The sequence below is a fragment of the Ovis aries genome, chromosome 11 (genome assembly GCF_016772045.2).
Source record: "Ovis aries strain OAR_USU_Benz2616 breed Rambouillet chromosome 11, ARS-UI_Ramb_v3.0, whole genome shotgun sequence".
Lineage (NCBI taxonomy): Eukaryota > Metazoa > Chordata > Mammalia > Artiodactyla > Bovidae > Ovis > Ovis aries.
This window is the reverse complement of record NC_056064.1, coordinates 17,522,836-17,657,515: the sequence shown is the minus strand read 5'-3', so window position 1 is coordinate 17,657,515 and position 134,680 is coordinate 17,522,836. Positions and strand designations below refer to the sequence as shown.

The window sequence follows — 134,680 nt, the reverse complement described above, 5'->3', positions numbered from 1 at the left end:
TGAAATACTGCAAAAATTGCCAAAATGTGACATGCAAACATGTAGTAAAGCAAATGGTTTTGGGAAAACTGGCACCAACAGAGTTTCTCAACACAGGGTTGTCACAAACCTTCAATTTGTTAAAAAAAAAAAAAACGTAAAAACCACAGTGGTCTGTGAAATGCAATAACACAAGATATGCAGGTACCACATTTTGTTTATTCATCGGTTGATGGTCATTCTTGTTGTTTCTAGTTTTTGACTAGTATGAATGACGCTTCTATGAAGATTTGCATACAAGTTTTTGTGTGGACATACGTTTTGACTTCTCTTGGGTGTATACCTGAGAGTGGAATTGCTGGACCATTTGGTAACTCTGTCTTTGAGGAACTGCCAAACTGTTTTCCAAAGTGGCTACACCAGTTCACATCTACCAGCAGCGTATGAGGGTTCTCGTTTCTCCACATCCTTGCTGAGACGCTTGTTATTCTCTATTTTTTGTTGTTGTTGTAACCGTTCTAGTGAGTGTAAAGTGGTACCTTCATTGTGATTTTGACTGTTACCGATTTTGCCCAGAACGGTTACTACGGTGATATTTGCCAAATTTTTCACTTCTCTCATTTCTTCTACATTTACTGATGGGAATTGTCATGTAAGGGGAAACAGTGCCTTTCCCGCCATACATTTATTCAGTGACGTGTGGGCTAGTGTGTATTTACTTTGTTCTTTGGATCGTAATCCACTGCTGTCATGTACTTTGTCGCTCAGCGCTGCTTGCTGTTCTCGTCTCAGGTTTGGCCAACGGCAGTGCCTCCATCTTGGCTCATGTGCCGTTTCAGCATGTGCCCATTATTTTCTGAGCCCTCCTGACTTTCTGGCTTCACAAGAGAGGTTCCAGGCAGCTTTTGTACTTAGGGACTTCCCAGGCATCTTCCTGTACTCTCCCTGTCCTAGTCCTGACACAACTATTTCTGTAGGAAACACTGGTCCTTTTATTATTTTATTAGAAACCAAGATCCTGGGAAGTAGGTATGGCTTATTGCTACTAGCAGCACCGTGGCTTTAAATCCAGTCCTCTGGTAACTCCCAAGTCAGTTTTACCAGCCTTGACCTCATTCCAGAAATCCACACTTCTATTCTGTTTCATGCCTATTATTTCCTCTTGGATTTCTCCTTAAATAGAGCCCTAGATATCCAACACTAACCACCCCCTTCCCAGTTTCCCCGTTTTACCAGAGTGTACTGCCATCTACACTGTTTCTCAGGGCAAGGCTCTGGAAGTTATCTTCTGCTCGCCCCACCTCTGCAATCCATCAGCAAGTCCCATGCTCTGCTTCCAAACTCTGTAACTGTCCACTTATCTCCAGTTCCACCACGACCACCTAAGTCTGGGCCTCTGTGACTTCCCGCTTGGACTAAATGCAAGTTAAATGTTGGTTTCCCACTCCCATTCTTTCCCTTTTAAATTCTGTTCTCTCATGTTGCCGTGACTATCTTTCAGGGTCTCCTCATCACACTTCAGTAAAACCTAGACTCCTTGCCCTTATAAAGTCTACCTGAGGTGCTCCTGGCCTGCTTCCTGGCCTTACCTTGTGTTTCTCGACCTACTGTGTGCCTGCGTCAGAGCCTGGGCACTGACTCTTCTCTGCCTGGAATGCTCTTCTCTCTGATTTTTGCCAAGCTGCCTCATTCTTGTCATTCACATCTCAGGTGAAACCTCCCCAGAGAGGAACCTTTCCAGAACATCTAATCTTAAAAAAAAAAAAAAAAAATCACAGAAACATCACCCCAAATTCTTAGCATCTCACCATCTGTGTTTCATCCTTTTTTTCCCCTCGTGTGTATTCCTTCATTTGTTGAGTATCTTCCCGTGCTTGCATATAAACTTTTTGAGTGTAGGGCCATGTCTGTCTTTTTAAAAATTGAGATATAACTGACGTTATATCAGTTTCAGGTGCACAACGTGATTCGATACCTGTATATATTGTGAAATGATCATTACAATAAGTCTCGTTAACATCCATCTTATAGACAGTGACAAATTTTTTTTCTTGTAATGAGGACTTTTAAGATCTGTTTACTTAGCAGCTTTCAATTATGCAACACAGTATTACTAACTATAGTCACTACGCTGGACCTTACATCCCTATGACTTATTTATTTTATAACTAGATGTTTATACCTTTTGGCCCCCTTCACTCATTTCACCTACCCTCAACCCCCAATCCCACACCTCTGGCAGCTACCAATCTGTTTTCTGTCTGTGAGCTTGGGGGTGGTGGATTTTTAGATTCCATGTGTAAGTAAAATTGTATGATATTTGTCTTTCTCTTGACTTATTTTTGCTTAGCATAATTCCCTCAAGGTCTGTCCATGTTTGTCGCAAATGGCAAGAGTCCATTCTTTTTTATTGCTGAATAATATTCCATTGTGTGTATAAATATACCACATCGTCTTTATCCATTCATCCATTGATGGACACTTAGATTGTTTCCATATCTTGACTGTTGTAAGTAACGATGTACTGAACATGGGGGTTCATATTCTTTTCAAGTTAGTGCTTTTGTTTTCTTCAGATAGATATCCAGAAGCTGAATTGCTGGATTGTAGGTAATTCTATTTTTAATTTTTTGGGGACCCTCCTTACTGTTTTCTGTAGTGGCTGCACCAGTTTATATTTCCACCAACAGTGCGCAAGGATTCTCTTTTTGCCATATCCTTGCCAACATTTATTTCTTGTGTTTTTTATATTCTAACAGGTGTGAAGTGATAGCACGTTGTGGTTTTTATTTTCATTTCCCTCATGATTAGTGATGTTGAGCATCTTCCCAGGTACCTGTTGGCCACCTGTATGTCTTTGGAAAAATGTCTATGCAGATCTTCTGCCCATTTTTAATCCTTTTCCAGTTGTTTTGCAGTTGAGCTTCACGAGCTCTTTATGTATTTTGGTTATTAATTCCTTATCCAATATGTGACTTGCAAATATTTTCTCCCATTCAGTAGGTTGCCTTTTCATCTTATCGATGATTTCCTCTACTGTGCAGAAGCTTTTTAGTTTGATATAGTTCCACTTGTTAATTTTGCCTTTGCTTTTGGAGTCAGATCCAAAAGCTCATCACCAAGATTGATGCCAAGATGTTTTAATCACCACTTGTACACTCAGAGCCTCGAACAATACTTGGCACAGTTGTGCTAAGTATTTTAATAAATATTTTGTTTGAATGAGCAGACAAACAAATGAATTGCAGGCTCCTTGCCTTAAAACTCTGTGGAAGTCAGTGCAGCTTATTGGACTGAGTAAGGAAATCAAACTAAAGGGAAAGCCAAATATTTTCTGCAGAGGTGGCTCTGACAGCTGAGACACTGTGAGGAGGGGCCTCAGCAAAATCAGATACTGAACAGCAGAGATTCAGGTAATTCAGATCCAGTGGTCAAAGACTTCAGAATTGAGCATGGGCTTCCCTTCAAGCCATCTGGGCAGCTGTCCTTAGCATGACCTCAGTGATCTCCCTCCTGCTGCTGCACTGTCAGGAGGGATTCCATACTGCTTGGGCATTCATTCATTCGGAAATGTATATCTGGAGGCTTCTGTGTATTAAGTGCTGGCCTGGGTATTGTGAGAACTAAAGATAAGATATGGTGAGATAAATGTTTATCTTCCAAGAGTTAATATGTAAATGTCTGCATTTACACATAGAAAAATAATAACTGTAAGAGATAAAATTGAGTGCAATGGGGATTCAAGCAAAGAGGGAATTTTCTCAAGTTGAGGAGCTCCCAAGCAGCTTTATGGAGGCCATGTTCAATGTGGACCTTGAACAGTTCACGCATAAGAAGTATTTAGTTAGTTTCACTTGGGCTGAAGGAATTCAAGTTCCTGTGTGTCTTCCTACTTCTGGGGCTGGAGACCAGCAATCACCTCTTTGAAAGAATGTAAGGCATTTTTGACACACAGTTCTATTAAAAAATACCAAGGTAGCAGCTGAGTTGAAAAATACCCTCTGTGATAATGCACTTGAGACGTCCTTGGTGATCCAGTAGTTAAGAATCCACCTTCCAATACAGGGGACATGGGTTCGATTCCTGGTTGGGGAACTAAGATCCCACATGCTGCAGGGCAACTGAGCTCTCATGCCACAGCTAAGACCCGATACAGCCAAATAAATCAATATTTAAAAATAGTGTACTTGAAACAGAATAGGTGTTCATCTCAAACAACTGGAAAGCTGTGGTTACCTGTTAAGGGTCAATGGCAGCTGCAACATGGACCAGGTTTTAAGCCTGGTGCAGTTGTATCATCTTAACATTGCACTCAAGATTCTACCACGTTTTAGGACTCACATTTGGGGAGTGAGAGTTGTTATTTATGAGAAATGACCTTTAAAACCAAAATAAAGAAGCTCTGCCTGCCCAGCAATCAGTGAAAAAAGAATTGAGAGAGGCATGCCATCTGCCAGGAAAAGCCCCTCTCACGTGGCCAGGACTGTGGAGTTCCCAAGGCCATGAAAGGTGGGAGTGGGCAAGGGAGCTTGCCGGAGGGTCTCCTGGCTGACTTCTCTGTGCCAGTGGAGCTACCTGCTTTTAGAGCTCCCTGCTCCACTCTCTGCTGAGCTTATATTTTTGCTAAATCGAATTTTTCAATGGATTTTCTCTTTGTGAATCATAAATTCTGGAACAGAAAACATGTAGTTCTGGGAGGTGTGCAAAACAGGGAAAGTGATATGTGTTGCTTCACGGGTGGTGGTTTAGAGATGGAGGACCCAGCCCAATAAGGCATTTGGTCTTTACACTGCATTCCGATAAGGATTGACCTCCACCTACTACCTCCAAGGAACAATTCAAATGCTGCTTATGGTGTATTTGAACTAAGGATCTCAAGAACAAAATGGAGGGAATTCCCTAGCTGTCCAGTGGTTAGGACTTTGAGCTTTTGCTGCCGAGGGTGCAGGTTGAATCCCTGGTCAGAGAAATAAGATCCCACAAGCCACACAGCCAAGAGAGAAAAGGACAATCTAGCTTTCGATATTTCTAACAAACCTTGGCCTGGGAGAATTGACAGAGCGTCATTCCTCCTGACCTCAGTCTGCATGTGTAGGAGTGCTTGGTAAGGCAGTATCCATTTCTTTCCTCTTTGTGTGATATTTTAAATGTGCTTACATTAAGAGGACACCCGGGGACTTCCCCAGCAGTCCAGTGGTTAAGACTGCGAGCTTCCTCGGGGGTCGGGTTTGATCCCACATGCCATGGGACAACTAAGCCGACTTAGCACAACCAAAGATCCCACATACTGGAATGAAGATCCTGCATGCCACAGCTAAGACCTGACCACACAGCCAAGTAAATAAGTAAAAATAATATATATTTAAAAAAAAAGGCACCCAATCTGCATATATCTTTGTGTCTGTCAGTCACTCAGTCGTTTCCGACTCTTTGCAACCCCTTGTGCTGTAGCCCACCAGGCTCCTCCGTCCGTGGATTTCTCCAGGCAAGAATACTGGAATGTGAAGCCATTTCCTTCTCCAGGGATCTTCTCGAACCCCGGTCTTCCTCATTGCAGGCAGATTCTTTACCATCTGAGCTACTCGGGAAGCCCGCATGTATCTTTACGCACTTATCAATATGAATTCCTAAATTCCCCAGCTCATGGGTTGGATTCTCATTCATCTTGTTGATAGGATGGGTATATTAGGGTACTACTTCTCAAAAAACAGAAACAACAAAAAATGCAACAAACCCTTCTGAAGATGGTATGGGGTTCTAGCAGACAAGGGTAAAATGCCTGTCCCCGAAGATAACCTCTCTTGCTCATCAGTGAGTCATCTGTGCTTTGATTTCTCAGGGTCCTGGAGGGGCAGGAGCCCAGCTGGCAGCACCCCTATACCAGTGGGTAATTCGAGGTGGAGGGCAAGGGTAGTGGGCCCTTCTTGGTTGAGAAATAACTTCTGATTCCTTGTAGAGTGCAGTACCGCATAGGACATTCTGGGTTGCAAGATGAGAAGTCGTGCACCAGCATGCTTCTGCCTTCAGGGTCCAGTCTGAGGCCCTGGGGATAAAGGGATCATCAAAGCCCTTTGACCTCTTGCCAGATCAGAAATGGAGATGTGGTTGGAAGCATCAGGATTTGGTAGGTCTCGTTTTTTTCTTCCCCCTCCCTGCCCCTCCCCCCCTACAAAGCCCTAGAAGGAAAGAGCAACTTAGCCCCCTTACCAGCAGTACTGAAGAATCACTGCCACCCACCTCCAGATTACCCCCCTCCAGCCTGTATGGGAACTGTGATCCTGGGAGAAAAAATGCTGACCAAGAGCTCCCTGCCCCCCATTCTCCTCGAAGGCACCCAGGACAGAGTTTTGACTGAACCCATCAATCCTTTCTTGGGAACCTGTTCTTCCAGCTTCGTTTTCCTTTCCTTGCTTCCTTTATTTCTAGAATTCTGAGAGCTGTACTGCTCATTGTTTCTACCCATCATTATTAAGGGAGAGAGATGGAAACATTCCCATGGTAACAGTTTCATCTCAAAATATCTGAATGCTATTAGCTGCTTTCCCACTCCGGGGAAAAGACCAGATCCTTTTTTTTCCTTCCTCATCTTCACAGTGCAGTTGACAGATTCTCTCTACACTGCAGGGAGGCCTGCCCAGGTCAGAAGCAGAGGTAGGAAAGCCCAGAAAGTCAGATTTGTTTCTTAGCAGACTTCACTTACTGAGCTAAGTGGAAACATTTCAAAAAACTTAAAATTATATGGCCCTCACACTGACCCAGAGAATTGCTGGTGGGAGCCCTGATGAAAATACCAGCTTCTCTGGTGAAAATCATCACCTGAGAATACACGAGAGGGGCCAGCAGAGACGTGCTCCAGAGTCCCACGTGCCACACTGATGTACCGCAGAGCAGCCTGGTTTGAGCAAGTTCGGATGTCGTTAGGGAGGCAGGGACAGACAATGGGACAAGAGAGGGTTATATTCAATAACTTTATATTCACAACAGGCTTTATGCCCAACCAGGGATTTTCAGATTGAAATATGTTGATGGAAGAGACAGGAAGGACACGCTTGTCTTAAATAAGCATATTCGTTACCTCACTGTTTTTGTGGGTCAGACAGTTAGGAGCGGTTTAGTCAGACGGTTGTGGTTCAGAGTCTGTAATTAGGTTGCTGTCATCTGGAGGCTTGACTCAGGCTGAGGACCCCTTTCCAAGATGGCTGGCTCATACGGCTATTGGCAGGAAGCCTCAGTTCCTCACCACTCGGGCCTCTTCCCATAGGGCTGCTTGAGCGACACCGTGGGCAGCTCGCTTCACCACAGAGCAAATGCGTCAGGAGCTAGAGAGCAAGGGGGAACCTGCACTCTCATGACCTCGTCTCAGAAGATGCACGTTGCTTCTGCCATATTCTGTTTATTAGGAGTTACTCAGTCCAGCCTAAACTTAAGGGGAAGAGACTCAACCCCCCCCCCCCTTTTGTTTTGTTTTGTTTGGCCTCACTGCAAAGTATGTGGCATCAATTTCCCAACCGGAGATTGAACCTGCGTCCCTTGCAGTAGGGGCTTCCCTAGTGGCTCAGCAGTAAAGAATCTGCCTTCGATGCAGGAGACGTATGTTCGATCCCTGGGTCGGGAAGATCCCCTGGAGAAGGGCATGGCAACCCACTCTAGTATTCTTGCCAGGACAGTTCCCATGGACAGAAAATCTGACGGCTACAGTCCATAGGTTGCAAAGAGTTGGACACGGCTGAAGCAACTGATCATGCGTGCATGTCCTTACAGTAGAAGCTCGAATTCTTTTTTGAAAAATATTTAATTGTTTATTTGGCTGTACCAGGTCTTAGTTATGGCATATGGGATCTTCGATCTTCGCTGCGGTGTGCAGAATCTTTTGCAGCCTGTAGGATCTAGTTCCCTGACTAGGGATCGAATGCAGTCCCCCTGCATTGGAGGTGCAGAGTTTTAGCCACCGGACCACCAGCAAAGTCCCTGAAGCTCCACTTCTTGAAAGTAGGACTATCAAAGACTTGTGAGCATTTTTTTAAACCATCACATCATAGTAGTTATGTAAAAGAATGAGGCAATGCTATCTGTACTGATATGAGGCAATCTCCAAGATGCATATTCAGTGAAAACAGCAAGATGCAGAACAGAAAGTCTGGATACCATTTGTGGTTTAAAAAAGCAATGAGGGAGACATATGCAAATATACACACATATGGTCTCACATATGTAGATTATCTCTTAGAAGATATACAATAAACTGGCCTTGAGGTAGGAGAGAGATTGGCTTCTGAACTTTTGAATTTCATTTGTGCAACTATTACTCTTCAATAATAAATTTTAATTTAGAAATAGATTAAAATAACAGATAAATAACATTGTTGCAAGAATTCAGGGTAAAAGAATGACCAGTTTGAGTGGAATGAAAGCTACCAGGGCAGATAATTTCTGGGGATTGGTTTGCTAATTTTCTTTGAAGCTAGTTTGCTTTCTTTGAAGGTGTGTGTTGAGATAGGAGCAAGATGGTCAAGGAAAATAGACTGAGTTCTCTGAAGGAAGGCACTTGGAAGAGAACCCCCTGTAGTTCCCACACCGTGTATATCAGCATTTTGTGTCTGTTGTCCTTTCTCTCCGGTTACTACAGATAAACTGTCCACAAGGCAGCCCCATTACTTCAGCACTAGCTTCCAGCCCCTCTCATCTGCACCCTCCAGCAATTCTTTTCTTTCTTTGTCTCTCTCTCCCTCCCTCCCCACCCCGCACCGTCATCAACTTTTTTTTTTTTTCCTTCTGGATTTGTGTGTTTGTTTTGTCTCATGGGATCTTAGTCCCCTAACCAGGGACTGAACCTGGGCCCTCGGCAGTAGGAACTCAGAGCTCTAACCACTATGGATGTTCCCTGGGTGTTAGAGAACCACCCTCCCCTAGATGTTCTTATACAAGCATAGTGTTATTTCTGCCATTTAAAAAAGTTAGCTTCCTGTCCCTCGCCGTCTCTTCCCCTTTACAGTAGCATTGCTTGAAAGTTTCTCCCATGTCTCCTGGTATGTCACTGTGGTTTTGATTTGCATTTCTCTAATGACTAGTGATGCTGAGTGTCTTTTCATGGGCTTATTGGTTATTAATATGTCCTTTTTAGAAAAATGTCTGAGTCCTTTGCCTATTTAAAAATTGTTATCTTTTTATTGTTAAGTTGTAAGAGTTTATTTTCTCATTCTGTGAGTTGTCTTTTCATTTTCTTAGTAGAGACCTTTGAAACACATACGTTTTTAATTTTGAAGAAGTCTAATTTACTTATGTATTTGTTGTGTTGTTTGTGCTTTTGGTAACATATCAAAGAAACTGTTACATAACCCAAAGTGACCGATAATTATACCTATGTTTTCTTCCGAGAGTTTTAGCTCTTATATACATTCAAACCTTTGGTCCCTTTTGAGTTAATTTTTTATATTATATGAGCTTATATATACTGAATATCTGCTTTGCATGTGGATATTCAATCATTCCAGCACCATTTGTTGAAAACACTATCCTTTTCCTATTGAACAGTCTTCCCTAGGTCCGTCCATGTTGCTACAGATGGCAATAGTTCCTTCTTTTTATGACTGAGTAATAATCCATTGCATATATAAATACCACAGTGTCTTTGTACATTCATCTATCAATGGACACTTAGGTTGCTTCCCCGTCTTGGTTCTGTTGTAAATATTGCTGCTATGAATGTTGAGGCACATGTATCTTTTAGAATTAGAGTTTTTATTTTTTCAGGATATATGCCCAGGAGGGGGACTGCTTGATCATATGGTAGTTCTATCCTGAATTCTTGCTGTATCTTTCTCTATTAGGCTTATCACCACTCTTCACACTATACTTTTTTTATAAGTAATTTTGTTAGTCTTTTCCCCAACACTGTAAACTCTGTGAGGGCAGAATTTGTTTTCTGTTTTGTTCACGGCTTTATCCCCAGGTCCTTGCACAGTGCCTGGCACATAGCAAACACTTAAATATTTGTTTAGTGAATACATAAAGAAAGCCTGTTGGCACAAGGGGGTGGGTGGGAGAGTATAATAAAAAGGAGGGGAAATTAGCACATTTTATAGAGCTGTTTCCAAAGTTCTTTTCACATGTTTAATTCTCATATCCAAGAGGTATAGTATTATCATCATCCTCATTAAAAATAGAGCTGCAGCTAAAGGAATGTGGGTAACCAGTCATGGACCCAGCTGAGTAGCAGGACTGGGACTTGAACCAGTGTCCCCTGTCAGATGCCTTGATTGAGGTTAGTACCCGTTAGCAATGGCATCATATGTGTGTGTTAGTCGCTCAGTCTGTCCAACTCTTTGTGACCCCATGGACTGTAGCCCGCGAGGCTCCTCTGTCCATGGGATTCTCCAGGCAAGAATACTGGAGCAGGTTGCCATTCCCTTCTCCAGGGAATCTTCCCAACCCAGGAATCAAATCTGGGTCTTGGGCATTGCAGGCAGATTCTTTACCGTCTGAGTCACCAGGGAAGCCCTCTTAAGCTCCTTTCTGCTTTAATTTTTGCTTAGGACCACATCCCAAAAGAAAGAACAGAGCTTCTGGCTTGGGCTTGGCACAGGCAGCTCCTCATTTCCGAACTAGAGCACCTTAAGAAAACCCTGGCATGACAGAGTTAGCACAGCACCTGCAGATGCTCAGGAGAGCCTGGCACTTATTTTTAGCCAGAAGAGGGAAAATGCCGAATATCTTCTAGGAGAGTTGGCAGCTGGCGGGCTGCTGATACAGCTGTGTTTATGTAATCCAGTGGCAGAGGAGAGCACGAGCGTTAAGCAGGAGGCAGGAGTTTGCTGAGTCCATCTATGCACTTACCAATGCTCTGATGCCCACTGCCTTTTTGGAGGCAGTTTTGGGTCAAGAGTTACCGCTGAGGAGAGAGGGCTGTGCAGATCATCTAGAGACTGTGGAGAGCGTGGGAGCAACCCCCACCCCCGTATCAGAGCATTGCCAAAGCAGTCCCTTAGAAGATGTGTCCACTGGCTCTCGGCCTCTTCCCGCCCTATTATCCAGGAGTAAATAAAACAACAGGACTGCCCTTGTGGCTCAGTGGATACGAATCTGCCTGCTAGTGCCGGGGGCACGGGTTCAATCCCTGGTCCAGGAAGCACCCACGTGGCACGGAACAGCTAAGCCCGTGTGCGCGTGCCGCATCTACTGAAGCCCGTGCACCTAGAGCCCAAGCCCCCCAACAAGAGAAGCCCCCACAACGAGCAGCCCATGCACCGTAACAAGGAGCAGTCCCTGCTCGCCGCGACTAGAGAAAGCCCGCGCACAGCAACGAACACCCAGCACAACCAAAAACAAATACATAAAGTTACTTTAAAAACAGAAGCTCATTCAAGTGGTACAGCTGTGAAGCACAGCAGTCCATCTGATTCTGATCGTATTTCTCAAGTGCTCCAGGCGGAAGCAGTCCCTAACACCCCATCCTACAGAGGTTGTCAAACAGTGGGCTCCGGTTTTCCCAAGTGCTGTGCTTAGTCGTTCAGTCATGTCTGACTCTGCGGCCCCATGGACTGCAGCCTGCCAGGTTCCTATATCCATGGGATTCTCCAGGCAAGAATACTGGAGTGGGTTGCCACTTCCTCCTCCAGGGGATCTTCCTGACCCAGGGACTGAAACCAGGTCTCCCTCATTGCAAGCGGACTCTTTACCATCTGGGCCACCAGGGAAGTCGATGTTTCTCATAGAGTCAGAGAATAAAGCTTTAAAGGACCCATCGGCAGGTTCTCTTGAGAATTAAGGTGGAAACTTTTTCCAGTAGGGATTTTTTTTTTTTAACCTTTAATTATGAAAATGTTCAAATAGAAACAAGCAGACAGCGTAATGAACCCTCTCGAACCCATCAGCCACCTCCAACAATCGTCAACTCGACCAGCGTTATTTCATCTGTTCCCCCACCCACTCTGGAATTGTTTTGAACCAGTCTCCGACAGCACATCATTTCATCTGAAAATGTTTTGGCGTGTACCTCTCAACGATAGGGAATCTTAAAAAAACTAAAAAACACTATGCCATTTTCACACTTAAAATAAACAACTTCTCAAGATTAAAATACAGAGTTCAGACTTCCCCAGTTGTTTAAAGAAGTTTTTCTCCCCATTTTGTTTAAATCAGGATCCAAAAAAAGATTCAGCTCTTTCCCTCTCTGCTTTGCAATTTATTGGTGAAGAAACGAGGTCATTTGTCCTGGAGAGTTTTCCGCAGTCTGAATTTCTTCTAACCACATCCCTGTGGTGGTTTTCAACATATTCCTCTGGAAGTTTGTGTGTTAACTATCAATGTGTTTCCTGTGAATTGGTGGTGAGATCTAGAGACTAGGTCAGACTCAGGGTTAGTTCTTTTGGAAACATCCTTCAGAGGAGGTGCTATGTGCTTCCATCGGAGAAAGCGAATGACAGGCTTCTTTTTGTGTGGCTGGCAGCCTGGAATCAGTGTCTAGACCCCACTCACTGACTAATGCCTAGTCATTTGAAGGAACGAGAATGGCTGCCTCTGAGTAATACAATCAGAAAAGCATTTCCTGGAATACGCATTGTTCGTTTGTGTATTTCCCATTCAGGAAGACAGCTCTGCAAGTCTCGGTGGCTGTACCCTGGGGCCTATCCCAGAGCCCTTTAGGGAACTGCCAGCCCGGGACTCCGCAGCTCGGTGGGCTGTGTGGGCTGCTGTGGCTACTTTTCCCCACTAGAGGACACTGTGGCTCCAGGACTTCATGTGGTTCCCAGCCAGTCTCGCAACTCCCAAGCCTCTCAGAAGGCCAAGCCTTTGGTGTGCAATTATTAGGCACCAACTGTGTGCCTCCTGGGTTGAGGGGAGAGAGGTCAAACATAGAATCTTGTGGCACTGTTTCCCAAGCTAGTTTCTTTGTATTTTCTTTTAAAAATAAACCTAGGTACTTCTCCATCTTTTGGATAACGCTTTAGACCCCAGTGCTGTAAACTGCAAGTTTGGTTCTTTGGTTTGGAAAAAAAAAAAAAAAGGCAATATATGGGCTCTTCAGAATGTGAAGGGATCCAGGAAAGATGTCAAAGTGTATTAATCTCTGAAATAATTATTCATGTAGTCAACGCCATGTGTTGAGTATCCAGGACGAAAAGGGTGCTGATTGAGAGGTGTTGTGTGCCAGGCACTGTCTCTCCCCTTTTACTGCATGTGGCAAGCTGGGTCATATTGTGTGTGTGTGTGTGTGTGTGTGTGTGTGTGTGTGCGCGCTGTCAGTCATCACTTACTCCTTGCGACCCCACGGACTGTAGCCCATCGGGCTCTGTCCATGGGATTTCCCATGCAGGAATACTGGAGTGGGTTGCCATTGCCTACTCCTCGGGATCTTCCCGACCCAGGGATCAAACCCACGTCTCTTGAGTCTCCTGCATTGGCAGGTGAATCCTTTACCACTAGCGCCACCTGGGAAGCCCTGGTCATATTAACCTCATTCAAATCCACAGAAACTAAGGCTCAGTGAGCCTAAGTGAACTAACCTGCTGGAGGTTATCTTGCTAGATGCAAATGGAGGTCTGTATGAATAAAGATATGTGTTTTCGACCAACCCCCTGGATACCATAATCAAAGGGCATCGTTCTCAGAGGTAGAGAAAGTGAGGTGATTCTAAAGGCATCCTTTCCTTGTGGAGGTCTGTAGCATGGACTCTTACAGATACCTGATAAGTGGTCAGCCTCATGATACACAGACTCTGCTGCTGTCCTTATGCGGGGGCAAGTTACAGACCACTAGTCAAAGGGTACCACTGGGCTCCGCTGTCAGGATGCCTTTGTGTGGACTGCCCACTCACCCTCCCCACCTCTGCCCTGCCACCAAGGCCCTCAGGGGCATCTTCGGGATTCAGGCTTTGACCCATCCATCCACTTGGAATACGTAGCAAAGCCAAGACAGACATAGCCCCTACTTTTCACAATCTAGTTTCACAGAGAAAGACAAAAGAGACACATGTGTTATCGGGGAAAAACAACAAGCTCTGGCAAATTCTGTGCTAATATAGCAAATAATTTCAAACCCACTCCCAGTCTCGTCCCCATTACCTCACAGTTCAGTCCTGGCGGCACAGCCACACTCAGCATAGGAGCCCCAGCTGTGTAATTGACTAAATGCAGTTACATTAAGGAGAGAGTGACAGCTGGCAGTTGGGAGGATGGACTGATGGGCTTAATCTGGGAAGGAAGATACAGGTGGCGGGCATCTAAAGACACAGAGCTTGGAGTGCTCGGAGAGGCCCAATTCCCCTCGACACCTCAACCTCAGGCAATCAGCCTCAAGGTTCTGGGAAGCGAGGACGAGCGTGGGTGTGCTCCAACCCCCAGCCTCCAGAGGAGCGCTGGGATAATGAATGAGCCATCAGCCTGTGCCTCTGCTCTCTAGTGAAAGGACCTCCCACCGCAGACCGTTCCTCTGCAGATACAATTGTGCCTCAGGAACCATCTGGCAAATGTGCCTGCTCCTTCAGCGGTTCTGGTATTTCCCTGGCTTGCCGCCCCTTCCTCTTGGATATAAATTGTTGCAGTGAACCACGCCGGTAGAATGCTTGCTGGCGCTTCACTGGCTTTCCCCGAGCCTGGTTAACCCCATGGCTCGCAGCCTATGAGGCTGTTCACAGCTAACGGATGTCTCGGACGCCTGCGTGTCTCCTCTCTGCTGTTCTTATGTATTTGGGAGTATGCAGAGCAGGCATACAAGCTGCAGACCGGAGCTGCCTCCGCCGCAGCCACCAGCTTGAGCGGCTGGGAGGACAAGTGCATTTCCGTTGCAGGACGTCCTTCACGGAGAAGGGACAGGTTAACTCCATCGCTCTGCAGAGGACTCGGCCCACTCCCTGAGGAGCCGCAACAGGCCGCCACAGCTGTAGGACAGATCACGTGCTCCGGCCACATGCGAGAAGCTGCCCGGCAAACCCAGACAGACTGCCCGCACCAGCCAGCCTCTGGGCCCCCATTTTGCACAAAGCCATGTCCCTCCCCTGACCCAGCCTGATGGTATGCAAGGCTGGAGAACTATGGGTCACCTTGGAGCCACTCGCAAGCCAGCCCCCTATTTCCAGCCTGCTTTCCTGATTCTAATTTAGAGAATAGAGAAAGGCAGGAGATGGAAGGGGAGCCTTGTGAGTCTCTCATCTCCTTGGTGGCGATGCTTTATGGACAGGGGGGCCAAGCAGAGTTGTCAACCATAAGCCCCCCTTATCCCCATTCAGGGAGTGCTGGATTGTTCCAAAGGGGTGGGAGAGGAAGCAGTCAGTGCAGAAACTCCCGAATGTCTCCATCACCCTAACAACGAGCGGGCAGTTTCTATGCAGATTCACACCTTCCTGCCTCAGTACAGGCAGTTCCCTCTGTCTTGAACGCATCAAGCTTCATCCACCTGGCCAACTCCTACTTGGTGGTCTCTTAAAATTCCGCTCTGGCATCACTTACTTGGACCTCCTTTCTGCCCCAACGTGCTCTGCATATATCTCTACCCAGTACCCATCACATTGTACCGTTTCTGGTTTGTTTTTTTCCTAGCTTTTTAGCATCTCTTCCACCCGACTTAGACTTCAGTGAGGGTCTAATTCATCTCTGTGTCTGGAGCCTCAGCCTGTAAAAATGTTCATCGGCAGTGTTTTGGAGGGGAAAATCAGAGATTGCAGAATTGCAAGATGGATTTTCCTACTGAAATCCCCTAGTCCCATGCACATGGTTTGCAAAAGACAGAACTGAGGTTAGGAACCTGTGCCTTCCCCAGGGTCACCTGTCTACATAGTGGGCAGAGCTTGGACATGAACCCAGGCCTGCAGACTCCTGGGCCTCCTCGCAAGTGCTGAGGAATCCCATCCTGATGTGCATTTGTCCTCTCCAGACTGGGTAGAAGGGCTGACCAGAAATGATCAGGCTTCTGAGCCGGCAGCAGGAGGATGAAAGATTAGAATGAGAGCAATTGAATTTCAGAGCCAGAAGAGATGTCACGAGTCATCTAGTCTGACCTCTGCAGTTACAGATGAGAAGACGGAGGCCCACGGGGTTGAGCTGCTTTGCCCAAGGTCGCACAGCAAGCCGGTGGCAGAACTAGGGCGAGGATGCAGACCTAATCCCCAGGAGACCTGAAGCAACCCTCCCACTCCAGAAAGATGATGGCCAAGCCCCTCTGCCCAGCTGCTATCTGAGGGGCGGATCCCCGGAGTCCTGGACTCTTCTGGGCTTTTCTCTCCCTCTTTCGGTGGCACGGCACTTAAGTAGGGTGCATGTTGCATAAATAATAAAGCACGACTCCCTTCCAGGGAGGAAGGCCGCGTCTGGGCAGGCAGTGTGACAGATGGTATTTACAATGTGTACTGAGAAGTTCTCACACAGCCGCACTTGGGCGGAGTGGCTGAGAGATGGAGGAAGCAGATTTGCGTGCCCACCGTCTCACTCCTGTGCCTGGCGTTCCTGCTGCTGCTGCTGTTGCTGCGGCTGCCGTGTTTCTGTTCCATCGCCCTTGCGCTGGTTGCCCCAGGCCATCCTGGATCTGGAGCTCCAGGAGGATGCTGCTGCTGCCTCATCATCAGAAAGGACCCCAAGGCATCCTTCACCAGAGCAGATGCTAGACTCACCGACATTCTCCCCAAAGGAGGCCGAGGACGTCTTCTGGGGCCAAACCCTGGGCTGCGTTTCTAGGAATTCTGACATCTGGGAGCCCTTCCCCAGGCCTGGAGAAGAAGAAATAGGAGAGATTCGTTCATTGAACAGGTTGTTGCTGTTGTTCAGTTGCTCAGTCGTATCCGACTCTTTGCAACCCCACAGACTGCAGCACACCAGGCTTCCCTGTCCTTCACTATCTCCCGCAGTTTGCTCAAACTCATGTCCACTGAGTCAGTGATGCCATCCAACCTCGCCCCCTTCTCCTCCTGCCCTCAGTCTTTCCCAGCATCAGGGTCTTTTCCAATGAGTTGGCTCTTCACATCAGGTGGCCAAAGGATTGGAGCTTCAGCTTCAGCGTCAGTCCTTCCAATGAATATTCAGGGTTGAGTTCCTTTAGGATTGACTGGTTTGATCTCCTTGCTGTCCAAGAGACTCTTGAGTCTTCTCTAGCATCACAGTTGGAAAGCATCAATTCTTCAGTGCTCACCCTTCTTTATAGTCCAGTTCTCACATCCGTACATGACTACTGGAAACAGTCATTGCTTTGACTAGACGGACCTTTGTCGGCAAAGTGATGTCTCTGCTTTTTAATATGCTGTCTAGGTTTGTCATAGCTTTTCTTCCAAGGAGCATGCGTCTTAATTTCATGGCTACCATTACTGTTCCCAGAGATTTTGGAGCGCAAGAAAATTAAATCTGTCACTCCTTCCACTTTTTCCCCATCTATTTGAGCAGGTGCTTGCTGGGAACCTTCCAGGTGCCAAGAATCATGTTAGAAGCCAAAGATTCTGCTGTCAGCAAACAGGACCAAGTGCTTGTCCTCATGGAGTAGATGCTCAAGCAGGAAGTTTACCACAGGCTTTGTGGCAGGTTGCCTCCAGACTCTGTCCCTTTGACTTTGCACAAGCTCCCATCTGGCTGTGCAGTGGGGAGTGACAGCAAACCATTCCCTCTCCTGGGGACACCACACACACAGCTTAACAGCAGCAAAGCAGAAAACAATCCAATGGCTTTTGCTTCACAGCCAGAGACCCTCCCAGTGTTCTGAACTTCTACCAGCCTACAGCTGGACAAGCCCCACCTACTTGCCCTGGGAGAAGGTCACTGCAGGTCATGGTCAGGACTTGTGTATTTAACTTTTTTTTTTGGCCATGTGGTACAGCTTGCAGCATCTTAGTTCCCTGACCAAGGATCAAACCCCAGCCCCTTGCAATGGGAGCATGGAGTCTTAGCCACTGGATTGCCAGGAAAGTCCATCTTTCACTCTTAAAATCAGAAATTTGGGGGCTTCCCTGGTGGCTCAGTGGTAAAGAGTCCACCTGCCCATGCAGGAGACATGGGTTCAATCCCTGGTCTGGGACGATCCCGCATGCTGTGGAGCAGCTAAGAGCATGCACTGCAGCTGCTGAGCCTTGCTCCAGAGCCCGGGAGCTGCAACTGCTGAGCCCGCGGGCTGCAGCTGCTGAGCCTGTGCTCCAGAGCCCAGGAGCCGCAACTGCTGAGCCCACGTGCTGCAGCTCTGACGCCTGCGTGGCCTAGAGCCCGTGTTCCTCAATGAGAGAAGCCACCACAATGAGAAGCCTTCGCACCACAACTAGAGAGTAGTCCCTTCTCGCTGCAACTAGAGAAGAGCCCACGCAGCAACAAAGAAACCCAGAAAGTCTCATTTTCATTTAAAAAAAAGAAAAAGAAATTTGGTGAGAGGAATGAAGAATCAAACCCCCTCTGGGTCCGGGGAATCTTACTGTCCCGCCTTAGTATCTGTTCTGCTACCTCAAAAAGGCTGGCCTTTTGAGGATGAAATGAAATGACAAATATGTAAGTGCTTTGAAATAAAGGCGACAGAGATACAATTGTATTTTTATTATGCAGAGAAATATTTTCTGTAAAACATAAAACTTGTTTCTTATCGAGGGCTGAGACTAGTAGCTGTGTAATTAGACCCCATGTCAGATCAAGAGACATGCTCTGTTTTTCATTAAAGAGACATTTGTTCGGCTCCTACCGTGTGCAGTGTTGTGTATTGTGATGGGTGTGACACTGAATAAGCCATAATCTCTCCTTCACGGAATATGTATTTGGGTACAAGGAAGGCAAAACGTAGATAATGTAATGCAAGGTCAAAAGAAAAAAAGGGATCCAGAGGAAGGAGTGGTTCCACCTGGGCTTGGAGGGTTGCGTAAAGACTTCTGAAGGAGAAAGCATCCATGAGAGCACACAATTGAACTCAAAGGTGCTGTTTGCTAAGGACACAGGGCCTACCTGTGGCATAACCAGAGGTCACACAGAGCATTGGAGGCCCAAAGAGAACCCAGAAATGGGACCCCGGGGACAGCCTACCCCCAAAGAGATGGCAGAGAAGGAAGAGGAGAACCAGAAGAGCAGCTGAGAGTTTCCCTGCATGTATGTGCGTGCTAAGTCATTTCAGTCAAGTCCAACTCTTTGCAACCCCCTGGACTGTAGCTCGCCAGGCTCCTCTGCCCATGGGATTCTCCAGGCAAGAATACTGGAGTGGGTTGCCATGCCCTCCTCCAGGGGATCTTCCCGACCCAGAGATCAAACCCACATCTCCTGCCGCCCCTGCATTGCAGGCAGATTCTTTATCACTGAGCCACCTGGGAAGCCCTTCCCTGCATGTGCGATTGGCTGAATCTTGGAACTGGGTACGTTTCCCCTGTGCTTTTCTGAGCTTTTCCCTCTTGGGTGCCCGCACTTCTCTTTGAAAGGATCTCGTGTCTATGGACCTAGACGTCTCTCAGTGATTTAAGTTCCCTGGAAAATTGGGGGCCCTGGAGTGAGAGGGGAAGAGACGAAAGGCGAGAAGAAAAAAAAAAGTCCGTTTAGCAGCCTTGTTGCGTTTGATCTCCGAGACAGCGGGCAATAATGGAAGAATGCTGGAACTGGGGACGGAGGAGGGTTGGATTCCAAGTGTCGGTCTCCTCCCCGAGCCGCACCCGCTGTTCGGACTTGCAGACTTCAAACATGACTGGGGGATTCCGGGAAGACAAAAGAATTCAGGGCCGGGGCTTGGATCTCAGTCAAAAATAACTCATGTGTTCATCTCAAGCAGCTCGGGGGTGTTTGCAGGTTTCTCAGAAGATGGAGCTGGATGCAGGCGATGGGGACCATGAGGGTCAGTTTTAGGTTTGCTTTGGGGAGAAAAAGTGCCTTGAGGGGTGTGGGCCTGGCTGAGGGAGACATCAGGATGGGAAACTGCTGTTGCAGACGAGGCCTAAGCTGAGAGGTTCTGGAGAAAAAGTCACCCCCGTTTACCCCTCCTTCTTGGCGCTGCCATTTGCTTTGAGCGGTAATTACAGCCCTTAATGTTTCTTCCCTGTCTTCTCATTAGCTCACGGTGTCCACAAACAAACTCCTGGGCCCCCTCACCACCCTCCTTCCCTCTCCCCGGCTTTCCTGCTTCTCCAGTAGCAGGCCTATTGTGCGGGTGCTCCCTGCCCATCAGAACATCAGTTCCTTAAAGAACCACCCCCCCCCCCCCCCCCACCCCCCGTCTCCCTCTCTGGGTGGGTGCACCCCAGACAGCTCTTCCTCTCTTATCCCACTGGGCTGTAATTAGAGGATTATCTAATTTTCTCCCAGGAGGCCAGGGTCTGGGTCTTATTCCCTTTGTATTCTCAGCACCTCGGGCAGGGTCTGGCAAAGAATGGACACTCGCAATGTGTTAGTTGAATTGCTCTCCTGGGCTGCTGCCAACTTAATCTTTCTAAAATGCTGCTCCAGTTAGAAGCCGCCACCACTTACTTCTTCCATCGCCCATTAAACAAGGTCCAGGCTCCTCAGACTGGCACTCGAAGACTTTCTCGACACGACTTCTCACCCATCTGGTCATCCCCAGTTTTGCGCTCACCCACTGAGTTGTTCCCAAGACAGTCAGTGGCTTTCCTGTTTCTGCTTTTACTGCTTTGATTCTGTCCCCCAAGAAACCCTTCCACACTCTGCAAAGCTGCCCCCTCTGTCAAGGTTCATCTCCATAGCTCATCCTGCCCCTCTGAGTTGAGTCTGACGCTTCAGGGTTTGAACCGCTTTCTCCCAGGCTCTTATCCTGTTCAGCATTGACTTAGTGTCTGGCTGTTGTGTGCTTAGTTGCTCAGTCGTGCCCGACTCTTTGCGACCCCATGGACTGCAGTCCACCAGGCTCCTCTGTCCGTGGGATTTTCCAGGCAAGAATACTGGAGTAGGCTGCCATTTCCTTCTCCAGGGGATCTTCCCATCCCAGGGATCAAACCCGCGCCTCCTGTGTCTCCTGCATTGCAGGTAGATTCTTTACCCACTGAGCCATCGGAGAAATTCAAGAGAGGTCATGGGTGTTGAAGTCTCACACAGTGAAGAGCAGAGTGTAAATGCCAATCAGCCTCTACTGACTGTCATCTCCAGGCAGACCCAGGGCCCTTGGGCAGGGCCCGTGAAGCTGAGTGCCTGGCCCTGCAGCATCCAGTGGAAGTGGGTGGTCACCGTGCCCTTTCTCTCCTCTGTCCCCAGTAAGGCTCTGGATGTGCTGGTCCTCAGGTCTTCTCAGAGTGGGACAAGAGCTCTCAGAGAGCCTGGCCACTCCTACCCCCCAGGGTTTCTGGGCCTTGGGACCCAAGGTCCATGTCCCACTGCCTGCTGGGGGGCAGGCTGCCCCAGCTGCACGTTCCCCTGGGCTGAGGAGTACCACGGGCTGGCTGTTGAGGCGGAGGTAAGGCTAAGGGCAAAAGGAGTGTGCAGCCTCAGGTTCATAGGAGCGGCTGGATGTCACAGCTGGTCTCCAAGCCCAGATGGTGGCGCTCCTTCCAGCAGGGACCAGGGAGGGACGGGAGAGTTCAGGAATTCTTCCCTCGGAGATTTGGGAACACTGTCTGCCAAGGTCGGGTGCGATGTTCCTAGGACTGATGGAGGAACAGCATCCCCTTCTCGATACTTCCCAGAGTCCCCCGCCTCCACTTTATTCTAACTGGTGCTGCCCTCATGACCACTTCCTTGGATTGTTGTTCAGTCACTCAGTCATGGCCGACTCTTTGCAAGCCCATGGACTGCAGCACACCAGGCTTCCCTGTCCTTCACCAACTCCCAGAGGTTTACTCACACTCACGTCCATTGAGTCCTTGGATATCACCTCCCATCTCCCTATGCTTAGGGTTAGGGAGGCCAGCCTCCTGGACAGATTTTTTTTTTTTGACCAAGGATCGAAAGGCAAAGTGTGGAGTCCTAACCACGGAATTCCCTGGAGGGATCTTTTCTAATATTACTTTCCTGCTCACAATCTTTTAGTGGCCTCCCCATTGCCCTTAGGGCAAGGTCCAAGTCCCTTTCTCAGGAAACTCCTCACAGCCCTTTAAACCTTCAAGCCCTCTGCTCTAGGCTGGGTTCTTTTTTTTTTTTTTTTAAGACTTTGTTTTGGATGTGGACCATTTTTCAAGTCTTTCTTCTATTTGTTACAATATTGCTTCTGTTTTATGGTTTTTTTTCTTTTGGCCTTGAGGCTTGTGGGATCTTAACTCCCCACCAGGGATTGAACCCTTACCCCTTGCATTGGAAGGCAAAGTCTTAACCATTGAACCACCAAGAAAGTCTCCCAGTCTGGGTTCTCTACACTGAGTTCCTTGCTCTCATTTCCAGCCACGCCAAATGGACTGTAGTTCCTTTTCCAAACCATGCTGCTGCCCAAGCCCAGCCTCTGTCCATGCCGTTCCCTCCGCCTGGAAGGTCTCCCCTCCAGCTTTCCCACTTTGCTCTGTTTTGGGGCATACCCTTTGGGAAGCCCTCTTGGACCCATAGGAACCCCCTCCTTTGGGTTTCTATACCTCTTGGCCATCCTTGGCTGTCACTCCCAATTAAACGGCTTCTGGAGGTCTGGGTCTGGATCCTAGCTACCTCTCTTCCCAAAGTTCTATCTCTGGCACTTAGTAGGAGCCCCAGCAAAGGTTCGGGGAACTGAATGGAGCCTGCTGAGGTCCCTTCTACTGGTGGGGATGATAGAACTGGATGGGTTGATAAGAGCTGTCCCTGGGCTGAAGACAATGCAGAACCCAAAGGGCAGCTGAGGTCAGAGACTGCTCAGAGACCAAGCCTTCTCTGAGCTCTTCGCCTCCCCTCTTCCCTGGAACTGCCCATTTCCTGACCACTTCTCCAGCCCCGAAGATCTAAGTGTAAGACAGCCGGCACCCAGGCAGGTCCTGTAAATGATAGCAGTGGGGGTGGTGGGGGCAGTGCCACTGACCTCAAGGCCCCTGGCTGCCCCTTGTCCTTTGGGCTTCTTTCCACAAAGGAGTCCATCGGTCTCTCTCCTGTCCTCTGAAAGCTGTTTCCAAAATCACATCCTATGCAGACAGTTTTATTTACAAGGAAATCTTGGCAGGATCTTGACTTGTTAGTAGAGTAGGGATGGGGGGAGGGTGGTGAGAAACAAAAATAGTTGGAATGATCACACTTTCTGAAACCAGAGATGAAAATTGGTGTCTGTAGCAAACTCACCTAATTAGAATGGAGTTAATTTCCTTCTCTGGGTTTAGGGGGAGCAGTTATTGTCGGCTGAGATGGTCACAGGTTGGATCCAGGGGTTATGAAGATGAGCACATTAATTGTAACCTGCACTACTGGAAAAGAGCATCCATTTCTGGGAGGGAGAGAGAGGAGCAAAGGCCAGTGGGTGAGTGGTTGGTGGTAAGAGGAGAGGAAGGAGGCACCTTCGGTGTGGGCTGGGGGCTGACTGGGGAACATCACCAGCAATGAATCCCTGAGGCCCTGGGAGAGCAGGGCACCTGTCCCAGCCGGCCACGGGCACCCTTTCCAGGCAGAGCTTCTGCTTAAGGGAGACTGCCTCTCTTGGGAGGTCTTTCCTGCAAGCAAACAGCACCAATTTTTTTCTTTAGAAGATCCCCTGCTCCTCTGGCTCTAACTCGATTCCTACTTGCTGTAGTTTCTTTACCTCCCATCTTGCCTGGTCCTACCTTTGTCAGCCTGCTTCCGTGAAGCCAGGACACTGTCCCATAGCTCTGGGTGTGCGGAGGGCAAGATTTCAGGGTTTGGGCTCCGGGACTCCCCTGATTTTCCCCTACCTGAGCCTACCTGGACCTCCTTGGATCCGGGACCGGAGTGAGGGAAGGGTGGCGGTGGGGGCGGGGATCCTGTCTTCCTAGCATCCTGCTCCCATTTCACTTCCAGTTAACCCCGACATTGCCAACTTAGGGAGAACCTCGCCCCTGCCACCTTCACGCGTCTGCTGCCTCCAAGTCAAGTTTAGCCCGGTGGGTCTCGGCAAGTAGACACTGCACCCCCCCATCCCTCACCCCACCCGGTCCCGCACGGAGAGACAAACCCGGGCCGGGCTGGAGGCAGGTGGTGACGGGGCCCGGGCCCGCGCAGCCCCACCCCCGCCCGGGCCATGCAGCCACTTCCCCGCCAAGCCCGCCGCAGCCCTCCTCCTCCCCGGGCCGGGGCGCTCTGACCGGCTTGGCCCGGGCGGTGGCGCCCGGGGGTGGCGGGTGGGGGGCGGCGGTCCCGGGAGCAGCCCCGCCCCCGCCTGCGCACCGCCCCCGAGGAGTCCGCGGGGAGGAGGAGACTCGGGCGCAGAGCGGGGCCGCGGGAAGCGAGGAGGGAGCGCGCGGGGAGCCGCGGGGCCGGGGCCGGCCCAAGGGCGCCCTCGCCTCGGAGCCGGGCCTTGGGGCCGGGGTGGAGGCGGAGGCCGGCGGGGCCGCGGGCGCCGAGAAGTTTGCGGCGGAGGGCCTGGCGTCCCGGGGTCGCGAGGCGGCGGCGCGGGGGCCGGGACCATGGGGGCGGGGGCGGAGGCGGCGCGGCGCGCACGGGCAGCCCAGAGCGGCGCGGCCGCCGCGGCGCAAAGTTAGCCAGGCGCCCCGGGACGAGCCCCGCCGCCGCGCCGGGCCCCGGACGCCGCCCCGGCATGGGCGAGCACCCCAGCCCGGGCCCCGCGGTGGCCGCCTGCGCCGAGGCGGAGCGCATCGAGGAGCTGGAGCCCGAGGCCGAGGAGCGGCCGCCGGCGGAGGACGTGAGTGCCCCCTCCCCCGCCCGGGCAAACTTTCTGGGGGGCGGGGGCCGCGGTGGGGACCGCGGCCCCCGACTCGCCCCCCGCGGGGTAACTGGGAGGTTTCAAGGTGACGCGGGAGCGCCCGGGATTGGCCGGGTCCCCGCGGGCTGGAGGGGGCGGAGGGAACCGGTCTCCCCGAAACGCGCGCGCGCCATCCCCTGCTCGGGCTCCCGGGGCTTCCCGGCGGAGCGCAGCGCCCGCCGCTGCGCCGGGGACCCGCCGGCCGCCGAGCCCCCTCCCCGCGGCTGGTGCAGTGCCCGGGACACGGCGTTTTCCCGCAGAGGCGGCCGCGTCACAGCGGTAGCTCCCCTCCCCTCCCACTCGCGACCTGCGGGCTCTCGGAGCCGGGGAAGGAGCGGGCGCCGCAGAGTCCCTGGAAGCCGGCGGCGCAGACCGCCCTGGCGACCCTTTCTCCGCTCGCTGACGAGCCCCGGCCCGGCACCTGCCCTGTCCAAGACCCTGATCGAAATTCTAGCTAGCCCCTGGCCCCGAGCCCGGCTGGAGGACGCACAGGAGTGCCAGGAGAGCTTTCGCTCCCAGAGGGGGGCTTAGGAGTCCCAGACCGCGTCGGTGCCAGCGACGGTCCCCTGGGCGAGGATAGGGAGGGGCTGCCCCACAGGGCTTCCCTGCCATCTGCTGCCGGAGTCTCCCCCCACCCCCCTCCGGTCCTGGGAGCCATGGGCAAAGCTGGCAGCGGGGAGTCCTGGGAACTGGAGTTTCTTAAGCTTCTCCCTCCCCAGGTTAACCTGCTCCGCAGAGGTGAAAAACTGGGCAGACGCTCCGCCCTGCCCCTGACCTCTCAGGCTGGGGACCGGGAAGTGAAGCCCGCTCCCCTTCCCCCCCCCCCCCCCCCCCCCCCCCCCGTCTACCCAGCCTCAGCGGGGAAGTCTGAATAGGGTTGTATCCCCTCTGGCTCTTGTGCTTAAACCCCCTCTGTTGCTTCTGGTCCCATCGCTTTGGCTGACTCAGGGGCTCCTCACTTAGGCTCAGCCTGCAAAGAGACAGGGGTGGGTTTCAGAGCATGCGGGAATCCCCTCCTCCCAAGTAGAGGCCAAACCTTAATGCTTATGCCCGGATGTGTTTTCGGATAGGGGGTCTTTGATCCCCAGCAGGTGGAGACTGCTGCAGCGGGTCTGATGGAATTGCCGGAGAAGCATCCGAGCATGCATTCCCAGGCCTGGGAGTAGACGCCGAGATAGGAGCTAAGCGGCAGAAGTTATTAGAGGCCCTTGGACAGAATGGCACGCTTTTTTTTTTTTTTTTTTTTTAAGGAATGTTGAGAATCACCCTTGCTCTGCTCATGTCCCCTCCTGCGTGTCCCAGAATGAGGCATGCTCTCCCTCCCCAGTCTGAGTTTTCCCACCTTTGCTAGGTGTAGACTCATTTGGGAAACTCTTCCCAGGGGTCCCTGGCCTCGGGTCCCTGAGCCTGGGCCCGCAGCTGGGAGGCTAGGTCAGAAACAGCAGGGGGCTGCAGAGGCCTTGGTGATAAGTGTGTTTCTTTCTTTCTCTCCTCTTCCTCCTCTCCTGCATGGCTCTTTCTCTACCAGCACTGGAAAGTCCTGTTTGATCAGGTAGGTGAGCAGTTAAATGCCCCCTCCCCTTCCTGCCAGCCCTCCCCGCAGTCTCCCTGCCTGCGTGGGCTTCCCCAGCTCTGCACTCCTGAGACGGTGACGTGGGAGTGGGGGTGTGGCCTAAGGCAGCTCTGGGTCTGAATGGTACTGCTCTCCAGGTTTCAAGAGGAGGTGGGGGGGGGGGCTCCCTTAAGAGATCCTTCCCTGCCTCCTCCTCCCAACACCACTTCACGGGAACCAGCTTTATACCAGGGAGAAATCCGATAATACGCATTGAGAGCCCTGGATGTATGTTTTCTGTGTGCCAGGGGGATAGCCCGTTTGGGCTGGGGAGGTGGGGGAAGGGCTTAGGTGAACATCCCCCCTCCCACGCCCCCCTTTTTTTTTTCTCCCTCCACCATCACAGATCCATGGCCGTCTCTGAGGTCAGATCTCTGCCATCCTTGGTGGGTGACTCAAATATGAGCCCTATTTGAAAGCTGACCACTCATGATTTTACCTCAGGGACGGGGGAGCTATAGACGGAAAACAGGATGTGATTGTTTGCAACACTCAAGTCGGAGTGTGGGAGGTGGAGTTGGAAGTGCCCGCATTGGCTTTGGAACAGGCAGACCAGCACTTGATCTTCTGCAGGGAAATGATTCTCTTCTTTGCTGGGAACTGCTTTTGCGTGCTCTTGTGTGTTTCCTTCTCCCTCCCTGTGTCACAAGCTTCTCCGGGTGTGGGGGAACAGCGAGCATGGTGCCCTGGGCTGAAGACGATTCTGCCATGAGGTGTGTGCAACTTTAAGACACCAGTCTGGTCGGGTCAGAGGAAAGGTGTTGGGTTGGAGAGGCAGATAAAGCTGAAAAAGTAGCCTGCACCAGACCTCATCCCGTTGAATGCAGGGGAAGCCTTTCAAAGTACTTTCGGCAAGTTTGTTATAAGATCCAGGGGGTACTTTGGGAAGATGCTCTGTGAGAGTGGAGTAGAGATGAGAAGCTGGCTAGGAGCCTGCAGCAATGCATGGAGACAAGCACCTTGACTTGGAAAAGTGGGAATGGAAAGGAAGAAGGACATGGTGATGGGAGAATAGATGAGGTGAACCACATGTATTACTTTGAGATTCTAAATGTAGATTTGGGTCTTCCCTGGTGGTCCAGTGGCTAGGACTCTGCACTCCCGATGGAGGGGACCTGGGTTTGATCCCTGGTTGGGAAACTAGGTCCCACATGCCACAACTAAGAGGTCCGTGCTGCAGCTAAAGATGCCGCAGCTGCAAGGGAGATCCAAGACAGATCCGAACGGGTGAGTCAGACCACATGTACAACATCGAGGTTCCGAACCTGAGAGGAGCAGGAAAAGAAGGGTTCATAAAACTGACAACTTTGATTTCAGACCAGTTCAGTTTGAGTCAGCTAAATGCAGATGCTGAGTGGGACTGAAAACAGAGTTCAGGGGACTTCCCTGGCAGTCCAGTGGTTAAGACTTCGCCTTCCAGTGTGGGTAGGAAGCGAAGATCCCACATGCCTCCAGGCCCCCCAAAAATCAAAACATGAAACAGAGCAACATTGTAGCCAATTCAATAAAGACTTTAAAAATGGTCTGCATCCAAAAAATCTTAAAGAAAAAACATGGAATTCAGCTTGAAAGACAGGGTGGGCCTGGAGTGGAGATTTGGGGGTGTCATCATCTTAACACAAGGCCTGACTGATGTGGGGAGCTTCCCACCCCTCCGGTCCTGCTCGGGTAGACTGACTCCCCCTCGGGCTCCTAAGAGCACAGCAGCTGCTGGCCTGACGCCCTGAGGCAGGAGGGAGCCGCCTGCTGTCACCGATGCCACGACCAGCAAGCTGCCAACCCTTCACACCTCCTGCCAGATTTAGAATCGAAACCTAGAACAAAGTGTATCGTTCTTTTTTCCCCTCTGTCTGTGTCTTTCTCATTTGATTAATTTCCTTCGCCAGTCCCTGCCTGTGTGTTTACACTGTGAAAGGAATGATTTGGACGAATGGAGGGAAATTTTTAGGAGGAAGAATTTGGAACTTGAGGGAGCAGAGAAAATGCATGGCACCTGATAGCAGTGGGTGGTCTACGAAATCCAATTTTTCCCACTGGAGGGAGATCCCGAGTGTCACAGAGCTCATCCCCCTGCTTCTGGGAAGGCCCACCCAGAAACCATTCTGGACAGACACACTTCTAGGAAAGAAACTCCCCAAGCTTACACTGGACAGTTTTTTTTTCCTATCGCCATGAGTTCTGCCTTATGTTCGCTCCCCAGCCCTCATACGGCTTTAGAAGCCTGTTTCTGTTGTCTTCCTTCCTATCGGCGCTTTGTGTTTGAGGAGAGCTGCTCGTGAGCAGGGGGCCCAACCTCTGGCAGATATCCATCCCTCTGCATCTCTCCCGCCTCTTTTGTGCAGCTCCCCTTGGACCATCCCCGATAGGGCTGAATGCAGAGCAGGTGTGAGGCTTCATAAATGGTCGTACAACTTCAGAAGGGCCCCAGGAGAGCTGGGGGGTCTTATCCTCTCTGACTCTTCCTCTGGGCCTATTTAAAGGCAGGATTTGGTGATGGTGAACTTGGTGCAGTCAGGAAGGAATATTTGGCTGGGGGTTACAGGTACCCTCCCCACAATTTCTTACAGGAATAGCCCTGATGGGTCAACCTGTGCTGAATGGGGTGGGATTCTCCTGACACTTGTCAGAATCTCTGCCGGCTAATGTGGCCCTGGAATTCACCTTTCTGAGGTCATGGGATAAGGAGGCTGGCCCCAGTCAGTCCGCCTTCCTTTCCTGGGTCAAGGGGATACCAGCGATCACCTGGTTTCAAACTGGGATCTGCTGGAACCTTTTTCCAGTGTTAGGGATGGTTTTTGAGCAGTCTCTCTGTGCTGTCTGGTTCTTCAGCATGTAGAGTGGTTTTCACCCAACATAATACTGATTGGAGCCAAGGGCTAGAAACCATGACCTTGGCCTTTTGATCCTATGTGGATACCCCTCCACCAGAATGCCTTCTGGGGAGTTGGAGGTGAAGAAAACAGGTGACTCCAGCCCCATGGAAGTTTTCTCAGCTGGTCCCCACTGGCATCCTGGGTGTTTGTCTGGTCTGTTCAAGCAAGAGTGCAACACGCCACCCAACCTCATCCCTTCCCCTATACTTCTCTGTGGATCCCAGAAGTTATAACTGGTAGGAAGCCTGAAAATCATCACTTCAACTCCCAGATATTCCAGGTGTTTGTTTCCTGTTTGAACTTCTCATTGAGGAAATGATCTTTTCATAGCCTTGGAATCGGAATGGTTTTCCTAAATACTGGATCTTAAAGTTTAAATATTAACCTGTTGTTATGGTGTAAAATAATGGTAAAAATGTCTTCTTTTTCTGCAGTTCAATCTATTGGGCTTTTCCTTCATGATTCCTTATGTGGCTTCAGAGCTGAGACACTTTCCATCCCTCTTCAGATCTCATAAATTGTTTTTGTTGTTCAGTTGCTCAATTGTGTCTGACTCATTGCAACTCCATGGACTGCAGCACACCACGCTTCCCTGTCCTTCACTATCTCCTGGAGCTTGCTCAAACTCACATCCGTTGAGTTGGTGATGCCATCCAACCATCTCATCCTCTGTCACCTCCTTCTCTTCCTGCCCTCAATCTTTCCTAGCATCAGGGTCTTTTCCAGTGAGTTGGTTCTTTACATCAGGTGGCCAAAGTATTGGAGTTTTGCCTTCAGCATCAGTCCTTCCAATGAATATTCAGGGTTGATTTCCTTTAGGATGACTGGTTTGATCTCCTTGCTCTCCAAGGGACTCTCAGAGTCTTCTCCAGCACCACAGTTGTTTTTTTTTTTTTTAATTGATTTATTTATTTTAATTGGAGGCTAATTACTTTACAGTATTGTAGTGGTTTTTGCCATACGTTGACATGAATCAGCCATGGTTATACATGTGTTCCTCATCCTGAACCCCCTCCCACCTCCCTCCCATCCCATCCCTCAGGGTCATCCCAGTGCACCAGCCCTGAGCACCCTGTCTCATGCATCAAACCTGGACTGGCGGTCTATTTCACATATGATGATATACATGTTTCAATGCTATTCTCCCAAATCATCCCACCCTCACCTTCTCCCACAGAGGCCAAAAGTCTGTTCTTTACATCTGTGTCTCTTTTGCTGTCTTGCATATAGGGTCATCATTACTGTCTTTCTAAATTCCATATATGTGCGTTAATATACTGTATTGGTGTTTTTCTTTCTGACTTCACTCTGTATAATAGGCTCCAGTTTCATCCACCTCATTAGAACTGATTCAAATAGCACCACAGTTTGAAAGCATCAATTCTTGGGCGCTCAGCCTTCATTATGGTTTAGCTTTCGCATCCATACATGACTACTGGAAAAACCATAGCTTTGACTATACGGACCTTTGTCGACAAAGTGACGTCTCTGCTTTTTAATATGCTGTCTAGGTCTGTCATAGCTTTTCTTCCATGGAGGAAGTGTCTTTTAATTTCATGGCTGCAGTCACCATCTGCAGTGATTTTGGAGCCCAAGAAAATAAAGTCTGTCACTGTTTCCATTTTTCCGCATCTATTTGCCATGAAGTGATGGGATTGGATACCATGATCTTAGTTTTTTGAATGTTGAGTTTTAAGACAGCTTTTTCACTCTCCTCTTTGACCTTCATTAAGAGGCTCTTTAGTTCCTCTTTGCTTACTGCCATTCAGTTCAATTCAGTTCAGTCACTCAGTCGTGTCTGACTCTTTGCGACCCCATGAATTGCAGCACGCCAGGCCTCCCTGTCCATCACCAACTCCCGGAGTTCACTTAGACTCACGTCCATCGAGTCCGTGATGCCGTCCAGCCATCCCATCCTCTGTCGTCCCCCTCTCCTGCCCCATTAGGATCTCATAAATAGATGCTTCTATTTCCTACTTCTTTTTCTCTGATTAAAAAAAAAATCCTCTCTTTACTCCCTCCAGATCTAATTCCTATCCAATTATACCAGCATCACTTATTAAGAAAGCCTTCCTTTATATAGTGAGAAATTTTATCATTTGGTAAGTTTTTATTAATATACATGGTGGGGTTTATTTTTTATTTCTGATCTATTCCCCTGATATTTACAATTTTTCCCAGTACCCTTTAGTTATTGCTTTACATTTCTTCCATAGGTTTCCTCCAAGCTTCTCTTTTTCAGGTTATGCTTTGATAGTCTCCCAGTCCTTCCTGGACTCCAGGGAGGTACCCTCAAGGACCCAAGGTCAAGCAGCAGGTCCATGGCAGACATAGGACTGGAGTCTGCTAACTCATAAAAGGCTTCTGGGGTTGGAAAACCATTGCCACATTCACACATACAAGTGCCTCCAAGATCTCCAAATGTTTAATGAGCGAAACGGTTTGGAGCAGAGTTCTGTTAAGTCAACAGAGCACAGTTGCTTTCCAAGCTCAAGCATGTGAGAAAGAAAAGGGAGAATTAGAAGGAATTCGATCATGTTTCCCGTTTTCCCCTTCCCACTGGGAACATGCATTTTTCAGTCTCCAAGAAGAGACCCCTAACTTTGCCAATCTCCCAGAAGGGAAGCAGACAAATCTTGACTCTCCCTCCAAAATTATAAACATGTTACAACCACAACAAGAGGCTGCTTGGGTGGGCTGCTGGAGAAAACCCTGTATGTGGGGCAAATAGTCCTGGGTTCAAGCCCAGGACTGTGATTGGGGTCAAAGTGACATTAGTGCTCTGAGCCTCAATTTCTTTATCTCTGAAATGGAGAGGATAATCTTTAAGTCTAGGGATGATTGTGGGAGTTGAATGGAAGTGGAAACTCTGTTAATAATATCTGATACCCAATGGGTATTGATTGATGTTTTTGTTTGTCTGGGTTTTCCTGTTTTGTTTTTGGCCGTGCTGAGTAGCATGCACGATCTTAGTTCCCTGACCAGCGATTGAACCCACGCCCCCTGCGGTGGAAGCATGAAGTCTTAAGCCATAGTTACCTTTGACAGCTGTTTTTTGATGGGGAATCAGAATTTGCTAGAATAAGCCCAGAGTCATTTCTGAGATCCATGTCTCCATAGGGAAGGTCTCTGCCTCTAGACCACCTCCTTCCCAGCCCCAACTCTTGAGACAGAGCCACTTGTGTGCTCAGAGGAGTTTTCTGCTTGCTTTCCCCAAGTATCTCCTCTACCCAGTCCCCCTTACCCTCAGCCTGTGGTCTTCTCTGAGCCTGACCCTAAAACCTACCTCATTTACACTCCTGCTGGCTGGATTAAGACGGTTCTGGGAGCTGAAAAGAGGTGCAGATGAGACTGCTGTATGGATTAGTGAAGAGCCGCAGAGAAAACACGTGCTCCAGACTCGGGGGCCTTGGCGGCGCCCCTGGGGACACAGGATTAGCCAGCAGAGAGGGGTTGCCTTGCCTGGGCTCTGTACCTCCAGCCCCTTATCAGATGGTGTCCAGGTCCCTAGAGTCTGAATTCTCCTCCACCACAAAGGCGCTCCCCTCCCCTGCCCCCAGGGACCCCAGCAGCCATGCTGCATTAACCCTTTTATCCCTAACTCCCAGAAAGGCACTGGATAGCAGTTGAGCAGTGAGGCTGAGGGAGCTGAGGTGGTGTGCTGCCCGGCTGCCTGCCTGACACGGAATAGGCATACACGTGTGGGAGCGAACAGGTCCAGCTACATCCCTGCCCACGCCGTCTCTGGCTCTGATGTCCTCTCCGGGCGCTAGCCCTGGCTGTGGGCCACCTCGCCCCGGTCGGCGCCTCTGGGGCTACGGCCACCTTGAGGACCTCAGCTTATCAGGAGGTCAATGGAAGCATCTTGTCCAGTCTGCTCATTTTGCAAATGAGAAAACAGAAGTCTGTGACCTTCGGAGGTCACTTGGTGCTGAAGTATCAGACTGAGACAAGAGCCCAGCTCTGCTTTCTCTCTCTCTGACCTGTGTTCCTGCCACCGGGCCATGCAGACGTCTGGCTGCTTCCTCGGCACCCCCAAGTGACTAAGGGACAGGCGAGGACACGGAGTCTGGCTTGAGTCCCAGTTCTGCTTCTCTTTGCTTGCTACGTGACAAGGGGCCAGCTGGGTGATGTCTCGAAGCCTCAGTTTTCTCATCTGTCAGCTACCTGCCCTCAGGGCTCTTTCGGGGCCTGATGAGATGCTGGGTGCACAGCACGTGGCGGTGTGTAGTGAGTCCCTGATAAACACACGTGGTTGTTACCATGTTACTGGAATTTGGAGAAATTGACACCATTTTCAAAATTACCTCTGAGTGTTAGTTCTAGGTCTTGAATCAAAGTGTCCAAATCCCCATGCTGGGGTTCCTTCCAGCTTATCAAGCTGACTTCTTCAGGTCAGGAGCAGGAAAACCATGTTCTCTCTGAACTTTCCACAGAGAGAAGTTTTTGGAAAGAGACTGCCAGGGGTGGGGGCTGGCGGGGGCTGGATGCCAAAGCGTTTTTCCCTCTCTCACTGGCTGTGGGATAGTCTGTGGCGAGAACGAGGCTTCAGGCACCAGGTGATCGGAGCCCAGGGCAGGCCTTCTCTACCCAGGGTTCCCATTTGACAGTTCCTGGTGAACCTGGGCACAGGGTCCTGTTTTGTGTTACGGAAATGAGCTGATGAGTGTCTGGAGCTGTGGACAACTTGGCCAGCCTTGTTCCACCGGCTTTTTTATTTATTTATTTTGAAAAGTTATTTCTTTATGGCTTCACTGGGTCTTCATTGCTGTGCTTGGGCTTTCTCTAGTCATGGTGCTCGGGCTCCTCACCACAGTGGATTCTCTCGTTGCAGAACACGGACTCTAGATCAGTCTCCATAGTTGCGGCACGTGGGCTTAGCTGCATCTCAGCATGTGGAATCTTCTCAGACCAGGGATCCGATCCGTGTCCCCTGCATTGGCAGGTGGATTCTCAACCCCTGGACCACCAGGGAAGTCCTCCACCAGCTTTTTAAATTTATTTATAGCATTTATTATTTTTTTTGGCCACCCCACATGGCAGGCAAAACCTTAGTTCCCCAGCCAGGGATCTGCAGTGGAAGCGTGATCTTAACCCCTGGACCACCGGGGAAGTCTCCCATCACCTTTTTTAAAAGGACAGCACAGGTTTGAGTTGGAAAGTATTCCTTTGAGAGAGCAAACGCTGAGCATCTGTGTGCACACAGGTCGTCTCATTTTGCTCTCGTAACCCTGGGAGGTGAGTGGTGCAGTCCCCTCTTTACAGAGGAGGAAACTGAGGCCTGGGGGGTGGGGGTGGGGCCCAAGACAAAAAGCAAATGAGGACCCTCTGCAGAGGGGTTTGTGTGTGTACACAAGGCTCCTGGGTGGCTTCAGCATCGGGGCTGAGGGCCACAGGGGGCGAGGGAGCCTGGTGACCCTGCATCCTGCCCACCCTGCTCCTGGTCAGAGGTCTGCATCCCACTTCCCTCTTCCCTGCATCCAGCGGGACCCGTTGGTGGTTTCCAAGAGAAACAGCAGGAGGAAATGGGTTTAGGCTGAAGTGGGTGGGGTGGGGAACGTGTAAGACCCCCTCCCCACTCAAACCCACTCCCACCTCTCCCTGCCAACGGCCCCCCTGCCTTTACGGCTGTGACTTGGCCTCAGTCCCCCAGCAGCCGTGACGACAGGGCCTGGATGAGTCAGCACAGGCGTTCTGTCTGCTTCTGGGACCCAAGGGACCAGCCTGAATCCCAGCTGCCCCCCGGGGCCTGTGCACCTCCAAGGCCTTCTGTGGGGAGGGGGCTCCTGAAGGGGAGAGGGCTCCTGAAGGGGAGAAGCGGGGTCCTCCAGGAGACTCTCTTTCAGGGTGGAGATGGGCAGGGCCTGGAGGGAAGAGGTGGCCCTCACACCACCTGACCCCCGTTTCTGCACCCCGGCGGGCGGGGGGTCTGGGAGCTCATCTTCCCCTCACAGCCCAGGTATTGAGAGAGAAGGCCGGATGGTTTTCTGGAAATAGACCAGCTGCCCAGCAGCTCAGCCTGGATCCAGGCCAGAATGTCCCCAGCTTCTCTGCTTGAGGGAATGTGTTCCAGCCTCCTAATCAGCCTGCCAGCCTCAGATCCGGGGGATCAGCTCTTCGACTAATAGGGGGTGATGTTCAGGAGTCTGGCCTAGAGCTTCTGGGGAAAACCCCTTGGGAGGGATGGAGCCCTGGGCTGGCAGCTGGAAAGACAGAAATAATATAACTGGGAATTCTAGAATTGTGGAAGGTTCACTCACCGTCAGATGCCTGGCTACACCCCAGGGGAGCCGAGCGCCCCTCATGCCTCCAGGTGGGGAGACTGGAGGGCAGGAGAGGTCGGAACCAGGCTTTTAAAAACTGGTCTCTCCAAGGGAGACTTGAGGTCTTCATAAATCCACTCCTAACTTCAGCTGCTTTAAAGCAGGCCAGAGGGGTACCCTGTTCTACTCACTGAAGTGCTCCTGGGCAGATCATTCATCTTGGTGTGCCTCAGTTTCCATATCTGTTAAATGGGACTAACCACACTTATACTCTAGGATTGATGTGAGAATAAAAGTGGTCAGAGGAATTCCCTGATTAGGAATGGTTAGCGTGGTTAGAACTCCTCTTTCACTGCCTAGGACCCAGGTTCAGTCCCTAGTCAGGGAACTAAAATCCCACAAGCTGTATGGGGCAGCCAGGAAAAAAACAAAACCATGAAATTATTGGGAAAAGACTGAGGGGATGGTGTGAGGTGGTTTTCTCTACGGGGCGAATTAGCATCCTCATTTGCAAGGCAGAAGTGCTAGGGAAAGCTGCTACTCCCATAACCTCGCCTCCTGACCTCGGCAGCTGCAGGCCTGGACCTAATTTATGGGGTTGTAAATATCCATGAATGGACCAGAGTTCCCTGGTGGGCTGTAGCTGCTGAGTGGGGACAACTCTGCTGAGCCCGAAACCCCAGGGCAGCCTCGTTAATTCTGCTCAGCCCAGAAGCCGGGTAATGGTGCAAGCAGCCAGCAGAAGAGCTGTGATAACCCCCTGAGTGGGGAGGGGTGGCTGTCTGCACCCTCCCCTGCTCCAGCACTCACACTGTGTGGTCCTTTCCCAGGGATCCTTTTGTCTCGGTAAACAGGACAGTGGGGCCCGAGATGGAAGCCTCCCTTAGATTCTAGGTCCTAACCTTCTGGGTCTGAGAGGTCTGTACCAGGATGGCTCTCTAGGTGGGGCTTCCCAGGTGATGCTAGTGGTAAAGAACCAGCGCAAGAGACATTAGAGGCGAGTGTTCCATCCCTGGGTCGGGAAGATTCCCTGGAGGAGGGCATGGCAGCCGTCTCTGGCATTCTTGCCTGGAGAATCCCATGGACAGAGGAGCCTGGATCACACATATATATGAGCCATCCGGTAGATGTGTTCCTTCCTCTTTTTCCGATGCCTTGCTGCTGCTGAAGCTTGGCTGGGCTCTCGGCCCTGCGGCAGGGAGGGAAGTGGCGCCGCTGTCCTGGGTGCTGAGCAGGCAGATCTCAGCTCAGCGGCCCATTAGGCCCATCACTTCCTCTTTCTCTCCCAGGGTCTGGCACCCTCTTCAGCCCTCTGCCTGGGACCAGGATGGGGGAGATTTCTAACTTTGCTGGAGGACATCGGACAGTGTCAGCTGCCTTGAGGGCCTGCCATTCATGAGATAGGGGTGAAAGGGTGATTGGAAACCGACAAAAGGGCCTGGTTTCATAGAAGGGAAAAGCAACTCTATTATGGATTCATGCATTTTCCCCAAAATGTGTTGCATGGAGTGTTGCTGTGAAAAAATATTATGATCAAAGATCCAATAAGTTTAGAAAATGCTGGACTGAATAATTAAGACAGGTTTCTCCACTTATAAGATCTTGAAGAACTGTTTATATGGTTTTATGCATCATGCTTTCCAGAAGGGTTTCCCATAAATTTTTTTTTTAACTTTATTTCTTGGCCACCTTGCGTGGCATATGGCCTCTTAGTTCCCTGTGTGTGTGTTTGTGTGCTAAGTGGCTTCAGTCGTGTCCAACTCTTTACGACCCTATGGACCGTAGCCTGCTAAGCTCCTCTGTCCATGGGATTCTCCAGGCAAGAATACTGGAGTTGGGTGCTGTGCTCTCCTCCAGGGATCTTCCCAATCCAGGGATCAGCCTGCGTCTCTTCCATCTCCTGCCTTGGCAGGCAAGTTCTTTACCACTAGTGCCACCTGGGAAGCCCCTTAGTTCCCTGACTAGGGAGCAAACCTGTGCCCCCCGCCTTGAAAGCATGGAGTCTTAACCATTGGACCGCCAGGGAAGTCCCAAGCATTTCCCAAACTTATAGGACCACAAGACCCTTATTACATGCACCACCTTGGGCCTGGTGTTTCATGAAACACACACTGGGAAACACTGAGCCAGTTATATTTCAAATGCCAGAACAGGACAGAGAAAAACAAGGAAGAGCAAAGCTGCACCAGCCAGCCCCCCTGGAGGAACCCTGAACTATTTCCATCTTGACCACTGACTTGCTCTGTGACCTTGAACTAGATCCTTTTGCTCCCTGCACCTGTTTCCCTGTCCATAATACAAGCATGATACCCACACATAGTTGATCCTCGGCAAGTATTTGTTGAATGAATGAATGAGAAGACTGAATTGGGGTCTCTCGAACCCTTCAGGATGCTGCAGCCTCTGAAACTGGGAGAGTGTAGGCTCTGGCCCCTCCACCTGGATGTGAGGCCACCTGCCCCGTTACCAGCTCTTCAAACCTGGGCAGCTCTGTTCTGGATGCCTCGTCCTTCTCCCGGATAAAATAGCACCTCCCTCGTAGGACGGTTGTAAGGTTTAAATGGGGGGACCACATAATTTATATCCAACCTGGGACCGTTTTGAGAGTGAAAGGGGTGCTGTTAATAACCATGCTGAGGGACTCCCCTGGGGGTCCAGTGGCTAAGCATCCACCTGCCGATGCAGCGGATGCAGGTTTGATCCCTGGTCGAGGAACTCAGACCCCGCAGGCCTTGGGGCGACTGAGCTGGTGGGCAGCCCTGCAACTGGAGAGCCAGCAGACAGCAGTGAGGTTCCCACGTGCCACAGTGGAGACGGGACGCAGCCAAATGAATAAGCTGTAATAAATAAATAAATCATCCTGTCATCTCCGTTGCCTGCTCACCCAATTCCTTCTGAAGCATGCTGAGACAATAGGTGTAAACCAGGACTGTCGCAGACAAACCAGGACATAGGGTGACCTGAGGTTTCCACGAGGTAGCGCCTGGTGCTTGGCAGGCCCTGCATATGCAGGTACTATTGCGTTGCTGTTCAACCAAGGAGTCTGCAGAAGGCCAACAGAGAAGACAACTCAGGAACTTCCCTGGCGGTTCAGTGGTTAAGACTCCAAGTCCCCGAGGCAGAGGGCATGGGTTTGATCCCTGGCTGGGGAACTAAGATCCCGCAAGCTGCGCAGTGCAAATAATAGAAACAAACAAACTCAGATGGGGCCTCTCTGGCTGAGGAGGCAGAGGGGGCTGTTCAGCAAACCCTTCCTCACCTCTCTGGGCCTCAGAGGTCCCCCCAACTCCTAGAACTCTGCAGAGCAGCTTGAAAACCACTGAGGTTCCTTTTCAGCTCCCCTGGACTGTGAGCTAACAATCTCCTGACCTGCTGCCTGTCTCCCTAGTGTCACCAGGTCCCTCGTGCAGCACAGACCTCAACCCCCACCCCCCCACCCCTGCCCCTACCATGTAGCTGCCTCATCCTGAGTCCAAGTTTCGCATCAGCCCTTTGACCGAGCAAGGATGCAGAACTGAAGATCAGCCACTCCACGCTGATTGTGAATTTCTCTTTCCCCGGCTGTCATCTGCATACGGTGTGTTTATGTGTGCAGGGCTGGGGACAGACCCCCTTACTTCCCTCCAAGAGGGGAGAGTTCCTCCCACATGATGGATAGAGAAATCCAGGCAGTGTGGCTAATGCTTTGCCCAAGATGGCACAGCAGCTGAGGGTGGGGTTCTTTTCAGAACTCTTCCCCAGCTCCTTGCCCCAGAGGAGGGGAGGAACCCTCAGAGAAAATGTGGTGGGTTCTTTCCACAGTGGCTGAGATGGTAAAGAATCGGCCCACAATGTGGGAGACGCAGGTTCAATCCCTGGGTCAGGAAGATCCCCTATGGCAACCCACTCCAGTATTCTTGCCTGGAAAATTCCATGAACAGAGGAGCCTGGCGGGCTACAGCCCATGGGGTCACAAAGAGTTGGACACTTTGCACAGCCGAGGTTGTAAGTAAGCCAGGAGGGGGCCCAGGGCGGGAGACGGGGATATATATGTACATACGGCCGAGCATGCATGGGGCCCCAGGCAGGGGAGAAAGCGGCAACCCAGAGGATTAAGGGGCCAGGGGGCTGGGCATTCTGGGATTAAGCGCCCACCACCCCAGTCTCGCAGCTCTTTTCAAGGCCCAGGCAGGTGGGCGGGAGCTGCTGGAGGATCACTCCTTATTCTGTGTTTCCTCTCTTTCTGCCCCAGCAGCTCCCACACAGGCCGAATGTGGGTTTGGCTTCCCCTTCACCCACCTCTACAGCCGGGCCTATCCAGGAGGCAGCTGTGAGGGTGCTCCCGGCTTCTGACTCCCAGGGGGCCCCCTGCCTGGGGCCTGTTCACAGCCCCGCCACCCTCAGACCAGCCCCAGTCAGGCTGTCTCCAACCCACCGAGCCTGGACCTCACCCTGAGAGCGCCCCACCCAAAGTGGATGAATCTGGGCTTGGAACACCCAGGACCTGTGGCTTCGGGGCCCTCAGTACATGGCGTGTGTGCTCACTCACTCTGTCATGCCTGACTCTTTCGGGACCCCATGGGCCGTAGCCCCTCATGCTCCTCTGTCCATGGGATTTCCCAGAATTTGAATGAGGCAAGAATACTGGAGTGGGTTGCCATTTCCTCCTCCAGGGGATCTTCCCAACCCCGGGTTTGAACCTGCCTCTCCTGCATTGGCAGGCAGATTCTTTTCTGCTGAGCCACCGGGGAGCCCCATTCGGCACATTATTGATGAGGAAGTGAAATTGCATTCGTTTGTTGGTGTGTTTCTCTTTGGCCGTGCGTTCTGTGGGATCTTAGTTCCCCGATCAGGGATTCCCTTGCATTGGCTGCGAGGAGTCGTATCCACTGGACCGCCGAGGAAGTCCCGGAAACTGCATGTACAGGGTTTGTCTTTCCCAAAGCTCCAAACCACGGTGCTTGTATGATCCTGTGCCCGTCACTGCCCTTGAGGAGGCCCAGGGTGGAAGTCATGTCCAGGAGGGTCGGCGAAGCCTCCGTAACACGGCTGCTCTCCCTTCCTTTGAATGAGGCAAGTGGAGCTGGACACTGAGTCCGGACGACCCTGGGCCCTGGAGAGCCCAGCCCTGCGTTTGCTTCAGCCCACTGCACACCTGCAGGGAGGCTCGCTCTGCTTGATAAGTGAGGCCGAGGCAATTATGGGTCGAGATGATTACCTGAAATTACGCAAACTGCTCCGTGGCTGAGGCAAGAATGGGATTTTGCCTTGTTCGTTGCAGCCTCCTTTAGAAGCTCTCAGCATCCTCCCGGGCAGTGGTGCCCACCTCTCTCCGCCTTCTGCATGAGTCCTCTCTGTTTCTTTCTGTCTCCCCCTCACTCGCTCCCTTTGTTCCCCGGCTCCCCCTGCCCCATCCATGCCCTCTGTCAGCTGGTGCTCTTGCCCTTCTCTTCCGAGGTGTCGGGGGTGATGGTTGGAAGGTGTCCTGTGTCCGTTCCCATGGGGCTCAGGCAGCTGGCCCTCTCCCTTTCTCTGCCTCCTCCCAGTCACCCTCCTTCATCCCTGAGGCCTCATTATTAGGGTGGCCATGACCTCGCATTGTCTGGCCTGTCTGGCCCTGGCATGAAAGGTAGGGTTTTGGCAGAGAAGGGGAAGCTCGGCCAGCTTCCAGCTACTTCTCTGTAACATGCTGGGGGCAGAACCGGAGGGGCGGGGTTGGGGGCTGGGGGCAGGAGCCGCAGGGCAGGCCCAGTCACTAGGGCGACAGCAGGGAGCCCTGGGTGGTGGGGGGGAGGGAGACCAGGGGAGCAGGTGGTTCTTTGTCTGGAGCCGGAATGAAGGAGAGGGGCCCTTGCCTGATCCCAGCCCCTCCGCCCCATCCCTCGGGAGAGCCTTGGATGGGCCCCTGGGGAGGGATGTCTTCCCCCTACCTTCCCCCACCACCACCCCCAACACCTCAGGCTGATGCAGGAGACACTCCGTGTGGTGCTCACCAGGGGAGGGGCGGGGAAGGATGAACGTTTCCAGGATTCAGGGCTGCTTCTGAACACCCCCTACTTGGAGCCCCCCCTCAACCCCCATCAGCCCACCCAAGACGAGGGCCACAGGGGACCAGGCAGGGCCAGGCTGGTGAGTCCCTGTTGCTGGAGGGGTTAGGACCCAGGCAGAGCGGGAGACCCCCACCCCAGCTGCTGCCATTGCCACTTTGCCACCACAGGCATCATTTCCCGTCTGAGCTGTAAGGAGATCAGAGCTGTTGCTGTGTGAGTGCTTTCCTGCTTGAAAAATCTGTTTAGAGTGGACCCTGGAGGCTCCTGGAGCCCCTCCTCTCCGGGCTTTGCGCTCACCTCTTTGATCCTTACATTTGGCTTCTGAGCAGCAGAGCAGGCTCTGAAGGCCGACCAGCAGCAGCAGCCAGTGGTGACGGTAGCGCCGGGCCGTCCGGGCCTGGAATTCCCGGGTCTTCGGCTCTGTGGCTCGCAGGCATGTCACTTAACCTCTCTGCGCTCGTCTTCCCGAGTCTTCACTTCTTCATCTGTGAGACTGAAACCATGTAACTCAGAGTGGGACTCGAACCCACGTCCCTGGACTCACACCCACGTCCCAGGACTCGGACCCACTTCCCAGGACTCGAACCCACATCCCAGGACTCGAACCCACGTCCCAGGACTCGAACCAACATCCCAGGACTCGAACCCACGTCCCTGGACTCACACCCACATCCCTGGACTCGAACCCACGTCCCTGGACTCGAACCCACGTCCCAGGACTCGAACCCACGTCCCAGGACTCGAACCCACGTCCCAGGACTCACACCCACGTCCCAGGACTCGAACCCACGTCCCTGGACTCGAACCCACGTCCCAGGACTCGAACCCACGTCCCAGGACTCGAACCCACGTCCCAGGACTCGAACCCACGTCCCTGGACTCACACCCACATCCCTGGACTCGAACCCACGTCCCTGGACTCACACCCACATCCCTGGACTCACACCCACGTCCCTGGACTCGAACCCACGTCCCAGGACTCGAACCCACGTCCCAGGACTCGAACCCACGTCCCAGGACTCACACCCACGTCCCAGGACTCGAACCCACGTCCCTGGACTCGAACCCACGTCCCAGGACTCGAACCCACGTCCCTGGACTCACACCCACATCCCTGGACTCGAACCCACGTCCCTGGACTCGAACCCACGTCCCAGGACTCGAACCCACGTCCCAGGACTCGGACCCACGTCCCTGGACTCGGACCCACGTCCCAGGACTCGGACCCACGTCCCAGGACTCGGACCCACGTCCCTGGACTCGGACCCACGTCCCAGGACTCGAACCCACGTCCCAGGACTCGAACCCACGTCCCTGGACTCACACCCACGTCCCTGGACTCGAACCCACGTCCCTGGACTCACACCCACATCCCTGGACTCGAACCCACGTCCCTGGACTCGAACCCACGTCCCAGGACTCGAACCCACGTCCCAGGACTCGAACCCACATCCCAGGACTCACACCCACGTCCCAGGACTCGAACCCACGTCCCAGGACTCGAACCCACGTCCCTGGACTCGAACCCACGTCCCAGGACTCGAACCCACGTCCCAGGACTCGAACCCACATCCCAGGGCTCACACCCACGTCCCAGGACTCGAACCCACGTCCCTGGACTCGAACCCACGTCCCAGGACTCGAACCCACGTCCCTGGACTCACACCCACATCCCTGGACTCGAACCCACGTCCCTGGACTCGAACCCACGTCCCAGGACTCGAACCCACGTCCCAGGACTCGGACCCACGTCCCTGGACTCGGACCCACGTCCCAGGACTCGGACCCACGTCCCTGGACTCGGACCCACGTCCCAGGACTCGGACCCACGTCCCTGGACTCGAACCCACATCCCAGGACTCGGACCCACGTCCCTGGACTCGAACCCACGTCCCTGGACTCAAACCCACCCAGGCTTTTAACTGAGATCCCACACCTGGTTTTAGGACTTCGTGAAGCTCAGGCTCTTGATGTCTCATCACAGAAAGAATTCAGTGAGAGACCAACTGATGGGTAAGAAGTGAATTTATTTAGAGAGAAACGCAGTCCACAGAGTGTGGGCCATCTCAGAAGGCGAGAGTGGCATCGAAATGGGGCAGGGTTACTTTTTATGGGCTAGCTAATTTCACAGGCTAATGCGTGGGAGGATTAGTCCAGCTATTTGGGGGAAGGGGTGGAGATTTCCAGGAATTGGGCCACCATCCACTTTTCCGTCTTTGATAGTCAGCCTTGGAGCTGTCTTGGTGCCTGTGGGTGTGTCACTTAGCTTGCTGATGTGTTACAGTGAGTATATACCAAGGCCCAAGGTCTATACGTGGACGTCGACTCATCAGCCATCTCGCGGTCATTTAGTTCTAAGTTTATGTCATGTCGTTTGGCTGTGTCATTCTCTTAAAGGCTGTGCCCTGCCCCCTTCCCTCCTGTTTCAATATGAAAATAATTATACAACGTACTCGTAAGGTTGTGGTAGGAGGTTAAATAAGTCATATACATGAGATGCTTGGAGTGGTATTTAGCCCCATAAAAACACTCAGCAAATAGTAGGTGTTTTTGCTCCTAGAGATCTTTCTGGAGCAGGGTGGAGGTGAGTTTCCTGCAGTACTCCTCGGTGGGACCCAAAGAAGTGTCATCCCTGAAATCTGTTATTTTGGGTGGAGGGTGGGGAACAAGTGCAGACTTTTCAGTAGGCCTCCTTTGAGATGTCCCCTCTCATTGAGTTCTGGGGAGGATTGAAGGAATCATATCTCCTGGGTTGTCTTAGAGAGGCTGCATACAGAATCAACCTTTCCAAAAATAGTCTTCACTGACCTTTATCCAGGCAAGGCAGAAAAGTGGGCTTGATATTCCGGGCTCCCTGTTGTGTACACGCAGATGTCTGAAATGTTTGTTTACTCATTTTTTAAATGCCTTTAAAATATATATATATGTATTTTATTTATTTATTTGGCTCTGCTGGGTCTGAGTTGCATTCTGTGGGTTCTTTAGTTGCAGCCTGTAGCCTCTAGTTCCCTGGTCAGGGATTGAACCTGGGGCCCCCTGTATTGGGAGCACAGTCTTAGCCACTGGACCACCAGTGAAGTCCCCGTTAAGCTAAGTCACTTCAGTCATGTCCAACTCTGTGTGATCCCATAGACGGCAGCCCACCAGGCTCCCCTGTCCCTGGGATTCTCCAGGCAAGAGCACTGGAGTGGGTTCCCATTTCCTTCTCCGTTTGCCTGTTAAAATCGAAGCAACCCGCAGCAGTATCTCCAAGTGCAGTGAGTTCAGTGGGGAGGCAGCTTGTGATCGGGAACTGCGCTGGGTGTCTGTAAAGCCAGTTAGTGTGTGCTGACCGGGCACACTGGGTGCGTTCTGTGGGGAAAGAGAAGGGGCAGTGGAAGGGGGACCTGAAGGTCACGGGCTTCCCTGAGGGAGACGAATAAGCCCCTTTTCTTTCCTTCTCTTTTGGCCACTCTGAGTGGCACGTGGGATATTAGTTCCCCTACCAGGGATTGAACCTGCAACCCCTGCAGTGTAAGCACAGCGTCTTAACCCACTGGTCTGCCAGGGAAGTCCCAGTCCCTTTTCTAATGGAACCCCTGGGCCATTCCTTGGAAAATGACTGCCCATTTTTTCACCCAAACATCCACTTATTCACCCAACAGATCTTCAGTGAGTGTCAAACTATGCTAGCCTCAGCCCCGGGGATAAGTTGTGATGCCAACCTGCAAGGAACCAGTGTCCAGAGAGGAGTTGAAAATAGGTAGTGGGGTGGAGGCTGGAGGGCTGTTGGAGGTTCCAGGGAAGCAGATCGTGTGTTGGGGGAAGGCTGGCTGGACACGGGGCATCTGAGGAGTTGGAAGGGTGAGTCCGAGTCTCCCGGGGAGATGAGGGGCAAAAGGGCAGCAACCAGACGTTCAGAGCATGGGGTCTTTGGGGAGCGCTGTGTGCAGGATGTGGGGTGCACATGTTTGGGGAGCGCTGTGTGCAGGATGTGGGGTGCATGTGGCCTGGGCATGGGAGAGGGGCTGGCAGGCTGTGCTCCCCACTGCCCGGGGCCTCTTGCCTGGCCGCTCAGCCCCTCCAGCCCAGGCTCCACATTTCTTCCCCCACTCACTGCCTTTTCATTCCCACTTCCCACTTGTCCTGGGTCAGAATCAGGGCAGAGAGTCACCTCTCTGAGCCTTCATTCCCCTTTTCTGTGCACCAGCTGGTTGGACTGGGCAATCTCAGAGGTCTCCGGGGCCTTCTAGGGTTGTTCGTGGTTGTCTGCCCTATTTGGATGTTTCCCCTGGGGGCCTTGGGAACAGTCCAGACACCCTCTGGTCCTGTATCAGCAGAGGGTTGAGGACGAAAGCCATGGGTGGTAGCAGTGATGGAGCATCTGGGGCCTGCAGAGGGGAGGATGGAGCCCCGCTGACCCTGCTGCTGTGTGTGCTTCTCCCTCAGTTTGACCCTGGGAACACAGGCTTCATCAGTACAGGCAAGTTCCGGAGCCTCCTGGACAGCCACAGTGCCAAGCTGGACCCGCACAAGAGGGAGGTACTCCTGGCTCTCGCCGACAGCCATGCCAACGGGCAGATATGCTACCAGGATTTTGTCAACCTGGTGAGCACTCTGGGGAGTGGCCACTGAGAGTGGCCTGTTTGGGGGCATGGCTTAGAGGGCCCTTTTGGATAACTAATTACTTGGATTGGTGGGTCTTCAGCATTGAAAAACTCCAGGCTTCAGCAGATAAAAGAAAATCACCACGGACCAGATTTCTGCTTATCTCTGGGTTCTGCTTTCCACAGCATCAGCACTACTCAGAAGAGCCCCTGGCCATTCCAGATCTGACTATGGCAGCAGCAAAGTGGCTGCAGCTGTTCCAGCCCTCACACCCTCAGACCTCATCCCAAAGGAGAGCAGAGGAGCTCTTTTTATGGGAGCTCCCACATGAGGCCTGGGATTTCCTTCCTTCCATTGGCCTAGATTGGGTCAGTGGGATGTGCTGATTGACTCAAACTGATCAGTGCCCACCCTGGGGACTCAGAGGAGAGTCACTTCCATGGAAATGAAGGGCTGGAAGTGGGAAGCCGTCGTTGTCAGGAGAAGAGCTGGGGAGTGGATGTTGGGAGGATCAGGCCAGGCCTTTCAGGAGCAATGGGGCATGTGGGTGAAGGCTGAAGCTCTTCAGACCTGCTGGCAGTGGTCCTGGGTGATCAGAGGGGCTGGAGACAGGAGGCCCATGCATCCTGCCCAGTGGTCTGGTGTCTTAGAGTCAGGACTTCCTCCTCACTGGGGTTACTGCTGTGCTGTTTCGGGGCTACAGTGGCAGGATTGGAAAGGGGTTCAGTGGGGTTGAGCAGGAAGCAACCCACCGTGGGTGGATGGGATGTGAGCAGAAGCTGCATGAACTAGAGGCATGAACACAAGGCTGGGAGATTCCACGTGGTTTCCCTCTTGGTGGAATGGAAGAGTTGCCTCTCTTCTTGTCACCCATTTACTAAATGACTGGTGTGAACAGTCAGTTCTTGAACATCCAGGCTCCTGGAATTCAGAGGCGTCAGTGATGGGGGAGCCAGGACCTGCCATCGTGCCATGTCCGCTTTCTAATGCGCGGGCTTTGGTGTTGTTTTAATTGCCTCTTGACTGAGGACCTGCCTTCATCCAGAGATTAACAGATGGCAGCGAGCAGCTGTGAGGCTTTTAGGGATGAAGTAATCTGCTGTTCAGACTGGACCCAGGGAACAGACCTTTTACAGGATGGGAGGCAGAGCTCAATTAAGCAGGGAAGTTGGGGACATTTGGGATTCACGGGATGGGTCATGGAGATGAGTTGCCTGGCTGGGAACCCAGCAGCACCAGCAAAGGTCAGGCCGCAGGTTCGAACTTGTGGCTCCTCCACAGCCCCAGCACTAGCCTGTTCGATGCATGCTCTGCTCAGCCCGGGGCAGAGTGAGGGCATGGCAGAGCCGGTGAGTGGCTTCTCTCCAGCTGGGGCTTCAGGAAATCTTCTGTGTGAATTTGCAACAGCAGGTTGCTTGTTGCCATTAAGATTTCTCTGTTCAAGTTCTGAGCTGGAGTGGCCAGCCAGAGCCTGGATTCCTGTGAGCAAGGCTGCCCTGGAGGGCGGGACTAAGAAGGGGCTCACCGGAAGGGAGGTTCTGGGAAGGGCAGAGAGCTCAGGGGCTGGAGTCAGGCGGACCTGGGTCCTGCTTAATGCTCTGCCTTTGCCACTCAGTGGGAAAGATTCTCTGAGCCCATGTGTAAAATGAAGCCAAAGGATACCTTCTTCAGGGTGGTGGTGGTGTTTAGTCCCTAAGTCACGTCCGACTTTTTGCAACCCTGTGGACTGTAGCCTTCCAGGCTTCTCTGTCCATGGGATTCCCCAGGCAAGAATACTGGTGTGGGTTGCCATTTCTTTCTCTGGTTGATCTTCTTGATTCAGGGGTCAAACCTGTGTCTCCGGCATTGGCAGGCACGCTCTTTACCACCGAGCCACCTGGGAAGCCTCTTCAGGATGGTGGCAAGAATTAAATAAGATGAAATGTTTGACAGTTTTTGTTGCTTCTTAATGTTCTTCCACCAGGTTAACTCCTTGGCATCTTTGTGAGCCTTTTCGCACTCCCACCCAGGCAGAATGAACTAACCTTATCCTGAGCCCTCACAGTGCTTTGCGCAAGCCCCTCTTCTAACAGAGACCACATTGCATTACAGCTGAGTGGTCAGGGCTGTCATGTATGGGTGTACAGGTTGTAGACTGTATAAGGATGCCAGGCAGAGAGATGAATGAGGACTGAAATCTGCCCTGGCCTTTGTTCAGCAAGGCCTGGAAAGGGTGCATCCACCTCGAAGAAGAGGCTCCCTTATCTAACTGGCATGAAAGCACCATATGGGCCAGCATGGGCCCCAGAGTCAGGCGGATCTGAATCTGAATCCTGACTCCATGATTTACTAACTATGGGTCCTTGAGATAATTACTTTCCAAGGAAAATCACTCTCCAAGCTCCCATCTCCACCTTTATATCATGGGATAACACAATGCATCAGATAACAAAGGGGACATCATCTTTGGCTGCTGTTTACACCTCTGTCTCTCCTATAAGCTCCATGAGGCCAGAGACCATGGCTGCTGCTGTGCCCAGCACAGTTCTAGGCACATCAGGGCAAAGGTCAGTGGTGAGTGTGAGTGTGCACTCAGTGCTTCTCCCGTACTCATGCTGAGTGCCTCCCCTCCATGAGTCTTTCAGCTGTGTGTTTGTGAATACATGTGCACACCTGGAGATGGGGGAGAGGATGGCTGCAAACTAATTTGATCACATGGTCTTGTCTTGGGCATGCAGCAAACGCAGAGCCCTAGGCCCTGCCTAAATTTATAGAGCTGCCAAGCTACTGAGAGCCAGGCCCAAGCTTTGCAGGCCTGGAGGGGATGGGAATAGGCAATCGTTGGAAGGGGTTCATCCGGGAAGGCCTGCTAGAGGGGGGAGGCTTCAGCCAGATTTTGCAGGTGTGTGCAGAACCCAGGAGAGGGGACGGGCACTGCTGATGGAGGCTCATTCGTCTTGGCCTGGTCTGAACCCAGATCCTCCCCAGCTCCCTGCCCCCAACAGGGCTTCAAACCCCTATGCCTTTGTCTGGCTGGCTCCCCTCTGCAGCCCTGTCTGAACTCCTGCCTTCAGGTTTAGCCTGATGTCCACTGCTCGGCCCACAGCCCCAGAAATACATAGATAATCCCTACCCAGTGACCGTGGGGCAGGCCCTGGACAGCATCGTGGACTCTGGTTGGGAGAACTGTGTCTCTAGAATATTTCCCTGTATTGAGGGTCTAGCGTGTGGTCGGGGAGAGTGTATGGGAGGTAGTGGAGGCCTCTGGAGGCTGAAAATCATCAGGTCTGCCTGTGGGAGTCAGGTTGCCAGGGCTCTGTGGGACAGGGGCCCATCCTGGGGCTCCTCGAGTATCACAGTTCCCTTGGGGTCCTTCAGGACTGATGACCTTCCACAAGCACAGCTTTGGGTTCTGGTTCCAGGGGCTGGGGATGCTGACTCCTACTTGTCCTGTAGGTCTTACTCATGCCACCTCCTCCAGGAAGTCCTCCATGACCATCTTGGGACCAGGTTGGGCCTCCCTCCTGTGTGCTCCCACAGCGGGCTTCACTGTGAACCATGATTGCTGGTTACTTAGGTGGCTCAGACAGTAAAGAATCTGCCTGCAATGCAGGAGATCTGGGTTCCATCCCTGGTTGTGAAGATCCCCTGGAGAAGGGAATGGCTACCCACTCCAGTATTCTTGCCTGGAGAATTTCATGGACAGAGGAGCCTCGTGGGCTCTAGTTCACGCAGTCCCAAAAAGTTGGACACAGCTGAGCGACTAACACCTTCACACTTTCTTCACTTTCACTTATCAGCCTTCGACACCTCTGTATTCCTGTGTCTGGCAACACCTGATGCTTAATAGTTGCTGAGGAAATTGTGAGGGATGACAGGCTGGTGTGTGGGAGGAGATATCATGGATATGAATCCAGGCTCTGGAGCCTCACTGGGTTTGGACTTGATGGATTCTTAGAAGTCTATGCTTTGGGCTCCTCATCTGGTGGGATGGGGATATTCATGGTCTTTATCTAGCAGGTAGACTAGCTGCATCAAATGAGCTGAGCTGTGATGTGCTTAGAACAGCCCCTGACACCGAAGAGCCTGGTGAATATTGCTTGTTAACTTACATTTAACCCCTTGCAAACTATTACAGAAGAAAGAGGAAGGTGGCCACAGGCCTGGGCGGTCTAAGGAACTGGCTGGCTGGGAAATGGGATGGGGCTCCCCTGAGACCCCGGTTCTGACCACCCCCCCCACCCTGTTCCCATGTAGATGAGCAACAAGCGGTCCAACAGTTTTCGCCAGGCCATCCTGCAGGGGAACCGCAGGCTCTGCAGCAAGGCCCTGCTGGAGGAGAAGGGGCTGAACCTTTCCCAGCGACTCATCCGTCACGTGGCCTACGAGACCCTGCCCCGGGAAATTGACCGGAAGTGGTACTACGACAGTTATACCTGCTGCCCCCCGCCCTGGTTCATGATCACGGTCACACTGCTAGAGGCAAGGACGGGGGTGGCGATGGGGCTGCTGGAGGGTCAAAAGGATATAATTTTTTTTTTCCCTGCACCATGTGACATGTGGGATCTTAGTTCCCCAATCAGGGATCGAACGCACACCCCCTGCAGCGGAAGCATAGAATCCTAGCAATTAGAACCACTAGGGAAGTTCCAGGAGGGTATCTGAGATCACAAAGGGAAGGGCAGCACCTTCACCACCGAAAGGTGATGGTTGAGGATCAAATGGCAGTTGTCACGGCAGGTCAGGCCCTGGTACAGGGCATGCAGGTGTTGTTATAACCCCTCGGCCACAGAGGTATTACCAAGATCATGACTTGAAGTCATATGCACTGCAGCAAAACCCTTGTATGACCCTCCCCGCCCCGCACAAATCAACAGCAACAAGAAGAGTGTCAGAAGGTCTTTGACTGGGGGCATTTCACCAGGCGAACTCATTAAAGCAACTTCTGTTAGTTCCTCCCAGAGTGAGTGGAGTGAGCCTCGTGGATGGGTCGTTTGTTCCCCCTGGACTCCATCTTCCACCTGGAAAGTGGGGATAACCAGACTTGCCCTCCTGCTCCCACGCGACTCCTCTGTTTAGAGCCAGAGAATTGCTGGTGGTGCTTTCTGAGCACAAAAGCATTACATCAATACGTATGGGAAGGAGTGTTTATGAACAGGTAAATATGGGCTTCACATATTTTGCAGGAACATTCTCCCCTTAGGGAATCATCCTTACCTATTGTAATTCTAAAAGTCTCATCTTATGCAACACGATCCAAAGTACCACTTTCTGAATCAGCACTCCTGTATGAGGGACTCCGAATTCTTCCGGCTCTTCAGCCCCAGAACTTGCAGGCCCCCCCGCCCAGCGCCAGCTCTCAAACTGACGCTTGGCTTCCTTTTGGCATTTTATAATTTCCACCGTTTCTCTTCCAGAGCTAGGGGCCTAATTACTGCCCCTGCGTACGTTCTTGTAAAATTCCTGCCGAATCAAACTGCAGGATCATTAAGCCTCATGGCATCCTGCTTCTTCCTCTCTTAAATCAGAATATCTGGACTGCAGACCAGAGCTCCTCGGTTTGTTGTTCTGGCTTCCTCCAAGTACATGTTGAAGTTGCGATTTTTCCAAGATATTCTTGGACTTGTTCTCCAAGCGCTTACTGTGTTGGTCTATTTATTAACTTCTATTTGAGGACCAATAATAACGAGTTGGCTTGCAAGCTGTGCTTGCTGCCAGGCCACCCGCACGCATGGTGTTAGGTGAACAGATTCACCTCCCAGGGAGTCCAGCTGCTGGGAGCCCTGAGCCATTCCCAGGCTCAGCCCAGAAGGGCTTAACCCCAGGCTAATTACATCTGCCTTCCCTCAGCTGATGCTGCTCACAGGGCTGGCTCTTCGTGTACTTTATCTTTAAAAAAAAAGTATTAATTTTAGCCACGTCTGGTCTTCGGGCTTCCCAGGTGGCCCTAGTAGTAAAGAACCTGCCTGCCTATGCAGGCAACATGAGACGTGGGTTCGATCCCTGAACAGAAAGCTCCCCTGGAGTAGGAAATGGCAACCCACAGTAGTACTCTAGCTTGGAGAATCCCATTCTAGCTTGGGGAATCCATGCTGAATCCCATGGACAGAGGAGCCTGGCAGGCTACAGTCCATGGGATTGCAAAGAGTTGGGCATGACTGAGTACAGGGAGAGATCGATCGGGTCTCAGTTGCAGTGCACAGGCTTAGATGCCCACAGCGTGTGGGATCTTAATTCCCCAACCAGGGGTAGAACCAGGTCCCCTCCACTGCATGGTGGATTCTTAACCACTGGACCACCAGGGAAGCCCCTGGTGGGAAGCCCACCTTTAAAAAAAACATCTTACAGTTTATCATTTTTAAGCCTCACAATCACCATGGAAATGTAGACATGAGTATTCCTGTTTCCAAATGGGAAAACCACACGTGTGCTCAGTCTGACTCTTTGCAACCCCATGGACTGTAGCCTGCCAGCCTCCTCTATCCATGGAATTTTCCAGGCAAGAATACTGGAGTAGGTTGCCATTTCCTACTTCAGGGGTCTTCCAAACCCAGGGGTCAAACCCACATCTCCTGCATTACAGGGGGATCCTTTACTGCTGTGCCACCTGGGACGCCCCAGAGAAATGGACGACCAGTGAATTAAAGTAATTTGCCCAAGGTCATCCAGAGGAGCCGGATCTTTTGTCCAGATTGGTTTCCAACTTTCCGAAACCTCAGCTGTATAAACTCGAACTGCCAATCTAGAAGAAACTGGAAAATGATGAAATAACTGTTTTCAGAGTCCTTATACCAAAGCCCAAGCCTTTTGTTTTCTATCCAGTTTCAGTAACCTAACTTTCTGATTCCATAACAGCGAACATAATGGGAAGCTACTGGAAGGGGGCCTTCTCCCTGCCACCAAGAGGAAGTAAGAACCTGGTTGTGGTAACTGGTTAACAACTTGCTGACACCCCAGGCATGGCAAGAGAGGACAAAAGAAAATGTACAAGCAAACCTGAGTCACAAAAAACCACAAGAATTTGGGATCATTTAGTACAGGAGCGAAACCCCCCTCAGTTGCTGGAGAAGACATTGCTCCTACAGCCCAGATCAACCCCTGAGGCATCCTTAAAATTAAGAACCTAGGGACGTGAATTATGCATTGTAGAAAGAGTTCCAGGGAGAAATAGTTAAAATAAACACTCTTTTCTGGCTTAAACAAGTATGCTTCAGTCATCTTCACAAATTAACTTACGTGAGGTGTTGATGAGAATTCAGAGAAATTGAGACCCTTGTGTACTGTTGGTGGGAATGTAACGTGCTATAGCCATGGTGGGAAACAGGATGGGAGTTCCTCAGAAAATGAAATCCGAATTATCATACGATCGTGCAGCTCCGCTTCTGAGTGTATACCCAAGAGAACTGGAAGCAGGGACTCAGATATCTATATACCCATGTTCATAGCAGCGTTGTTCACAGTAGCTAAAAGGTGAGCGCAACCCAAGCATCCATCGACAGTTGAATGGATAAACAAAATTTGATAGCTACATGCAGTGAAATATTGGGAAGGAGATTTTGACATATGTTACAACATGGATGTACCCTGATGACATTATGCCGAGTGAAATAAACCAGGCACAAAAGACAAATGCTGTGTGATTCCACTTCCACACAGTCCCTGGAGTAGTCGTGTTCATAGAGACAGAAAGCGGAATGGTGGTTGCCAGGGGCTGCGGGGCAGGGAATGGAAATTAATGTTTCATGGATATAGAGTTTATTTCATCACTTTTACAAGATGAAAAGAATCCTGTGAATGGATAGTGGTCATGGTTGCCCATTATGAATGTATTTAATGCCCCTGAACTCTACACTTAAAATGGTTAAGATGGTAAATTTTATGTTACATGGCTTTTGCCACAGTTTTTTTTTTTTTTAATCAACTTATATGGCATTGCCTCAGCCCCCAAGTGGGTATGTGAGTTATTACTGGAATTAAAGTTTAAAATCCTCCGAACCCTTTCTGCTTAGCACCGAGGAAGTGTGGGCAGAGACCTTGAGACCATTTTGTGAACACTGAACACAAAATGAACAGAAATGGAGTGAGAGGTGGTGGAGAGCTAGCCTGGGTGCTGGTCATAGGGGTGTGAGAAGGACAGATGGCAACTTCCCTAGGGATTCCACATGATAATAAGCTCAGGAGGGTTTCCGGGCAGTTTCCTGCCTAGTAACAGCCTCTCTGTACTCTCTGCTCTCCTCCAGGTTGCCTTTTTCCTTTATAATGGGGTGTCGCTGGGCCAATTTGTACTGCAGGTAACCCACCCACGATACCTGAAGAACTCCCTGGTTTACCATCCACAGCTCCGAGCACAGGCTTGGCGTTACCTGACATACATATTCATGCATGCGGGGTGAGTATGGCGTTCTTTCACTCTATCAAGAATTCTTGCAGAAAAATAACTGATCCAGAGAGCCTGGATTGAAATTTATTTTTTTAGTTTATTTTTGTCTACCTGGACACAGGATTTGAGATGGCTTCTTAAAACTTATCTAATACCAAACTGTATGTGTAAATTGTTAGGAGTGCATGGGCGATGAAAATGTGTTAGAGTTGGTGGTGGTGTTTGTGCATATCTGTGAACATGCCATTAAAACTGTATGGTTTAGGGGGCTTCCCTAGAGGCGCAGTGGGTATGAATCCACCTGCCAGTGCAGGGAATTTGGTCTCTGGTGGGGAAGATTCCGCATGCCTTGGAGCAGCTAAGCCCGAGCACCACAACTGCTGAAGCCCAAGTGCCTAGAGCCTATGTTTTGCCATAAGAGAAGCTAATGCAATGAGAAGCCTGCGCACCTCAATGAAGAGTAGCTCCCGCTTGCTGAAAACAGAAAGCCTGTGCAAAGCAATGAGGACCAGTGCAGCCAAAAGTAAATAAAATTATATATACATATATAGTACAGTTAAAAAAAAGTATATGGGAAAGGGAAAGCAAAGTGAGATCAGCACACACATACATAGCATGTGATTCTATATATTTGCTGTAAGTAGGTTACAGATTTATTCTGAGCTTCCTGGTGGCCAAAGCAAAGAGGGAAATGTGGCCAACCACCAGGTTCATTGTCCATAAGCTATGTGTGAGTGCCCCTGTAAGTGATTTGTTGAAAGGCAGTCTACGTGTATGGTGACATGAGGCTTCTTGAGGAACTCTGGAAATATTACAGTTTCCATTTACAGAGCCATGTGACCTCTTTTGGGACCTGGAGTGCCACCAGTTCTCATGGGTGCATCTTACCCCATGATAAGGACCTCCTAGCTGGCCAGGTGACCACCCAGGTCCAGGGCTCTTGAGTGCACGATCTTGGCTGGAGACAGTTTTTACATAGTGGAAGCGTGGAGTTGGACAGAGTCCCCGGACCCCAGGCCTCTGCAGTGTCTTCTGCAGACGCTAGAGAAGTGGAGGGAAAGCGTGGAAAAGCCCTGAGGGTGCCTGTCCCTCAGGCAGTGGGGATGCCAGTGGGAAGAACATCACCCGGGCCCTCGTGGTTCTTTCCTTGGGAGAATGACGCACAGTGGCCACGAGGAAGCTCCTCTGTGAACCTCTGCTCCTGCTGAGCTTCTAAAGGGGCCACAGCGCCTCCCCCAGCTGGCTGCACCTGCTGGGGAGGCTACTTTGGGGTGAAGAGACTTCTCTGATGGTCACTGATGAATGTCCCTATTCTGAGCCTGAGGGGATGGCAGCCTGGCCTGCTATGTCCCGGCTTCGACTTCAGGGCTGAGGAGGAGAGTTGGGGAGGCCCTTCCTGCTTAGGTATCCTCATGAGCCAAGATGTGGACACAACAGACACTGGCGGAATAACTTTGACTTACTAAGAAATTTTTTTTAAGTATTTATGTATTGCTGCCCTGGGTCTTCATTGCTGCATGAGGACTTCTCATTACAGTGGCTTCTCTTGTGATGGAGTGTGGACTTCAGGAGCACAGGCTTCAGTAGTTATGACACATGGGCTTAGCTGCCTGGTAGCATGTGGGGATCTTCCCAGACCAGGGATCAAACCCATTTCCCCTGCATTGACAGGTGGATTCTTAGCTACTAGGCCACCAGGGAGCTCCCAGCCATAGAATCTTGTTCACTGCTGGATCCCCAGCCTCTTGACATGCTGAGTGAATGACTGTGGTCTCTCTGTACAGGATAGAACACCTGGGACTCAACGTGGTGCTCCAGCTCCTGGTGGGGGTGCCTCTGGAGATGGTGCATGGAGCAACCCGCATTGGGCTTGTCTATGTGGCCGGTGTTGTGGCAGGTAGGCAGGTGGGCCCAGAGTCTATAGGGGTGAACCTCCCCAGGGTGGCTGATGAGACCCTGTGCCATCAGGCAGGCCCCAGGCTTCCAGCGGACGCTCATCACCCAGGCTCCCGACTGCTAGGGTTCTCCTCTGGGTACCTCTCGCCAACTCCCTAGGGAGACCAGACGGAGATGCCAGCCAGAGAGGGAGGCGTGTGATGGCGAAGCGGGTGGAGGAAATGTGATTTGGAGCCGGCAGACTGACCGAGGTTTCAGTCTTTCACTACCGTGTTGTAGCTGTGTGAACTTGGGGAATTCCTTACCTTCTCTTGGCGCCCGTTAAGCTTTAAGAGGGAACTAATGAGATCTGGGGCAGAGAGTCGGCCACGACTTAGCGGCTGAACAACAAAAAATGAGATATGCATGCTGGATGTGAGGAGGGCGGGGCAAGGTGAAGAATGAAATAAAGCAAGGGTAGTGAGATCCCAGGGCTGGGGGGGGCCCACCTGTACCCAAAGGGCAGTCTTGCCCCTGCCTGGGCTGGCCCTTGATTGACCCACTGCGAGCAGGAGAGAGTCTGGCCCAAGAGGTCGTGAGCACTTGTGCCAGCTGGAGGAGTCTGGGCCCTGGCTGACTCAGCCCATGTGGCAGGTGATGCGTGTAATCACTGTGGCCTTGAGGACAGTGTCCCAGCTCCTGGTCCCCCGCCCCGGTGGAGGGGCGATGGACCGGGGTGAGGTGAGGAGAGCGGAGATTTCTGCAGAAGTCTGCACCAACTGGGCTTCTGAATAGAGGGATCTCCCTGGTGATGTCTCCAACTTTATTGCTGGCTTTTTTCTTTACAAGGTTTGCTGCTTCAGCTCTTCACCTTGACAGCGGTGCCCAAGGGAGCTTTGCGTGTGTGTTTAAGTAAGATCTTAATCCTTTCTGAGTGGCATTAAAGCTGTCATCAAGAGAGCAGGGCAGCGTGGGCCTTGTAAACAGAGGGCAGGCAGGGACCCCGGGAGTGAGTGGGAGGGCTTCCGGAATCAAAGACGGAAGGCTCTCTGATTCCGGAATCCTCCCACCCCACCCACCCACCCATCCGTCCCAGGAGAAGCTGGTCTGCTACTTTGTAAACCCTCAGCCTGGGAGGTTGGCCCAGCGCTGTTCTTCACTCCTGGGCTGAGGTTGAAAACTTGGCCACCATGGACAGCGCCCACACCAGCCTCTCCCAGAATCCAGCCCCTTCTGCATCCTTGAACAAAGGTCTGATGAGCATCTCTGTGTGCCAGACTTCCTCAGCCACCCACACACCCCTGAGTGTCGACATCTGGGGATTCAGAGCCACGTTTTCCATACCTACCTACTCAGAGACCCAGATGGTTAATGGCGAGGAACAGGGAAGTGCTCGTAACACTTGCAGTTAGTAGTCAATTAAGTGGGCGTGCCGGAGTAACCTAGAAGACAACACAGATTCAAGATGACTCAGGTCTCGTCCAAAGCAGATGACGCCCAGCGGGGAAGCAGTGCAGGGTTACTTCCAAGGGACACCAGTGCAGAAGGGGATGGTGTACAGGCAGAAGGGGGCTTGCCAGCTGAACCTGAGGGCGTGGGGCTGTACTGCAAAGCAGATGACGTGCGCTGTCCTATTTGAGTCATTGATTCAGAGCAGAGGGCATTCTGGTCACCACATGTCACACCATTGATCTCCGGGATGGAGCTGATTGATCTGCCTGCACCCTTTCCTCCTCCCCTGCCTTGTGTGTGCATCCCTCTTCAGAGAGGAGGTGCCGGTTCAGACAGGCGGGCTCTGACCAGATAGGCAAGTGCCTGTCCTGTGCAGGCTGTATTTAATCCCTGCAACAAACCCCTGAGGTAGGTACTATTACCCTTCACCTGTTACAGATACAGAAGCCCAGGCTTGGAGAAGGAAAGTGACTTGCCTAAGAAAACACAGTCATAAGTGGTGGAGCTGGGCTCCGATCAGGCTGTCTGACCCCAAAGGCTATGCTCTAACATGACCTTAGCCAGAGGCAAGACTTATCCTTCATGCATGGAATGTATTGGAGACCAAGGGAGGTCATTGTTTTCATTTTAAAAGATTTTTTGATGTGGACCATTTTTAAAGTCTTCATTGAATTTGTTACAGTATTGCTTCTGTTTTGGGTTTTGTTTTTTTGACCGTGAGGCATATGGGATCTTAGCTCCCAGACCAGGGATCGAACTCACACCCCCTGCATTGGAAGCCGAAGTCTCAACCACTGGACCACCAGGGAAGTCCTCTAAGGCGGGGCGGTCTTCATAGATATTAAGCCCTGCTCTTTAATTCCTGCCCAATGATAATATTCCAAATCCAAGGCCATCGCATTTTGTAACAATTATAACTAATCTCTGCTCAGCATGTCTGATGGTCCAGGCATGTGATAAAGGGTTCACATGTGTTATCTCCTCATCACATTCCTCTGAAGTGGCTACTGACACCCCCATTTTATAGGCAGCTCAAAGAAGTGGAATCACCCTATTTGCTCAGCCAAGAAATCCTAGAACTGGAGTAGAAACGTCCCCAAACCTGTGCCTCTAGCCAATGCTTGAAGCCAAGATGTATCTCACTTCCGATAATGATTATAGGGCTGAATTTAAATACTTTAACATCCAGTCTTGGGACTTCCTTGGCAATTCAGTGGTTAGGACTCAGCTTCCACTGCAGGGGACATGGGTTGAATCCCTGCTCAGAGAACTTAGATCCTGCAAGCCATGTGGTTCGACTCAAAATAGCCCGATCTTTTCTCTGTTTTGCCCAACTTTGATCATAAATTCTGTAGATCAGAAGCCATGGCTGCACCCCTCGGGCCTAGCACAGGGTTTGGCACATGGCAAGCACTAAACGAAAGAGTACCTGCATAAATAAAGTTCTACTGCTTAAAGGTAGGTGTTCTGGCCATTTTTATTTGGATTTGCTTTTCTTTAGCACCCAAGGGCGGAGAAGGCAATGGCAACCCACTCCAGGACTCTTGCCTGGAAAATCCCATGGGCGGAGGAGCCTGGTAGGCTACAGTCCATGGGGTCGCTAAGAGTCGGACACGACTGAACGGCTTCACTTTTACTTTTCACTTTCATGCATTGGAGAAGGAAATGGCAAGCCACTCCAGTGTTCTTGCCTGGAGAATCCCAGGGACGGAGGAGCCTGGTGGACTGCCGTCTGTGGGGTCTCACAGAGTCGGACACGACTGAAGCGACTTAGCTGCAGCAGCAGCAACTAAGGGAGGTGCTGGAGGACACCTGCTTTAAATTTTCCGGGCTAAAATTATCACAGCTGTGCGTTATGGCAAAGTCACCAGTTCATCACTGTGCTGGCATGGACCCAGGGTTTTGGGGGGTGGAAATTCATAGCCCTGACTAGCACTGGTCCTTTGGTTTGCTGCTGGACAGAGGTGTGGCTTGCTTCTCTGTCTTCTGCCTCCCTGACCTCCGTGGGTTCACACTGGACATTTATTGAACTGTCATCCCTTAGCTTTGTCAGGAATCCTCCCTGGCCCTGGCTTCCTACCCCAGAATGGCTTTACTCTGCTGATAAGCATACCAGCCCACATTTCTACTTGACTTTTCCCAGTCCCTCTGAAAATGAAAGTGTTAGTCACGCAGTCCATTGTGACTCTTTGTGACCCCATGGACTGTAGCCGACCAGACTCCTCTGTCCATTGAATTCTCTCCCACCAGACTTCTCTGACCATGGGATTCTCTCCAGGCAGGAATACTGGAGTGGGTAGCTATTCCCTTCTCCAAGGGATCTTCCTGACCCAGGGATCGAACCCAGGCCTCCTGCATTGTAGGCAGATTCTTTACCACCCGAGCCACCAGGGAAGCCCATAGTCCAGGACTAATTTGCAGTCATTTAGGGAAAGTCTCTCTGCCACAAATGGAGGGCAAGTGGGTCTAGATCATTACCTTCTAGATTCTTTTATCAGTATTCAAACCCCAGACCCTGGATCTTAGGCCAAGCCTTGGATTATTCTATTTCTGATCTGGAAGGAACGCTGGAGGTCCCCTCCAGTGAATGGCAAACTTTACTCCCCATGTCTCACCCCCATTCAGCCTGAGCAGCTGTCTGCCCTCTGCTCTGTGGGATAGGGGTGTGGGTCAGGTTTCTTTGAAAAGAGAGTCTTACTGCTTTAACATTGGGCAGACTTAGAACTAACCTCCTCATTTCACAGACATGAAACTGAAGCCCAGAGAATTCAGGGGCTGTGTCCAGGGTCACACAAGTAGCCAGTCCCGTCCCCAGTCGACCATCCTGCCACCATCCAGACTGACCTTTGGCCCTGCCTGGGGTCAGGACTCCCGTCCCTGGATAGGGTGAGGGAAAGGTCAGGGCATGGAGGCTGGACCTTGCCGCCTCCCTGCTCTGGTGGATCCCACTGGGGAAGCCGAAGGAGCAGAAGCTGGGCCCATCTGCAGAGACTCACACGGAGGAAAGAGGCCAGCCTGGGAGCTTCCTCTGTCCAGCGGTAATTAACGAGGAGCACCTTGGAGCCCCTTGGGCCGACAGCCCTGCCCAGCCCTGCAATGCAGCCTCCTCCACCAGCCCCAGCCGGGAGCGTGGGAATCCTTTGTCATGCAGATCTCTGCCTGCCTGCAGGCCACCCTGGGATTTTTTTTCCCCCCCTCCTGTTATATAGGGTTGACCCCATGGCTCAGCAGTTAAAAAAAAAAAAAGTTATCTGACAATAGATCAATACCTAATTAAAGCCGAAGGGGAAGCATGAAAGGGGAGAGGAAAGATTTATAGTTGCTCTGGGAGGGGAGAAGGACTCGGGTGTTCTTAGTTCATGACAGTTTGTGTTTTCCATGAGAGATGACATCCCCCTGGAGACGAAGAACCTGTTGTGGGGAATCTCTTCCTGGTAGGACCGCACTGAGCTCCGAGCCTTGAGAGCCATCGAGTGGGGGCGGCAAGCGATGGGGGGAGAAGGCAGATGACATTGCTGCTACCTCTCCAGGCCCAGGGTGTCAGGTACCCTGGTTCCCAGGCAGGCCCCAGCCTCTTCCTTAGGAGCTGACCCTCCACCCCCATAGGGCCTGCAGAACTTGGCCTTCTGCCTCGCCCTCCTCTCTCCACCCAGGCAGCGACTAATTGGCTCAGGAGCCTGCGGGCATTTTCCAGTGGTGATTTCTGCACACTCACCCCGCCAGCCACCTCTCATCCTCTGAGCCCTGGGTTCTAACTCCCAGTTATTTTTAGTCTCCTGTGTCCTTCCCTGGAAGCCAAGGCATTGATCACACTTAAATGAGACCAGAACAATGCATTGCTCATCTCCTCTCGGCCCAGCTTCCCTCCCAGGACCAAAGTTTCTCATCCTCCAGACCAAGAGTCTGTACCATTCCTTTCCCCCAGGGGGTATGACATCATCCTTCTCTCTTCCCCGGAGCTTCTCAAGGACATTTTTCCTCCAGAGATGCCCAGCTCTAGAGATCCTGTTGGTCTGTTTCACTCGGCTGGAGATGATGCACGGCAGGTTTCTGGGTGCTACTGAGAAAGAGTGAGGGTGGAGGGTGGAGGTTGACAGTTCAGGGAGTGGCTGCTGGAGAGGCCAAGAGGCAGACCGGGACTCATGTCCTGGCTCCAGCCATTCCCACCAGGTGACTGAGGCCTCAGCTTCCTCGTCTCTGCAACGTGGCTGTTAGCGCCTGCCTCAGCGAGTGGGCTGGAGGGTCACACAAAATGTTTGGCAGGTGTCTGACACATAACGCCCCATAAGGGTGGCAGTTTCTGCAAAACTACTGCTACCATTTTCTTGTCATTGCTCAGAACCCTGAGATAGCACCCGGTGAGGCCAGATCGCCAGGCAGATAATCTGGGTTGGAGCTCTACTGTGGACAAGTCATTTCCCTCCTTGAGACTTTGCTTCCCAGTTGTAAAAGAAGTTTGAACCAAATGGCCCTTTGGGTCGTAGATGAATCTTTCAGGAAGCTCCAGGGTGATGGAGCTTTTGCTCTGGAGTCTAAGCCCTTAGGCTGCAGCAGCCCAGCGGCTGGGACTGGGGGTGGGGAGGGACTCCAGCACCCTTGAATTCTCCATCTCTCTCTCTGCACCAGGGTCCTTGGCAGTGTCTGTGGCTGACATGACCGCACCGGTGGTGGGCTCCTCTGGAGGGGTGTATGCGCTCGTCTCTGCCCATCTGGCCAACATTGTCATGGTGAGCACCCCTGTCCCTGAAGTCCTTTCTTGGCCCACCCAACCCCTTCCCCGCCATCACTGGGCCTGGATGTTAATCTACCAGAGTTGGGTTTTAGATTCTCTTCTGTGCTCCAGCCTGGGCTCCGAAAGCCGCGGGCCAGTGGCCAAATTCAAGGACACTTCCTCACCCTCTACCGGGCCACTTCCAATGGGTCCCTTCCGTATATGATTCCAGTTTTCTCCAGCCTGGCTTCGCCTGTCTCCCTATTCCAAGTCTTTGCTACTTGGTGGCTTTAAAAAGTGAAAATTCTTGACCACTAGCACCCATCGAAATTGTAATTCGTTGTTTCTCATACTTTGGTAAAAGTAAAGGGCCTTAGGGGCTTCCCTGGTGGCTCAATAAATAAAAAATCTGCCTGCCAATGCAGGAGACACGGGTTTCATCCCTGATCTGGGAAGATCCCAGATGTCACAGAGCAACTAAGCCCGTATGCCGCAACTACTGAGCCTGTGCTCCTGGGCCTGGGAACCCCAGCTACTGCTCCCACATGCCCTAGGGTCCCCGCTCTGCAACAAGAGGAGCCACCGCAATGAGAAGCCATCACGCCGCAACTACAGAGTAGCCTCTGCTCACCACAACCGGAGATAAGCCCTTGAAGCAGTGAAGACCCAGCACAGCCAAAAATCAGTAAAACTATTAAACAAGAAGTAAAGGGACCTTAGAGATGATCTCACCAAAATTCTCAAATAGGAAAGAAGGCCCTGACAGGTTAAATGATTTGTCCAAAGTCACAATCAAATTGGTGACAAAAATGGGGTCCTGAGCCCACATCTCCTGGCAACCATTTAAGTGTCACTGTCCTCCACCAGCCTGTCACAGTGTCTGGACACCGTCATCCCGGTTCTCAAGTTCTTCTCGCCTTTTCCTGAAAGGCAGTCTAGTGAACTAGCTAACAGCAGGGGCTGTTATTCAGCTTAGATCTGAATGGCAGCCACCTACTTCCTGAAGAGTGACCTTGAGCAAATGACTTCAGTGCTTCGTGCCTCAGTTTCTAGATCTATGAAATGGGGTGGGGTGGGACAAATGAGATACAGTGAAAATAACCGCTTATTGTTAAGTGTTAGCTTCATTCCTGACCCCTCACAGAAGAGGCTGGGGTGGACTCAGAGTAGAGACAGGACCTTCAAGGCAAGAAACTGAAAGCCATCTGATAGTCTTAGAGGAGGCCAAGGAAGACAGCTTCCTTGTTTTGGAAGCGGTCTGAAGTTTGGAGGCTGAAAGAGGAGTTGTTGGCAGTGCTTGGCTAACTCTGCCTGATGCCCCCCACACAGGCACAGCCCAGGTCTTACCTATGTTTTCCCCAGCGCCTGGAATAGGGCTGGACACGTGGCAGAGGGTACCCACTGAATCTGGGGGCAGGCAGGAAGGAAGAACTCGGGGTTAGGGCAGCAGGGACCGTGTCCAGGAAAGGAATGTCTTCTCTTTGGGATCCTCTTGTTCTCTCTTCCCTCCCCCATTACAGTCTTCACCCACGTGGCGGATATTCAGATGCATAGTTACAACAGTTCATAGAGTTCCTCAATTCCCCCACGTCTTATTTAGCCCGCGCTGCCAGGCATGTGGGATCCTAGTTCCCAGACCAGGAATCAAATCCGTGGCCCCTGCAGTGGAGTCTTAACCACTGGACCACCGGGGACTCGCCTCCATTTCTTCTTTATCATTGCTACTGTTGGCTGCCCTGATCCTCAACACCATTCCCTCTCTGTGCACCAAAGTCCTCTTTGTACCCTGAGAGAGAAAGAGAGCTGCTACTGAGGCTGGAAAGCCCATGTGAAGGTGTGTGTGTGTGGGGGGTTGGGGTTGAGGGCAGTAAGTGTGTTTACACACAGGGTGCGTGCCTCGGTCTGCTCAGCACCTGGGAGCCCAGGGCCGCCTCACGTGGCCCTTTAAATGGGTCGTTCTGTATCAGTGCCACCGCTTTCCCCAGACACAGCTTTTCCTCTGAATTCTGCTCCCGCCACTCCCCCCTCCCCCTGCCCCAATTCCTTTCTGCAGGGGGAGGAAATGCCCTCCTCCCCCAGCTGTTCCCCCCAGGATTTGTCGGTGTGGAAGGACATGAACCAGCACAACTGAGAAGGGAGAGTAGGCAGGGCTTCATAACGATGCCCTGTTTCCCCCCTCGCCACCACCTGGGAAGTACTCTGATGTTCCTGGAAGTTCCCCTGGTGAGGGCAAATGCAGGGCCCAGGTGGGGCGTGGGGTTGAGGAGAGGGTAGTTGAGAGCAGTTTTCTTCCAGTTTGTGCTTCTTTCTGCAAGTAGCCAGCGGTGGTGCAGCTGAGCTGTCCCATCCGAGAGCCCAGTGCTCTTCCAGAAGGACATGGCTTTCTCTGGCCAACGGGGAGCTTTGGGGTCCCCTGGAGCGTGACATTTGGTAGCCCTCCTTTAAAAAGCTGTGTGCTGTTTATTGGACAGTGAAGAATGCTCATTTCACTCACTTCCTTCTTAGAAAGGTCAGCTTCTTTTCATCAAGAGGCTACCTTTACCCAAACTAGCTCAGTGCCCAGCAATTCGGAGATGCATTAGGACAAGCCAAATGAAATTGGTATTTCTGTGGGTCAGAAGCATTTCAACCTTGGCAGTTTGAAGTGGTTCAGCCTAATAGATGATGGATTTTTTTTCTCCCCAGAATGTTAGCAAACGTAAGAGGAGAGTTCTTTTTTTTCTTTATTTTTATTTTATATTGGTGCTTTCAAACTGTGGTGTTGGAGAAGACTCTTGAGAGTCCCTTGGACTGCAAGATCAAATCAGTCAATTGTAGAGGAAGTCAACCTTGAATATTCATTGGAAGGACTGATGCTGAAGCTGAAGCTCCAATACTTTGGCCACCTGATGCAAAGAGCCGACTCCTTGGAAAAGACCCTGATGCTGGGAAAGATAGAAGGCAGGAGGAGAAGGGGACAACAGAGGATGAGATGGTGGATGGCATCACTGACTCAATGGACATGAGTTTCAGCAAGCTCTGGGAGATGGTGAAGGAGAGTGAAGCCTGGCGTGCTGCAGTCCATGGGGTCACAAAGAGTCGGACCTGAGTAACTGAATAACGAATAGTTGATTTACAGTGCTGTATTCGTTTCAGGTGTACAGCAAAGTGATTCACTTATACACATATCTGTTCTTTTTCAGTCCTTTTCCCGTATAGGTTATTTCAGAATATTGAGTAGAGTTCCCTGTGCTGCACACTAGGTCCTTGTTGATTAGTTTGTATATAGTAGTGTTATGTACGTTTAGGGGGCTTCCCAGGTGGCACTAGTGGTAAAGAATCTGCCTGCCAGTGCAGGAGACTCAAGAGACATGGGTTTGATCCCTGGGTCGGGAAGATCCCCTGGAGTAGGAAATGGCAACCTGCTCCAATAATCTTGCCTGGAGAGTCTCATGGACAGAGGAGTCTGGCGGGCTACTGTCAATGAGGCAGCAGAGTCAGACACGACTGAGCGACTGAGCTCATACATTTAGACTGTTGATCTTTCATTCCAAAATGAAGATTTGGTCTGCGTGTATATACCCAATAAAGCACCTCATTGGGGCAGAAGGAGAGAGAGCATGCACCTGTCAGGAATGTGGATTTGAGGTCTGGTATTACCATCTATTATGCTGTGAGTTCCTTAACTCCTTAGGGATTCTGTTCTCCCATCTGTAATCCTTTCTTCACAAAGTAGTTGTGAGAAAGACATGAAAAAAATGCATGTGAAAATGTCATTTATGTGGCAGATCAACATACTGGGAGACCCTGTAGGTATATGTGTGTGTATATTAGTTGGTTCAGTTGCTCAGTCGTGTCCGACTCTTTGCGACCCCATGGACTGCAGCATGCCAGGCCTTCCTGTCCATCACCAACTCCCGGAGTTTACTCAAACTCATGTCTATTAAGTTGGTGATACCATCCAACCATCTCATCCTCTGTCGCCTTCTCCTCCTGCCCCCAATCCCTCCTAGCATCAGGGTCTTTTCCAGTGAGTCAGCTCTTCGCATGAGGTGGCCAAAGTACTGGAGTTTCAGCTTTAGCATCATTCCTTCCAAAGAACACCCAGGACTGATCTCGTTTAGGATGGACTGGTTGGATCTCCTTGCAGTCCAAGGGACTCTCAAGAGTCTTCTCCAACGCCACAGTTCAAAAGTGTTTACATATATATATATTTTTTCCTTTTTAACAATTTGTTCCTTTATTTAGGCTGAAACTTTTTATAAAGGTAAAAAATAATTTTCAGGAGGAATATCATCATCATTGCATTTGAGCTATTTTGATTTAAATTTTGCTTATTATTTTTCTTTATTTCTTAGTTGAAGGATAATTACTTTACAGTGTTGTGTTAATTTCTGCCATACATCACCATGAATCAGCCATAGGCATACACATGTCCGCTCCCTACCACCTCCCACCGTCCACTCCTCTAGGCTGTCACAGAGCCCTGGTTTGAGTCCCTGAGTCATATAGCAAATTCCCACTGTCTGTTGCACATACGGTAGCGTCTATGTTTCCCTGCTTCTCTCTCATTGGTCCCACCCCTGCCCCGGTGTCCATGAATCTGTTCTCTGTGTCTGCGTCTCCAGTCCGCCCGGCAAATGGGTTCATCAGTACCGTCTTTCTAGATTCTGTGTGCGTGTGGCATGCTTAGTCGTTCAGTTGTGTCCGACTCTTGCCACACCACAGATTGCAGCCTGCCAGGCTCGTCTGTCCATGGCATTCTCCAGGCAAGAATACTGCAATGGGTTGCCATTTCCTTCTCCAGGGAATCTTCCAGACCCAGGAATGGAAGCCGGGTCTCCTGCATTGCAGGCAGATTCTTTACCAACTGAGCTAGATTCTGTGTATATGGGTTAATATGCGATATTTGTTTTTCTCTTTTTGACTGATTTTACTCTGTGTAATAGGCTCTAGGTTCATCCACCTCATTAGCACTGACTCAAATGCGTTCCTTTTTATAGGTGAGTAATAGTCCATTGTATATATGTACCACAGCTTCTTTATCCATTCATCTGTCCGTGGACATCTAGGTTACTTCCATGTCCTAGCTATTGTAAATAGCACTTCAGTGAACATCGGGGTAACGTCTTTTTCAATTATGGTTTTCTTAGGGTGTATGCCCAGTAGTGGGATTGTTGGGTCATGTGATAGTTTTATTCCTATGTATATGTTTTATACATATTCTTTAATTACAAATTCCAGCAGATGTCTGCACAGGGAATAATCTGAAAATGTGTACTTTATGCTTCAGATACATAACAGAAAAATGTCGAACCCTTCTGTTCTCAGGACTGTACTTAAGTGAAAGAGTCTGCCTGAAATGAAAGCGTGTCCTATTTTTCATAAAAAAAAAAAAAAAAGGCACTTTGAGTTTCAAAAAGCTTGTTTACATCAAGGGATTAAATCTAGAAAATATTTCAACAAACGATCTGGATGGCATTAAAGACCTGCAATCAGGACTTCTTTTTGAAATTCTAGAAGTGTAAAGACACACATAATTGAATAATTTATTAATTGCTTTTTGCTGTGGCCCATAGAGCAGACTTTCATTTTTAAATATACAAGGTATTTTCTTATACTTTGCCCCATTCAATAGATGTTTTTCTAAAACGTTTTGAGATCTAAATTTTCACAAATTGAACCGTACTGTCAAAGCACAGGAGAGATTGTTGTCTGAAAGTCGCAGAAGATTGCTGTGTTACAAGGTTCAGTTTATTAAGTAAAAAGCCTGCTGTAGGATTTTTACTTAATGACATCTAATTTTATCTGTGTCATGCTTTCTTGTTTCCTGTGTTGGGTTTTCGTGAAGTGATTTGACAAGAAGTTGTTTCCACTGGGGGTATGTAAAGCAGTCTGGGAACAGAACCTCCCGCCTGGGTTTCAGCCTGTGAGCTCTTAGCTGGTTGGGTGAGCAAGATGCTGAGAGGCCTGGTTCCCATCTTGTTTGCTGTTGGTGAGTTACCATCTCACCCTGCAAGGCTCTGGGAGAGAATGAAATTAAAGGACCTGAAAAAAGTATATATTCCCCAGGGGCCTGCAGGCTTTTCAACATTTATAGCAGCAGCAGTGCTGGCGCTGTGTGAGATTTTTTCCCCTTCTCCTGTTGTTTCACTGTGCTTATTTTATTGGAGGGAATAATGGGGAAGGGGGTGGGAGACGAGGCAGCTGGTGCAAAAGAGTGACTTTCTAGTTTAACCCCTCAGCTGCTGGGAGGCTGGTCACTCACTGACTGTTCACTCAGCTTTGGGGGGCAGCTGGGTTCAGCCGGCAGGGACAGACAGCACAGACAGACAGAGCATAACCTTGCCTTGGAAGTGTGGGCAAACAGAGCCCTGGACTGGGAACCTTGTCAAGCTTGACCTTAACTCACTGTGACCTTGCCCTAGCCCCGCCTTGACCCTCAAGTGCAGATGAGAGGGTGTGACTGGATCAGCTTGGCAGACTCCAGCATCTTTCGGGGCCAGGCAGGTGTGGTGGATGAGGCTGGCCCGGGGCGGTGTGTGTGAGGGGGTGTGGGGTAGGAGCAGGGCACCCATGTGGGAAAACTGGAGTTCCCTGGCTTCATCCAAGGTCATTGAGATTCTGCAGAATTACTTTTTTAAAATTTTTATACAATTTTTACAAATAACTCACTTGTTTTGTTTGGGGCTGTGCTGGGTCTTTGTCGCTGTACACAGGCTTTCTCTAGTTGTGGTGCCGGGGCTTCTCATCGTGGTGGCGGCTCTTACTATGGATCTCGAGCTTTAGGCGCATGGGCTTCAGTGGTTACGGCACACGGGCTCAGCTTCCCTGTACCGTGTGGGATCTTCCCAGCTCAGGGATCGAACTCGTGTCCACTGCACTGGCAGGAGAATTCTTAACCCCCAGCTTCCCAGGCAGCGCAGTGGTAAAGAATCTGCCTGCTGGTGCAGGAGATGCAGGTTCAGTCCCTGAGTCGGGAAGATCCCCTGGAGGAGGCTCCTGAAGTCAGATGGACTCACTGCCTGCAAGAGTGGCAACCCACTCCAGTATTGCCTGGAGAATCCCATGGACAGAGGAGCCTGGTGGGTGAACGTCCATGGAGTTGCAAAGAGTCAGACTTGACTCAGCACACAGGCATGATTTGCACGCTTCTTAACCACTGGGAAGTCCATTTTTGTACAATTTTAAAAGGTTACTTTCCATTTACAGTTATTACAAAATATTGCCTATATGGCCTGTGTGAAACAAAACATCGCTGAGCCTGTCTTAGCCCCAGTCGTTTGCACCTTCCACTCTCCTACCCCAATCTGCCCTCCCACTGGTCGCCGCTGGTTTGTTTTCTGTATCTATGAGTCTACTTCCCTTATGTTCTGTCCACTAGTCTGTTATGATTTTTAGATTCCACGTGTAAATGATATCATACAGTATTGGTCTTTCTCTGACTTATTTTACTTAGCAGAGATTCCGAAGGTTTAAAACCGTTCTGCAAGGCGAACTCACTGTCTTTGCCGCAGGTCTGGATACTATCAGACGTTTAGATGGATGACCCTTACCGCGTTCCAGTCTGTGTTCTTTTTATACATATTAATTCATTTCACCTTCGTCACAATGAGGTGGGCAATGAGGTACGCACTGTTACCTCAAATTTATAAACAAGGACCCTAGCAGAAAGGAATTCTGAGTCATCCCAGTGGTGATCTGGCCAGACCAAAAATACAGACGGTACTTTTTAAGGCAAATCCCAGGTAGGACCCAGAGAGGTGTGGACCTCAGCTGAAGGAGAGTATGACCAATACATCCTAAACTTACTTTACCCCAAAGTATCAGTCAGAACCCAGGGAAAGAGACATGAAGTAAAATATCCAGAGGGCTTTTATGAGGAAAGGGATATTAGAAGTGTTCCGCATCACTTTTTTTTAAGAGTGGTCAGTACATTCATATCATAGTGCAATACAAATCACCATCTATCTTCAGAACTCTTTCCATTTTGCAGAACGAAAACTCTATACCCTTTTAACAACAGCTTCCATTCCTCTCTCCCCCACCTCCTGGCAACCTTTAATCTATTTTCTATCTCTGTGAATTTGACTCCTCTGTACCTCCTATAAGTGGAATCAAATGCTATTTGTCTTTTTGGGAGTAGATTATTTCACTTAGCAGCATATTATCTTTAAGGTTCATTTAAGTTTGGCATGAGTCTTAACTTCTTTCCTTCTGAAGGCTGAGTAATATTCCACTGAGTGGCTAGCCCACCTTCTATTTCTCTGTTCATCTCTCCATGGACGCTTGATTTGCTTCCACTGTTTTGGCTGTTGTGAATTACACTGCTGTGAATGTGGGTGTCACTGTTAAGAGAGAATGAAGACCCGTGGGTGGACATCACAGGGAGGCAAAGCCTGGCTGGACAATGGCAGGAAGAACTTTTCCGTGACCCTTTCCTGGGGCTGCTCCAGGAGCTGGGGAGCTCCCCGTCACAGGGGCTTCTTGGCAGGGGTGTCCCTATGGGAGGAGATGGCCCATCAGATGATTCCCAAGGTCCATCCCATCCTAAGGCTTCCTCTTAGAGAGGAGCCGAGGGGCTACCCACCTTCAGCCAACTGAGGCAGCTCGGACTGGGTTGCCAGATCCAATGGAAGGCACCAACTGCTGTTCTGTTCCCTGTCCCCCAGCGAGAGTCCCCTGTGGGCAAACCCCAGCGGGGGACAACATTGTCCTGCCATCTGCTTCTGAGTATAGAACATGTCAGCAGGCAGAGACCAGACTTTCCTACCTGAAGAGGGACCGGGTATCACTCACCTCACCTTTTTTTCTTTTTTTTTGGTTGCAGCATGTGGGATCTTTAGTCATGGCATGTGGGATCCAGTGCCCTGACTAGGGATCAAATGTGGGCCACCTGCCCTGGGAGCTCAGTCTTAGCCACTGGGCTACCGGGGAAGTCCCTCACCTTGCTTTTTGTGAAGAAAGACATGCTGATCACTGAGGAATAATGGGAAAGAGGGAGGAGAAGGGCAGAGAGCTGAGTGTGCAAGATTTCTGTCTTTGGGACAGCGTCCGTCCATCCCGCTTGGTCCACTGAAGCCGTAGACGTTGCTGTCCATGCCAGTGTTCAGGAGCCTGGTCAGATCTCATGCATGGGTCCCCCTCTTTCAGAGGAGTTCAAGATGTGCCCTTGAGCTGGGCCTGGGCCAGGCAGCAAAGGCAGGGGGAGGTGGGTGGGAGAAAACAGAAGCGGGGCATCCCCTCTTGCCTCCTCCCCCAAGACTGATGTTTTCCAGGGAGATTCCGGGCTCCTTTCTGCTTCTGGGTAAATGGAATGGAGCTTTGAAAGCACCGCAGGAGTGCCCCTCAAAGGAGCCCTGTGGCGAAGTCTTTTGTAAAGTGAACAGTCCTTTTGTAAGGTGAATAATTGTGCTCTGATTATCTGCTTTGGAGGGTCAGAGTGTTCAGAGATTCTCAGGGGAAAGAAGGATTTGTCTGAAGGCCATCTGGCCCACCCCGTTTCCAATGCTTGATTCACTCGAGCACCCGCTCTGAGTGATGCGAAGCCCCCATGTGGACCCCTCTGTGATGGGAAACTCACCATCCCATGGATCATTCCATCTTTGGACAGCTCAGCTGATTAGAAATGGCAGCTTATCCTGAGCTTAAAAAGAAAAGTCTCTCTCTGAAGTTTTATCCGGTGTCTCTGCTTACAGGTTACACTAAATATGCCTTTTGCTTGTGTTGACTCACTTGATAGCTGACCGCAGTGACCTTGACCTCCCCCAAGTCTTCTCCTCATTTGTTTCTCAGATGCAGGATTTTGAGTTCTCCTATCGTCCTGATGGTTCGTTCTGTTTTGACTTGGCTTGCTTTGCTGGCCTGCATCGCTTTGTAACCATGAGACCTAGCAGCTGGGGCAACATCCAGATACCTGTCTGTGTCGTGGAGACAGGGACTCGTGTCTCCCAGGATCTAGAGTCTCTTCCTATGTTGGCACAGCTCCAGAGCTTTTATGACAGTAACAAACCTACCAACCCCTAAAATCTCAAAGCCGTGCTGGGAGTATGCCACAACCACTTCATTCAGGATTTAATAGAGATGATTTCTTTTTAAACTCCATCTTTATTTTTATTGTACTCCAACTCTTTTAGCATTTCCTCTGTTTACAAATTTTCTTTTTTTAATTTTTAAAACTATTTATTTGCACATTTATTTGTTTGACTGTGCCAGGTCTTAGTTGCAGCATACAGGATCTTTAGTTGTGGCATGCAAACTCTTAGTTGTACCATGCGGGATCTAGTTCGCTGACCAGGGGGTGAACGCTGGCCTCCTGCATTGAGAGCATGGAGTCTTAACCACTGGGCCACCAGGAAAACCCCACGAATTTTATTTTTAAATTTATTTTTGGCCTCTCTCTTCAGCTTGTGGGATCTTAGTTTCCCGATCAGGCAACAAACCTGAGCCCTTGGCTGTGAAAGTGTGGAATTCTAACCACTGAACCACCAGGGAATTCCCAGAGATGACTTTTTTAAATGTCAGCTTTTCCTAGGCTGGCTACCTCTGCAGAGAAGTGGTCTGATCTGAAACTAATGAAACTCTCTCTTTTTTTTTTTTTTTCCCAGAACTGGTCAGGCATGAAGTGTCAATTCAAGCTGCTGCGGATGGCTGTGGCCTTGATCTGTAGTAAGTTCTAATAGGGCTGGCTGGGGAAGGGGGACCCTGTACCAGTCCTGGGGGATGTAGAGATGGCACAGTCCCTGCTCTTTAGGGACTTGTGGTCAAAAAGAGAAGGGAAACATGTCCACAGTGTGGAAAGAAGTGGGGGTTACAGGAGGGTCTGACCTACAGTGCTGCTCCCTGACCTACTTTTCACAGACATAGACTGTGCGGAGAGGAAAGTCCACGTGGGATGAGTTTCTAGCTTAATGGTCAGATCAAGAAAAATAACCTTTTAGGGCTTTTATTTCTTTTGGTTTAAAAAAATTTCTGGTTTCAATATTTTTATTTAAAAATGTTTTTCCTTCCGGTTTTATTGAGATAAAATTGACACATGGCCCTGCATGAATTTCAGGTGTACAGCCTGATGATTTGACTTATATACATTATGAAATGGTTAGTACCATCAGCTTAGCGAACATCCATCATCTCGTATAGTTGAAGAATTAAAGAAATTGAAAAAAAAATTTTTTTTTCCTTGTGAGAAAAGTAATTTCTTAACCTTTTGGGTCATGGAGTCGATCCTTTGAGATCTCCTACTGGAAACTCAGGATTACTTTCCAGAAAAAGGCACATATGAGCGAGCTCACATCGGCATGCATACATACACACACTCTGAAAGTTGTAGTTTAGCAAATTCACAAGCTATCGCTAATCCACGAACCCTTGAACAGGTGTGATGAGGGCCTTCGTTGAGAGAAGACAGTCTACCTGCAAAGGACATTTTGAGTGTGAAAGAAAAGACAGGTGTTCACCAGGTAGACAGGATGCAAGAGGCCACTTCAGGTGCAGCAGAAACAAAGATGCAGAAGAGTGAAGGGTAAAGGCTGGCAAGTTGGTTAAGACTGACCCACGAGGTTTAGGACTGAGTGTGATTGTGTCAGAGATCACTGGAGTCAGACCATGGGGGGATTTAAATGCAAAGAGAAAAACTGGGCTTCATCCCCAGATGCACTAGGAGGCCAGTGGGGGGCTTTAAATGAGAGAGATGTTGACAGTTTTGAGTTTTCAGTGACTCATCAGACTGCAGTGTGGAGGGGGAGGTGTGTGCAGGGGATGAGACCAGAGGCCAAGAGGTTCATTCTGAGATGGAAAGAGATGAGTCTGAACAGAAGAGAGAAGAGGGACACACAAACTCGCATTCAGTCCCCAGAACATGGTTATGAAGAGCGGATTGCTTTTAGGCTTAATTTACAGGCTCAGAACATGAAGGTCAACCCCCTACAGGTGGTAGAGGCAGAATTCAGAGTGAGCCTGTGCTGTCTCTAATGCCCTGCACTTTCGCCAGGCTGGGCAGGAGCTTCGGGACTATCTCTATCTGGGTCAGCCACTTGGTTTGTGGGGAAGAGGAAAAACTGAGCCAGAACAGATATGGAATGGATAAGGGGCCCCAGGTGGGCTCCACTTAAATCCACTTCCACATCCTTTGTACCCCATGGCTTTTAGGGTCCTCTGGTCTCTGTTTCCTGGATGGGGTTGGAGATTTCTAATCCCAGAAAGGGCCTTCCAGCTCTAAAACTCACAGAATCTTTGAATCAGGGTCTGGGGGCGGCAGGAAGTGGGGGAAGGCTGTGGGAGGCAGTGGGCTAGGAGCTAGGGGGAGCATAGCTTCCTCATCTGCTCAGACTGAATTCGTCTGTTTGTAAAAAACAGCAGAGTCATGAGTCTTACAGTTAAAAGAATACAACCTGGGGACTTCCCTGGTGGACCAGTGGTTAAGACTTCTCCTTCCAGTGCAGGGGCTGCAGGTTAGATCCCTGGTTGGGGAGCTAAGATCCTACATGTCTCCTGGAAAAAAAAGAAAAAACAGAACATAGAACAGAATTGTAACATATCCAATAAAGACTTTAAAAAAGGGTCCACATAAAAAAATTTTGTTTTAAATAAAATAATCTAACTACAAGCATTATAAAAACTAAAATGCTGTTTTGGAACTGAGACCAGTGTCACTCCAACCTCCCTTGGGGACTGCAGGGCCTGCAAGGCAAAGGCAGGAAGATGCCCTGGGACCCGGGGAGGCGGGAGGAGGTAAGGATGTGTGTCCCTCGCCACTCCTTTTCCGCCATCTATTGGCCATCCCTGGGGTTGCAGGGCCCAGGCCTGGAAGCTTAGGCAATTCCCCGGGGAATGAACATCCTTGGAGGTGCTAGCATCTCTGGGGTGGTTAGGGTGGAGAGAGGCACCCTGGTTTAATTAAATGGTAACCTAACAAGGTTCTTTGGGTGATAGGTAATAAAATGGCACTTATCCCTTCAAGAGAGTACATCCCCGTTGAATTGGCCAAGCCGAGTTTGCACAAGAAGGATGGATTGAAGAGCGGGATGGGGGCATTTTAGACTCTGTTAAGATTACATTCTAACACTTTGTTGAGATTATTTATTTCCGTTCCTTCTTTGCCCTTCTCTCCCTTCATCGCTTCCTTTCAACCACAAAAGCACCAGCTCTGAGGGTTCTTCAGGGTTTAGAGCTAGTACATGAGGACACTTAGTAAACTGTAAAGGGCTCGCACACACTGAGATTCTTGCTGATGTCCCAGCAGTGTAGCCGGGTATGTAGAGTCTGAGACTTTATACAGGTGGGGAAACTAAGCCTCCAGGACGCATGACTGCAGGGGTGCAGGCCCTTTGGCCTTCTGCACAGAGCTGTCCCCTCGGCCTTAGGGTCTTCTCTCTCTTTTTAAGATTTTTTTCTTGATATGGACTATTTCTAAAGTATTTATTGAATTTGTTACAGTATTTTGTGTTTTTGAATTTTTGGCCACGAGAGCTGTGGGCCCTTAACTCCCTGCCTTGAAAGATGAAGTTTTAACCACTGGACCACCAGGGAAGTTCTGGGTCTTCTCTTGATATTCAAATGTCCCTCCTTTAGGAAGATTTGGCCTGATTCTCCAAACTAAAGAATCCCCTTCTTGAAACACAACCTTGATTTTAAATCACCTATTTTTTTGTCTTCCCGTGGGGTTTCTTTTGAGCTTCCCTGATAGCTCAGTTGGTAAAGCATCCGCCTGCAATGTAGGAGACCCCAGTTAGATGCCAGGGTTGGGAAGATCCGCTGGAGAAGGGAAAGGCTACCCACTCCAGTATTCTGGCCTTTTACTGGATTATCTTACTATGTAGTTATATGCTGGTTGATCACCAGATTCTGTAAGCCCTGGGAGAACAGTAGTGTGTTTGCTGTCTTCATGATTATATTTCCAGTGCGCACAGCAAACAGTGCTTGGCCTGTTGGGTAGTGAAAGAATTAGTGGCTGGATGACTGCGTGGCTGGCTGGAGTGCAAGACCTCTCGTTCAGCTCCCGCCCCGTGCCCTCCGGTGACCTGCCTGTGCTTCCTCCCCTTGCAGTGAGCATGGAGTTTGGACGGGCCGTGTGGCTGCGGTTCCACCCGTCAGCTTACCCTCCTTGTCCTCACCCGAGCTTCGTGGCGCACTTGGGTGGCGTGGCTGTGGGCATCACCCTGGGTGTGGTGGTCCTGAGGAACTACGAGCAGAGGCTGCAAGACCAGTCGCTGTGGTGGATTTTCGTGGCCATGTACACCGTCTTTGTGCTGTTCGCCGTCTTCTGGAACATCTTTGCCTACACCCTGCTGGACTTGAAGCTGCCGCCGCCCCCCTAAAGGCCTGAAGGACCTTGGTCTGGGAGAGGAGGGAGCAGCAGCATCAGCCTAAAGCAGCTGTATTCTTTTTCTCATCACCAGCTCAGTGAGGCCAGAGAGGAGAGGACAAGAGATGCTGGGCTGCGGTAACATTTGTGTTCAGATCTGAACAGACAGTGGAGGCCTTTTTCTGAAGGCACCTGCTGGAGGAATTGGATGTAGCTTCTGTAGTTCTGAGGACCTCAGGCCAGGGCAAAGGCCTGGGGTGAGGTGAGAAGGGCCGTCCCCTTGGGCTGGGCATGTCCCATGTGTTCAGGGACACAGGCTGGGCAGCAGCCTTCTCCTTCATCCACCACCCAGAGGTACCTAAGAGTGGAAGGAAGGCCCGCGGCTGTAGTAGCCAGGCAGGCCCTGTCCAGCCCAGAGGTCGCTATGGGCCAGGACGTGTTCCCTCCATAGCTGTTGGGTATGGAGCTCTGGATTGGAAGGGGGCCTGGTGGTGGAGGATGGTCAACTTTGGTGTGGGCTGGGGGTACCCAAGATGCCCTCCCATGCCTGTCGCTGGGCACTGGGGTGCCCACCAGTGGGGCTCTCTCTCAGGCCTGGAGAGAGCAGAGGGAGATCCTACAGCCAGGGCCCCCCTTCCCCCTCCTTGCCCTCGGGGTACATGTGAGAGGAACCTGATGAGGGAGGCAGTAACTTTTTTCAGGGCTTCCCCAATAGCTCGGATGATAAGGAATCTGCCTGCCGTGCGGGAGACCCAGGTTCGATCCCTAGGTCGGGAAGATCCCCTGGAGAAGGGAATGGCTACCCACTCCAGTGTTCTTGCCCATCCGGCAAGACTGTAGCCCACCAGCCTCCTCTGTCCATGGGATCACAAAGAGTTGAACAGGACTGAGCGACTTTCACTTTCATTCCCCTCCTCACACCCCTAGCGGGAAGGGAAGGGTATCAGCTTCAGACTTCTCCCGGGTGCTGACGTCTCACACCAGTGTCTGGACATCCATCCCCTTTTGTTTAGGGTCTTTTCCTCCCCTTCCACTGCCCACAGCCCCCAGTGCGCCTGTCCTCTGCTTACAGAGCCAATGTTCTGGTACATGTGTGTGTGTGTGTGTGTGTGTGTGTGTGTGTGTGTGTGTGTGTGTGTGTGTGTGTGTGTGCGTGCGTAAACACATATGTGGCTTGGTGGGCAGATGCACGTGTGATGGGAAAGACGATGTGAGGCCCCCTGGAGGCTGCAGAGGAAACCTGCACAGGGTGGAGGCTGTTGGGGAGGCCACCTGAGAGGAAGGGGGCACTGAGAGATAGGAAGCTCACCCCCTTCTTCCCCATCCCCATTCCTCCCGGGTGCCTCACTGAGAATCCCTGACCAGCGGGAGACTACTGCTGTGGAGGGAGACCTCCGGCACTTCCAAGGACCTTGAGGATGCTGAGGTTTCCCTCCCCTTTGCCACGTTCTGCTCTGACTCCTGTCTAGAGGAGCCTTCCTGTCGGAAAAGATTCTGTTGTGTCTCCCTTAGGAGGGAAGGAGCTTTGGAGGTGCAGGAAAGGCTGGAGCAGGAATGTTGGGGCCAAGTATCCTTTCAAAGTTGGGGGGCCCAGGGATTCCAATTCAGACAGGAAACTGCTCCTGGAGAAGAATTGGTGGGTGCTTGGGGGAATATTGCAGGTGAAGAGGACAGCCCTCTGATGCTCAGAGCTGGGAGGGCACGTGGAGATGGTCAAATCTGCGCCCCCACCCCAAAACAAGTGGCAGAACAGGGCTGAGGCAGCGATCCGCTGCAGGACCTGGTGCCCACTCTGAGGGGAGGGTGTGGGGAGCGTGGCTTTTTACGAACTGTGTCTTTCTGCTGCCCTGGGAACTCCCTACACGGACAGCCCAGAGGGCTGTGTTCCTGCAGGAACGGGGCCACCACAAGCCTGTCAGAGCCCTGACTCTGCTGAGGTCCAGAGTCAGCCAGGCCGGCTATTCAGGGGTCTTGGGCCACTGTGATCACCCATAAATGGGCAGGGTCTTCCTACCCCGGGACACCCCTACTCACTCCCGGGCTACGCCAAGCCCTTCCCTGTCTTGGCCCAACGATGGATTGTTCTGGTCCCCACGTATGGCTCCTGAGGCCACACTACACTTGTGCCAATGCTGTGCTAAGGACTCCTGGGGGGATGCGCCCTGGTCTCTGGCTGAGCCGTGCCAGTCTGTCCCTGCCAGCCATCCTCCGCCCTCCTGAGGGCCAGGTGTGGTCAGAAGAGTGAGCTTCTTAGGAGAGGAGACTGAGCTGGAAGGGAGGCCGAGAGGACATGGGCAGAGATGGGGGTGGGGGGGTCTCTGTTGTGGGCTGCCATCCCTGCTAACCCTGAGTGATGCTGTCCCTTCTGGGAGCGACAGAGGCTGCTTGTGCCCTGCTGGGAGGCAGGGCATCACCTCTCTCCTGGCACCTGAGCGCTCTGGGATGTGGTGGAGGAAGCGGAGACACTTCTGCCTTTATCTGGTGTGGTCTAGAGTGGGGGGCTTCCTCTCAGGTATGGGAAGACTGAACCGCAAGAGTCTAGAAAGCCCATCAGGGAAGCACTCAGTTCCTTCAGGGCTTCAGATGGAAGCTTGTTACTGAGAAGTACTGCATCAGGCGGAGGTGTGGAGTCTTGGGCTGTGAGGCCTGGGATGCACTAAGGGCTCCTCTACGCCCCGCGCCACCAGCCCCAGCTGCTCCTGGTCCACAAGCAACCTTGAAGTTCTTTGTTGTGCTCAACGCCCACCTCCGCCGCCTCTCCCGACCACCGCGTCCAAGCAGGACCACGCAGTGGTGGCAGAAGTCACTTCAGACGCCCCAGGTCTCCAGCCCAGCGCCGGCAGACAGCTGTCCGGTAAGAAAGGTTTACTTCTGGGGGTCTGGCTTCCGCCCGGGCAGGCCCCTCTGTTCCCACGTTCCCTCCTCATCCAGTATGGCTACCTGATCTGGTGCTGAGAAGCAGAAGGTGGAGAGAATCTTCAGGCTGTGGAAGCCAGTCAGCCTTTTATCCACAGGCTTCAGACACTGAAAACTGAAGGTTTCCCAAACAGCAGCCCCGGACTCACCCCCTCCTTACATGGAAGAGGAATCACAGAAACTGGGGAAAGGAAAACGGACCTTCCAAGGAGAAATTTCATTTTAGTGACACCACTTATCATTAGTTTTTTAATTAGGGAAAGCTCTTGGATGAGGTGCTTTTGCCAGCTCACAGGGTTCTCAATTTCCATGAGAACCATTCTTGGCTAGAGGATTAGGGGAGTCAGTGCTCACCAAGCCTGGATCTCCCTGCAGTGTCGAGTTTCGTTTGCAAATAATGCTGATTCCCGGGTGCAGTGGAAAACCCTTTCCTGGCATCTTTCATGTTCCCAGTGCTGGCCGGAAAGCTCCAATATTCCTCTGCCTTAAAAAACTGCCCAGCCCAACACCTGTCTTCCCCCTCCCAGGACTGGAGTAGGTGGAAAAAAAAAAAAACCCACAAGCTGCAGTGTTTGTTTCTAAATATTTTTGTATCGTGTACATTCTGTATATTTTTGTTGTAACATATTATTTGAGCACAGATTCCATTAAAGATTTTTTTTTCTTTAAGTCATTGGTTATACAGTTATTTTCACCAGTTTCACCGGTTACTCGGGAAGGGCTGGCACTGGAGCCTGTTTCATCTCGATCTGGGTTAGGGTTGGGGAGGCAGTGAGGGTGGACGACAGTGGGGGTGGGTCTGTGATGTATGCCCTACGGATGGGGCATCCGTGCTCAGCACTGGTCTTTCCAACTTGGTAGTTCTTAACCTTTCTTGAATACAGTTCTTTTGAGTGGTTGATGAAAGCTGTGATTTTTCTTCCCATAAAAATGCACAGACAGACAATTCTATGTATAATTTAGAGGGAAAGGGCTATGAATAAGGAAACTCATCTAGGGTTTCAGGTCATGAACCTCTGTGCCAGCCGTCCTGGTGGGTGCCTGGCCTTCCCCTTCCACCCTTACACTGTACCCCAATGAGAGCTTAATATTCTATTATTGGATGAGTCTTCTTCAGAATATCCTAGACACTTCCTTCATTACCCCAATAGCCTAGTCTTTAGGTCTTTTTCTTCTTTTTTGCCATGTGCCCTGACTAGGGATTGAACCCATACCCTCTGAATTGGGAGCATGGAGTCTTAACCGCTGGACCACCCGGCAAGTCCCTAGGTCTTTCTAGGGGATGTCAGCATCCTGATCCTAAAACAGGAATAGGAATGTCCTTGGGGTGAAAGCACGGACAGTTCACTTCCAGAAGGGGAAAATAAGAGGAGAGCAAATGTTAAAGGTATTCTGGTGCTTGGTATGTTTAATAATCAAGTGGGCTTTGAGTGGGTGAAGCCTGAGAAACCATCCTCACCAGTTTCTCTAAGCTAATGGCAGTGTATGTAGTTTGGCCATTCACAGCTTTCAGTGGAGGATTAAACTACCCTGTTAAAATTCAGGGTATGGGAGTTGTTTCCGATCATGTTTTCATATCAGTTTCTTGTGTATAATTTGCAAATATTTCTACATGCTTTCTGGAATGGCAGAAGTCATCCCAGAGCAAATTTTAGAGCATGGTTCAGGCTCAAGATCTAGGATCTGTTTGGAGTGTGGGGAACAGAGTCCTGTCAGCAGCCGTGGTCCCGGGACTCGGTTCCCAAAGGCAAGCTCCCTGGCAGCCGGCAGTCGTTGAACCAGCGCTGCCTCCGGCCTCCTACCACTCCACTCTTCACTGGTTGCTTCCTCCTTTCCACCAGCTTGTCATTCTCCCTATAACTTAAAAGCTACCGATAATAGGGTAATTACACAGACCACTTAGTGGGTACCTACTATGTGCCAGCGCACTGGGCGAGGCACTTTCAGTCTTATTTAATTGCACAGCTACTTGAAGTGGGCATAAGTACACCCATATCTACCCATGAAGGGAAGGCTTAGAGAAGTTCAGTAACTTGCCAGCAGGATCGCAGCCAAGACGGCCTGGTTCCAAAGTTCCTGTGCTCAGCCCTCGGGTGTTTGTAAAGGACTTTAAGGACACTTAAGTTTGCAGAAGCGTCAGGGCGTTTGTTTAAAGATCCAGTCTCGTGGCCCTGGGTCTGGGGCCACCTGGTCAGTCATGAACCTTGGCGTATTTGCTTGGTGTTCACTTACCAGGATCTCCACTTTGTCGGCCCTCCCAGAGGTAGTTCACAAGAAAACTCACAGCCATCAATTCATTACTGCTCCCTATCACTGCCCCACCAGCCCTGACTTCCGAAATCTAGCATTTCCGCCAACTTAGAGTGATATGAAGTCTGTGAGGCACATTTAAGAAGTTTAGCGGGTATAGGACGGGAGCTGCCCTCTTAGGCCTCCAAGTGGAAAGACTTCATTGAAGCCAGTGGTGTCTCCATGACAAGAGAAGACACGGTTAGGAGAAGTGTAGTCCTGGTAACTGAGTCTTATTTCTGAGACGCTTGCAGGCTTTCCTGGCATCTGGTGTAAGTAATCCTCTGGTAAAGGACAGGCATTCTGTCATGGTTAATAATGAATGAGAGTGAAAAGAACTGAGCTGGGCCATTGACTTAGACAGGTGTAGGCATACTGGACGATGAATAAAACACTGGGATGGAAATTGCTCATATACTCTGCCTAATGCCTCCTGCAGGTTGCAGAAAGATGTCTCCTAGCAGGCGATTTGATTTTTTTCAACAAATTCCTTCGCCAAACAAGTATAATTTCCCCCAAAACTTGTTGTGAATTAATAAAAAAAAGTCAGGCTGGAGAATTGAGTTCACTGAATAAAAATGACTGTGTTGCTGAGAAGCTAAGTTTTATTATTATTATAATAAATATAATTACAGGTAAATTGAGACCATTTTTGATCCATGACAAACATACATTTCCTGTGTGTATAGCACACAGATAATACACAATGTATTCCACGCTTGAACAAATGCTTTTTGAAACTTTGAAAGTTAATATGTTAGCTTATTAAAATCTGAATATAATACATGTTTTTGGTCACAAGCTCCGAGTGTCTTCTCACGGTCCACAAGACAGTCGGCTCCATGTCACTATTTTCCTTGTCCACAGCAGTGATATACAGTTTATCACACACTTTTACAACAAGACTGTATTGTATATAACTGTGTGATGTCGTGAGCCTACATTACCAAAAATATATATAAAAGTACATATAAAGAATATGCAATTATGCCTTGACTCTATCCATAAATGACTTGAAGCAGGTAATATATTTGCTTTTAAATGCTATTTACAACATGGACTCTTGAATGATATGTGAAGTTGAAAATGAAAAACATATTTTCCAGACTCAAAATGTTGATGCCCTAATGTTGTTTATTTAAAAAACTGATTTCCAAGTGGGCAACCCTACCTTAGAAAAAGTCAGATTCAAGGGTTGTGCCATAAAATTTCCCATAGTCATTCTGAATGCTATAAAAAAGATGGTACTTGGATTTTTTTCTACACTGACTACAATCCAAGTTATTAACGTTTAAAACTATATGAAAGCCTTTATAAGGATCCTGAATTGTATTTCCCATTAAAGAAAAGAAATGGCTCAGTGAGTCACATCTCTAGATTTCTGTAGAAGAGAAGGCAGAAGGCCATTGTCAGTCATCTTGAAAGTTAAAACTCAGCACTTAATATGAATTTAGATGAGTTTAGGAGAGGAGCTTTACGGGCTTCTGTTCCTCTGAGCATCCTGAGGGCGGTGAGAACTAGACTGCTGATCTTCCAAACAAAAGTCATTATCAAATGGATTTATTACAGAGCTGTGCAGAGCAAACTGCGGTCAAATGTGTGTAGCTGCAGTTGGCTTCCATGGGAATTAAAATGGCTCGAACGCAGGGCACTTTCAGTTGATTCAGAGTAAAACAATGTAAGGCTTGTAACACATGTACAGAAAACGAAAATCAATGTGAAGAATCTCTGTGCGAGTTCTTTATTTTACGTTTGCTTGTAAATTTGATGTACTTTGTTTCTTTTTTAACACTCCATTTAAAAACTCCAGCATTTTCATATAAAAGAAAAGAGAAATTACAGGCTCTTGGCAAACACCTGTGAACAAAAGAGTGAAGAAAAGTGCTGGGGCCACTTCTACGTAGCTCTCCATCAGAGATAATGTCTTGTCTCGAAGCTAGTGCACCTATTTTTAAAGTTCATTTAATTCCTTACACACTCATGATTTATTTGCATATTGACATGAAAGCTGCCTTCATCATCCATGCCATTATCAATCGAAAATCCATTAAAAAAAAAATCCATCAAGCACCCACAGGATGCAGAGATCTGTCTTTGAAATGGTGGTATGGTGTTAATCTGTCCTAAAACTAGGAATAACTTTTTTGAAAGAAGCTATAGTACATTGAGGGATTCCCTGTGGCTCAGTGGTAAAGAATGTGCCTGCCAACGCAGGAGACGAGGGTTTGATCCCTGGGTCAAGAAGATCCCCTGGAGAAGGAAATGGCAACCCACTTCCATATCCTTGCCTGGGAAATCCCATGGACAGAGGAGCTTGGCGGGTTGCAGTCCATGGGGGTCACAAGAGTCAGACATGAGTTAGCGACTAAATAACAACAACAGTACCTTAAGAAAAAGAAGTATTATGATTTTTCTGGGAGGGAAAGTTGCTAAATACTGCAGCAAACTCCTTAGAGAAGCCGCAAAATCACCTCTGAAGGTCTTAAGCAACAATTCCCTGAAGCTAGAACTTACAGGACCAGCAATGTAAAAATTTCACAATTCTAACATACACCTATCTATGACTGTGAAGACGTGCCTCAGATTTATACTCTAATTGGGTTTAATCTTGAAGACACAAAATGAAAAAATCTAGAATGTGTTTTCAAATAATCTGAAATAGCAATCCTATGACCGTTATAAAACTACCAGTTTTAAATACCACGGCTTGCATGACTTCACAATACAATCATCTCCAAATACGTCATCACAAACTCTGGGCAGGAGCTTCTTTCATAAATTCCTCGAGGACAGCTACCACATTTTTGGCTTCGGGCATTTCTTCGTGTTCCACTTTAACAATCTTCAAAAGGATATCTCCACTACCACAGTTCTTCAGGAACATGTAACATTTAAACAAAGCATAATGATTCATTTCTGCCTGCCGGATAAATCTCTTCAAATTATTTGTGTCTTGTATGGCCTAGAAAAAGATTACCCAGTTAACTATGTGTTCAGTGAGATAATAATGAAGCTTGAAAAAGATCTCCTATCCAGCTGAGAACTCAACTAATATGTTAATGAAATGTTTGCCTTTTATTTAAAATATTTTAATTGCTAATATGCTTTGCTCTTGATAGAACAAAATCTTTTATATAAAGTAAAGATACAAATCTCCTAAATAAGGTGACAACATGCCTCCCCAACAAAATTCTGAACCTTTAGGCATGGAACTATGTTTTTTGTGCTTCCCAACTAAGACATGCCTTAAATTATAAGACTGATGTCCCTAAAATATAAGCAAGCATTCAATTCAATTTATTGGAAATGCAATGATACATACACAGAGGCCACTGAAAAATATAAACGAATGCCTTTTGAAGATTCTAGCTCTTGTTTGTTTTTCAAAAATTAGAACATTATTTTAATTATTATGAATAAGGCCTACAGTGCAAAAACAGAATAATGCAAATTTATGGTTAAAACTTGGACTTTACTTGACAATTCATTAAAAAATATAAAGATACTGTTTATATAAAGAATGACAGGTAATACCTTTCATTAGTATTGCCTTTACTATTTATAATGTCACTATATCATAGTGGATACATTTGCTCCATCAAAATGTCTTTCTGTTTATTTGCTAACAGTAAACAAACATGAAAAACTGTTCAGCCTGAATAATAACTAAAGACAGATTTGAATAGCTATGGAGTGCCAATATTAAAGTAATAAAAATAAATAAGACTGATTTAGAAAACTGTCACATTAGGTTCCGCCTAGAAAACCCATACACATTGCTGAACACTCTGTACCTTGTTCCTATTTTTCTGAAGTGCATGCTGGCGATTTGTAATAGAAACCAAAGCATTCAAACCCTTGACTTGGTAATCCCACTTTTGGGAATATACATTAAGGTAATAATCCAAATGAAAAAAATACCATCCAGCAATGCTCCTCTGGGCATCTCTCTGAAGAAAACCAAAGCACGTACCCAGAAAGATATCTGCATTCCATGTGCCCTGAAGCATCACCAACAACAGCCAAGACATGGAAACAACCCAAGTGTCGACTGATGGGTGAATGGACAAAGAAACTGTGGTATAGACACACAATGGAATACCCCTCAGCCAGTAAACAGAAGAATGAGGTCTGCAACAAGGGCTTCACGCTAAGCGAAACAGGTTCTACAGAGAAAGACAGATACCACATGGCCTCTTCTACATGTGGAATCCAAATATACATATTTTTTATATAAATATATAAAAAACAACTCATGGACTCAGAGTACAGAGGCAGCAGATAGGGAGTGGGAGAAATGGGTGGACTGTTTTGGTTGAAATAAATTGAAATTTTTATATACAAATAAAAATAGTGATATACCATTGTCACCTGTCAGACTAGCAAAGACGGAAAGTTTAGATACCCAGTGGTGTCTGGGTTTGGGGAAACTGGCACTTTCAATGCTATTGGTATAAATGGAAATTGAGGATTATAGTTTTGAAAGTGTTCTAGTTAACAGACATCATAGCTGTGAAGCAGATTTGTTTCCTGGTCACTGGTACTAACTAAACTTCATGACAAAGATTATATGTGGCACTTGGCACACAGCCAGTTAGTTACCTTTAGTTTAAAGTTCTCCAGGACTTGTCGAAAAAGAAAAGGGTTACCTCCTTCAGCACCATTCATAAAAGCCTGCATCCAATCCTCACAAAACCGGTTGCTCCCTACAAAGTATTTTAGAAAAATGAATAAAAGTAAAATCACAAGACATTTATTCTTCCTTTCTTTTTATTTTCTTTTTTAAATTGAGGCATAATTGAACCATCTAATATTAGTTTCAGGTGCACAGCACAAGGATTCAATATTTGTATATATCACAATATTCTTTCCTCATTTATAAAAACACTTATAATGAATTATTTAAGACTTCTACATTAGTCTAAAAAAACCTTAACTCACCACCTGGCTAAGAAATACCGAACTGGTTGAAGCTCCCACATGCATCTTCCCAGTGCATCCCCCTATTTTCCCATCAGAAAGGATTATCATGCCCATGTCTTTCTGTAAACGTTTGCCACATACTTTATCTCTAAGCCCTATATAGTGTAAAAAAATTTGCCTATGTTAAAACTGTACTTTTCTTTAACGGCTCTTTCACTATATAGTATGTTTGGATGCTATACGGAGAGAGATAGCTCGAGTTCATTCGTCACGGCTGTATAGTATTCCATTGTGTGAGTATAACAGCTTAGCAGTTCTCCTGTTGACAGACACTTGAGTTGCTTTCAGTTCTTTACTATTGCAAACAGCGCCCTTATGAACATCTTGTATTTGTCTTCTTGTGTACATACATAAGAGCTTCTCTATATACCTAGGAGTAGAACTGCTAGGCATGTCATGACCTCCATGTTTCTAGAAATGCTATTGTTTTTGGCGATTTGGGGATAAACATGTAAAACTGCACAGGGCAGGGAGGATAACTTTGCGTCATTTGTCGTCAGTGTGAAAGCAGCGACTGACAAGGCTGTTCCCAGGGTTGCAGCTCACCCGCATGGTGGAGCCGAGGCTGGGAGCCGCTGCAGTCGATGGTCACAGGCTTCTGCTGGTCCTCCGTCATGGCCGTGCACAAGGATGTCATGGTGCCTTCGGGAATAAGCCCTTGGAGGCTAGCCACGCTCAGAAACCTGCCACACACACAGTCTTTTTCCACAAACTATACTACAGGATGGGAGGGAGAAAGCAAATTCATTCTGCATTGCGTGGTGGGGGGAGTTAAAAACAGAAATGTCAGACTGGCTGTGGAAAAGGTGCTCTCTTTGCAAAACTGTTCTTTACCTGTGAATGTCTCTCTTTGTTTTTTCATCTGATCCTTTAACCTCAACAGGAGTATAACTCAGAGCCTATGAGAGAAAAATAACACCCAGCTGATACACGTATGCCAATTTTCCTTGCAGAGCACCTAGTGACTAAACGTTGCCTCCCCCAATAACCACCGCACCAGACCATGTTTGCTGGGCGCTGCCCTGGAGCTCTCCAGAGCTATGTTCAGCTGCTCACTTATGGTCAGGAACCTAGCCTTACTACCTGGGCTTGAGGGGCTGTCCAGCCTCAGCTGCATCCACCCACCACATGAAAAATGAAAAACCTAGCCACTTACTCAAGCCTTCCCCACTGTCCAGATATTTTATTGAATATTTTATTTGGACATTTTTATATAGTTAAAAATTACTTTGGATTTCTGTTTTCCTCTTCAAATTGTTTTAGAAATCACATCTCTCCCACATCACTTCAAAAAGTAATTATTTTAGAGAATTCCCTGGTAGTCTAGTGGTTAGGATTCAAAACTTTGACCGCTGTGGCCCAGGTTCAATCCCTGGTTAGGGAACTGAGTTTCTATAAGCTGTATGGCACAGCCAAAAAGAAAAAGAAAAAGAAAAAGTGATTAAAATGTTTTATTGTATTAGAAGATAGTATTCACAACTCTACCTTCATAGTGTAACTTTCTGGATCTGTGTAAATAGAGTGTGGTGTATCCTTATTGCAAGCATAGTCTGAATGAATATTCAGAGGACAGGTGGAAGTAATAAGTGATGTTCAGAGAAAATAAGTATGTCTTTAAATAAACCAAACTCTGCCAAAGTGATCCTCAATGCAGGAAATACTTTCATTTGGGCAATACTTACAGCATGTAGCAGAAAGGTGAGCTTCTCCTGAAAGAGATGGACCACCCTTTGGATGGGGCAAACAACATCTGCAAACCAGCTGCTTAGGTAAGACTGGATGTGGTTCTCCCCACCACTTTCCTAGATTAAGAGACAGTGAGATTTGCTTTGATCTAAGCCTTCACCTTAATTAATGGACGTAACATTTTCTTTATGATACTCTTGACAGTGAAAAGAAATGAGGACTGACACCTCCCTCTTTTTTAAGCTAATGCCAGCAATTAAAACAAAAGGAACTGCACGAATTTCCTGGCAGTTCAGTGGTTAGGACTCTGCCTTTCACTCCCAGGCACCTGGATTCAATCCCTGGTTGGGGAACTAAGATCCCACAAGCAGAGAGGTATGGCCAAAAAACAAAAAAAAGGAATTGTGATATAACTTTGCTGGGCTTGTTAGGCAGAGAGGGGATTAATTCAGTACTGCATTTAAAAAAAAAAATACACCAAGACATGCATTATATAAAATGAAGAAACCGACTTAATACGGTTCTATGCTATTTCTTCACTGAAAGGAGTTAGGGCATTTCCATGTCCATCTCCTCCCACTGTGCTGTGAACTCCCGGAGATACTCTCTTAATAATCCTTATCTCCAAAAATGAATGAATAAAACTTCTTTCATTTAAGGGGAGGAAAAAAAAATCCTCATCTCCCCAAGCTTCTGGTACAGTTTCTGAAACATCCATGGATGAGCTTATAAAGGACCTGTTGAATGACTGAAGGAACACAGACAGCTCACTAACACTTGAAAGTGAACAGGGGAGGACAAAGGTCAACACATCAAAGTGCTCAAGCCCACTCCCGTGTGGTCGGACGCACTGCCAGGAGCTCAACCAGCTTCCTTGGCTCTGCTGCTCCCTAAGGACTGGTGGGAGCGCCCCATCCTGGGAGAGCAGCTACCCTAGACTCGCTTGTATCCCTGGCTCACTCCAATGCTATCATTCCCCTCTGTACTGCCTTGTAAGCACAGGCATGACAAGCAAAAGGAATTATTATCACCTGTAATGGGTAGAAAATTTATGAGTTATGACTTAACTCCCATAAACCAAAAGCACAGTATTTAAAAGGTATGGATAAAGGAATCGATATGGATTTATCTAATTCACAAAAGATCAATTAATGAAAAACGGGATGTTTCTAAACATCTTTGAGGTTGAATTCAAGGACAGTCATCCTGTTGCACAGCATGTCTCTGGTGCCAGCAGCTTCGTAGGCCATCAGTTCTGCCCAGAGTATAAATCTTATATGTCTAGAAATCAGGAAAGCAGCATCTTCTTCCTCGCTTGGCATGTTACCGTATGTCTTTGAATTTAATGGATTGGATTTTTCATAGATACAAAACATCACAAGCAGTTTTGTGAAACTTAGAGGACCGTGTCCCTTGCTCCTCTTAGCAAGCACTTTCCTACTGGCCCACAAAGTAGCACATTTTCAGAATTTAAGTGTCTGTGCCCACTTGGATGATTTGATAAGAACAGCAGTCACATAATGTTAGTCATTTGGGTCTTTAAAAATATTAATGCAATTGTCTTACCTCACCGTTCATGTTATTTTTCAGCCCTTGAATGTATTTGTCCAATTCAGGCCTGAAAGTGTGTTCTTAAGGAAATGATAAAGGATGAATCAAGACAGGGTTCTATCTCTCAATGGATAATAGGAAAATCTCTTAAATATCTGGCTTGGTTAAAACAAGCCACGATACGGGAATTTCTTGGCAGACCAGTGTTAGTAGTCCATGCTCTCAGCACCTGAGGGCTCAGTTTCAGTCCCTGGTTGGGGAACCAAGATCACACAAGCCGAGTGGTCAAAAATAAATAAATTCATGATAAAACAAGTGAAGACAAACTGGTCATATGACGGTATGAAATTGAAGTTAATGCATAAGAGGTAGAAAGGCTTTTCAGAGGTTGGTAGTAATAATCCTCCACTTGCCTGCCAGCATTTCCTTCCTGATATCCTCAGAGACCAAAGAAAGGATATAGCTCAAGCCCTTTTTCAGACCCTCCTAAAAAACAGACCACATACTCTGAAGACTTCTGCTCAGAGTCCGTTGATGCTGTTTGGGAAAGCAGTTTTTCTTGTTGGAAAAGGCAGTAATAACAACCGACTCGATAACCTGGAATTCTAGAAAAGAAAGAAAGAGCTAAAATGCATGCTTTCGATAACTCATGCATGTAGTTTTGTAGGCTTCTCTGAGCCCTGGTCATCCTGATCTGGCAATATCGTTAGGCTGCTCTGGAATTCAGAGCTTCCCAGACTTCTCCTTGGTTTACTGATAGCAACAGACGAAGTGAACATGCATCATACTGGGCTTTACCTAAAGCAGCACCTAACAAACACAGAATTTCTTTGAATTCTTCTGTATTATGTGAAAAACTCATACAAATTCCACTCTTGTTCGTAGCTTACCCATGTTGACATGGTTTATCCGTGTTTTCCCTCCCATAAACATACATGAATCAATGAAGCTCCAGGAAGGAGGGCTGTGCGCGTGTGTGGGTGGGTGGGTGGGTGGGTGTGCGTGTGTGTGGGTGTGTGGGTGGGTGGGTGTGTGTGTGTGTGGGTGGGTGGGTGGGTGTGTGTGTGTGTGGGGGTGGGTGGGTGGGTGGGTGGGTGTGCGTGTGTGTGTGTGTGTGGGTGGGTGGGTGGGTGGGTGGGTGTGGGTGGGTGTGGGTGTGGGTGTGGGTGTGTGTCTAGCCAGAGTTGATCTTTTGGAGTTTCTCATCGCGTCCCATATTTAGCTCAGAAATAAAATCTCAGGACACAGCATATTTTACACTTACCTCAGCTCTACAGATGCAACATTACCCAGCCCTTCAAAGACTGCTCCCTTAGAAAGACGCTTCGCAATGAAACTGCGTAGCTCTGGCTCCAGTTCAGATGGTAGATTAGTATCCACCAAGGAGAGGCTTGACAAATGAAAGATACATGTTCCTTAGCAGCGGACTCTGCATTTATACCCCGTCAGTTAGACAGGACATTGCTAAAAGCCCTCACTAAGGACTCGGCAGAGCTTTCTATTCGACTCCTGTTGGTGAGGCTTCTAGGGACGTATGTCACCAAGTACGATCTGCCTCATCCGTTTAAAGTAGTCCTGCCTTTCTAGCTCATTCTTGTTAGTATTATGACTCCACTGGGACGCCCCCCCAAACCCACTGACCTTACCTCTTTTTCACAGTAACCTCAAGTTTCTCATCCTCACCTCCCTTCTCCTTACCCAGCTTAAATTCCACGGCCAGTCATTACGATCACCACCCCGCATACATTCACATTCAACCTCTGTTTTCGCCTCCTGGTATTTGCTTAGCAAACCTTCAGCCCTGGTTAGTCCAGTTCTCTACCTAGTCTGCCCCTGCACCTATGCAGCTGAATGTGGCTGGACAAAACCCCACCACCACAGGGGCTAGTCTCATTTGAAATCAATGACCACCAGCCACCAGTGGGCCCTGACCGCTGCCCAGCTCTCATGCCATCTCCTGGTCCACCCACATATTCTACTATTTCATGCCTCCTTTTCTTTCCTCAAACCTCCAACTACCACTGCCCATGAATAAACACACCAGCTCAGTGATTACTTATGACCTAAACACACACATTTCAGTTTGGTTGAGATTAGACTATAACCAGAAACTATAATTCGAATATGTAAGAAGATTTTCCATCACCAAACTTCCCAACAGAGAATATGAACCCAATATGCCTCACATCTTTGGTTCCATATTAAGGAAAATTTCAAACACTGAAAAGTAGAAAGAATAATATAACGAACCTACATGTACCTACCACCCAGTTTTGACAATTATCAGCCTATGGGTGAAGGAAGGGATAAACTGGGAGACTGGGATTGACATATACACTCTACTATATATAAAATAGATAACTAACGAGGACCTACGTACAGCACCGGGAACTCAATACTCTGTAATGGCCTATGTGGGAAAAGACTCTAAAACAGAGTGGATGTACGTATATGCATAACTGAGTCACTTCGCTGTACACGTGAAACTAACACAACATTGTAAGTCGATTATATTCCAATAAAAATTATAAAAAACTTTGTTTTCATCTCTACTCCCATGTTGTCCATACCCTCCACCTCCCAGACTTATTTTGGACTTTTTTGTTTTTAAACTTTTGACTTTGTATTGGGGTATAGCCAATTAACAAACAATGTTGTGACAGCTTCAGGTGAACAGCAAAGGGACTCAGCCAAACACACACATGTATCCATTCTCCCCCAAACTCCCCTCCTGTCCACATAACATTAAGCAGAGTTCCATGTGCCCTACAGTAGGTCCTTGTTGGTTAAACATTTTAAATATAGCAGTGATTACATGTCCATCCCAAACTCCCTAATTATCCCTTCCCCCAATCCTTCCCCTCTGGCGAACCTTAAGCTTGTTCTCTTAAGTCCCAGACTTATTTTGAAGCAAGTTCTAGGCATCATATTATTTTATCCCTAAACTTCTCATTACATATCTCTAAAAAATGCGGATTTACAAAATATATACGTATGTATCTGTAACCACAATACCGTTCGTTACAGCACCTGAAAAATTTCTTAAATCATCCATCATCCAGCCTCTCGGTGAACATATTTTTGTACTATACCCTACTTTGCATCAAGTGTTGAGGTTCATTCATTCCTTCCCTTAGTAAACATATATTAAACATCGACCCTATGCCAAGTACCTATCACTCAAGGTTCTAGGCACTGAGACATCAATGAACAAAAGAGGCAGCAATCACTGCTGGCTTGGAGTTTACATCGCAGTATGCAGCAGCAGAGCTATGAAAGGGTATTCAAGGGGGGTGGGTAGGGAGAGGAGGATTTTAAATTTTCTGATACTCATATGATATTGAATATTTACTGGGGTTCCAATCAAGCTCAGAATAACTGTCTGGCTAATCAACATGGTGCTAATCACCACGGTATGTGGCTCTGCCCCAGCCTTGAATAAATGAATAAAGGAAAATAAGATGAGGTTCCTAGGGGTGAAGGGGGCTTGATGGTTTCATTCAGGGAAAGCCGAGGGCAGATAAAGTACCCACTGACATCTGCATGCCAGAGATGCCCTTAAGAGAAAAGCACATACACGGCTTAAGGCCAAGCTGTTTTTACCTGAAATCATCACCAGAGGGAGTTTCTGCATTTGTGCCACCTGGGCTTCCATCATCGCTGTCCGCTCGCTGCTGTGCCAATCTGCTCGCCACAAAACCAATTCGGTTATGAACTATGGGCTCTAAGTCAAGCGGAGTATGCCCTCCCTCCCCCAGCAAGCGAGGAAGGGGACAAACAGACCACTAAAACTGCTGCAAGGTAGAAATGCTTGAACCCCGTCCTCCTCCGCCTAGCTTCAATGACAGGGAAAACCCACAAAAGAGCGCTGACAGGAGCCCCTTCTCTCCTCCAGGCCACTTAAGGAGTAAAGGAAAGCCTAAGTTAAATATCCAGAAATGTCAAGGAAATTTTCTCTTAAATACACACTTTACAGGGAATTCCCGGGCGGTCCACATTGGACTCGGCACTTCCACTGCGGGGGGAACCAAGATCCCACAAGCAGCCCAAACAGAAACAAAACCAGACTTTACAAGGCCAAAAGAGCCCCAGGAAGTCGGCTTGGGAGGAGGGAAAAGAGGCAGCAAGGACAGACGGTAACCAGAAGGTGGGGATAGGGAAGGGAGGTGGGGGTAGGGAAGGGGGGTGGGGACGGAGGAAAGCGGGGAGACAATGACAGGAAGGACGGGGGGGTGGGGATTGCCTTTATTGAGCGTGCGAGGCACTGCGCTAAACAAAAGGCAGAGGTGACAGGAAGGCGCTGCGAAGATGTCAAGGACACAGCGCTGAGGCGTGGGAGGACCGGGCGCAAAAGCCCAGGACTGGGGGCCGGGAAGCATGGCCTGAGGCGAGGAGGGCCCTGAGGGCCTGAGACCTTGGCTGGGAGGGGAGAAGACTGCGTTTGGGAGCCGCCAAGCTGCGGAACCCGGAGTGGGCGGCGGGGCCGGGGCGGGGCCACCAGGGCGGCCGGGCGCTGCACCTGCTTCCGCGGTAGCTGTAGAGACAGTAGTGGCTGCTGGGCGGCGGGTCGAGTCTCCGCTCCTCGGCGGAGCCGCCCTCTTCGCTGCTCTCTAGCTCCTTTTCATCCCCATCCAGCGATTCCTGCAAGGAGGGGAGCATCGCGGCGGCCTCTGAGCGGCCCTGCGTCCCCGCCAAACCGCTCCCCCGGTGCCGTACAGTCCTCTGTGGCCGGGCTCGTCCGGCTCCCGGCCCTCGCGCATCTGCGTTCCGCTGGTTTCCCGGACTCTCAGTCGAGAAAGCTGGAATGCTCCCTGATTTTTCTGTGTTCTTTTTCTCACATCATTCAGGTCTGTACAGAAACGTCACTTCCTCAGAGACAACTTCTTAATCGCCCTATGCAAAACATCTCCCTGGCACCTCCACTGCTGTCGCATCAGTCTCTATCCTATCCCCTTACATTGCTTAGTTCTTCATCCCAGTTATCACCCCGACAAGATGTATTTGTTTACTGTCTCTCCTACTAGGATGGCATCTTGTTCACTGCTATATCCTCTGTCCTAGCCCGTGCCCTATGCGGTTCAAAAACTGCCGAGTTAGTTTTAAGATTTTTGTCACGTCAGAAAAAAGAAAAGATTTTTGTAACGCCTAGGCATCTTTTTCTTGCACGTTTTACCTTATCACCGTATTAAAGATAATAAAGTACACCTACATCCCGTAACTTTATATTTAAAAAATGGTAGCTAACATTTATTGAGCATTTTCTGTGTGAGGACTTTTCTAAGTGCTTTACAAATACTTATTCATTTAATTCTCACAACCCCATGAGATAGATATTATTATTATCCCATTTGACAGAAGAGTAAGCCAAGGCTAGAATTACTTGACTTGTCCACTGGAAAATAAGGTTGTAAGTGGCAGTGCTCAGTCATGTCCCACGCTTTGCCACCCTGTGGACTGTTGCCTGCCAGGCTCCTCTGTCCATGGAGTTTTCTAGGCAAGAACACTGCAGTAGTTGTCATTTTCTACTCCAAGGGATCTTCCTGACCCAGGGATGGAACTCACATCTCTTCCATCTCCTATATTGGCAGGCAGAGTATTTACTACTGGGACACTTGGGAAGCCCTAATAAGTGGCAGAGTGGCTTTCAAACCCACTGACTCCAGAATTTAAGACCACAAAATTGAAGATGACTTGACCTAAAATTATTTCTTAAAGCTATTTATTTAGGCAGTTAATCTCAGGGGTTTTTTTTGTTTTTACTTCTTTGGATCTTTAATTTCTTACAACAATATTTTGGTTTTTCAGAGTATAAGTTCTGAACTTTTGTTAAATTTTTATTATTTTTGATGCTGTTATAAATGGAATTTTCTTAAATTCATTTTCAGATTGCTGTTGCTTGTGTATAGAAGTACAATTGACTCTTGTATATTGACCTGTTTAAAAATTTTATTTTTTAATTGAAGGATAATTGCCTTACAATATTATATTGTATATTGATTTTGTATTGTGAACTTTGCTGAACTCTTATTAGCTCTAGGTTTTTAAAAAATGTATTCTTTAGAATTTTCTGTATGTAGTGTTTCCATTTCCAGTTAAAGTACCAACGGCTACTTTAAATAGCTGAGTGGTTTAAATAACATTTATTTTGGGGGGTGGCTGTACACTTCGGGGTCCCAATAGTAAAAGTGGTGAGCCGTAACCACTGGACCACCAAGGAATTCCCTAAACAACAGAATTTATCGTCCCACAGTTCTAGAATTTTAAGTCCAAAGTCAAGCTGTCAGCTGGGTTGGTTCCTTTGGAGAGCTGTGGGGAAAGAGTCTGTTCCAAGTTTCTCTCCCTGACTTACAGTGGTTGTTTTCTATATCTCTTCATATTGTTTTCCTTCTATTCCTAACTCTGAGTCTACACAAAAAATTCCCTTTTTGTGGTTAGCAGTCCATGCTTTCACTCCAGGAGGCATGGTGCAGCCAGAAAAAAATGTGGGTGGGGTGGGGGAGTTGAAGTAATTTACACAGTCACAGAGTTAAGTATGGAGCTGAGTTAGAGTTGAGTTTTATAAAACATTTTGGCTCAATAGTGAGAACAGTGGACTGGAGACTGAGAGGCATGTCAGAGAATGTGACAGTAACCTGGATAAAAGATCAAACTGGTCTGAAGTAGGATATTAGTTGCAGAAAAGCATTTTATTCATTCTTGCTAAAACAAAAAATAAGATAATTCTATTTATTTATGCCATGTAGGATCTTAAAGGTCCACTAACCACTGGACGAGGAGGGAATTCCCTACAACTCCCTTAAGCTCTCTCTTTTTTTCAGCTCTCTCTCGGTTTTCATTTATTAACCGGGTGATAACAATGGCACCTACATCACAGGTTTGTTGAGACAGGTAATGTAAAACTTACACCTTGTCTGGCACACAAATGCTTCATGGATATCCGCTATTGTTTTTTCCTTTTAATAGGAACATGTAATTTACATTACTAGTTATTTCTCTAAGATAAACTGTGCTGTAAGTGCAGGCAGAGAAAGTTTAAGTGGCTTGCCCAAAGTCATGCAAATAGGCGGCAGAAAGCGATACCAAGCACCTGGACTCTAATACAACTATACTCTTATTTGTGTTATTCTCAAACTGTCCTCTTAAAACTCAGGTTGCTACCCAGGGACTTCAGCATAAAACCCAACTTCTCAGACTGCTCGAGAATTTCAAGAAGTCATCTTTGACAGCCTCCTCAGCATCATCTCTTGCCATCAGCCCCTTCACTACCAGCTCCAACCTTACTACCTCTAGCCGTTTTTTTCAGGTGCTCAGGCTCAAAGACTTGCACTTTTTGCACCCTTAGGGAGATACCTTCTCCTCCACCTCGCTTGCTCCCCTTCACCCTTTCGGCAACCTTCTTTGATACCCTGACGACCACCAAGGCTCTATAAACCCCGCAACACCTCGTAGTTCCATCACCTCGGTGACCACGCTGCGGAGTTTACGCACGCATCACCAATGTGTGAGTTACAAGACTAAGACTGCGACTTCTTTGATTCAATAGTAGAAAAACGTCCACGCGTACTGCAAAGAGTAATCAGAGCAATGAAACAAAACGAAAAACTGGGCGCTGTCTCAGTTATCCTTTATTTGTAATTTACCCTGAATTACGCTGGGTAATCTTTTCAGCTTTTCCACCCCCTCCTCACCCCTCCAATTCGCGAGCGTTTCGGCGTACTAGGTCACCATACCCTTTACAAAGAAAAATAAGCTCTGAGGAACTCGCTCGCACACGAAAGCCGAGACGGCAAGCACGGACAAGATGGCTAGCAGCCCGACGCGGCCGCGAGTCTCCACCCACTTAGGACGGAGGCCTGCGTCACGTGACCACCCTGCTAGGCACCTCCTCCGGCCGCAGAGCCTGACGGGAGACAGAGCGGCGAGCGAAGGCGTCGGCCATTTTGTGGATGTTTCCTGTGGGACGCGGTGGTGGCGGTTGGGTCGGAAGAGTGAGCTGTTCTTCGCGTCGTTTTTTTCCTGTTTGTTTTCTCGTCTTTTTGTCGGCAGAGCGCAGTTATGGGTCGCAAGAAGAAGAAGCAGTTGAAGCCATGGTGCTGGTATCCTTTGTCGGTTTGAAGTCGAGGCCAAGCGGGGGCGCCGGTTAGTGGTGACTGGCTAGGAGAGGCCTGGCTTCGGCCTATGGCGGAGAGTGGGATCTAGGCCTCGAGGTCGGTGGTTTGGTGGTTGGACTTGGATTTGGGAAGACTTGTCAGAAAGTAGGGGCCCTGGGGCGAGAGGCTTTGGCAGTTGTGGGTCGTGGGACTTCGTGACTCAGGAGGTTCTTGCTTTGGTGCGAGCGTTGACCCCCTGAGGCGCCTTGGACCCCATCACCAAGGACAGAATCCCCGGAGGACTCTCCTGCCACACTCCGTTGTTTTGGTGACGATTCAACAAAGGGACTTTTCTTCGAGTATAATAACGCTGATCAACTCTGGAGGATTAGGAGAGAGCTTCCGGAGTCTGTCACCCACTTTATTTTTTTGGTAGAATCTGGTTTCGTAAAGGCTTCTGTTAGTCAACCCTGATTTCGACCCCCCCCCACTTCCCCCCTTTTTATTGCGGGGGGTAGGGTGGGGAGAGCTAGCTTCCGCGTCTCGCCCTCTGGCGCCTTAATCTTCGAGAAGTAACAGGGTGGGGTTACTTATCTTTCTACCTAGCTTTCTAGGAGTGAAAAAATCCGTTTCTAGGAATAAAACGTGGCGTTCCCCCCCCCGCCCTGGAAACGTTAATAAACTACATTCCAGTTGTTTTTATTTATTGTATTGTACCTAAAAAAGCTTTGCTATAGAACTGAATTTATTTTGGTAATAGTTAAAAAATGGTTAAAGTGCTTTTAGGAAAGTCTGATTAGTGAGTTAATTCTCGGTAACGTAACTCTTCTGTGAGTTTAAATGAAACCTGTGGCAACATAAATTCGGAATTGCAGGCAACTTTATGGGTTTTTATAGGAAATGGTCAGTTTTACTCGCAGTGAACTTATTTTCAGATTGCAAATGAGTGTGAAATTCTAAATGTAAATTCTTAATCTGATTATTTTGATGTTCTACTTAATCCTTGAAGTTCTGTCGATATAAACTTTGTTTCTTTTTGTAATAAACATTGATCCCTTGGAATTAACAACCTGCGTTTGTAAATGTTGAGAGATTGAACAGAAGTTAATTTCGCATAAATCTGGTAAACGTTGAAATTTGACGAAGCTGTATTGCCTACGGAGATGTGTGGTGAAGAGAGATTGTGGGCTTCCAGGACATTGAAAATTCCAAAATCAGTGGCAGGTTTATTTCTAGTTATATAATAGCAAAAGCAGAGTTTGTACAAAGTACTTTTGGTTTTAGCTGTTTCCCGTTTTTAATGTTAAGTAGTGAATAGTGTTCTCTTTAATTGCATATTTATTTTCTATAAGTAATGTTATTGTGCTGTATTTTTGTACCTTAACAATAGTGACCAGGTATTGTAATAGAGATTTTGATGATGAGAAGATCCTTATACAGCACCAAAAAGCAAAGCATTTTAAATGCCATATATGTCATAAGAAATTGTATACAGGACCTGGCTTAGCTATTCATTGCATGCAGGTAAGGAGTTTTTTTCTCTTAATTTTACTCTCGTAGTTAGGAAACAACATGGAGGAAAAACCTTGAATTTCTTTTTGAAACCCAAGGATTTTTTTTTTGTGTGTTGTTGTTGTTCATTGTAAAAGATTGGATAAGATGACCAGTTAATTTTTTTTAAAAAAAAGGTTGTTTAGTCATGGAGAATATAAACGATTGATTTTCTATGTTTAAAGAATTTTTGTTAGTATTTACGTTTAAGTTATTGATATCTTCATCTTAGGTTAGATATGTGACCGGCTGAAATCACAAAATATTTCCTCAATACTTGGGCAAGAAAACAAAGATCAGTGATTTAAGTTTTGTAGGCAATCTGACCAGTTCTACTCCTGTAAGAATTAGTACATAATTAACTGCCATTACTCTGCCATTGAAGGATTTTACAATCTGTTGCCTGCCTGGGGCTAGGTTTAGTTCTACCATTTATTCCATGGAAGGGTAGCATTGTGTTTCATTTAAAACTTAGGTTTCTTTCATTTCTAAGTAGGGGGAGCTTTGTAATTTATACTTCTTTTTTTTTATTATTATTTTTTAATTTTAAAATCTTTAGTTCTTACATGCGTTCCCAAACATGAACCCTCCTCCCACTTCCCTCCCCATAACATCTCTCTGGGTCATCCCCATGCACCAGCCCCAAAGCATGCTGTATCCTGCATCAGACATAGACTGGCGATTCGATTCTTACATGATAGTATACATGTTAGAATGCCATTCTCCCAAATCATCCCACCCTCTCCCTCTGAGTCCAAAAGTCCGTTATACACATCTGTGTCTTTTTTGCTGTCTTGCATACAGGGTCGTCATTGCCATCTTTCTAAATTCCATATATATGTGTTAGTATACTTATTTATACTTCTGAAGATCTAGTAAGTTTTATTTTTGAAGATCTGTTTTATTCAGCATTTCTTCTACTTTACCAGTCCAGAATTGCCTGAATTTTTGCGTAATTGGACCCTAGAGAGGCATGAGATGAAGGAATCCCCGTTGGAAATTACTGTTGGTAGGAGGCAGGGAGGTAAATTAAAACAAGATTATTGCTTCCCCAAGCTTAAAAATAAGTTTTTGTAGATCTTTCTCACTTCTATCAAGCCAATCAGTAATTTAAAATCTGTTCAGAAATACAAGTGCCTGCTACATCCACAGTTTTCCATTGTGGCAGTCACTGGTTTTTCGTTGCTAAATCCTGTCTGACTCTCTTTGACTCCATGAACTGTAGCCTGCCAGGTTCCTCTGTCCTTGTAATTTCTCAGGCAAAAATACCGGAGTAGGGTGCCACCTTGAACTGAGGTGTTCTTCATTGCAGGCAGATTCTTTACCGCTGAGCCATGAGGGAAACCCAGTCACTAGTTACCTGTCAGTATTTAAAAAGAAATTTTAAAATGAAAAGTTAAAATTCCTCAGTTGCATTATAGCCGCATTTCCATTGCTTAGTCACATGTAACTGGTGGATGACTTGTATAGTACAGATGTAGGACTTTACCATTTATGTAAGACAGCATTGTACAATGTTTGAAGCACCATATATATAGCAGTGAATAAAATAGTCATTTTTGTGATGTTTAGATTAACATTGTGGAGGAAAACAACCTATAAATGTTTACTTAGTCTTATGCTGATACCTGATACAGAACTAAAACTAGGTAGAGGGGAATAGTGGAGGGCCATAAAGATAGTGAAGGCCTGAATGACAAGCTGACATCTGAACAGAGATCAAAGAGGGTAAGAGAGAGATTCCAGGAAACAGCAAAGGACAAACTGTTCCATGAAGAGTATTATCCTATACTGAGGGAAGAGCAGCAATGTGCTTTATATAGGAGGTCTTGTCGGCTGCTGTGTTTCTTTAAGTCTGAATGGAAGGGGGGTTTTAATTGAAGTGTAACATGCTTTGGTGTACTTTGGGTCATTTTGGCTGTAAGGGTGAGAATAGACTGTAGAGTGCAGTAAGTCCGCTTTAGGAGTATTCGAGGCAAGAGATGATGGTGACAGAACGTGAGAAAGTGAGGGGTGGAGAATGATCTGAAGGTTTTTGGCTTGAGCAGTGTGAAAAATGAGTTGAATTCAGTGGTAGTTAATTGCCCCTTGGTATTTTGGTATGACTGTGGGTTCAGCCAACCACAGTTGGGAGTCGGTTGATTGAACCCACAATCAACTGAGTGCAGAAATCCACAGATAGTGGAGGGTGACTGTACTGTGCCATTTTATACAAGGGACTTGAGCATCCTTGGTATGAGGCGGGTAGTCCCGGAACCAGTTCCTCCTCGATACCGAGGGATGACCATTGATGTGTAGAAAGCTGTCGGAAGAATAGGCTTACAGGGGAGAATACTATATCATCTTATGTTAATTTTGAGTATTTTAGTATTGAGATGGTCTTATTGAATATCCAGATGGAGATGGCATATAAACAGTTGAATCTATGGGTCTACAGTTTAGAGAAGTTGGAGCTGGAGATAGAAGTTTGGGAGGATACGGTATAAGGATGGCTATTTTAAGCCATGATACTAGATGTCCTTAGGGAGTATAGATAGAAAAGAGGTGCAAGGACTCCACTTTGGGTGTCTCCCAGCATTTAGAGGTCAGATGATTAAACCAATCAAGATTGAAAACGTAGGAAAACCAAGAGACTAGTGCACTGGAAGCCAAATGAAGTGTTTCAAGGAGAGAGTTAAGTCAAAGCTAGTGGTAGGTCAAGAAGGCACAGGACGAAGATTGGTTTGATCAAAGTAGAGGTCATTGATTACTTGCCAGGAGTGCTTTCCTAGGATGATGCAGATGAAAGGCTGATTGGAGTGCTGGCAAGAGAAAATGAGAGGGAAAGGCAAGGCACTATTTCAGGGAGTTGTACTATAAGAGAAGAGCAAAGAAATATAATGAAAGCTGGAAGGAGATTAGTTGATAAACTATTGGTAATGTCTTTAATTGAAATTTTCTATTTATATATTATAGCAACCTGTGACATAAGCATGGCCGTTAAATCAGACACATGCTCCAGTTTTTATAGATAAAAGACGTTTTCCCCCCTCATCACTTAGAAGTGTAATGAAAGCTAGTTACTGTGTCTGTGGATGTAGCTATATTTCTTTAAAGAACAGAGATGACTTCATGTTCATCATCAAGAAAAGTAACATTCTGAAAAACCTGAGGGAAATGATTACATCATTTATTGAGTAGTTTTATTCATGGATCTTTTAATCATAATAAGATAATTTCTAAATTTGATTTATATTTCCGTTTTTTAAATCTTTGAGATACTCCTCTAAGAAGAAAATACAGTTTTCTTTACCTTTATTTTGTTCTATGAAAGAGTCTTAAAGGAAAAATGTGTTTTTGGACAACTGTATCAAAGTCATTACCCTTACCCTATAAAAGTGGTTCTCAAACTTGAACATGCAAAGGAAACACCTTGAAGACTTACTTAGATTCATGGTTGCACTCAAGAGTTCCTGATTCAGAAGGACTCAGGTGTGTCCTGAGAATTTTGCATTTCTGATAAGCTTCCAGTTGAAGCCAGTGATCTAGACAAACTACTTTGATATCCTTTAACCTAAGTTAAAACATTTTGCTGAAGGAACCAAGACTGACCAGGGTTTTACCATATTGGGAGAAGTTACTCACTGAGGGTTAGAAATGTTTGATCTAGCAAAGACCATACAGTGAAAAAAGGTCCTGAATTCTCAAATGTTATACAGTAACACATCTTAAAGAACTTCTTTTTGTGATCAAATACCTTCAGAGATAGTGACAGGTTCTCTGCTGTGGCAGTGTTACGCTCCTTACGTGACTCATTAGCTGTGGGTAATGCTAATTGTAAATGTCACTTTTGTGGTTTGTACATTATTGGAAATTTCACTTTATTCTGACAGTTAATATAATAAGGCTTTGTAAACATTACTTAATTCAGACTTCAAACTTCCCTGATTTGAGTAGTACTATTACTTTATTGCTAATAATTCAAACAAGATTATAAGCTACACATTGCCAAGTGCTTTTTATATACAGTTTTTTTTTTTTAATCTTAAAAATAACCTGAGAAGTTAGATACTAAATTAGTTGAAGTAAACTGAGGCTTAGGTCAAACAATTTGCCCAAACTCTTGAAAGCTGGGGGGTTGAATTCAGTCTCACTATAGAACCAGTTGTTCTTAACCTTTATACTAAATGGTCTATGAGTAATTTAAAATTCTTTTTTAAAAAATACTTTCATGAGGCACTTTTGTCTACCTAATGGAAGGCCTGTGTTTTGTTTGATGGATTTGTTTTTTGATTTAGGTGCATAAAGAGACAATAGATGCAGTACCAAATGCAATACCTGGGAGAACAGACATAGAGTTGGAAATATATGGTATGGAAGGTATTCCAGAAAAAGATATGGATGAGAGAAGACGACTTCTTGAACAAAAAACACAAGGTAAATACTAAGATACATGCTTAATAAACAAATTTCTTAATAAAGCTTCTCTAGAGTATTATTACTATTTTCAAGTATAAATTTAATGGTCGGTATTAGATCTATTTGGGCTTCTCTGGTGGTTCAGACAGTAAAGAATCTGCCTGTGATGCAGGAGACCTGGGTTTGATCCCTGGATTGGGAAGATCCCCTGGAGGAGGGCATGGCAATTCACTCCAGTATTCTTATGTGGAGAATCCCCATGGTCAGAGGAGCCTAGCAGGCTACAGTTCACGGGGTCGCAAAGAGTCAGACACACTGAGCAACTAAGCATAGCACAGCACATTAGATCTATTCAGAATTCCACAGTTTTGAGGGTTGTTTTTTTTTTTCTGTCTAAAGTTTGAAATTAATAGATTCTATTTTGTATACATGGTATTGTTTGGATAATTTTATACATTATTTTTTTGCTCATAACTGAATTCCAGGTAGATTTAGCAAGTGTTAAGGCCTTTAAAAATGAAGGTACCTTGTTTAGATTTATGAAATCACTAGTTGTAAATTTTTAGTACTGTATTTGACTTGGTATTTGCAGCCCTCTCCTATCCAAATGATAGAATCTTCTTAGTAACCTAAGAAATGTTTTATTTTGAAAAGTATTATAGGGAGGTCAGACTGCTTTGTCATAATTTACCTTTTGGAGTGAAATAGGAAGCTTGTTTTGTAAAGTATAGCTGATTTAGGAAAATGATTTTTGCCTGCCATAGAATAGGGAGAAGATGTTAACCTTGCTTAATACAGATTGAAAAACCATTCGAAGAGTAAAGAACAGTGTTGGCTGATCTTTTTTTTTTCCAAAAAAAATCTCAAGAGCTGCTGCTGCTAAGTAGCTTCAGTCGTGTCCGACTCTATGCGACCCCAGGGACAGCAGCCCACCAGACTCCCCAGTCCCTGGGATTCTCCAGGCAAGAACACTGGAGTGGGTTGCCATTTCCTTCTCCAATGCATGAAAGTGAAAAGTGAAAGTGAGGTCTCTCAGTGGTGTCCAACTCCTAGTGACCCCATGGACTGCAGCCTACCAGGCTCCTCCATCCATGGGGATTTTCCAGGCAAGCGTACTGGAGTGGGTTGCCATTGCCTTCTCCTCTCAAGAGCTAGTTGCGTTGAAATAAAGTTTTTAAATGTTGAATGTCTTGCACTTGCTTTGTTTTTCTTTTTTTTTACTCTATGGGAAAAATTAATTGAACCTTTTTTAGCAGAGAGTCAAAAAAAGAAGCAGCAAGATGATTCTGATGAGTATGACGATGATGACTCTGCAGCTTCGACTTCATTTCAACCGCAGCCTGTTCAGCCTCAGCAAGGTTATATCCCCCCAATGGCACAACCAGGACTACCACCGGTTCCAGGAGCACCAGGAATGCCTCCAGGTAGCACCTAAGGCCTCTTACAACTTAACATTCTCAAGTCTTCATTGATACAGATTAGAAGTATTAATTTTTCCCTCTTTTTGTATGTTTTCTTTTTGGTGAAAATTCTTATTTATAGGCATACCTCCATTAATGCCAGGTGTTCCTCCTCTGATGCCAGGAATGCCACCAGTTATGCCAGGAATGCCACCTGGGTAAGAAAACTCCTTTAATTGACTTGTGATCTTTCTCAGCTTGGGTGTTTACATCAATTAAATGTTACTTTGTGGGGTTTTTTTGTGTTTTTTGCTTCTAAAAGGTATGGGCTCTATTAATTATTAAACTTATCTAATAAAGAAATCTACTAATAAATTTAAGGAATATAAATTTGCCTCTGGAGAGAATAGATTTTTGGGTTTTAGGATAAATGTAGGCAGCCATCTGCTTCAATTGCATCTGATGTAATTAAAGTAGTTGGTTGTAGATTTGAGTTTTTGAGATTCAGAACTGTCCATGACACTTTGTAGTTGTGACAGAAGCAAACTCTGTAAATGATTTGTCAAATCTTCAAGAACTAAAATGAATATGAGGTGCCCGTGCTCATCACTTTTACTTAAAAATATTGTTGGATGTGAAAGGTATACAATACACTTTCCCACTGTATTTTGAAAATCACAGTTAGATTTTGATTTTGTCATACATTTTCACAGATTGCATCATCAGAGAAAATACACCCAGTCATTTTGCGGTGAAAACATGTAAGCATCTCATTCATAATGTAATTCAGGAGGTATAAGCATAATGTCATTTTTTTGTGTGTTTAATGGTATCTATTCAGTTGACTTCAAAACTTTTCTAACCTTCCTCACTAAAAACTTCTAAAATTTGCAAACTGACACAGATCTCTTAAAGGAGGGAACTAAAAAACATCTGAGGAAATAGTAATAGACCCACATAAATCATTTTCTAATTGTGCAGCTGTTTTCCCCAAACTGCTAAAAGTTATGAGACTTAGTAGAAGGGGTTGATATTTAAGAAAGAGTATATTCTTATGTGAAATTACATTCTCTATTACGGAAAGTAATTGAATTTTCTTTAACAAAACCTATGTAAAGAAGTTATTCTCTTTAAGAATCCTAAATCAAAAATTCACAAAACTTATAATTTTTTAAGTGAATTGGACACTGATATTTGAAGGTGAGCTCTTCTAAGGAAAGGAAAATAAATATGGGTTATGCTTTTAAGTTCTGGTTTAGTGTTAGGAACTTTCTACATAAAAAGTAGAGACTGTGTGTTTAGTTTTGCTTATCTTTCATTTTGATGGTAGTTTATGTGTGCGCATCCCCAGAAAAAAATCTTCACTCTATAGAATACACTTACTATTTTTTCTTTTTGAAAAAAATCTGACAGTTTTAAAATAGAGGGTTCTTTTTAAGGGGGGAGGTTTTTGGTTTTGTTTTTGTTTTTTAATTTGTATTCTGTGGATATATCCCAAGTGAGACAAAAACTGATTTTGTTTTCCAGTTACACATTTTAGATAAGGCCTCTTGTTTTTAAGAAGAGTAAAATATTTGTTCTCAGTAACTTTAAATGTATTAAAATATTCTTTTAACAGACATTGATTTTTTTTCACCCCTATTCTTCTGGTAAACCAGAGAGTTTGCTGGGTTTTAGGGGATTTATTTTGATAGGATTGTTTTAGTGTGTTGTACGTTCTTTCACTTTGATAGATTTCAATATTAGAGGTCAAATTCAAGTCTTTATTGTTGTTTCAGGCTTTTAGCTAGAATATTTTCTAATGTTTTATGCTGTTAATTAACTTTAGTTGTCTTTTGAAATTTGCTTTCTAATAGAATGATGCCAATGGGTGGAATGATGCCACCTGGACCGGGAATACCACCTCTGATGCCTGGTATGCCACCAGGTATGAAATGTTAGACACTTTCCTTTTTAATATGACATATAAAAATATGACATGTTTTATTCTTAAGTATTTCGAATAACAGATTTATGAGCGTTGGTACAATGTGATTTTTAATTTTCCATAGGTTAGTAACTTCTTTTAAAATTACTGTGAGAAATGTGTTGTTGTTGTTATTTTTTTTAATAGATAGTAAAAGTAGTCTTCAACCAGAATGAGTCACTGATCTTGTGACTTAAGAGTGGTTATATATATATATTAGGACTATTTTAGACAAGTAATGGAGACCCTTAGCACGTAACAGAAAAATCCAACCCTAAGTGGTAGATTTGGCAACTACGGTGATAACAATAACCCATACTTTCTTAAATTTGCCGCTTTGCCAACCTTAGCTTTTGTTCCTCAGACATGTTACTCAGTAATTCCAAGATAACTCAGGCAGGAAAAGATGCTTTTATTTCTTTTACTTTATGGCAAAGTAACTTTCTAGCCTCTTAGATATCATTTGCCAGAAAAAGGTCTAATGGACCCCCTAGGTACAAGGAAGCTTGCAAATTAATTAAAATATCTTGACTTTTTAGTCTATAATGTGAGGGGATGGGATTTGGTTAGCCCAGGAAATAAGTGTGCCACAGAAGTTTTCATGAGACTCTCTTCAATCTGTTGCCTAGTTTTTTAATCCTAGCACGTTTGATTGGCAATCCATAACAGATTCACATGTACTCAAGTGATAGTATAAAAGGAACAGGAAAAATAAAGCAGCAACATTTGAATCATAGCTAGTGCAACCATTAATTTTGAGGCAACAACTTCACATACATTATGATCTGAGATAACTTTAGACATTTAAAGGAATAAAGAAAAATAACCTGTGTTCATTTGCTAATGGGAAGTCAGTTTTAAATTACTTTGAGGCACTTGAAAGAACGGCTAGTGGTGCATTTAGGAAAATGTATGTATTAAAGTATTTAAAGGAGTAACTTCGTTTCTGGAATAATTTTTATGAGTATATGACCTATTAATAGTTTTGATTGCAGTTTGCATTAGCGTTCTGGAAACATCTATTAGATGATTGAAATAATTCAATATGTTTGAAAATTTTATTGCATTAGTAATATCAGTAGGCCTAATTGTTGCTCTGCATGTATACAGGTTTTCTCGTGGTATCTTAAACGTCTAAAAATTTTAAAGAGGAGCAAAGTCATATAGAAAGTTGGAGGCAGAATTGTTCCAAGTGGCAAATGCCTAGGTTCTCTGGGCCTCTTTGAGTTCAGCAGTCAAGAGTTAGTAATTTTACAGTATAGGGTTTTTTGTTTTTGTTTTTTTAATTGGCTACAAATTTTTTTTAATTCTCTGCAGGTATGCCCCCTCCTGTTCCACGTCCTGGAATTCCTCCAATGACTCAAGCACAGGCTGTTTCAGCTCCAGGTATTCTTAACAGACCACCTGCACCAACAGCAACAGTTCCAGCTCCGCAGCCTCCAGTTACTAAGCCTCTTTTCCCCAGTGCGGGACAGGTAAGGTGAAATTCTTGAAAAAGGAGTGTATTAATATTTAAAGGTAAAGTGCAGTTTACTGAAATCCTTCAGTTTGTCATAGGTTTATTTAAGTATTTCCTAATCTTTTTCATATAATTTATTAACTATACTAAGGAGTGGCCTATTTTCTCCCATGTTTGCATACATTGATTTTCTCTACTCTTAAAAGATTAACTGAAACCAGAGAATAGTGTTGTATGTTGTTTTTTCATAGTAGTTAATGCTGGTTACTCTTTACTTTATTAGAAATGAAAATTTAATTTCTGGAAGCTTAAATAAAAATGTTAAGAACTCCTCTTTTACATAATGAGCTCTGGGTAGAATGAAACCAAAGACAAAAAGACCGTAGCAAATTATTTTGGGGCTCTTCCTTTAATCTAGAATTGTTAAACAATGTTGCACGGTTGTAGGAAGGGCATCATTTAATGGATTTTGACCTAGTCACACTGGTATTTCCTTCTCGTCTTTTTTTACCCCTCGCCAGAACTCAGAAGCAAAAGATTATTTTATAATGTAGTATGTATGTAATGATTGTTAACCCAGTTTCATTCTGAATTAGGCAGGTGTGTTTCATTCAGAATTCAAAAGGTCAGGATGTATGTTATGTTCTTTATTGTTCACATTAAAATGATCCATTGGATGTTTTCTTTTTTCAACTTTTTCCTATTTGTAGTTGCTAAATTAACAAGTATTACTTTTTAAGTGCCTTTTAAAGCATGTTAACTTATGTTTTTGAGGTTGTGGGTGATCTTTTTTTTTGAGAGATGTTATTAAACTTTTGGCAAATATTGTTACTGAGAAAATTGAAGTAATGCGTCATAATTCTCAGTTTAAGGTATCAATTTTGAAATACCATAGTGCAGATCACCTTAGGTTTAGGTGGAAGAAAAAACTATGGTTAATTAGATTTATTGATAAAGAATTCAAGTTTTTTTGAAGCTCATACTGTCACTCTGTTTATTGTAAATGCATTAACTGCCTACCTCTATATATAAAACAGTTTTGATTGCATTGTATTTTGCGTTTACAGAAATGCAATCTATACTGGAAAAAAAAGTCTACCACGTGGCTTATTTTCACCCATTTGTTTGGAGACTTTTCATTGTTTCCTTTCTTTTATGCTACAGATGGGGACACCTGTAACAAGCTCAAGTACAGCTTCATCCAATTCAGAAAGTCTGTCTGCATCTTCTAAAGCTCTGTTTCCTAGCACAGCACAAGTACGCAGGAAGTTGCAGTTTAAAATTGTTAAAATGGCTTTATAACTTAACCCTTTGGACCCTACTTTAAAATGAAATCTTATCCCAAAAATATATTATTTAATTTTTTAAAAATAAAATTAATGGCTTATAAATCAATGGTATTTGAAAATTTGAACCACTTACTAATAGAAAAAAATGGACCCCAAACTCCTATGGCTCTAAAGGGTTAAAAGCATGTAAGCAGTAAGTGTATTATAGTGGCCAATGGTTAGCTTGATGCATGAGTAAGCTATTCTGTTTTATGCTGTTTAATGCATCACATATAACATAAAGAAATTTAGTACTCTGCATTTGGTTCTAAAAATTGGCCTAATATACATGTTCAGATGCATAGTGTTAATAGAAAGTAACAAATTTATTACTGGTAACTATATACTTGAAAGCTCTACTGAACCCTTTTGTCCATCATAATCATACAGACATTGTTAATTGAGCGGACATTGTATTACTGTATACATAAAGAAGACTTTTGAAGGTCATATCTTTAATGTGTCACCATTGATAATTGTTTATGGTAGACTTAGTAACTGAAATTTATGCCAACATTTTTTTGTTTTCTATAATTTTACTTTTTTTTACTTTTTGTTTGGTAGATCAATTTAAAAAAATAATTTAGAGTAATGAAAATTGAACATATGCTATTTCATGATACATTACAGTATTTTATCAATTAGGAATAATACAAAGCTTTGTAAATTAAGTAATTTTTGGTGAGGAGACATGCTGTCTGAGAAATTACATAAGCAGTCTTGTTTCTTGTTTCCCCTGCTGTGTTTTGGATGTATTTTGATTCAGCATCTTTTAATATTATATGTTATCTTAAATTTTGTGGATTGATCATGATGCTAACTTAGTTTTCATTTAAAATTTTGTCCCTTATTGAATGTTAGTGTATTGTTTTTTAAATTGGTAGTAGATAAATTCAGTTTTGAGGTTTTATTGATGAAAGATTGTTTTACAGGCTCAGGCAGCTGTCCAGGGACCTGTTGGTACAGATTTCAAGCCCTTAAATAGTACCCCTGCAACAACTACAGAACCACCAAAGCCTACATTCCCTGCATATACACAGTCTACAGCTTCAACCACTAGTACAACAAATAGCACTGCAGCTAAACCAGCAGCTTCCATAACAAGTAAGCCTGCTACACTTACCACAACCAGTGCAACCAGTAAGTTGATCCATCCAGATGAGGATATATCACTGGTAAGTCGTTCACAATTTTTTACTAGCAGAGTTTGATTGAGTACTATTGTAGCAACTTGTTCATTTGAAAAAGTTTTAATTTGTGTACCGATGGTCTTACAATCTGATTGAATGTTAAGTAATTTTTGCCATTCAAATTTTTATTTTTACCATTCTAACTTCACAAAATGAGATGAATATTGCATATTTTGATCTTAGATCCATTCCCCCTCCCCTAACACTGTGTCTAAAAGAAGGTAGCGAGTTAGGTTCTTACTCTTAAAAATTAGTTTAGTTGGACATAAACTTGTAAATGAATTGAAGAAGCAGTTAAGTGTGAGATAGAACCTACAGACTGCTTACCGTACATACACCTTCTTCATTATGGTTTCTTGCTGAAGCAATTTATAATTCCTGGTAAGTTGTTCAAACATACTTCAAATGTAAAAATAGGTGATGTTTTCTTAAGGCATCAGGGTTTCAAGTAGTTGGATTGATTTGTGTTGTGAAAATAATTGGAATGTAAGAGTATATTTAAAAATGAGTATAATGACTTTAGATTCTTGCCTTCATGCTTAACAACTCAATGTGTTCATATGTTTCACATCTCACATATTTTTATTTCTAGGAAGAGAGAAGAGCACAGTTACCTAAATATCAACGTAATCTTCCTCGACCAGGACAGGCTCCCATTGGTAATCCACCTGTTGGACCAATTGGAGGTATGATGCCGCCGCAGCCAGGCATCCCACAGCAACAAGGAATGAGACCCCCAATGCCACCTCATGGTATTACTCTTTTTTACGTTTTTTTATTTAGTGCTTTTCTGAGTATAAAACAAATTTATATGCAAAATACATTACATTTAAAAGTACGGTGCACAGACTGAATCTATCTTTTTGTGTTTTAAATGTGTTTTTTAGGTCAGTATGGTGGTCATCATCAAGGCATGCCAGGTTACCTTCCTGGTGCTATGCCACCATATGGGCAGGGACCGCCAATGGTGCCCCCTTACCAAGGTGGGCCTCCTCGACCTCCGATGGGAATGAGACCTCCTGTAATGTCACAAGGTGGCCGTTACTGATCTTACTTCATCCAGTCTAATAGGTTTGGAGATTAAACCTTTTCTCAACTTGTGCTGTTTATATAGCCAAGCTTCCGTCAATAAGGCATCATTGTGACTTTAACAAAAACATTATCTTCCCACATACCAGGAACTATTGGACATTTATTTTACATGGGAAAATTTATTTGGAATAATAAAGCAGGAACTTTTCCTGAAGTTGCAATTTATACTGTATGGCTTCTTTTTCATGTTTCATCTAGGTTTTTAGAAGTGAAGTATAGTAAATTTGGTTCGTTATATTGTGAAGGCGCTGGAATTACATGAACATACCACCTTAATAAAGGCAAGTTCTGTAAGCTTACATTGCTATTTGTAAAGTTATGCCTTCACAGCATTTCAGATGCTGTTGGACTTCATGTCCCCAACCTAGCTTGGTGAGGGCTGTAACTGTCTCCAAGTACCTGTACATTGGAAGTCTGAATGTGTAACAATATTTAATGTATTTAGAGTTCCTCATGTTGCAGGGTTTAAGAAATCTGACCCTCCAAGGTCATGTGACTTTTCTGTACTGTTAAACTTCATTGTAATAAAATGAGAGAAAAATTTATGCCTTTTTATTCATAACCCAGCTGTGGACCACTGCCTGAAAGGTTTGTACAAATGCATGCCAGAGTAGATGTCCACATAATAAAAATTCGTAGTTACCAATGCAATTTTGATATATCATTGGATTCTGTCGTTGAATTGTAGGTTGTTCGTTAGCTGCATGTTTTTAACTGGACAGTATATGTGGAATTGTATGTTAATCCTTCAGTTGACAACTTAGAGATATATATATATGGGTCATTATATGAGTATGAAATCTTTATATTGTGTCACCTTTCTACCCCCTTGGTGTCAGTACATGTTAGATATCATAGAGACTTTAAATGTAAATCCTGATATTCCCTTCTTCCTGCTGCTGATGTTTAGAGCCTAGTGCCAGACCCATTCATTTCCTTTTGATTATATTTGAAACTGCAGTACTGAGTGGACCTCAGAAGCTTTTCAGGTGCAAAATTCTAGAAGCTTAGGTGCATGCAGTAATAGCCTTTTGTGCTGTTAATGACTGGTATGTATTCTAAGTGTAATTATGAGAATCTAAATGTGCATCTGTTAAGATGGTTAACAGATGGATTTGAAATTTTTTACTATGTTCCTGGAAGATTTCGTTATTTCTTTGATTAAATGGCTGCCTTCTGTTACTAAGCCTAAATGGCTTTTTGCTGTTAACCTTTTCATCCTTGGAAATTTGAATGTTAAAACTGTTCTATGGAGAACTTTTCTGTAGAGATGACTGCTATTATTCAGTGTCTTGTGTTGCAAGTCTCATAATAATAGCTTGTTGACCACTTTTTTGGCATCTATTTTTAAATCTTTTCTAGAATACTTTTATGATTATTTAAGTATCAAATGACCTGTACGAAGTATAATTATTAATATTATGAACTCAAGTTTAGTTTTCCTCGATATAAAATTAAGACGGGCAAGGAAATAGCATTTCTCTATAACCTTATGTGTAGGTGTAGGTATCAGACAGAATCTGAAGTTTTGTTTTTAAAAAAAAAGTTTAACCATGTAACAAAATACTAAAGGATGTTTTAATTATCATAAAAGAGTCTGTATATAAACGACAAGTGAAGTCATTGATTTAAAGAAAACACAAAGTATTACAATGCTGAGTGCCATTTGTTTCGCTCCAGTGTAGCTCATGTGCTATTTATCACCAGGAAAGCATTTCTTTCTCTACCCCCTTTCTTAACCAGCGCCTGTGTACCTAGATAATTTTGGAATTATCATATACTTCTTAGATTTAGCAGTAGGTATATCATAGTGGCAAAGAAAGACCTGTGTTGAGAATCTTTAGGTCAAAATGGCATAATTTAAATTTAGAATTATTAAATAGGAAATGTTTTCCCAAATCAAATGTCTCCCAAGCATTTCATGTACAGGGTTATCAACAAACCAGGAATGGATGATAGCAGTGGGGCAGAGGGGGCAGGAAGAGGGTAAAAATGGGTTAGTAATGTTTCAAAATTTTGCAAAGCTTCATTTGCATTTAATGCAAAGAAAACCAATATATTGAGATTGCTTTCTGAGATCCATAAGGAGAAAACACTGCTACTTTTGAATAAAGGGTAGAATTCTAATTAGAAGTTATTTTAAAATGTTATGCACAGCACTTAGGCACATCATCTCTTGTGTTTGTATATGTATGGCTCAGATGGTACCCATTTGGTATATTTAATGTGTAATTTGTGCATGCATCAGAGCATAATAAGCTTCTAGAACATAGCTTTTACCTAACTGCTTCTGGGGTCCATATTATGGTTCAGTAATGAATGGAACAACTTATGTTGAAGTAATTTTAACTCTTTGACTTAACTTTCTTAAATAATGGATGGAGTTCAGCTTAAGTAAACTTCATCTGCCCTCACAGAAGACAGCTTTGGGGACCCCATTATATACAAGCAGGCATTGTGATTAACATAATTTAGGACGTTGTCAGATTAATGAGACTGCCAGCTTTGGCTCTAGCATACATCCATTGTCAGCACTTGAAAAAAAAGAACCACCATTTTTGTCTGGCACTAGTTTCTATTATGTAGCTTTTACTACTGTATGACAGTAACAAGGCCAGCAGGTGAGGATCAACTTTTGAGTGACTGCTGGAATATCATTTGACTTGAATACTTACTGTCTTAGCAATCTCTCACACATTTATCAATTAGAAATGGGGTAAATATTCTTTGAGCCCTCCTATTCCACTGATCAAGTTACATAATTGAACTCAGTTTAATTAAATTTAGTTATTTGTGGGGGTGGGGGAGAGTCCCAGTAAAAGTATGGACTCAGAATTACAGTGGACAATAGGTTTTTTTTTTTAAAGAGCTACTCCTTTTTTCCTATGCTTGCTTGATCATTGGGATTTTTTTTAATGCATGTCTTTTAAATTAATTGGGTAATGTTTTTCTAAAATTAAAATTTTCTTCTTCCTATAGCCCTGCCATAGGACAGGCTGAGGCTGAGTCTCAGTGTTGCCCTGTTCAGTCTGAGGCAAGTGGGATTTATTTTATTCCTTATAGGGGCTTTCACAGCTTTATGGCTGTTGGATATTCATGTCCCCAAACTTGCAGCAAGTTTGGTGAAGGCCCCTAAATTTAATTAAATTTAGGGTTTTTATACTCTTTTGGCAGAGAAGGCTCTATATTAATATTCACGTTTGACTGTGGTGTTAAAATATTTGACATGTAATTTGTGTTACATAATACTTAACAGCCTCAGTAAAGCTGGTATTACTTACATGAACTTTAGTAAATTGACAAAATTTGACATTCTTGATTTGGAGGCCTGATATGTTTCATTCAAATTTTCCCTTTCACTTTTTAGGAAAATCTGACTGGTTATTTTCTTCTCGAACTGTTAAATTTAACCTCAAGGATAAGTTTAATCATTAGACATGCCACTGGATAGTGAAATCTGCTTTTTTTAATCCCAAAGTTATGCATTGAAGGTTGAAAGGCCATCTGGAAATACTTGTGATTTTTAATATATATAAATCTCACCACATTAGAGCAAATGTTAATGTAGAGCCCTGTGAAAAGTGGGAAGATGGTGTGTATGTGTGGTATGTATGCGTATACACTACACATTTGGTATAAAAAACATTTGGATATTACGACTTACAGTATGGCTGGGTTATTTTCAAGCAGTCAAACTGAAATTGTATCACATAGTAAAGTTAGTATATTGAACTGTGGTTTTGGAATGACTATTGTGAGTTTCATTTTTATCTTTACTGAGCAATATTTGATGCAATATGCACACATGAAAAGCATCTATGTATGTTTCCAACCAAAATTTGGTTTTATTTGGTTAAGAAAAGTATTTATGTGTATATGTTGTAGGGGGCAAGTAAATGGGGAACTGGAAGAGAGGCCAGATCATTAACTTGGATTACTTTTGTTCCTTCCTGTGTTAAAGCCATCATTCTATGCAGATAGCATTTTCCTCTGACAGTAACAGTTAACGTATTAGCAAACTCAGGCTTGTGTTTCTATGTGGTTTTAATTCTTGGAAGCGTAAAGAAATTCAATGAATTCCAGATTTTCACGTCTGTAACTAGAACGTATGCTTTTCTCTGTAACCGAATCATGGAAAGAAGATAACAATGTTTGAAAAAAGAATATGTCACCACAAAAAAATTCCATTGGAATATTTTACTCCCTGTTCAGTAATTGCACCTTTTAAGACTCCTTAGTTGGAGGTGCTTTCTGTTACAGCCACCATTGCCCCAATATATTGAAGTATTCAAGAGTGAAGTTGCTTGTCCCAATTCTAATAGTGATCATTTAAATAATTATAATTGGAATATACTCTTAAACATTTGGGTGCTGGGGTGGGAGGGATTTTCTGAGGGTGACGATTTATTGAAGGTGATAAGATGTAGGTTCTTTGAACTGTGTAGTTCTGTGATTCAGACAAATAACAATTTTAAGAATTATTTAACTTTCAGGTGTCTATCATGTCCACTGGTAAAACTTGGTAAATTACGGAAAGGAAATGTTGAAGTCACTTACATTCTGAGATAAAAGTTTGTTTAAACTGACACTTGTGTTGGTTATGAGATTTTTTTTAAGTAGGAAACATGTAACCTAAAATTTGTATAAATCAGGTATGTCTTTTTTTTAAGGTGGTATTTATCTACCATATTGAATAACTTTTGTATGTTATTCCAAAATGAAACTGGTTCTCTCTTACTCTTTTATGGAAGTCTTCTAAAAGAAAGGATTCATTATGAGACTATTGACTATAAGGCAGAGTTTTGTAAGTAAACATTCTCCCAATTATACTTCTGCTTGCAATCCTCATGATTTGAATATTAGTGTAGGTTACTCCTCTCTTAACCTTCTTTCTCAATATTTTATTTTCTGTTAACTGAATCATTTTAATAAATAACCATTTGTTTTTATAGCATATAAATCATCTAACATTTCTGTGTGATTTCTTGGCAAAATAAGCAACTACCTATAGTGTTATACACATATTGGATATTCACAATTTTGTGGTTAAAATATCTCCAATATTTCCAAGTGTTTTCGTGTTTTTATTTGGCATTGTGTTGGAAAATACAGTTTTTAAAAGAAACTAGATTCTTCGTAAGGTTGGAGAAGAACTGCTTTTTTATAAGCATTGTTTTCCCTGACCTTTTGCATAGTAATTTGGCCATAAAAGGAAAAGCCTTTCATTTTCTTCCCAACTCAAAAAAGAATGTGAAACTTACTAGTTTGAAATTATTGAACCCTCTCTCTTTAAACTTGATTAATCTCATGTAATCTCAGGGGAAATTATACTAGTCAGGATGTAGAAGTCATTTTAAGGTAGAAATTGGAGACCCAAAGTCAATCTTCACTGAAGCTAGTTTGAACTATTTATTTCTATTTGACGCAAATTGAACATAGTATTGTAAATGAAGACTGGTTCATAGTTAGGTTCTTTAGAAGGCAAATAGTCAGCAGCTTTCTTATGAAAATGTTTGTATATTGTAATTTCTGTCAAATTAACTGCAGAGAAAAACATGTGAGTAAGCTGTTCGAACAATTGATACTTGGATCCCAGCCATTAATTCCAAATATTGTAGTGCTATGTAAAGTTATGATGCAGCACAGCTTCAGTAATGTGCTGTGTTGGGTCAGGGGGTTTTGTAATGCTTTGTGTGTAAATGGGGAAGTTCTTTATTGGAATTTTCCAGGCCTTTTGGCATTCTTACTGTGTCTGGGTTTTGTTTTTTAACCATTATAGTTAAGAATTGTATGTTTTGGTTTAATTGTATGTTCAGTTTTGGTTTAAATATAAAGCAGTGAAATTCATTGATGCCCAACTTGGATAAAAATGAACAATGTTGTTTACCCAGCTTACTACACACAAACCAGTAGTGATTATTTGGGAGAAGCCATTGTATAGTGTTATTGACTTTTTTAAGAACCATAAATATAACAAAAAGTGACAGCATTCTGGCCTTGGTTTACATTCATTATGAAAGGTTTCACCAAATCATTTATTACATTGTACCTTGTTAACATTTTATTCATAAATAGTTTGGTGGTCAGTCAAAGATGAAAATAAACAAGATTTGCTGCATCATTTCCCTGTTTCTATTAATAAAACAAGGCTGCTTAAGTACCCAAGTGGACCAAGGAAAGAGTAAAGTTTCTGGAAGTTTGAGTTAGAAAGTGAGACATTTTAGTTATTGAACAGAGCCTTCCCTTTCAGTTATTAGCTTGTTTACTATACTTGTAGGAGAAGCAATAGAATTTACTTTTCTGCCCGGGTTCTTAAAATTGAAAATCTTCAGTATAAGGAAATGAAGTCAAGTATTTAAAAGTTGAATCTTAAAATATTCAAGTTTACCCTTTTAGAGTAACCCGTGTTTTCATAGTACACATACCAAAATAGTTTATTAAAATTGAGATGTATCCAAGAGATATACAGTATTACTAACTCATTCTCGTAAGATCACTCTAAATTTAATAGCCAAAATAAGGGAATTTTTTAAGACTTAGGGAAAAAAATTTAACTATTAATGTCAGACTCTGAGGAAATTTTATGCGCATTGACTTTTTAAACTGAATTGAACTCCTCAGTTTAATACAATTTGTGTTTTTGTTAACTAGCAGCAGAATTTCAGCATTTGCTACTTACTGGTAGAGAAGAAAAATCCCACAGCCCTGCCAGTACAGGTTAGTTTAATCTGTAAGTACCTGATGTTCCTATTTTTTTTGAAACATATCCATATAACCCACACAAGGAAGAAAGCTGTACAGTTATTAAATGTGAGTATGATAATAGAGATCCATTGGACACTTTCACACACACATTATTTGGGCCAAAGAAGCTCTAGGTTTGATCACCTTAGTTGTAATAAAGGTGTGATACTGCTCCTTTATTATCTGGTTATGATTGAACCAAAATAGATAAATTGTACATAGGAGGAAGACAGTGGAAGTTTCAATTGGCTGTATGCTCATGTTGGTATATAGAGTGCAGGTGTTTGACTTCAGGGTCTCCTACTTAAGCCACTCCTGTGGTGGAACTCATACTTTTTTTACAATATGAATCAACAGACGACAAGTCATGTTTCCTCACCTCTAGCAGTGATAAATGACATGCAATCATAAGCTAGAAAATTTTTTTCATACCTTTTTTGATCTTACATGTTTTTAGCAACTTCTGCTGTAATTAAGTACTGATTTTGTCCATGTTTTTTGGTACACTATAACTTACTCTGTTGGTGCACCACCATTGTGGGTTCATTTTATTTTGAACTAAGCAATATTTTAATTACCAAATGAACGCTGACTATCAATTCTAGACAGGTTTCTTTGTGTATTCCTTTTGAGGGGCAGTGAGGACATAACCTTGTTATGAAAGTTATATTAAAGTTTTTGTTAGTTTCATTAGTTCTACTAGGATTCATTGTCGACTTGAACCATCCTTCAAATATTTCCTTTAAGCTGTAAATATTATGCTTTTATGTTGATAAAAATTTTCAATACCGAGGAGAGACGAAGAAAGTGTACAGTTTAGTTTACACAAGCCTGAACGATTCTCCAGTCTGTATGGCTTCCTTACCTAAGTGTAAAGTTGTATAATATGGGACAGTCTGTTCATAAAACTAGCTGATCTTTTATTCCTATTAAACTGGGATGGTGATGAGCCACTGAAAACAGATCATCTCAATGTTAATATGGAAGTCATGTTTTCAGTTAAGTGTTCTAATGACCTTGATTTATCAACTGATAATATTTTTTATAAGATACTAGCTTGGTTTTTTATATAAAATTGCCTAAGGGCTTAAGTTTCATTGCCTTTCACAGTTTAATCTGTATAAGAAATGGTGTAGATACAGTGGAAATGGTTTTCCTTAAAACCATCTCTTTAAAGCTGCTTTGCTGGTGAGTACTTACTATATTTTATACTTCGTATATTACTATTTTTCTAAAGTTGGACACTTTGATGGCAGTGTCTTGAGTTTCCGTGTTCTTCAGCTATTATCTGAATCAACTCCTCACAGTTCCTAATAATTAGGGCTCACTTTTTTTCTGACCTTCACTTACTAGACTGTAACTTCAGAAACTTTTAACATGTAAATTATTTCCTTTTGGTGAGATAGGAAAAATGTTTTTGCTCAAAACTAACATTTAAGGAAAGTCTTTTACAGATATTTTTGTAGTTGACAGAAAACTTTTTTCTCAGTGCTTTTGATTGCCATTTTACATAGGTATAAAATTTAAAGACCAGAATTTCTGTCTGTCTAGCAATTCCTAAGCAGTTAGTTAACTGAGAGTAGAGAAGAAAAGTTTGCCCCAAATGGTCATGCAGACTAATTGCTTACACAGAAGCCTGTGAGTGAAGCTTGAAAATTTCAAATGTACTCTTAAATCATTCTAACCTTGCATGAAAAGCTTTGGTTGGAATACTGATTTCTGGTACTGTGTATACCAGTGGAAATTAGCTTGAGTATATTTCTAATTTCTTGATCCCTGTTTAATCATTTTATCACATGGATTTTTCCCCCCCCTTTAGCTTTTAGTCACATCCTAGCTAATGTCAATATATGCTAAGGATGTTTTCAGATTGTTTTTTCCTGCTGTGATCTTTGTAAGTCAGTAATAAAGAGGCAACTCTTGCTTTTTAGTATGAAGAGTGATCATCTTCTAAAACCTGAAAATTGATATCTGAGTATGTGATAATGGTGATGTATTGTTCTAGATAAGCACTAAACAAAGTGTGGACCCTCAGTTGATGTCTTTAAGATTTAAAGTGAAGTATATTTCTAAGGAACTCTGTCCTTTCCTAGCAAGGATAAGCAGACGCTGAAAATTCGGTAAGTATGTAACTTTAAATGCATGTAATATTTGAATAAATAGCTAAATTTCCATGGTTTAAGGTAATATCTAGAAATGAACAAGAATTATTGAATATCCTTTGCGACTTAATGTGTCTAGCATTTTTACAAGTTTGTGTGCACACTGATTAAATTGAAAGGTACCTTACTCCTTTGTCTCATTTGTTTTTATTTTTATGGTGCTTTACTAATTTCATATTTCAAACTTTTTTCAGAGTAGAAATAAGTGGCGGGTAAAGAATTATCTTCAAGGAAGAATTATTTAAATGTCCCCATCCTAAAACTCAGTGATGACCTTCTGTTTACCTTAAGGCTTCTGTTCTTTCAGTTCCAGTTAGATCTGACAGATAATAGGCAACTGATCAAAATGGGAATGAAATCTTTGTGCTCTTTCTGGAGTATTGTGGGAATCATTGTATAATAGTAAAATATTACTTAAGGCAACAGTGGATTTTCAGGGAAGCAGTGTTTTTTAAATTAAGAGAGAGAGGTGGTGAGATTTTGGAATCTCTGCTCCCTGGTACACCATTGCTGTTAATAAAAAGAGGGTATATGGAGGTTCAAGTGAAAACATTGAATTGCTACAGCAGGGAAGGTGATTTACATCTGAACACTATGTCTGCTTCTTTCCAAAGTGATACAGCATTTTGTGAGATGGTACAAGATCTCAAAGGGGTGGGGAGAACAGGTGGGTTCCCTCCATTCTGTCTCCAGGCTTCACTCCAGCATTGTACTGGCAAGGAGGGAAGTGAAGAAGAACAAGTCATACAAGGGATATAATGGTAAGAAGAACCTAAACAAAACAAACAAAAGGAGGCTAAATGCTAGTCCATGTATATATGTATATGATTAAATGGTCTAGCTAAACAGCTTTTGACTGGTAGCTTTTGAATGTAAGTAAATGAACTTACTGATTTAAAAGTTGTAATTAAATACTAGCTTAGAATTTTTACTGACTTTTAAAACTAATGAAAAAAGAAAGACGCAAGCAATTAACACTAGGATTTGTGGGGCAGGGGGGAGGTGGGTGGGTATTTTTAAAGTAAAGCTTTCTTGCATAAGTAATAGTGCACTATGTCACCTTGACATACCACTTGGAAGCTAGAGCATAAGAAAAATGAAATGGATGACCATATTTATAGTGTTCATATTAAATTTTAGCCTAATGGTAGGGTTTGGATGGAAGACATGTTCCCAGATGTTTGTTCGTGTGTGGAACCATATAATTGGAGCTCACAAGAAGCCTGAAGCCTTGTTTTTTTTTTTTCTCCCCTCTTGAGTTCGTCTGGAAGTGTTTGCAAGGCTTTGAAAAAGCCAGAACTACCATTTGAAAAATGGTGCTTTATTTTCATATCTGAAATAAGTTTTGGGTTGGATCTTCATTTAAAGGTGGAAGGATTTCTGCTTCTGCATTATTAAAAGCAAATGTCTTTTTATTGCAAGGCAATGATTGACAATTAACATTTGAGTGTCTGTTGTTCACAAAGATTAATAAAATTTTACATTTCTTAATTAATGATACTTGTCTGAGCCCTATTTATTAAGTTGTATCCAGAACAGATTATACTGAGAATGAATTACACACATCAGCTGTCCTGAACAGGTTTCGGTGTGCTTTGGGAAATGGAATCCACAGTTACTAAATATGGAATGTTTATTGGAAGAAAATGGTAAATAAGTTTTAATACTGTGGGTATGGAGTAATTGGTGGTGGTTAGGTTGAACAAGTAGATGGAGCCAGAAGTAGCATAGTGGTTTAGGCTATAAGCATAAAGTTAAACCTTGCAGTCCCATCCATCTTCATCATTTAGTAGTAGCTAACTTGACCTTGAGCAAGTTAGCTTCTTGAAAGTGATGGTAATAATTTGCCTAGGCTTGTGAGAAAAAGTTACTGTAACAACTTAGCCATGTCTACCAGACCAGTGGAAATGGCAGTTAGGGTCTAGGTATAGGCAGTTATTGAAAACCTTAAACTTAAGTAAATGCTTATGAATGCCTGTTATATGCTTGGATACTCGCCTGTAGACAGGAGATAACATCCCAAAAGGGACCTTGGAGCTTAGGGTTTAGGAAGCCAGCCCTTGCAAAAAAGTTTTGGGTGAGTGTTACAGGCGAAAGGAACAATAGGTGCAGAAACATGGGAAAAAGCCTCTTGGAGGAACAAAAGTGAAGTGCGAGTGGTGGGTTGGAAGGGTGTTTGTGGAGACTGGAGAAGTAGGTAGGCCAATCACAGATCATGGTTTGAATTTTAGTCTAGTGCAAGTCATTCAAAGACTTTGAGCTGGTGAGTAGTATGTATGACTTAAAAGCCCATTCTAAGGTGTGGGGGGTGGGGTTGACATTATAGGGACTAGGTAGAAGCCAAGAACCTGGCTCTAAACAGAACTCTAGAGATAACTGAAGTTACGAATTGCTATGGCTGGATAGTCACTGAAGAAGTTAGATTATGCCGAGCCTAAGCACAGAAGAATTAAGGTTGGATAGTTAACATGGTTTAGCCCACACCTGACCTTTATTTAGGAAATACTGAAGATCTATAAGGCGTTGAGAAAACTTCGTTGTCTTGGTTTTAAGGATAAATGCTAGTACAAGAAAGTGGAAATGCTCTCTGAGGAAGTTTGCTGCTAAGTTGCTTCAGTTGTGTCCAACTCTGAGACCCCATAGACGGCAGCTCACCAGGCTCCCCTGTCCCTGGGATTCTCCAGGCAAGAACACGAGTGGGTTGCCATTTCCTTCTCCAATGCGTGAAAGTGAAGTCGCTCAGTCATGTTGGACTCCTAGCGACCCCATGGACTGCAGCCTACCAGGCTCCTCTGTTCATGGGATTTGCCAGGCAAGAATACTGGAGTGGGGGTAATTCCACCTGCCTGGGAAAGAGGTAGCATTTGAGCTAGGTCTTGAAGAATTGTTAGGGTTTGGGCAAAGTAAGTATTAGGGGAATGCCTGGAAAATATATATCAGTACAAGAGGAATGTGAGTAAAAGTTGTAGAGAATGAGATAAACATTAAGGTTGCTGAATGCCATGTTAGGGATATGCATTCTCCTAGGAATTGAAGTGCGTTTGTTCATCACTGATGAGAGCTGTGGTTCTGGACTGCTGTTAAGAAGCAACTTCTACTCCCAGATCACCAGACGCTGCCACCATTTTTCCATTGCTGCTATTGTCATGATGTAGTAGGGCTCAAGAACCATAATTGGGCCAGACCACTATTGGTTGGAAAACTAGAATTCCTTCTTTTCCCCAGGGCTAGCTTAAAATGTTTTGACAACAGTCTGTCTCAGACCTTTACTGGGTCATCTTCCTGTAAATACCTTTTTTTCTAGCACTTTTAAGTAGTAAGGCTTTGATCTCTCACTTCAAAAGTTGTTACTCCCATGTAAATCCTATTTCATATAACTGAATGCTTAATCTGAACTTTAACTTTTCTGAAAACCGGTTTACTGTAAAGGTAGAGAATTGAGTGTGCTGCTGTTCCAGATTATCGGTACCTGGAATTTGAGAGGTAGAATCAGTGACTGCAACAAACCATTATTTACAAATGTATTTGTTCCATGACTTATTCCTGTGATTTAGTGAATCCTTAAAATTGTCTTTTATTGAAGTCTGGCACACTGTATACTAAGTGCTCAATAGTTGGGGGATTTGGGGGTTTTTTAGTAATTTTTTTAAGGTAGAGATTTGTTTGTGAATTTTGTCTTTTATGAAATTTTTGTCACCAAGAAAGGATTACAATTTTTTTTTTTACTTCAGTTGGTACAGTATATGCTTGGTTGTCAAAATAGTCATAGCTTTGGTTCTTTGAAATGGTAGCTATTTGTGATATGTGGAAGAGTGTGATATGTAACTATGATCTTAATTACATAAAAGTGGATGCTTAGCTGTGAAAATACACAAATGAGACCCTTGACAAGGACATGTCAAACTTAACCTTAGAAAAGACATTCTTTGAAGAACATTGGTTATAATGACATATTACTGAAGACTGACACAATTTTGCAGGGTGGTGTCTAATACTGTATAATACTGTGGATGTATTTATGTGGATGTGACAAAACCATTTCGACCTTCACTGGGCCCATGATGCTGTGAAGAAATGCTTTGTAAGAACTCCTTTTCCACTGATTGGTTCCATATCTCTTCAAATCCTTGTCAGCTTCTTTGCCCTGCCAGCACACAGGCACTTTTCTCCTGGTTTTGCTTCCTAGTTCATGAAGGACATAAAAAGCTTTAACTTTTAGATACCATGTCAGTGAAAGTTGCTCGCTCAGTCGTGTTGGACTCTGCGACCCCATGGACTATACAGTTCATGGAGTTCTCCAGGCCAGAATACTGGAGTGGATAACTGTTCCTTCTCCAGGGGATCTTCCCAACCCAGGGATGGAACCCAGTTGTCCCACATTGCAGGGGAATTCGTTACCAGCTGAGCCACGAGGGAAGCCCAAGAATACTGGAGTGGGTAACCTGTCCCTTCTCCAGCAGATCTTCCTGACCCAGGAATCAAACTGGGGTCTCCTGCACTGTAGGTGGATTCTTCACCAGCTGAGCTACCAGAGAAGTCCTTAAGATATCATATCTATAAGTAGTCTGTTTGTACCCTTTATCGCTTTGTATTCCGTATTCAATTCTTCATGGCTAATGTCTTTTACTATACTCTGGAATTCTGTGAAGTGTGTGTGTGATTTAGAGCAGTTCTAGGTTTGCAGTAATTAAAAGGGAGGTACAGGGATTTCTCAGATAACTTCTGTCCCAATACCAGCAAAGCCTCTCCTATTATAGTCATTCGTCATTCACAGTGGTGTATGTATGTGTGTGTATACCATGAATGACCATACATTGATACATCATAATCACCCAAAGTCTATAGGTCTGTAGTTAACCATAGGGTTCACTCTAGATGTGCTTTCTATGAGTTGGAATAAAAGTATAGTGACCTATCTATCATTGTAATGTATAGAATGTTTTCATTGCCCTAAAAATTCTCTGCCTGTTCATCTTCTCTGTGTCTATGCCTAGCAATCACTAGTGTTTTTGTTTCTTTGTTTTCATACCATTTCCAGACTGTTATACATTGAAATGATACAGTATATAGACACTTAAGTTTCAGTAAAATGTGTTTAAGGTTCTTCCATGTCTTTGTGGATTTTTTTTTAGTGCTGAATAAAAATACTCTGTTGGCTGTACCACAGTTTATCCATTCACTTACTGAAGGACGTCTTGGTTGCTTCCAGGCTCGTTAATTACGAGTAAAGCTGCTATAAGCATCCATGTGTAGGATTTTGCATTGACGTTTTCAACTCCTTTGGAGTAAGTATGATGAGAGATAGTTGCTGGATTGTATGGTGAAATGTTTTACAGATGCATGCGAAACTCTTCCAGAGTGGCTGCCATTTAGCATTCTCAGCAGTAGTGTAGTTAGGCTCCTCTTGCTTTGCATCCTTGACATTTGGTGGCGTTAGTGTGCTGGACTTGGACCATTTTGGTAACTGTGGTGGTGTTTCATTTAACTTTGTGCTTCCTTCATGTAATGTGGAACATCTTTTCATATGCATGTGTCTTTAGTAAGATTTCTTGTTAAGGTCTTTGGACCATTTTTAAGTTGGGTGGTTCCCTTACTTGAGCAAAGATAGTGAAGGACAGGAGCCTGACGTACTCCTAGGGTGCCATGGGGTGGCAAAGAGTCACACACAACTTAGCAACTGAACAATAACAGCAGCTGCTTTTCCCAGTTCTCATTTAATGACTCCTCTTTTCCCTCAGGATAAAGCCTGAATGATAGAAAGTGGCATAATTGATAGAAGTCAAGGGTGATATACTCAGGTTTTATTTTCATAATGAGACCCTTGCTTATCTTCCTAGTTTCCCTTTTCCCACGGTAGTCTGTTCAAACTCTAAATTCTCTCTGCCTGAACACCTTTTCCTCTTGTCTTGGTTCATGTCCTCATCTTTACACTTAGCAAATTTTAGTTGAGAGGTTATTTCCTCTTATAAATCCCAGAGCCTTCCTGACCTTCATATATGCTTTCTTTAAACCAAGTACTCAACCATTAATGTTGCCTATGTGGACTGGACTGCAACCCCCTTGAATGCAGGTGTCTTATTCATTACATCCCCCAAATCTAAAATGCTGCTGCATGGTACTTAAAGAGAGGCACTTAATTGCTAATTTTAATTAGACTTGCCATTAGTGGGTTAATTTTGTCATAACAAGCAGTCCAGATAGACATATGCTTTTATCTGAGCATTGTGTGACTTAAACCTGTCTGACTCATCTGTTGTTTTGAGCAAGAATTGTTTTTTTTCCTTTAAAGCAGGATCTTTAGAAGGTACTTACTGATTGGCTAAAGAATAACCTTATCCAACAGTAAAGGTCTCTTGGACAAAACTGAGAAACTGTAATTTGTGCTTTTTTCAGGAAGATTGGAAAGATTTTCTTAGAAGTAACTTTTCCTATAGGATGTCTATCAGAATAAAAAATTCCCCTTTCCTACATGGTGAAAGATTAGCTCTAGTTTACAGAAGAGTCTGGAGTAGGGATTGCAAACCGAAATGACTAGAAGAACCAGATACATAGTAGAAATGAGTGAGATGAGCCAAATGGAGAGTGTCAAAGTTAAGACCCTTCTAAATGAGGTTTATGCATGTGTAATGTTTGATCAGGGTTGCCAGATGTCATTTTCCTAGAAAAGTGAGAAATAGTTTTAAATTAGGCAAAAAGATATTTTTGTTTTAAAAACTGCTGTGAGCCAAACACACCTGCAGACTAGTTCTATAGGTTACCAGTGTGGGACTTCTTGGATGGAAGCTGATATTTGTGGAGACCTGCCTAATAGCTGTCAATACCAGGAAACCCAGATAGTCCCAGAGTGGAAGGTTTGGCCAAGAAACAGTCTATCAGCGTGGTGGAGCATGATGTCAGAACAAAAGTGAATTACCAGTAATTGGCAACTATGACCCGGCTGCAGATTGTAGATGGAAATAAATACAGAAAAAAGTGTTCAGCATCAGGATTTTAGTTCCTAGAAGGGTTTTGGGTGCAGTGCAGTATCATAAGAGGGTTGAGAACACAAAAGTAAAACAAGAACAACCAGAGTGAATATGTTTTGGTGAAAGAAAGCAAATTTTGTAAACAGTTGTAATAAGTACCTTGCTGTTTGAAAGAAGTTGTTAAGCCTCTGATGCATAGTGCCTGGCACATAGCAATACATGTTTGTTAAATTCAGTATGTTCATCTCTCATTTTGTCAAAAAAAATCTCTGATCACCATCAGGATATTGACAAGTGTACCTCAGACCTCTGTTTCTCAATCAGTAAATAGTGGTAAGAAACAACTCCAGAAGTTCATAATTAACAGCATGTGATTTTTCACCGGATACTTGGAAATTGATACATAGTTCATACTATTGCTTTTTTCAACAGAAAATTTTTGTTTGAAGTGTTGCTTATCAGCTTTTAAAAAGTCTAAGGTGGATCAAATGAAAAAGCAATAGGGGATTTCCTTGGTGGCCTAGTTGTTAGGACTTGGTGCTTTCACTGCCGCATGCCTGGGTTCAATCCCTGGTCAGGGAACTAAGATCCCACAGCCTGCATGATGTAGCCAAAAAGTAAAAAACAATGGTTCCCTGCCCCACCCCCAGTCACAGTCCCAAGGAAAAACTTTTAATAGTATTTCATTTGGGTTCCCCAAGTATACGTAAATAACATCCTTCTGCTATTGACATAAATGTTAACATTTGTTGATTTCTACTTGTAGGTAATGATTTATCTCTTCTCTCATTTTTGTAGTTCTATCACTTTCTGCTTTCTGAAAGATGTCTTCATATTAGAAATGAGAATTGTATTCTTAGCCTCCTCATATGATAAGTGCTGTAAAGCCATGTTAATCTCTTTGTTTCTATAGGAAAACTGAAATTAGCCCACAACAGTAAGATTATATCAGAAAAAAGTATTTTGCAATGTCTTATGTATATATATCTAGGATATCTAAAGCATTTAGTTGACAAGTATAATCCAGTGGAAAAATGGGCAAAGGGTATCAACTGGCACTTCACAAAGAAGACTGGAATGACCAATAAATATGAAAAGATGACTCAGCTTCACTAGTAGTCATAAAAATTTGAGCTAAAATAGCAGAATATCATTTCAAAATCCTGTATCAGTTTGGCAGAAGTTAGGGTCTGATGGGCTTCACAAGTTGGTGCAGTGGTAAAGAATCCAACTGCCCGTGCGGGAGATGGAAGAGACGTAGGTTTGGTCCCTCAGTTGGGAAAATCCCCAGACATAGGAAATGGCAACCTATCCCAGTGTTCTTGCCTGGAAAATTCTATGGACAGAGGAGCGTGGTGGGCTGCAGTCAGTGGGGCTGCAAAGAGTAGGAAATGACTGAGCACACACGCAAGGTCTGATGATAAAAATGTTGACAAAGACGTGGAGCAACATCTTTTGTGCACTGCAAATGAGAGTGTTTCATTAGGATACACGTTCTGGTGTAATAAAAATCCAACTATAACAATAATAAAGTGAGAGTTTTTCCTCTCATAAGAGTCCTGAGAATAGGGCTGATAAGAGTATTTATGACACAGGCTCTTTTCTGTCAACGTTAGTAGGCACATTTATTCTTTGGTTTCATGATAGCTACTCCAGTATGGCCATCATGTCCATATACCAATTAATAAGGGGGAAGGTCTGTTTCATCTTTTTAAAGACGTGGCCCAACTTCTATTTTACATGTTATTGGCCAGAACTTTGGCCCATGGCCACAGATAGTTACAAGAAACTGTTTAAACTATCTATATGTATTCTAGTCAGCTATGTACCCATCTAAAATTTGGAGGATCTGTTATTAAAGAAGAGAATATTTTGGACCTCTACAGATATTGCCACAGAGAAACTAGTTCAGTCACTTGGGAGAGCAATTTGGCAAGATTATCAATAAAGTTGGAGATACACATATTCCTAGATCTACCACTTCCACTTCTAAATCTGTGTCGTATAGAAAGCAGATGTGTACACAAGGAGATGTACAGAAATACTGGTATTATTTGTAACTGAAAAACTTGAAGCAACTGAATGTTCATCAATAGAGGAACAGATCATTCGAATATAGATAAATACAAAAAAAGTACAGTTGAACTGTCAACAGGGATAAATATAAAGTGTGATAAGAGGAAGTTGTATATATGCACAATATTGCAAATAATGTTGGAAACATGCAACTCTATAATATTTTTTCATACCGATATGTGTAACAAAAGTATAGAGACGTGCATGGGAATGGTAAATACCCAATATAGGGTAGAAGTTACCTCTTGTTGGGGGTGGGGGTAAACAATGCTTCAACTGTTACTGTATTTTCTTTTTTTAAAAATTTATTTATTTTAATTGGAAGCTAATTACTTTACAATATTGTATTGGTTTTGCCATACATCAACATGAATCCGCCACAGGTGTACACGTGTTCCCAATCCTGAACCCCCCTCCCATCTCCCTCCCCGTACCATCCCTCTGGGTCATCCCAGTGCACCAGCCCCAAGCATTCTGTATTCTACATCAAACCTGGACTGGCAATTCGTTTCTTATATAATATTATACATGTTTCAGTGCCATTCTCCCAAATCATCCCACCCTCTCCCTCTCCCACAGAGTCCGAAAGACTGTTCTATACGTCTGTGTCTCTTGCTGTCTCGCATTCAGGCTTACCGTTACCATCTTTCTAAATTCCATATATATGTGTTAGTATACTGTATTGGTGTTTTCTTTCTGGCTTACTTCACTCTGTATAATCGGCTCCAGTTTCATCCACCTCATTAGAACTGATTCAAATGTATTTTTTTAATGGCTGAGTAATACTCCATTGTGTATAAAAAACAGGGAACGCTTCACGAATTTGCGTGTCATCCTTGCGCAGGGGCCATGCTAATCTCTGTATCGTTCCAATTTTAGTATATGTGCTGCTGAAGCGAGCACTGTATTTTATTTCTTAAAAGTCTGCAGCAAATACAGCAGAATGCTTAAGCTAGGTGGTGAATATGTGGATATATATATTTGTAATATAAGAAAATAGCACATGTTTTCACAGAGCTTACAGTTCAGTGGAGGAAACAATGCTTCAGCAGTGTAAAATGTGGTGTAATAGTGTGTGCAAAGGGCTGTGAAAATAGAAGTGGATTATTTCTTAACTCAGGCTGGCAATGGTTATTGAAGAGAGAAGACTGTATGGAAGTGATACCTGAGCCTTGAAGGATGTTGCGCAGACAGTAGATGGAGTGGGAGAAAGGTAGTCCATTGCAGAGAGGACAGCATATAATAATGGCTACAGTTTGCATGGCAAACATTTATGTCATGTCTAAATGAAAAAAGAAAATTGATCTAAGCAATTCGCAGCTCTCTGTCTTAGGTAATCCAACCACCATCTACCATGAAAAGTGAACTCAGAAGAAGTTATAAAATTTCAGAGGTGGAGCTTTCCAAAAGTCTTACAGAAAGCATTCAATAGACATCAACCAAAAATTAACTGTTAAAATACAGTATCCTATGGAAATTTAGCCTAGGGTATCACATCTAAGAGCAAAGGATACAGGCCTCGCAAAGTTCTTATCCAGTCTTTTTGCTGCAAGAGTAAGCAGTGTTTAAGTGTAGCTGATCCACAAAACTAGAGATGTCAGTTTGGCCTGCCAGTGCAGCTTCTGGCTATGTTTCCTAATTAGAATACCGTTAGACTGCATTAAATAACACATTTAACCACATTGCAAATACCGAAGTGTTTTAAAGTAAATTACAAACACTTTTTTCTTGACTTCATCTGGCCACCCTTAAAGTATAAAATGCCAAAAACACCAATATTGTGTATTTGTATTTCAATACTCAAGTACTTCCTTGAGGATTTCATTATGGTAAAGTTAGAGAATGGGTAAAGAATATTGATACTTGTCTCATTATTATTCTTATATCATCTGGGTTTTTTTTCTTTTTCATAATCTTTAAAAAATGTGACTGAGTTTTTGCTGGAAAGTGTTCTTTTTTTTTTTTTTTAACGTCTTTTTCCATATTTTCTTCCCCCTTTTTCGAAAGTATTCTTTCTTATGAAACATAAGAGTCTTATTCTGGGGTTCATACTCAATGGCTGAAAACCTAGGTAATAATTTTTACCTTAGTTATTATGCAAGTAGTGAAGCTTTGCTCTTAAGATATTTTTCAAATTTAGAATTCTATTTTCAGTGTACATACTTATTACCAGAAACGTTTCACAATTTGAAAATGAAATATACTGTGTACATAGGATTTTTGTGTTGTAATATACCTCATCAAGTTGGTGATAAAGATACTTCTCCTGTAATAGATACTGTGTATCATCTGATATAAATTTCATCAAACTAATTATATTTTTAGATAAAAATTAGTACAAATTCTAGACCAATGTATTCTTGACCAAGAACCTTCAGGCCTCTTGTATTACTGAAAAAAGTTTTTTTTTTAAATGATCTCTGTTTTAGGGATAGAGACAGAATTCTGATTTTCATTCAGAAATGTTTATGAGCCCCTTTGCACAGTTAAAAGCTAAATTTGAGGTGTTTTGTTTTCACCTAAAAAAAACTTAGAAAAGGTGGGTAGGAAGTAGTCAAAAGGGATACAAGTATTAGGAGTTTTGATATCTACAAAATGAAATCTTTGTTAGGGAATTTACTTGAATATTTATCCATATTGCCATTATTCTGCTCTTGGTTTTCTTGGCCCTCTTCACATATGATCTCTTTGGATTGCTTCTCTGACCCAACCTTAGTGTTTTCTCTCTTCAATAAGGCACTATTAACACTCTAGTGCTGGGAAAGCTCTAGTGCTAGGAAACCCAAGGCACCTGAATTGGTTCTTCCCAGCTCCCTGTCAGGAAAGAGAGACACATTTAGTTTGTCTTAGTTTAATCCTAGCAAGGTAAGAAGTTTTACCTTTGGAATCAGAACAGCTGTATCTGATTTGAAGACTGGAATTTTTTTTTATTATCCTGCTTAAAAGTACTGTCTTTGAAGACCCACAAGATAGAATTAGAAGGCACCTTAAAGATCATTTTACAGAGATGTAGAGAGATGAACTGCTTAAAGCAGCTATTTCAAGCACATGTAGGATGGGGCAAATTAGAACCCGTAGTCCACCCGAATTAGTAGCAAGTGTTTTTTTTTTTTTTAAATTATTTATTCATTTATTTTGGCTGTGCTGGGTCTTTGTGGCACTCAATCTTAGTTGCCTCTCAGCATGTGTGATCTTAGCTTCCCAACAAGGGATCTATTGAACCTCCGTCCCCTGCATGGGGAGGCAGATCTTAACCACTGGACCACCAGGGAAGTCCTCGCAAGTGCTTCTTAGTTCTTTAAAAATATGATATTTTAGGCTACCATTTCTTTAATATGAACGTGGGTATTTTTTTGCTAACTTTTAAACATACATATATTTCTCACTTTGTGGTCTTGTTTACTTAAAATTCTTTCTAGAAGTGAAGGAGAGGGTTCCTATGATGGTATGACATTTTTCATCTTTATACTGGTAATTTGTAATGCAAATTTCTGAAACTTTTTGTCATCACAAAGCTCCTTTTCATTCTAGATGTTTTCCTTAAAATTTTGTGCATTTGAATTTTATGAAGAATTTCCTGCCTTCCTGAAAATGAACCAATTTATTATACCTCACACACCTTCAGTTTTTTCATTAATTAAAGTTTGTTTGCCACCAAATGACATCTAGAAATTTATTTTTTCCTCTCCAACTTAGATAGTGCTGTACTTTTTTTGTTTTGGAAAGAATTTTTAAAATACCCTTATCTACATACCATATAACTCACCCATAAAAATTGTACAATTCAGTAGCTGTAGCATACTCAGAATTGTGCAAACATTGCCACAACCTAATTTTTTAAATTGTAGTAAAATATTGTTTAGTCATTAAGTTGTGTCTGATTCTTTTGCAACCCCATGGACTGTAGCCCACCAGACTCCTCTGTCCATGGGATTTACCTGGCTAGAATACCAGAGTGGGTTGCCATTTCCTTCTCCTGAAAGTGCTAGACTTTGAATTTAAGATTTGTGAAGGGTACCAGATAGAATTTTTCAAATTTACATCAGCCTAATAATGTATTTGCCTTAATTTTATTGCTAATAGACTACATCAAAATGTGAAAGGAAAAGAAATGGTGCAG

General features: G+C 45.8%; 3 protein-coding genes and 1 non-coding gene across 55 annotated transcripts; 2 read left to right on the top strand and 2 right to left on the bottom strand.

The window, feature by feature from the left end:
• The first annotated feature begins 24,419 nt into the window (after positions 1-24,419).
• On the top strand, positions 24,420-80,299 carry RHBDL3 (rhomboid like 3). 3 transcript variants are annotated; one of them, XM_027975282.3, is made up of 9 exons: positions 24,420-24,612; positions 26,201-26,224; positions 45,878-46,036; positions 50,273-50,497; positions 54,256-54,404; positions 56,180-56,292; positions 62,349-62,449; positions 73,020-73,080; positions 76,456-80,299. In XM_027975282.3, exons 1-9 carry the CDS (start codon positions 24,508-24,510, stop codon positions 76,725-76,727), a joined length of 1,209 nt encoding a protein of 402 aa, XP_027831083.1. In that variant the 5' UTR covers positions 24,420-24,507; the 3' UTR covers positions 76,728-80,299. The 3 variants fall into 3 exon arrangements, with proteins under 3 accessions (XP_027831083.1, XP_014953993.2, XP_060251216.1); XM_015098507.4 differs by lacking the exon at positions 26,201-26,224; XM_060395233.1 differs by lacking the exon at positions 62,349-62,449.
• Positions 80,300-82,506: 2,207 nt separating this feature from the next.
• On the bottom strand, positions 82,507-94,832 carry C11H17orf75 (chromosome 11 C17orf75 homolog). The gene is made up of 10 exons (XM_027975283.2): positions 94,659-94,832; positions 93,743-93,823; positions 91,404-91,529; positions 90,601-90,744; positions 90,155-90,212; positions 88,585-88,704; positions 87,737-87,801; positions 87,449-87,585; positions 86,522-86,625; positions 82,507-84,881 (listed from the first exon to the last, which is right to left on the bottom strand). The coding sequence occupies exons 1-10, from the start codon at positions 94,796-94,798 to the stop codon at positions 84,666-84,668; spliced, it is 1,191 nt and encodes a 396-aa protein (XP_027831084.1). The 5' UTR covers positions 94,799-94,832; the 3' UTR covers positions 82,507-84,665.
• A 3,244-nt stretch (positions 94,833-98,076) lies between these two features.
• ZNF207 (zinc finger protein 207) lies at positions 98,077-123,014 on the top strand. Of its 50 annotated transcripts, none has more exons than XR_009595451.1 (15): positions 98,077-98,235; positions 99,627-99,753; positions 104,058-104,196; positions 105,435-105,602; positions 105,721-105,796; positions 106,292-106,339; positions 107,435-107,505; positions 108,862-109,019; positions 110,168-110,260; positions 111,264-111,506; positions 112,114-112,273; positions 112,409-112,555; positions 112,812-112,894; positions 115,593-115,651; positions 119,271-123,014. XR_009595451.1 is itself a non-coding variant. In XM_060395228.1 (14 exons), exons 1-13 carry the CDS (start codon positions 98,195-98,197, stop codon positions 115,601-115,603), a joined length of 1,482 nt encoding a protein of 493 aa, XP_060251211.1. In that variant the 5' UTR covers positions 98,077-98,194; the 3' UTR covers positions 115,604-115,651; positions 119,268-123,014. The 50 variants fall into 50 exon arrangements, 13 of the variants coding, with proteins under 13 accessions (XP_060251211.1, XP_060251210.1, XP_060251213.1 ...); XR_009595450.1 differs by having other exon boundaries at positions 119,268-123,014; XR_009595449.1 differs by having other exon boundaries at positions 105,432-105,602.
• Positions 123,015-131,359: 8,345 nt separating this feature from the next.
• On the bottom strand, positions 131,360-131,463 carry LOC114117027 (U6 spliceosomal RNA). The gene has a single exon (XR_003590823.1). It is a non-coding gene; the product is annotated as a U6 spliceosomal RNA (small nuclear RNA).
• Between the last annotated feature and the right edge of the window lie 3,217 nt (positions 131,464-134,680).

What these genes read in the sequence shown, in the direction of transcription:
- RHBDL3 (XM_027975282.3), top strand. Translation starts at nt 24,508, where the DNA reads ATGGGCGAGCACCCCAGCCCGGGCCCCGCGGTGGCCGCCTGCGCCGAG. An exon ending in AGCGGCCGCCGGCGGAGGAC is followed by an intron (nt 24,613 to 26,200) that starts GTGAGTGCCCCC and finishes TTTCTCTACCAG; the next exon opens with CACTGGAAAGTCCTGTTTGA. An exon ending in TGTGGCCGGTGTTGTGGCAG is followed by an intron (nt 56,293 to 62,348) that starts GTAGGCAGGTGG and finishes TCTCTGCACCAG; the next exon opens with GGTCCTTGGCAGTGTCTGTG.
- C11H17orf75 (XM_027975283.2), bottom strand. Translation starts at nt 94,798, where the DNA reads ATGCTCCCCTCCTTGCAGGAATCGCTGGATGGGGATGAAAAGGAGCTA. An exon ending in TCACCTTTCTGCTACATGCT is followed by an intron (nt 87,802 to 88,584) that starts GTAAGTATTGCC and finishes TTTCTCTCATAG; the next exon opens with GCTCTGAGTTATACTCCTGT. An exon ending in TGGAGAACTTTAAACTAAAG is followed by an intron (nt 84,882 to 86,521) that starts GTAACTAACTGG and finishes ATCTTTTTCTAG; the next exon opens with GCCATACAAGACACAAATAA.
- ZNF207 (XM_012185335.5), top strand. Translation starts at nt 98,195, where the DNA reads ATGGGTCGCAAGAAGAAGAAGCAGTTGAAGCCATGGTGCTG. An exon ending in CAGTTGAAGCCATGGTGCTG is followed by an intron (nt 98,236 to 99,626) that starts GTATCCTTTGTC and finishes AATAGTGACCAG; the next exon opens with GTATTGTAATAGAGATTTTG. An exon ending in AGCACCAGGAATGCCTCCAG is followed by an intron (nt 105,603 to 105,720) that starts GTAGCACCTAAG and finishes TCTTATTTATAG; the next exon opens with GCATACCTCCATTAATGCCA.